The following is a 144,179-nucleotide window of genomic DNA, read 5'->3' on the forward strand; positions in this document are numbered from 1 at the left end:
GGAGGCTCAACAATATGTTGACCTGCAGCGGGAGACCCAACAGCAGGAAACACAGCAGCTGGAGGCCCAGCAAGGATACAGAAGCAGCTCACCAAAGGATGAAGATACACAGATACAGAGAAGAAGATGACACAGACATAGATACAGACACAAAAGAAGAGGAGGAAGAAGACCAAGAATTTCAAAGGAAAGAAGAAGGTAAAATAGAAGGACAAAGTTTAGATAAAGCCTTTTTCGAAGAACAAATGAGGTCATTAAAAGAATGGCAATCAATAGAATTTAGTTCAATCAAAAGAAAAATGAAAAGAGCTGAAGACAGAATGCAAAGCTTAGAGTTGGTCATGACTGAAATAGGGAAAAGAGTAGAAAATGTGGAGGAACGAGAAGCTGCTGTAGAATTGGAGATAAATGATTTAAGAGGGAAGTTGGAAGAGAGCGAAAAAAAATTAAAGAGACACAAGATTTATTGTCACAAAAAACTGACGTTGTGGAAAACTACAGTAGGCGAAACAACATAAATATAGTGGGCCTGAAAGAAGGCAAAGAAGGGTCAGATATGAAGGAATTTATAAAAGGATGGATCCTGAAGGTGCTGGGAATAACAGACTTAAATGAAGAAATAGAAATCGAAAGGGCACATAGAGCGCTAGTACCGAAACCGCCACCACATCAAAAACCGAGGTCCATATTGGTAACATTTCTAAGATATACGACAAGAGAAAACATACTGGAGCAGGCAAGAAAGAAGGTTAGAGAAGACAATAAGCCATTGGAATATAAGGGACAAAAAATATTTTTTTACCCGGACATAAGTTTTGAACTTTTAAAGAAGAGGAAGGAATTCAACACAGCGAAAATAATCTTATGGAAGAAAGGGAATAACTTTATATTAAGACATCCAGCAGTACTCAAAGTATTAATTCCTGGGGAACGGAATAGACTGTTCTCGGACCCAAAGAAAGCCCAAGAATTTGCTGAACATTTGCAGTTCAGGAGAAGAGAGGAGAAGGAGTGACAAGAAAATATACAAAAATATGTAATAAATATAAAGTAAAGATAATGTATATATAAAGATTTAAAGATGGATAAGAGAAGGGGAAGAAGGAAAAAAGAGAGAGAGCTTTGTTATAAGTATAGGAAAATAGTGTTCTCTGGGGGGGCTGGCGTGTAGAATAAGGGTCACTGCGAAATCAGTTGACACTTGCGAGTAAGTTCACAAACTGAATGGAAAGGGGAGTTGTGGTTGCCGTCAAGGGACAGGAGGCAATCCAAGGAGGGGAGGTTCACTTGGGGTTAAAGGGTTATTGCTTGTAGGGATTGTTGGGGTATTTCATGTCTTAAATGTGTTGTCATATATTGAGATTAAAAAGGAAAACTTAAAAAACAGTAATGGTAAAAAAGGGATAGAGGTGGTGAAGAGGCGGAAAAGAAGTGAAAATAAAGATATAAGATGGCCACATTGGACTAAATGACTATAAACATTAATGGAATATATAACCAAGTTTAAGTGTATCCCATTGGGAAAAAAAATCACATAATTTAAAAGTCAAAGTTATAATGATTGGGGAAACCTGGGAACCATATATGGAACATGGCAGAAAGAGCAGGCCAAGAACCATCACCACCTAAAATGATAAGAAGATAAACACGATCAGATTTAATAGATGATGTCTTTTTTGTTTGTATTCCTTTTGTATAAAGATACTGTTTTATTGTATTTTATATGTCCAATATTTACTGTTTTTGGAGGGGGGTGGGAAGGGGGAAGGGAGGGAAAAAAAGAGAAAATGTCACTGTGAATATTTAGAGATGCATCTGTAAATATATTGGTTCATAGTGCGATAAATAAAGAATTACAAAAAAAAACATACTGGGGTTGTAGGTCAATTGTGTGTAATTGGGGCAGCACAGGTTTGAGGGCAAAAATGGGCTGTTCCCATTGCTGAATGTCTAAATCAGTAGTTCTCAACCTTATTCTTTCCACTCACATCCCACTGTAAGTAATCCCTATGCCATCGGTGCTCTGTGATTAGTAAGGGATTGCTTAAGGTGGTATGTGAGCGGGAAGAGAAGGTTGAGAATCACTGCTCTAGATCCAATTGTTACAGAAACATTTTGCTTGAGAAAAATTGTCATTGGCCAATTTCCTTTGGAGTTATGAAACCGTGCACAATACAAGTCAATTAGGTACGATTAAAACAGTGGTTTTCAAACATTTTCTTTCCACACACATCCCACCTTAAGCAATCTCTTATTAATCACAGAGCACCTATGGCATAGGGAATACTTAAAGTGGTATGTGAGTGGAAATAAAAAGGTTGAGAACCACTGGCCTAAATTTAAAAATTATCCACAAATTAATGGGAGCTCAAATAATAATGTTCTAAAATAGATGAAACGTGCAATATCAATGATTGAAAGGAGATGCTGAAATCAAATTTAAATATTAAACTACTTCCCAAGATCTTGATGGGTAGTTCTGTAAATTACTTCACTTCAAATGGACACTCAGGACCTTCTTAAATGTATTTTAAATGTATAGAAAGTTTCTCCCTCTATCACCTTTTCAAACAGTAGCACGTGGGGGTAATTGAGCGACATAGGCTTGAGGGCCAGAAGGGCCTTTTATCACGCTGTATTATCCTTAAAGTAATTCCTGCTCCCCCCTACCACACCCCCCCCCCCACCTTTTTATTCAGGTATCTGCCTGTTTTTTATTACTCCTGCCAAAGGACTCAGGCCCAAAACTATACTTCCTATAGCGTGACCTGCTGAGTTTCTCTAGCATATTTGTGTACTATATTTGACCCCAGCATCTACAGATTTTTGTGTTTCACTCAAATGCCAAGCTAACACAAGGCTTCACTGGGTGAAATTAGTTCACTTCTCAGTCAAATATTTTTCTCATTCAGTGATCTCTGCTGGAAAGAACAAGGTTGCATTTGGGGTTTATTCATACTTGGGTCTCATTTATCATCTGCCATATTGGCTACATGCTGAAATCCTGGAAAATAAAACCAAATGTGTAGTCAGATGTTCCTAAGGGAAAACAGGGAGAAATTTGGAAAACTAAAATTTAAAAAATACTTTTCTTAATGAAACATTACATATTCAATATCTCCCCCAATCTGCATTTTCTTTTTGCTTTTTTAATTCTCACAAGAGAAAAATGTCAGAGACCATCATTGTGAAACCGATATCCTATCCAATACCCAAATGCACTGATTTTCCAAATGGAGTTAGAACCACCCCCCCAGCCATTTCCTGCTTAACCCATACCAATTATAAAATTGGAACCAGTATAGTGACTGTCACCAATATCTTCTGATGCAGGGGCCTGCTGAGGAATTCAAGTATTCTGCCTCTTGGAGGAGTATTTTTAACTTTATTGGGCGCACATTTGATATATGGCAGAGAATCAGGCCATTTGGCCAACCAGCCTATGTTAGCAATGACACTCTTTGCAAACTCCTCAAATCTTTTCTCATCTAACTCAATCAACCCTCTATTCTCATCACCTTCAGCTGCTGGTCCAGTTTCCTCTGAAACGTATCCACAATATTAACTTAAACTATCCACTCTGGTAACAAATTTTACATTTTCACCACCACCACCCCCACTCCCCAAACCATCACCAGCACCCTTGCACGTGAACCTACTCCAGTCTGTTCTGTATGTTTTGTTACGATATTGTAAGACAGGGCGATTCAGTAGCCAACAGGGACTGGAGAGCTTTCTAAGTAACTTGGGCTGGTATTCACTCAATTCCACTTTAACATAACTGAAACTTGGGTACAATCACTCAGGATTGAATCCTGCTCACAAATCTTGCAACATTTCCATGTCAATGTTGTGAGTTCTTGCTTATTGCAGCAATACACTTTCTTAGACATGCAGGCATGAAAAGACATTTTAACAGTTTTCTGATGCATAAAAATAACTAAGTTACTAGATAATTGAATAATAAGGATCAACGAAACTTAAAAAAGGTAGATTTATAAAGGAGGTGGGGGAACTGGATGAATTAACAATTTCCATTTTTAAGCCATGGACCTATTTCCAGCTATACTGACCCATCTGCAGCAATTTACCCCTCACAAAATTGATCAGAGAATGTAATATGACTAAAAGAAAATTAAAGAAGCAATTATTCTACTATTCGATTATATTTGTTCAATGAACACAAGAATAGAAACATGTATAGGCCATTCAACATTTCATCCACTCCATTTCCCTTAGGTTTCCAGATATTGGAGAAATCATCATTTTGTTTTGAACATAATCAATCCACAGCCTTCCAAGACAGAAACTTCACAGCAGAAACTTGTCATTGCTTATCTGTGTTACTTCTATGAGATAGTATTTCAAAAATCAGATCAATTCCAAACAACTTTTGACAGAGTTGCACTTTAAAAAAAAATCTCTATTACATTCATTCAGTAATAAAATAGTAGGCCTTCGAATTATTGTGGTTGGGATGAGTTAAAGGAAAGGAACTAGAGTTTTCCCCTGAGGTATAATCCGAAAATTATAATGGAGTAATTTGAAATTATGAAAGTTACTCTGGTTGCTTTTCCTCAGTCATACAAGTCATGATTAAATCATATGAATTTACCACTGATTACAGAAGGCTAATGAGATAAAATTAGTAACTGCATGTTTTCTTCTTCAGAAGAACCAAAGAGGAAGGATACATACAGAAGCATCTACTCTGCATCATCCACGTTAATGTCGTCAGAATAACACCCACTGCTCCTTCCTTTCTCCAGGTATTGCTCTAGTTCCAGAAATCATGGGATCAGACCTTTTCAGCAATGGATCTTTGACTGGCAATAGCTCCAATCAAGAGGAGGGACAGGGCCTTTTGCAAGTAGTATCCATTGCTACTATTACTGCCATTGTAAGCTTTATAACAATAATAGGCAATATTTTAGTCATTGTGTCATTCAAAGTGAACAGCCAACTAAAGACAGTGAATAATTATTACCTTTTAAGTTTGGCCTGTGCTGATCTTATCATTGGAATATTTTCCATGAATCTTTATGCTTCTTACATACTGATAGGTCACTGGTCACTGGGGAATTTGACATGTGATTTGTGGCTTGCACTGGATTATGTAGCAAGTAATGCCTCCGTCATGAATTTGCTCCTTATAAGTTTTGACCGGTTTTTCTCAATCACACGGCCATTAACTTACAGGGCTAAACGTACTCCCAAAAGGGCTTGTATTATGATTGGACTTGCATGGCTAATATCCTTTATTTTGTGGGCCCCTGCAATTTTATGCTGGCAATATTTGGTTGGAGAAAGAACGGTTCCTTCAAATGAATGCCAGATACAATTTTTGTCTGAGCCTATTATTACTTTTGGTACGGCAATAGCTGCTTTCTACATCCCTGTGTCGGTGATGACAATATTGTACTGCCGCATCTACAAAGAGACTGAAAGACGCACTAAGGATTTGGCAGAACTGCAAGCGTCAAATGTCTCCTCTGAAGATGAAGTTGTTGTTTCCAAAAGGACTCTGCTAACATCCTGCTTTGGATGCGTCGGTCACAAGCTTTCACGCAAAGAAAGATGCCGAGCATCGTGGTCTTCAAACAGAAGCACGACAGTAACTCTGAGATCCGCACACACAAAAAATGTCACGAATGAATGGTTAAAAAGTAACCACATGGATTCATTTACAAGTTACCCCATGTCGGAAGCTGATGAAAGGCTCACTCCAAAATGTGGTCCTTTTGTGCCTCGTGGTCACAAGCAGAAGGATGAATACTTTGCTGAGGACAGCACAAATGTGTCCCTGGAAGAACCTCCTCCAATAAATAATGGTGAAAATCAAAATTATTTGGTCACCCCCCCAAAAAAACAGGATAAAAAGTACATGCCTTACAAGTTAGCCATCAAAAATGGCAGTTCTTCATCAACCTCAGACACAAGTAATAGTTGCACAGAAATAAAATTAACACCTCGCCCATCCGCTGAACCATTTATCCGAAACCCAGATCAAAACCTGAGATTGCAGATCACAAAGAGAAAAAGGTTGGTTTTGATAAAGGAAAAGAAAGCAGCACAGACACTTAGTGCGATTCTACTGGCTTTCATCATCACCTGGACACCGTACAATATTATGGTGTTAGTTTCAACATTCTGTTCAGACTGTATCCCACAATCATTGTGGCATCTGGGATATTGGCTGTGTTACGTTAACAGCACAGTCAACCCCATGTGTTATGCTCTGTGCAACAAAACCTTCCGTAATACTTTCAAAATGCTATTGCTATTTCAGTGGAAGCGAAAGTGAAGTATCTAGCCGGCAACAAATTAGACCTTTCAAATGTGAGAATTAAGTGGATATTGAATTGTTTCTTCTATACTCAAGATATGACCATTGACGACCATTCAATAATTGTTCCTTTGCGTACACTAGAATTGAAATAAGTGATTAAAGACATAGAGTAGACCGAGTGCCAGTGTAACCACATCAAATCACAACCCAAGAACCTATGCTGAATGTTCGGTGGATTGCAAGCTCAGTTGACCGGGCTCTTGTTAATTCTCAAGTCGTCCTTGTTGCAATTACAAGCACCATTATATAAAGATTACAAAATTATCACACAAAACCCAAATTAATGCTAAACTTCTGAGAAACAAATCAAATAACACTGGAGTACATGCCTTGTGTCATTAAAATACCGCAGGGGAAGATTTGTTTAATTCTGCCTCTTTTGATGGGGGCTTATTTTTACCATCTTCCTTGAAGTATAACTTATTGACAAGTACGGCTTCATAGGTACCTGGCATTCTTCAACCGTAATTGTGACAGAACGTTAGCAGGTGATTAAAGCAGTGGAGGGGAAAGATGTTGAACCCAAACCTATCTCAACAAATGTGCAAATATAATCTCTTTCCAACAGAGTTCCTGAATAGTGATGAGGAAATAAAACCGCTGTGAGTTTTCTTTCCCTCCAATGTTGCAGCTTCCTTGCCACCGATAGACAGCGTGGACCAGAAGTTGAAAGGTCTAATTTAGGTCCATTTGAACCATCCACCAGTGGAAAATCTGAGAAAGTATCCGCCCCAAGATGGCGAGCGTTAAACAGGCTCAACACGAGCCTGCCCTGCACAGATCTGCCAATGAAGAAGGCGCAGTTCCTAAGAAATCCCCAGCAGCAAATCAAGGCATGGAGGAAAAGGTTCGTCGTCAGGTCATTCAGAACTATCTAAATGCCCTCATCAAGTTTTAATCATTAAAACAAATAATGTAGAATATGTTTATATAATTAAAAGAAATAATTAACAAAAGCCTAGAAAGACCCCCCCCCCACCTTAAAAGTTTACAATTCCTATTCAAATAAGTAGACTGGCAGAAAGACTGATGCTGACCACCCCCTTCTTCTGGATCTTGGTGATGGAATAAGGCTGGGACCTACCTTAAAAGCCTAAATGCACAGTGTCATGTTGATAATCAAAATGTAATTTTTGCAAAATTTTTGGGTTTTCAGCACAAAATTGCTTGGATTATCCTAAATGGAAGCACCCCATAGTGCAGACATGAGGATGAATGTTGTAAAATCTGTAAAAGATCACATTGAAACTAAATAGAATGGTTTTCCATTCCATGGTTGTTGATTTTATTTAACAATGTTCCTTTAAAATCTGGCCTAAATATGTGACCTTGGCCACATCATCTACATTAAGATTAAATCCTAAAGCAAAAAAGGCTCAATTTTTCACTTCCTTGAGCCCCAACCAACAATGATCTCAATAATGATGACAAAGGGAATGTGCATTCAGGGTTTTCACACACTGAATGACCAGCCCGCTTGTAATTTTGTAAAACTGTCCTGTTCCAAATTAAAATGAAAAATTAAATCCAGAAAACCACTCAAAATATAGATGCATTTTTGTTTACCATCAAGATCCAGGTTAAGGTACAAGTTATGTTTTTAACAGTCCTGAACATTTGCATTTTCTTAAGTTAGCTATGTTCAAATACACCTGCATTTGGAGATGTTATTAACCTCAAAAGTATTTTTAATCAATTTTAATGAATTGTTTAAAATTTTTGCATTGATATTTCTTGTAATGCAAAAATTTTACTTAATTATACTCTCCAGATGTTAAAATCCAGACCTGTTTTGTGAAATTTCTAAAAAGTTGTCAAATGGAAAATCTATTGATTTTTGTAATTAAGAGATGATGTGCACATGCATAAAATGTAGCCACATCTGGGGTTCTTGTGACAAATCTGATCAATAGCAGTGGTGTCAGTTATTAATCTGAACTTAATTTAAACAATCCTGTCACTATCATGTGTTAAAAGGCTTTGTAACTACGTTTGTTCACAGTGATCTGCTTACATGCTACATATTGACATGGCTGTTTTCAGTCTCGTATGACGATGGCTGAAATTCTTAAAAACCTGATTGATAATTTATATCCTTTGACAAATTGAAAGATGAGGAATTCTTACTAAAATGTTACTATTGCTGATGTGTAGCAGTTTTTTTTGTCAGATGTTTGTACAATTATTGTATTGTTTCAACTTTAATATTTTACCACAAATGTTTCATATTCCTTGTCAATAAATTCAGGTTTAAAATCGTCTGAGTTCACAATCCTATTTGCCAATAGATTGGTTTATAAGATTTATGGTTATTTTCATTTAAATTTGAAAAAAAATCAATTCTATCATCTCCTTTTCTTGCATTGGTAATAACTCAGAGAATAAAGATCCAGAATTTTTTTTTTGGTCTAAGCAGCCAATCTTCTGAAATAGACTAAATAGACTCTCACAGCAGAGACTCACATCTTCAACTAATTTCAATAAAAATAGCAAGCTGAATTCCATCTATTTTTTACCACTTTAAATGGATTAGGAACCTAATAGAACTAACGATATCCACTATATACAAGAGTTGATCTGGGAGATCCTCCATAATCATGGTAAAACATTTTAAAACCATTAACATGAAAAATGATTAAATAAAAATAATGTATTACATTTGAACTAAAATCAACAAAACATTTAAAAAGTTTCAAATAATTAAAAATATTGAACAAAGCACAAATAATTAAAGAACTATCTCTTAAATCATTCTTTCATGCAATTCTCCAGTTGTCATGGACATCAATGGGTGTCGGGGATAATTAACTTAGTTCAGTGGCAGAACATATTGAACGATCTGATACTTTAACTACTGTACTGATGTGCAAGTTTGGAACTTCCAGATTTCATATAAGCATCTGAGGAAGTCCTGGACTTGCTGATATTTAAACAGGGAAATGCTGATTGCTCCATTCAGAAGTGTTGGTATTTAACAACAGAATCAGAGCCAGTCTAACAGATAGTAATTATACTTTTTAGCAAAATCAACACACATACATGATAATCAAAGTATTTTTTATTCTTAAAAATAAACAATTAGATTTTTTACAAATATAAAGCAATAGTTATGTTACCTAAACAAACACTTGCTTCTGGAAATAATCACATTTTTAGCATAAGTTATAGTTTTGAGAATTAATTTCTGCCAAAGAGAATAAAGGATCCTAGTCATTGACTAGAGCATCTTGAAACTGTTTTTTTATCTATAACTCAATTATCAGTGTGGTTCTTAATCAGATTTTTTTCAGTTTTGCAACTGTTCATCTACAGACAAGGTTTATTTATTCAGCTTCATACTCTTGCCTAAAAGTCCATCTAAAAGCATATTCCAAGCTATTGGATACATGGCCAGTCTTACGGCAACTTTAAATATACTGCAGTTAATTTTCAAATACAGTACCTGTATTTAGATGAGAATCACTTTGCAGAGAATTTCACTCACATCCCAAAACATAATAACTTTAATCCAAAACAAATAACATTATCAATATTAATCATAACTTGAGTATTTAACAATTTTCCACAAAATAATTCTAGTGTGGGCAGTACCAAACTAATTCATTCAATTACAAACAGATGTTCCTATTACCATTCTATCTGGTAAACAAATCAAGACCGTGCTTAAGTGCAAAAATATTTAAATAAATTGTTTGACTTCAACATTTAGTATTAGATTTGTTATCAGTTCTTTTTATGTGCAATGACTATAACTCATCTCTTGAGGTATGGCTGCATTTTGCTACCTTGCTATTAGGTTTTACCATCATCCATGCATACTTGCACAGGCTATCTTTATTGCAATCATTCTGCCAGTAAACAACATTTCTTCTGTTCAGATTGGCTCCAGCACACGCATTATACCACCACCCTCCACCTGGGATCCCACTGAGTTCCAGTTTGGCACAGTTCTTATAATAATTGTCATTATCACAATCCTTTGTGGTGAATTTTTGGTTGTCATGAATATAAGTTTCTGTATCTTGTGTCAAAGCATCAGTTGCAGTTCCATGAAAAAGACCAAGTCTGATTTTGTATCTGGATTCTTCATTTTCAATAAGAAATGGGTCATATTCTCCCCACTTCACTTCGCCGTTCACATCGATTAGTTTTATTCCCAACTTATATTCATTTGACCTGCTAGTGAGTTGATGCATGAACTCATTGCCCAGCCAGTGATCACCATTAACAAAGCCAAATCCTTGCTTGTACTCCTGCCATGTTCTGTCAAAGTCCACGGAGCTATTAACAGTTATGTGCTGGATTACTGTCCACCCACCTTCTGCACTCTGCATGTCACAATAAACAACTATAAGATCCTTCATTAACTGAAGGACATACAGCCCATCTTCAGCTTTGCCTTCTGACTCCTGAAAAATGTCATAACAGTTGCTCGGAAAACCTGCACAACACAAAAAGAACAGTTAATGCAGAAGTACAAGTTTAGGAATTTTCCATTTCAAATAAAGGAAGGTTGTCAAGTTCATTGCAAAATGAAAGAAAATAAGGCACATAATCCAAACTATATAATCAACTTTTAATTTTTTATCCAAAGGCCAATTTCTATTCAATGTTAGCATAACTTAAATAGTTGTTACATCATATTTTACTCTGGAAAGAATGCAGAGTTGTATTGACTGGCACAACTGTGAATATGGACTCACATGGACGTACACAATATTTGAAATGAAGCTAATTCAAACTTACCACCTTGCTGTCTCAAATTGAGTATGTGAGCATAATCTTCCAAGGATAGGAGATGTACATTCCTCAGTTCCACTGACAATTCGGAGCTTATCAAAATGGTGCACTTCAGCAACATCAGAAGGGTAATGTTGAAAAGGCTCCTCAAATACATCACAACTGTTGCATTCAAAGCAGTCAAGAAAATTAAACTACAAAAAGTTCCATAAATTTTGGGTCCAAAATATGGTTTAAACCATATTCTTTTCAATATTTTTATTAACATTGAAATTTCACACCAAAAATAAAGAGTACATATCGATACATGTTAAAATTCAAGAAGATTCATTACATTTAAATCACATCATTTCAAAGGTATCCACATTTTAATCAAATTGTGTTGAAAAATTATTTTATTGTTAACTAAAGGAAAATCTAAACCTACCAAGAAAGCTGCTTTACCAAAAAGACAGAATTCTTATCAGAATAATAAATTACCTCATTAATCAAAATTTCTACCTTCACAAGAAGTCAAAGATTATAAAAGAAACTCAAAAAGGGTCCCCATTGCGTTTGAAAATTTACATTCAAATTGGGCGTCTAATCTTTTCTAAATTTAATCATGACATGATGTCACATAACCATTGACCATGATGAGGTGGGGTAACTTCCCTCCATCTGTGCAACACTGCCCTCCTAGCCATAAGAGAAATAAAAAACAATATTCTATTCACACTACATTTTTGTCCCATATTACATTTCCAGTATAATTCTGAGCAGACTGGCTGGTAACAGTTCTAGCCACAGCACCAGATGGAGTCTGGAAACTAGATGTCAGTCCAAATTAACTGCTATAATTCTGATGATTTTCTTTTGTTCTGACAAGCATTCCTCTGTAAAATTATTCCTGGAGCAGCACATCAACTTTGGGAATAACCAATTGATATCTCATCTGATACAGTGTCTAAGCTATTGGTTTGCAATAATCAATTTTTGGCATTGATTGTAGAGAAACAAACAGTGAATATAGAGAAATCTGAGTGACTAACCTATTTAATGAAAATGTACAGAAAGGACAATTAAATTATGCATAATTATTGACTCATTTAATCTCAGGTATCAACTGATACCTCATCAACTAATTGATTTGTTTCAGTTAAAATTATAAAGCAGTGTGAATGTAACCATCCAGATACAAATTCTTTTTCAGATCATACATCTTTGGGCATTTTGTGTCTAAGTATAGTATTAAGGAGGCTACAAATTACTTTAAAATCCTACTCTTTAAACTGGTCCTTCAATCGTAATTCTAATAAAATAGATACAAATGGAGCCACGTAAATCTATCAGAACTTACCTTACAATTAGTAGTAGTTTCAGTTAAAGAAACACAGCACATCTCAGCATAGCATAAAAATGTGTGAAGCAACTTGTCAGTATCTATTCATATCTTATTTCACTTTTGCAAATGCTGACATATCAGTTCAATGTACAATTAGTTCTTGATATCAATAGCCAAAGTCTAACATGGTGAGTCTGTAGAATTTCAAATGTTGTTAACTGCACCCTTTGAACTATATTGGAGAATGATAGAATTACTTTCAGTTACTTTTGGTTGAATCAGTTCCCATGGGTCACGTCCTCTTTCTTACTCTACTGTGAGTTTGGGTAAGATGAGACTTCAGATGGATCCACAATTTTCTTCCTTTTTTATGTCTACAAAAAATGACCATGTTATGTGAAGTAAACATGATGGGTTAAAATATATTTTTGATATACAGAATTGGAGTTTACAGAGGGTAAGTGGTACTTAAGTTGTAAATATCTTTTCAAAGAAAACTCTTCAGATAATACTTCTATTGCATTGCATCATTTGTCTATTTGTTTGCTATATTTTTGGCACAGACTAGAAGGGCCAAAGGGGCCTGTTTCTGTGCTGTAATGCTCTATGGTTCTCTATGGTAATGTGTGTATATAATATTGCAGCTTTCTTGAACTTTGAATACTTGACAACCAATGAGTTTGGTCACTGCTGTAATAAAGGAAATATGAGAGTTAATTTGTGGTAAACAAAGATACTATGATGTGAAAATGACAAGATTTTTATTTGCAATAACAGGGTACATACTGTATTCACTGTATGCAACATTTCTGGAGATAGAAAGAGATAATATTTAAGTTGGGAAGAACTGTGATTAAGCAGTCTGGGTGGAGGCAAAAGATGTACACTGACATTTTGGGTCGAGACCCTACTTCAGTTTTGACGCAGTCTTGACCCCAAATAATATATTCAAATAGGAGTTGGATGTTGCCATATTGGCTAGTCCCAATTGTTACTCTAATGTCTTGCTTGAGAAAAATTGTCATTGGCCCATTTCCTTTGGAGCAGTAATTCTCAATCTTTCCTTCTCAATCACATCCCACCTTAAGCAACCCCTTCCTAATCACAGAGCACCAATGGCATAGGGATTACTTACAGTGGTTTGTGAATGGAAAGAAAAAGAAAAACCACTGAGCTAAAGGGATCAAGGATAAGGAGAGAATGGAGGAATGGGGCAGCTTTTCATTTTTTAGATACTGCTTGATCTGCTGAGTTCTTCCAGTTTTTTTTTGCACCAGATTCCAGCATATGTAGACACTTTCGTCATCTTAATATTTAAGGTTCAATGACCTTTCATCAGAACTGAAAGCAAATAAGCCTCAAGTTGCTAGTAAAGGAAATTATCAATTACCAAAACTAATATTGACGCAAAATAAGCTACTCCCTTTTACAATAGACAACCTTTCCTTTAGAAAATGGGAAAAAAAGGGGATTAAAAGAATAGAAAATTGTTTTTCAGGAAGTAGATTCTTATCCTTTGAACAAATGAGAGATAAGTACAATATAACTGGAGATACAGCGCTGGCATATTACCAACTGAGATCCTACTTGAAAGATAAATTAGGAAGCAATTTGAGTTTACCAGAGGGAAGTAACCTTGAATATGTGATTACAGATACAATGTTAATCAAAAGATTTATAACAAATATGTATATTAAACTGCAAGAAAAGGAGAATGAGGAAACAAATGGTAAAACTAAACAAAAATGGGAACAAGATTTAAATATAAAGATAAAAAAGGAAACATGGGAGAAATTATGTTCTGGAACGATGAGAAATACAATAAATACGAGGCTGCGTATGATACAATATAATTGGTTACACAGACTATACATTACACCGCAAAAGTTAAATAAATGGGACCCAACAGTATCTGATAGATGTTTTCGATGTAAAAAAGAAAGGGGAACAACAATTCATGCAATCTGGACATGTGAGAGAGTAGAAAAATTTTGGAATGATCTCAATCAGATATTAAATAAAATAACAGAAAACAATATACCAAAGAATCCAGAGATCTTTCTCCTAAGTAACATAAAAAATAAAGAATTTGGAATTGACTTGGAAGATGCACAAAAAAGATTTGTTAAGATAGCCCTAGCCGTAGCAAAAAAATGTATTATGTCAACCTGGAAATTGGAAGATAATTTGAAAATACAACAATGGTATATAGAAATGAATAAATGTATTCCATTAGAAAAAATAACATATAGTTTAAGAAATAATATTGAAATATTCGAACAAGTATGGGAGCCTTACATTAAATACAATAGCGAAAACCTACCGGGAACAAACATTACCTAAGTTGATGGAAGGAGAAGAAAAGAAAAGAATGGACTCAGTAGAATTTCTGGTGTATTTTTGTTGAATGACAACATTGTCTGACTGGCTTAATGCAACCTAGATTGTATACCTAAAATGGATGAGAGGGGGGGGGGGGTGGGGGGGTGGCTTGGGAGGAGGGAGGGGGGGGGGGAGAAAAAGTCACTGTATATGTGTGAAAAAGAAAAAGTGTATATCATGGCTAACGTGATTTATGGTGTGAAAAATAAAAAATTTAATAATAAAAAAAAAGTTGCTAGTAAAGGGCAGTGACGGCTGTAATAGCGTAATACAGTCTGTAATAGATCAGGAGAGACGAAGACAAAATTGGTGAACCCAGCTGAAGTAGGTCAAGACTGGTGAATAAACTATGTGTCTGGGGAAATTTAAAATGTATGGTAAATGGAATGTAAAAAAAAAACACACACAAGGGGATAACGCTGGAGATGCTGGAAATGAGAAACAAAACTGGAATGGCTAATGATCTAAATTCTTGAAATCAACATGGAGTCTGGAATACTGTGATGTACTTTACTGACAGTCAGGATGTTGTCATTGAACTTGTATTCAGCTTTCTTGAATAATAAGATATAGGAATAGAAGGAGGCCCATTGAGTCTGCTCTGGTATTTAATCATGAGCTGATCCATCCACCCACTCAGCCTCATTCCCTGGCTTTCTCCTTGTAACCCTTGATCGGCTGACTAATCAAATACCTGTCAATCTCTGCCTTAAATACACCCAATGACTGCTTCCACTGCTGCCTGTGGCAACAAGTTCCATAGACTCACAACCCCCTGACTAAAGACATTTTCCCACAATTCTGTTTTAAAATGAAGCCCTTTTATCTTGAAGTTATGCCCTCTTGTCCTAGAATTCTCTACCATGAAACATCCTTGCCACATCTAATCTGTCCAGGCCTTTCAGCATTTGAAATGTCTCTGAGGACCCTCATCCTTCTATTCCAACGAGTACAATCCAAGAGCTGACAATCGCTCCTCATAAGCTAGGTATCATTCTAGTAAATCTTCTATGAACTATCTCCAACGCCAGCACGTCTTTTCACAAATAAGGTGTCCAAAACTGCATATAGTACTCCAGGTGAGGTCTCACAAGTGCTTTACAGTCTCAAAATTGCATCCCTGCCCTTATATGCTATTCCTCTAGTAATATCAACATTACATTCACCTTCTTCAGTGCAGGAGACCACAGGAGGAAAAGTCAGAATGAGGGTGCCGTTTTAATTGTATAGTAAATGGAAAATGAAATCAAACTAGGGCACTGGGGATGTTGGAAATGAGAAACAAAGTGACATTGTTTGATGAAATTGAAGTGACATTGCCCAGGAGCTTGGACTTGTGCACTGAACAGAGGTATCATGCACAGTGAAAACAGGAGCAGAAAGCCATTTGGCCCTTTAACCCTGTTCCACCATTTGATCATACGACCTCTTTTTTCTCCTTATCCTTGATCCTTTTAGCCAATATGGCAACATCCAACTCTTATCTGAATGTATCCAAATGAAATGGCCTCAACAAACGTGGTAGGGAGTTCCATATCTCTGAGTGAAAAGGTTTCTCCTCATTTCAGCCCTAAATGGCTTATACAAGGGTTACCAAACTTGCTTAATGCAAGATCCACATAAGATAAACTTCAGAAGTAAAACAGACACATTAACATTGACTTTTCTGGTTTCTGCTAACTTGCTCTCCCTTTCCGTCCCAGTTTTCTTTCACTCAGCTCTCCACCCCCTTCCCTCTCTATTCATCTAAATATCCCTAGTCCCCTTGCTTGCTGTTGAGCCCTCCAGCCCAACTCTACCTATTACCTCCTGCTTTTGCTACCATGCTCATCCCCACCCCCCCACGCCTCTCCCCTTACTTTTTTAATCAGGTGCCTGCCGACAGTTTTCCATACCTTGACGAAGGTATGCAAACTCGAATCGTTAGTTATGCATTTTTATCTTTGCCGTATAAAGGACTCTATTTGACCTGCTGAGTTTCTCCAGTTTTGTGTTTTTACGACAAACTTCAGATGTTTGAGAGCCACAAGATATGACAATATTTTATATACACGCTTTTACTCTTACGTGCTTATTTTGTTGCATTTTAAATAAATATTAAGAAATATGCACGTTTTATTTATTCATGCATGCAGTTTTTAAACTGCTATTTGTATTAGCTTCAATCATCAAAAAGTAGGCACACCGTATATACGCATGTGTCAAATATTGTGGACAAATTTTTAGAGCAAAATTTAGGGGGTCAACTATTACACGCATACTACTTTTGACTGTGGTAAGTATCTGTGATATTCGGGGTGTCAGGAGCTCAGATGAACAGATAGGTGGCCGGGGCCAGGTAGTAAGTATGCGCTCAGAGTGTCAGGAGCACAGATGGGCAGGAGGGTGGCTGGGACCAGGTGGCAAGTCTGCATTTAGGCCATCGGGAGCTCTGATGGGCAGCCGGCTGGGACCGGGTGGTAAACCGGGAGCTCAGTTATGCAAGTGGGGCCAAGGCAAGAGTTTGCAACTAGATGGGCGGGTGGCCAGGGCCAAGGCAAGAGTGTGTAGTCAAGGCATCAGAAACTTGGATGAACTGTAGCTGGGGTCTAGGCGAGAGTACGTGGTCTGGGCAACAGGATCTCCCTGGCCAAGGCCAGGGAATATATGAAAATACACGCGAATATATGAAAGTCACACCTACTAAAACTACCACTGTGAGCACAGGTTCATACGATTCCTGTTGCAGCTAACCAATTTCCACAAGCTGCACATTACATGTCAAAGTGACTCATGAGCTGTGGTTTGGCCCCCTCTAGCTTAGCCCTTATCCTTAGTCCTTAACCCCCTTGTTCTCGATTTCTCATCATGAGAAATATTGTTCTTGTATCTAACCCAAAGTTCCTCAACATGATTATCCAACTGCACGAAAACCAACAAGGTCGGGTCAGATACAGCAATGAGCTCTCTGAACCCTTCTCCATTAACAATGGCGTGAAGCAAGGCTGTGTTCTCGCACCAACCCTCTTTTCAATCTTCTTCAGCATGATGCTGAACCAAGCCATGAAAGACCCCAACAATGAAGACGCTGTTTACATCCGGTACCGCACGGATGGCAGTCTCTTCAATCTGAGGCGCCTGCAAGCTCACACCAAGACACAAGAGAAACTTGTCCGTGAACTACTCTTTGCAGACGATGCCGCTTTAGTTGCCCATTCAGAGCCAGCTCTTCAGCGCTTGACGTCCTGCTTTGCGGAAACTGCCAAAATGTTTGGCCTGAAAGTCAGCCTGAAGAAAACTGAGGTCCTCCATCAGCCAGCTCCCCACCATGACTACCAGCCACCCCACATCTCCATCGGGCACACAAAACTCAAAATGGTCAATCAGTTTACCTATCTCGGCTGCACCATTTCATCAGATGCAAGGATCGACAATGAGATAGACAACAGACTCGCCAAGGCAAATAGCGCCTTTAGAAGACTACACAAAAGAGTCTGGAAAAACAACCAACTGAAAAACCTCACAAAGATAAGCGTATACAGAGCCGTTGTCATACCCACACTCCTGTTCGGCTCCGAATCATGGGTCCTCTACCGGCATCACCTACGGCTCCTAGAACGCTTCCACCAGCGTTGTCTCTGCTCCATCCTCAACATCCATTGGAGCGCTTTCATCCCTAACGTCGAAGTACTCGAGATGGCAGAGGTCGACAGCATCGAGTCCACGCTGCTGAAGATCCAGCTGCGCTGGATGGGTCACGTCTCCAGAATGGAGGACCATCGCCTTCCCAAGATCGTGTTATATGGCGAGCTCTCCACTGGCCACCGTGACAGAGGTGCACCAAAGAAAAGGTACAAGGACTGCCTAAAGAAATCTCTTGGTGCCTGCCACATTGACCACCGCCAGTGGGCTGATATCGCCTCAAACCGTGCATCTTGGCGCCTCACAGTTTGGCGGGCAGCAACCTCCTTTGAAGAAGACCGCAGAGCCCACCTCACTGACAAAAGGCAAAGGAGGAAAAACCCAACACCCAACCCCAACCAACCAATTTTCCCCTGCAACCGCTGCAACCGTGTCTGCCTGTCCCGCATCGGACTTGTCAGCCACAAACGAGCCTGCAGCTGACGTGGACTTTTTACCCCCTCCTTAAATCTTCGTCCGCGAAGCCAAGCCAAAGAAGAGAAAGAATCTAACCCATCTAATGTTATCAGACACAGGTACACATCCTTTATCCGGACATCTAAAATCTGGAAAGCTCCAAAAACCGGCATTTTTTTCCTGGTGCTGGTACAGCAGAGGGAGAGAGAGAGAGAGAGAGAGATGGCAGCGCGACTCGGGTGGGCGAGGGGGGAATAGAGACGGCAGCGCGACTCGGGTGGGCAAGAGGGAGAGAGACGCCAACGCGACTGGAAGGGGGTGGATACGGCAGCACAATTCGGGTGGGCTTAAATCTGGCTTTAAAAATCTGAAATTCGGAACACACTGTTCCCCAAGGGTTCCAGATAAAGAATTGTGTACCTGTATTCTAGCAACAATTATAATCTGAAGGGATAAAAGTTGAAATATGGAAAAGTTAATTTTAAAACACACAGAAGTGATTTGGCAGTTAATAAAGCTTATCATGTTCAAAGGTATCTGCAAAAGTGAACCCTGATCTACCATTTTGCACCTCCTATGTTTATATCAGATAAGGACTGAATCTGAGCCTTTCAGTGGGATACCGTTACGATACTGCTTCTTGATGGCATTTCATCAAACAACAGCAAATTTTGGCATTTTGTATTCAATGTCACCATTTCTAATATTGGCAAACTTACCGCAAAATTTGTTCAATTACCTCCTTGTCATAGGAAAATCATGTCACACTGCCACATGCAGGCATAAGTGGTACGACAGATAAAATATAACAGTGCAGGAACTCCACCTACTGACACAATATGGAGTCAATGAAGAATAGAAAATAAGGAAAAAAATTACAAAGCACATTTAAGGACAAACAAACAAAATTACCACAATATTTTTTTTCCACATTGACTCCGTTAAGCAAATGCATAATTACCGGTACATTGGGCAACGTGGCAATCACTGTCAAAAAAAAGTTTGAATAAATCACAATGCAATCATTCACGAAAAAAGCTTTTCAAAAAATATTTTGGCAAAATAATTTACAACTGTCAAAAACACAGCAGTTGGTTTCTTGAAACTTGCACTTTTTGGATTTACATATCTTTGTTGGTACAGCTTCATGGTAAATAATTGACAATTCCATGTGTTTATAATTGATTTCTTCAAAAGAACTTTAGTGATGGTTGCAATTAAGAGACATTTTAAATTTTTTTAAGTTCCTCCAATATCTCAGCCAATAACAAAAAGTGAATCATTACATATGGTCCAAAAAAAGTATGATTAAAGTCGTGGTTCAAAACCTTATCTATGCTGAGTTAACCAATAGTAATTAGATAAGAAGGAATAAGGTAAACAGTTATCAATTGCTGTCCACTAGCTCGTTGGAAATTGTATGAGCTCATACGCAGCAAAGCTTATCTGCAATATTTAATTGCATAAATTGTTAACACTCGTTGCTTTTGCTTCTCCATGGAATTATTATTTATTCAAGTCTTTGAGGACTAACAGTGTCCGTGAATCAATATCCCATATTCATACATCCCAAGTAACCGAACAATGAGGAGACAGAAGAAAGAAGTTATTTACTGAAGTAGACTGTGGCACAAAAAAATTATACAATTGCAAAATCATTCAAAAAGGTTAACAAGAAAAAATTCTCAAATGGATTAAAAATATTCCATGGAAAATATAAATTTCTATAAAACTGATGTCAACAGACATTTCTTATCTCCATTCCCTCTAATCATCTCAAATCTCACCAATTAGTAACAAAACTTTAAAACTGACAGATCAACCTGAACGTTACATACTGTATATCCCATGCAATTCAATGATATTTGAGTGCATGAGATACAAAACTTAAGCATTACATGGAAATGTGTAAAATAAACTGATGACACTAGCTAATTTCCACCATCACACAGTCAGGATTTGTCCAATGTTATAGTCTCTACATACAATGTTGATGAAATGTCATCTGGAGCGTGATAGCCCAATAGTTAGAAAAATAACAATTTACATAAAGTGAAAAATAGCATTTTGAGGTAACTTTAAAAGCAAAAAAATATTCATTGTAAAATACACAAATTTTGGTAGATTTAGTAGGCAATAGCCAAGGCAATGAAGTCATGATCAGCTGGTCATAATCTGTAACATATCCAGAATGCAAAATACTGCCCTTCCCAGCCAGGGCTCAATCACTGATCAACGTGCACAGCTGCAAATTCGAGAAATAACCTCCAGGTTAAATTCTTCATGTGGCAGCAGAACATTTCTGCCAGCACAAACTGGATTTTCAAACATCTCCCTCCACCCACCTACCCATCGGCTTGATCTACTGGGATCGTTGTCTGAAGAGTGCGTGCAAAATCATTGAGGACCCCTTCCACCCTGCACACAGGATCTTTCAGCTGCTCCAGTCAGGTAAGAGGTCCAGGAGTATCAAAGCCAACAGCACCAGGCTAAAGAATAGCTTCTTCCCACGGGCAGGGAGAATGCTGAATTCTCACATTAACCATCCAAGACTCTCATTTGTACAAAGCAATATTTATTTGTATAGATAAAATACTTGTCCTGCACATGTATTGTTTGTCTGTATGTGTATTAGGTCTGGTTGTGTGTCTGCATGTTTTGCACCGAGGACCGGAGAATGCAGTTTCCTTGGGTTGTACTTGTGCAATCAGATGACAATGACTTGACTTGGCTTGATGATATTTAATAGGATAATATAAATCCTTCAATTTATGGTGATTAGAGAACACAGATGGCCTGGGAAGGTAAAATGCTACACTCCCTCAACCACTTCCCTCTCCCATCTATATACAAAATTACAAGGAATAACTGAAAAGAATATACAAAGAGCTAATGAAAGAAGACCTAAAAAAATAAAGGATACTGAGTGGAAAAGACATCATTGTAAATTAAATCATAAACTTAGGACAAGAGGAAAAGGTTGAAAACAGAAACATTCTGGACCAGAATCTAAAAGCAACTCCTTTACCACAGTGACAATGAGCATTAGGTTAAAATTCAAAATCAAAAGGTAAACAAGAGGCTTAAAAAAAACCCACAATTTCACCTACAATTAAATTTGTGAAATAATGTACTTCTTTTAAACTGAAGCAAAAAAAAAAACACCTTGGAATCAGGAGAATTAACAATGCCTCAATATTGTCCTTGTGTAGGACATTAACCACATGGATGGGTATTTTGATTCAACAAGGAAATACAAATGGGATCAAAAAGAATTAAAGCTTAATTTTTTGTTCATTGGAAATAGATATTTAATGATGCTTCAAGAACTAGTTAGCAGTAGCAAAACTTTAAATAGGTAAGTTAAAATAGAAATAAAAGCAAGGTGAGGGAGGAGCAATGGATCTTAATATTCAACTTAAACCTTAAACTCAAACCTAACAAGTTTTCTATTAGGTAAACCCTACCCTGCTCTGATTCCACTGACTCCACCGTTTTTTTGTACATACTGCTGTACTCAATTATTTTCCCTCCAACTTTTCTTCTCCCCGCCTATAACATATAACCATATAACCATTTACGGAGCGGAAACAGGCCATGTTGGCCTTTCGAGTCCGCACCGGTTCACTGATTTTGAGTGCCCTCTTCAGGCAATGGTCCCGATGGGTTTGGCCCTCGAATTCCAACTTCAGTGGCTGAATTCTTGGCAAACTCCAAGAGTCTCTTTTAAAAGAAAGAAATTAGAAAGGCCAAAAAAAAGGCATGAAGAGGCTTTGGCTGACAGAGTAGAAATAAATCCAAAGGGTTTCTATAAGTACATTAAAAGTAAAAGATTAGTGAGAGATAAAATTGGACCCCTTGTAGATAGTGAGGGTAGGCTGAGTGAGAAGTCTGAGGAAATGGGGGAAATTTTGAATGATTTCTTTGCCTCAGTATTCACTAGGGAAAAAAATGTTGAACCAGAAGTAAAGAAAAATAGTGGGGAGGTCATGAAGCATATAAGGATAACCGAGGAGGTAGTGATGGCTGTGTTAAAAAAGATACAGGTGGATAAATCTCCCGGACCGGACAAAATATTCCCTAGGACATTCAGGGAGGCTAGTGGACAGTTAGTGGGGCCATTAACAGAGATATTTAGGATGTCACTGGCCACGGGGGAGGTACCAAAGGATTGGAGGGTGGTGCATGTAGTTCCTCTGTTTAAGAAAGGGTCCAAATGCAAACCTGGGAATTATAGGCCTGTAAGTCTGACGTCTGTGGTGGGCAAGTTAATGGAAAGTGTTCGGAGGGATGCTATTTACAAATTTTTGGAGGTACAAGGATTGATAGGGAGTAATCAGCATGGTCTTGTCAGGGGTAGATCATGCTTGACAAACCTGATTGAGTTCTTCGAGGGGGTTACAAAAAAGGTTGATGAAGGGAAAGCTGTGGATTTTGTCTATTTGGACTTTAGTAAAACTTTTGACAAAGTTCCCCATAGGAGGTTAGGAAAAAAGGTGGAGGCATTAGGTATAAATAAGGAGGTAGTGAAATGGATTCAGCAGTGGTTGGATGGAAGGTGTCAGAGAGTAGTGGTAGAAAATTGTTTGTCCAATTGGAGGCCGGTGACGAGTGGAGTTCCTCAGGGTTCGGTCCTGGGTCCACTATTATTTATTATATATATTAATGATCTGGATGTAGGGGTAGAGAATTGGATAAGCAAGTAGATTAAAAGGTGATTTAGGAAGGCTGGAGGTGTGGGCTGAGAAATGGCTGATGGAATTTAATACAGAGAAATGTGAGGTGCTGCATTTTGGAAAGGCAAATTTAAATAGGTCATATACATTGAATGGTAGACAATTGAGGAGTGCAGAGCAACAAAGGGATTTAGGAGTTATGGTAAATAGTACCCTCAAGGCTGATACTCAGGTAGATGGTGTGGTGAAGAAGGCATTTGGAATGTTGGCCTTCATAAATCGGAGTATTGAATTCAAGAGTAGGGAGGTTATGATGAAATTGTACAAGGCATTGGTGAGGCCAAATTTGGAGTACTGTGTACAGTTTTGGTCACCAAATTATAGGAAAGATATAAACAAAATAGAGAGAGTGCAGAGAAGGTTCACGAGAATGTTGACAGGATTTCAGGGTCTGAGTTACAGGGAAAGGTTGTGCAGACTGGGGCTTTTTTCTCTGGAGCGTAGAAGATTGAGAGGGGACTTGATAGAGGTGTTTAAGATTTTAAAAGGGACAGAGTAAATGTGGATAGGCTTTTTCAATTTAGAAAGGGGGAGATTCAAACTAGAGGACAAGGTTTAAGATTGAAGGGGGAAAATTATAAGGGGAACATGAGGGGAAATTTCTTTACGCAGAGGGTGGTGGGGATGTGGAATGAGCTTCCGGCAGACGTGGTCGAGGCGGGATCATTGGTTACATTTAAGGAAAGACTGGATCGTTACATGGATAGGAGGGGACTAGAGGGATATGGACCGGGTGCTGGTCAGTGGGACTAGGAGGGTGGGGATTTGCTACGGCATGGACTAGTAGGGCCGAACTGGCCTGTTCTGTGCTGTAAGTGGTTATATGGTTATAAAACGATTCCTAATGGTTTCTCCCTCTACTTGTCTGTTCACCTTTAACACCTTCCATCCTACAACCTTTCGGCCCCTTCCCCAGCTTTCTCCCCTCCTTATATGTGTAAATTTTACCTTTTTTATCTTAGTCCTGCTAAAGCTTTTCTACTCAAAGTATTGTTTGACCACTTCTACATGGATGTTGTCTGACCTGCTGAGTTCCTCCAGCAATTCTTTGTCTCGTCAAGATCTCAGCATCTGCAACTTGCGTGTTTCACTTCTTTAATATTCAAAGTGCTTATTAATGATACTATAATGGTCATACCACAAGTCAGAGCCATGATCTACTTGTATTACTTTATTTTGTGCACTTGAAATAGACATAGCTCTGAAACAAAGTTTTGAATATACTTTCATTAATTTGTGCCCTTCTTATACTACAGAAATTAAACAAGGATTTGAAATATTTCAATTTTATATTAATTTCTTGCACAAACTTTGAATGTATTAAAAATACTTACCAAAAGATGTTGTAAATAAACTAGGATATTATTTGCATTACACCTTAATTAAATTAGAATAAATCTTCAGATTGTACCAGTCACTGCAAGCACACAGAATTTTCAATGTTTCAAAATATACAGACACACTAAACTCTTGTCTTCAAGAAGTCAAATATTGTTTTCAAATTTCACTTTGACTTGCAAGCAGCCTAGTATTCTACTAGTGATTTCTCTTCAGAGCACAAATAGGCAGTGCATTGAACAACATTCCAAAGGACTACCTCCTCTTCACAGCACCACTTTTCCCAGCCTTGTTGCCACTTCCAGATTTAGATGATTTGGAAGAGAAAAGGCGAGTCATAAATTCAGAAACATCTGGTAATTCGTGATTTGGGTTTAGCATGTTCATGGACTGCTCCATTTCCTGGAATAGAAATCAACCAGATATTGCAATAAGGCTTCACAAAGGAGGTGCAACAAATTCAATGACACTAAGTAGGGCTTTTAAGAACACTGAATATACCAGTAAGGTGAGCTTAGGACTGCAACATCTCAGAGTAAACATTGTGAATTATGAAGATACTGTATCTCAAGAGACAAATGTGAATAACGAAGACAGCAAGTCATCTCCCGTCTCTCCAAGAAACAGTATGGAGTTTTTATAAACAAATATTCTTTCATAATTGTTAGTTCTTATAGCAACCATCCCTCACTCTGTCCTTAACTACAAGGATGTACATTTTGATTTGACAAGGAGACAGATTGGATCAGACAGAAGAAATAGAACATAGAAAACAGAGTATTTAATAATGCTTTAAGAACAAGTTGGCAGTTCCAAAATGCATTAGAGGTGAGAGAGGATCAAATGAATCTTAAAACACTCTTGATAAACAATCTTGATAAAGTCTTCATATTAGTATATTTGTAAAATCTACTATTGTACAGGTTTAACGATGGGACTTTCAGGGTCTCATGGGCATCAATAGGCACATTATTTTAAAAATTGAAAGGTTTGACTAAACAGATTAGGAAAAATAAGTCACTTTTTTTTCCCAAATTTACCCTTTACTTCATTATATAAGATTTATAAAATTGGGCTTGGAAATCACAAATGAATTAATCAATTTAAATGATGAAGTGTGGCGGTACGCTATTAGGCAGGCGAATCTGCCCCGCTTGTCACGCACACAGCGGGGCAGCTGGCCAAAATGGCACTGTCGGGAGTTTCCTCCCGACCTCGGCACCGGGCTCAGAAGCCTGTGGTGACGTCGGGGGTCCCCAGCGTGGTTCTCAGCCAGGTCCGGCTGGGAGTACAAGACCAGCCAGGCAGCCTGCAATAAATTAGTTTTGCTCACTGAACTCAACCCATCTGGTTGTGCAATCCTTCTGTTAGCAGTGTAGCCACCGCTACAATTGGTGACCCCAACAGGTTCAAACGTCTTTGAACCTGACATGAATGACCCTTCGATCAACGCTATAGACATCAAGCTTCCTGACTTCTGGGTTCAGGAGCTGGAGACCTGGTTCAGCCACGAAGAGGCTCAGTTTCACCTCTGCCAGATTTCATTGGATTCAACCAAGTTCTACCATGTGGCCACTGCCCTGGACCAGGCCATTGCCAAACAAACAAGTGCTGCAACTCGTTCAGCACCCACCTGTGGAAAATAAGTATGGGACCATCAGGCGGGTGCTCACCAGCTCCCTCAGCCTCTCCAGGCACCAGCGTGCCACTTGGATGCTGCGCCTCAATGCCTTGGGGGACAGAACTCCAATCGAGTTGATGGACGAGATGTTCGAGCTCATGGGCGATCACACCAACTGCCCACTCTTCGAGCGCATCTTCCTTGACCATCTGCCTGAAGACATCCGGACGTTGCTGTCCCAGGAGAGCTTCGTTGATCCTAGGAAGGTTGCTCAAAAGGTTCAGGAGCTATCGAACAATTCCCGGAGGGCTCAGCAGTCCAGCAGGTTATGAGTCACGGGCATGACCACACCAAGCCTTACTCTAGCGCTGCGGTGGAACACCCGGCCACTGCAGGGGCCTCAAAGAGAATAGCCAGAAGCAAGCCATCCACTTCAGGCCTTGCTTCTTCCACCAGAGCTGGGGAGCCAGGGCTTGGAAGTGTCGTCAGCCCTACTCGTTTCAGGGAAATGAGCAGGCCAGCCGCTGTTAATGGCTGCGGCGGCTGGCCAACAACACAACCTTCTCTACCTGTGAGATTCAGTCAGCGGCTGACACTTCCTCTTCGACACTGAGGCCCAGACCAGCGTCATCCCGGCCATAGCCATCAAGACCCGGAACCGGCCTCGAGGACCTCCCCTCCATGCAGCCAATTCGACGGAGATCCGAAAATATGGAGACAAAACCATCCACTTCCAGATCGGCCAGTGGAAGTTCTAGTGCAGGTTCACCATTTCGTCCCTCCCAACCGCTATCCTGGGGGTCGACTTCCTCCTCGCCCACAGAATTCTGGTCGACATTCGAGGTAGGCGACTGGTAGATGCCTATACTTTCCAATCTGTTCACCTCAACGCCTCCCACGCGGAGCAGCCGCAGATGGCCAGTCAGCACGCCCAAGGACGAATTTCAGTGTATCCTGGACGAGTTCCCGTCCCTCCTCAAGCTGTTCTCCGTCGCCTCATCACGCCATGGGGTGTTTCATTACATCCGCACCCAAGGCCCGCTGGTCCACGGCGAGGCACACCAGCTCCCGCTGGATAAGCTCCAGATAGCGAAGGAAGAGTTCTCCCATCTGCAGGAGCTGGGGTTCATTCGATGCTCCGACAGTCCTTGGGCCTCTCCACTTCACCTGGTCCCAAAAGCCTCCAGTGGCTGGCGCCCTTGCGGAGATTATCGATGGCTTAACGACACGACAGTACCTGACCGTAACCCGATCCCTCACATCCAGGACTTTGCGGCCAACCTGCATGGTGCGAGGGTATTCTCCAAGGTCGACCTGGTGCGCGGGTATCACCAAATCCCAGTGCACCCCGAGGACATACCCAAAACTGCTATCATCACTCCCTCCAGCTTGTTCGAGTTCCTACGCATGCCATTCGGGCTCAAGAACGCCGCCCAGACCTTCCAGCGTCTCATGGACACAGTGGGCAGGGATTTGAATTTCGTATTCATTTACCTGGACGACATCCTTGTCGCCAGCAGAAACCGGGCACAACACGTCTCACCTATACACCCTCTTCTCACAACTGGCCGACTTCAGCCTAATGATCAATCTGGCAAATTGCCAGTTCGGGAAAGAGTCCATGCAGATCCTGGGCCATACCATCACGGCCGAAGGAGCCACACCTGGTGCTACGAAGGTCGCTGCAGTCAGGGAGTTCCCACGCCCGGACAACCTCAAGGGGATACAAGAGTTTGGGGGTATGGTCAATTTCTATAACTGCTTCATTCCAGGCGCTGCGCACATCATGCAGCTGCTCTTTGCCCTCACTGCGGCCAAAGACAAGACACTCGCCTGGACTCCAGAGGCCAGCAGGGCATTCAAAGCCACTAAAGATGCCCTTGTGAAGGCTACACTGCTCGTCCACCCACGCACCAACCTACATATGGCGCTCTCCATCGATACCTCTGCCACAGCCGTCGACGCCGTCCTGGAGCAGCAGGTGAACGGACAGTGGAAATCACTGGCATTCTTTAGCCGACTTCTTCGCCCGCCAGAGCGCAAGTATAGCGCTTTCGATCGTGAGTTGCTGGGCATGTACCTGGCGGTGTGTCATTTCCGCTGTTTCTTGGAGGGGAGGCCTTTCACCATTTTTACCAACCACAAACCCCTCACTCGGGCACTCGCTATGGCAAGAGATCCCTGGTCAGCCCGCCAACAGCGTCACCTCTCCTTCGTGTCGAAGTTCACCACTGACAATTGGCACAAGGTGGGGAAAGACAACATGGTTGCCGACGCACTCTCACGACTGGCCATTTGCGCGCTGACACCCAGCCTCGACTTCGACCAGCTCGCCCTGGACCAGAAGTCTGATGAGGAGACGCGGGCCTTCAGGACTACCATCACGGGCCTGTGGTTCCAGGACCTCCCAACTCCTCACGGTGAGGGTAGCGTCCTGTGCGATGTCTCCAGGGGCACCCCATGTCCAGTAGTTCCCCAGCAGTGGCACAGGCAAGTCTTCCACCATATCCATGACCTTTCCTACCCTTCCATCAGGTACACGGTCCATATGGTGGGAGAACGGTTCACCTAGCACGGGTTTCGGAAGCAGATTGCGGACTGGGCCAGAACCTGCACCCATTGCCAGCTTTCCAAGGTACACAGGGACACCAGAGCGCCCATACAATATTTTAAACGCGTCTGGGAACGGTTCAGCCATACACGTGGACATCGTCGGACCCTTACCCATTTCCAGAGGTAACCGTTACCTTTTCACAGTGGTAGACCGCACCACTCATTGGCCCGAGGCGATCCCGATGCCAGATGCCTCCACAAACTCCTGCTCCCGAGCTATTTTGAATGGTTGGGTTGCCTGGTTCGGCGTCCTGAACCACCTCACCTGTGATCGGGGCGCCCAGTTCACCTCTGCGCTTTGGGCACAGCTCGCCAACAGGCTGGTGATCGAGTTATATCACACCACGGCCTATCACCCACAGGCCAATGGGCTAGTCGAGTGATTGCACCGCCACCTTAAGTCGGCACTGATGGCCTGCCTCACCGGCCCTGACTGGGTGGACGAGCTGCCTTGGGTGCTCCTGGGCATCCGCTTGACACCCAAAGAAGATCTGCAGGCGTCATCACCCGAGCTGGTCTACGATGCACTGCTAGCCCTACCCGGTGAGTTCATCAGTGCATCTCATAACCCCCAGGAGTCACCACACGGTCTACTTCCCTGCTTCCGGCCCAGTTGGACTCCTTCACACCGCCTTGCCATCCAGACACGGCACACGGTCCTCTTATGTCCCCAGCGAGCTGTATTTCACAGAGTATGTTCTTAATCAGGCAGGGCCCGTCCACAGCACCTCTACAATGACCATTCGAAGGGCCGTACAAAGTCGTCCAGCATTTAGGATCCACTTTCACACTGGACATCGGTGGTAAGAGGGATCTGTTTACTGTGGACAGGTTAAAGCCAGCCCACCTCGACCTCACCGAGCCAGTAGTTCTGGCCCAACCCAAGAAGCGAGGCCGCCTGGCAAAAAAAGACATGGGGGGGGGGAAGGTACACCATTAGGCAGGCGAACCAGCTCCGCTTGTCACGCACGCGGAGCGGCAGCCGGCCAAAATGGCACCATCGGGGGGGTTTCCTCCCGACCTTGGCACCGGGCACCCACGTGATGCCCCAGTGATTTCGGGGCACCCCAGCGCTGTTCTCAGCCAGGTCTGGCCTGGGATTATAAGACCAGCCAGGCAGCCTGCAATAAATCAGTTTTGCTCATTGATCTCAATCCGTCTAATTGTGCAATCCTTCGGTTAGCAGTGTAGCCATCGCTACAGAAGATCACTATGAATCCAATGTTTCAAATTCACCTTAATACTTCACTCACACTGCATACCAATTATTCATCAGGATACCACAGAAGTACAATTTATTATCATATACATTTTTGAACCCAGTATGATTCAGGTGATATTCATCTTCATTAATTTTATCACAGCGTTGGAAGTCAAGTTTTAGCTCTGTTTACTCACCCGTCTCATCTCAGGATCATTAGTGTTGACTACTTTTGGCAACAAGAGGATGATGAGCAATGGAAGAACCATCATCATTACCTGTGGAGATGTCACAAATAGAAACCTTAAAAAGTCACCATGAAACAAGTATCCATGAGCTTTCAGCGCAATCTGAAGGAAACGATCTGGTACACCATCAGCATTTATAGTTTGAAATAAGAACAGATAATATTGTAATCAAAGAATACACAAGTAGAACAAAGATGGGAAAAGACAGTTGCTAAAGACTGACAAGTGTGTAATTTCCTCTTGCCCTGTTTTCTTGAATTTGACGATTCAACAAAAAAAAGTGACCATTGGCTGAACCAATACCATTTATGTTTCTTTAAATTCCATTTAAAGAAGCATGGGTTGGGTATTTTCAACACTGACTTTTACTGCGACTCATCCAAAATAAGAGACTTGAAAACATCTTTTCATTCTCAGAGGTTCAAAACAAAACCAATGTGAATTTTTGAGTTAACTATAGAAAACAACAACCACCACAATCCCAATGCCCTTGTAAACATCCTATGGAGGTCTGTGTCAAAGATGGTGCCTCTCATGCTCAGCAGCAGAGCCCAAGGAGTTGTGGACTCCAGATGACCAGAGGGGCACAGGGCACAAGAACGGGAGAACATTCCAAATGAGATGCCTGGGAGATGACCCTACAGGAAACGTAACCAAGACAGTGGATCAGATATTGGGACCAGGATTTGAGAGGGGGCCAAGGGAAAGAAGGGGACTTAGGCACTGAAAACTTCTTGATTGTAACAGAGGTTAGGATCTGGGAGCTCAGTTGTGTCAATGGATTGAACAGGCAGCTGTAGAGGCTGCAGGAGCAGGGGAGGAAAATCCAATACATTCGGTGTCTTTGGAGGGACTCTTTCTCTTATTGTTGGGGGTTGCTGGGTATGGTAGTGGCACCTGCTTTTGTGCCTTTATGCCAGGCAAAAGTTGATTAATTTCATGTACTTAACGTCCACAATATCTTATGTGAAATTGGGTGTTATGCAATGGGGACATTTTGCTAAGTATTTAATATGGTGTTCGCACAGCTATATGCGATACTGTAGTGTACTTTTAAACTTTTTACTTTTAAGTAGGGATCAGTGTTAAAGTTTGACAAATACAACATAAACCGTTTAAATCTTATCATTTATTTATCTATTTATTTATTTAAAAATTTGGTCATATGTGCAGATGGGCGCAAGCTGATAGGTCACAAGTCGGGGAGTGCTTGTGTACAATTTCCTATAGCTAGCATTTGCTTTTTCTAAATTGCTGCGGACTTGCTCGCAGTAACTGAATAATTATGGGTCCACGGACGTACATGCAGTCAGATATTGCCAGTACGGTATTAAGCGGTGCATACTTGCATTATTACACATACATGAGTACATGACAATAAAGGAATCTTGATATGCAAAGAATGGATGGATATATAATATACAAACAAAAGTTTGGTTAATTTTCCATTATGCTTGACACAGACGTTGAGTTCAAAAGAGTCTGTTCCTCATTGCACTATTCTATGTTCTCACAAACAGCCTTAATCTAAAATGCAAGTTAGTTTGGACCAATGATGTTGAGTAAAAGCTGATCTTCTACTTGGAAAGTATCACAGAAGCTTGCTTTAGTATCGACCTGGCAGAGAATGTCTTGGTGAAGATCACACGAACTGAACATTACTATCTCTACCTACCAGAGTTTAAAGATATTTACTGACAGGTAATGTAACTCCAAGTAAAATATTTTGAATATATTCTGAAGAAGACTTCTTCTCTTTATACGTACGATGTAAAAAGACAACATCATTCACAAGTGCTTACCATAGGATTCATGAGGAAGTCTGTCCATCCCCATGTTTCTCGCTTCAGAAAGTATGGAGGAGGACCAGAAGATTTGATTTGTATCGGATACGGCAGCCTTATAACTTCAGATGCCTTTAAGTAATTCACCTGCCGTGCCCTGGTAAGAAAAGAATAAGGAACTATTTTCATCACCTTTGCTTTAAGCTGTTGGTTTTACTTTACTCCCTTGATGCTGAACAATAAATGGCAATACACCTGACAAAGGCTGAAAACTACTTAAAAATCAGAGATTCATGATCTATATTAAATAGCCTTAGTTCAATTTGATTAATAGCCCAGTCTACATAATATACATTTTAGAAATGTGAATTAAAAACCTATCAAAATGCACATCATACTGTGAAACCAAAAAAACCATGCCTATAAGATTTGGAGCATTCTTACCTGATTTTCCCTTTGGAGGTGATGTCAACGCGCACAGGTTCAAAGCGGTATGCTGGTGAAACAACTTCCACTACATATGATCCAGAAGGGACATCATTTACAGTGAAAGTTCCATCTATCCTATAAAGCAAATTATTTTGTATGAAATACTTAACAGTTATTCAACTAAACAGTATACATTTGTTTAAGTTCCCAAATGTTGTCACTCTGTAATAAAATCTAAAGTACTACAAAAAGTCAAGGGGAAAAATATCTTAGTTTAAAGTTGAAAGCAAAGTATTAGGGTGGTTGGTACTAAACACATCCCTATTAGAATAATGGTTAGCTCAATGCTATTACAGCATTAATGATCCAGTTTGAAACCTGCTCTCTCTGTAAAGAGTTTGTACATTCTCCCCATGTCTGTGTGAGTTTCCTCCGTGTGCTCCAGTTTCCTCCCAAGTACAAGTTTGGGGGTTAATTGGTATATTTGGTTTGCATAGGTTGGAATGGCTGTATCTCTAAATTTAAATTTAAATTTTTAACAAAAGCATGCGAATCACAACAAAAGGGAAACATTATAGATCTGAATGTGAAGTAAACAGTGAAGGAAATCTAAAATGCTGCTCAAATACTGAAATTTGAACAAAGTCTTGAAAAATGAGTTTTCATCCCTGAAGAAACAACAGTAAAGGGACCAGACCACTGTGTGGTACTTCCTGTCAAAGGGCTTAAGCCTGAAATGTTGGTGACCCTTTACTTCCTATGGATGCTGCATGACCTGCTGAGTTTCTCCAGCACTTGTGTATTGCATTGTGTGCTAAGTGGAGATATTTGTTTCTAATTGAACTGTGTTAATAATAAGGCAAAATATCAAGTCTCATGCAGAGCATAAACATTATACACAAATAACCCTGAACAGTGAAGGCAAAAGTCTTATAATTAAAACAGCTGGATGGACCTAGGATTGAGAAACCATGGCATCTTTTAGGCTAATGAGCCACAAGTGAACATATTCTTTCACATTTGTTATGTACTAAATATAAAGACATTTCTTTCAATTTTGTCAGATTGTTTCTGACTGTAAATCATTAAATCTTGCGAATACTTCAGATTAAGTTAATTCACTTTGGTCATTATCAAGGGTTTTAGTGATCTTAAATAAAAAGTGCACCACATCAAAATCTTTCAGATGCAAGATTCCATTGTCATGTAACAAACATGGATAAATTGTCACCATTAGCTTAACCAAGCGCCCTCAACAATGTGAAAGAGAAGCAAAAGAGTGTTTCTTCTCCAGTGCTTTCGCTAACCCGCCAGCTGCACTTCCTCCTGCCCATTCCATCAGCTCCCAGTTCCAAACCTCTGATATGATCATTGTCTACAGACCTTTCGGAGCCCCTTCTTCCCCCAACAAATCCCGGTCCAAATATCCGATTGCTACGACCCAGCCTCCAGTATCCTGCAGCGTGAGACCTTCAGCGGCCAGTCTCCAGTAGCCTGTGAGTATCCTTCAGCCACTGAGCTCCACACTGGTCTGCTGCTGAGATCACCTTCCCTGTAGGGTCATTTCCAGTCTTCTTCTGGCAGTACGGTGTTCTCCCACTCTTGTGCTCTGCTGATCCCTTGGAAGCCGTGACTATTGTGGTCTGCAGCTAAGCACTGGCATTGCCATCTAGAGCAGAGAACTTTGCAGGTTTGAAGACATTAAATAAAAAGTCAGCCCCTTTAACAGACTGTTTTAAACCTGTACAGGGTCGTCAGCATCATGTCCAAGGCAGTAGGACCCCATAGAGGAGCGCTGTGTCTTTACAGCACAGCAAGGTTTTGTCAATGTAAAAAATGTTAATGAAATAAATAAAGATCATTACTTTTCCCCAATAGTTATTCTCAACATTACAGCCTAAAACTAGTTCTCAACCTTTTCTTCCCCCACTTACATATCACATTAAGTAGTCCCTTACTAATCTTAGAGCACCTATAGCATAGGATACCATAAAGTTTCACTTAGTAAAGAATCACTTAAGATGGTATGTGAGTGGAAAAAAAAGTTGAGAACTACTAGAAACAGTCATGCAAAGTACTCAAGAGAATTCTAGCTTGTAAACATCCATCAAACCAACAAGCCACCTGAAGCCAACTTGACAATAACAACTGAAAGCATAGGGCCTATATTATCCCAATAAATCTTCCAGATATTTCAAGCAAACTGTGATTTAAGGATTTATTAGGGCATTGGTCAGAAATGTAGATCTTAATCAGCATATTACAGAGAAATGGAAAGATAGAGAGAAGGATGCAGAGGAGATATAGATCCTGTCAGTCAAAGATATAGTCAACAATGTAAGAATAAGCGATTCTCAAAATCCTGTAAATAGGGAGCAGATATACTGGAAGGTTTCTTGGGACAGAGTGGAAGGATTTAAAAATAAACAGCCGTTAACACAACGTTGCTACAGCACCAGTGATTGGAACGAAGGTTCAAATCCAGCGCAGTCTGTTTGTATGTTCTCCCTGTGCCGCTGTGGGTTTCCTCCAGGGGCTCTGGTTTCCTTCCACTGTTCAAAATGTACTGGAGGTTGTAGGTTAATCGGGTGTAATTGGGAGTCACAGGCTCAAGGGTCGAAATAGACTGTTACTGCCCTGTTTGTTTAAACTTTAAAAAAAGTGAATCTACAAGTACTTGGAGCAGGACTTGGTGCAAATTAGGAGGAGCAAGAGTTTTCAATAATTATAATGACAAAAGATGTACTGTGAAATTCCAATAATCTACTCTGACTATTCAGCAATCCTGATAGTTTAGCACTTGGTTCACCAGGAAGCATTTGATGTGTTCCCTTCCCACTCAATGGGACTCCGGTTCCTACATTCCATCTAACGCACTGCAATTCTCATTCCGTGCTCTCCACTCACTTAAGAGCCTGGTCCCTTTCCACTTAGCAGGGCCCCCGTTCCCATGTTCCTTTCAATTTTCTGGTTTACTATGCAATATATAAAAAAGTTAAAAGTATGTGGAGGTATGATCAGAAACAAAATCTAATTGTCCTGAAAATATTGTATCACAGAATTCATTGAAAAATTCGGTAAAATGGTGCCCAATGGATGAAAACAGGCCTAAATTAACAGTCACCGCACCTTTCTATTCTGGTGTCCACCTGTTTTTTCATATTCCCAACGAAGAGCTCAGGCCTGTAACATTGACTTTTAGTTTCTATGGATGCTGTGGGACCTGTTGAGTTTCTCTCGCTCTTTTGTTCATTGCATTAGACCCCATCATCTGCAGATTTTTTGTAAAGCTAATCACATTACTTCAAAACAAATTATTTTAATTTTTCTAATCACTCAAGCAAATTTACTTAACAGCAGTGATATCCTGTTAAAATGAACATTCTTTCTGGATACAATGAGGAAATCCTTCCTTTGGCATAGGAGTGAATAATTCAAATCATAAAGCCAGAAATCCAATTTCAGGCATGGATGGAGAGGCTAATTTCACAAAGTAATAACTGGGAATCAATAATTCATCTCTGGATTCCTCTCGCACTCTACAGTGACATAATCCAGAGACCCTCTGCTGTGTTGACAAGGGATACATCATCAGAATCAGATCTTTTAAATCAGCATTAAACTGAGGCTTTACTCTCTCAGGCAATCTGATGGCAGAGGTGGAAGTTCATCCCAATCTCCTGCCAATAGTTATATCTCAAACATTACTGCTTGTGGGAATCTGCTCTGGGCAAATTGACAGCTGCATTTCCAACATTATAAATACTAAAAGAAAACTACTTCAAAAGGTCATTAAGAAATTTCACAGCAATATAGAACATAGAACTTCACTATACAATGCTTCAGCCATAGTCTCATGCCAACTATGCAAACTTACTCCACAACAATCCAATTTTTCCCTACCTCACACTCATGACCCTCTATTTTTCTTACATTCATGTGCTTACCTTAGAGAAAATGCCCCAAGTGTATCAGCCTCCACCCCCCCCCTCCCCGACCATTCTGTGTAAAAAAAAGGTTAGCTCTGTCTTTGCTCCAAACTTTCCTCCACGCACTACAGATGACTATAGTGATTTGCTATCATCAAACAGGAAAAAGATACTGACTGTCCTCTGTAAGAAAAGCCCTCTCTCTGTCAACCTTGCTTCATAAGACATGTTTTCTGATCCAAGCAACATCCTGGTCAACCTCCCTTGCACCATTTCCAAAGCATCTATACGCTTTTCTGTAATGATTTGATTTAGGTCAAAAACACCAAGACGTAAATGCAACTCTTTAAAGCAATGAGTGGAGATGCAGAAATCCCACCATTTCTTAGTCCAGTTTAACTCTCCAACCCCACTCTGGCACTGCATAAACTGGATTCTTCCTGTTTCTGTCAAGTTCAGAATGTTTCTGGCATGATTGCGATCTACAGAGAAAGAAGGAGGGCCAGGAGCCCCAACTTTCAGAGATCCTATTTGCCAGCAGTGACCCTGTTCTGGGCAGGATATGATCCCAGACCTCGACTCCAACACGCCCAGTTCGCCCCAAACCTCTTGGTGCTCCCACTTCCCAAGGGGCGACTGACTGAAGATGTCATTTGCCCCTCTCGTCTCTCCGCCTCACAACTATACCCTCCCTTTTGTCCAGCCCAGTCACCCCCCCCCCACCCCGCCCTCAGCCGCTCCATCCCCATCCACACGTGCCCACGCCCCGGACGTTTACTTGAAGAAACCGACGTGCTCCTCTCCCTCCACCAACACCCGGGCCGTGTGGATCCAATCTTGCGGCCTGACTCCCGGCACCACCGCCCTGCCCTCGATCTTAAACCTTTCTCCTCCGCCGCCCTCCGCCTCCGAGCCAGCGCACAGCCACCAGTGAGCCACGAACAGCAAACACGGGAGCCACCGAGAGCATCTGCGGGCACCAGCCGCCATCACGCCGTCTTGGAGGCGGAGATCCGCGCAGCCGCAGTGCCACTGTCAACTTTGACCTCCCGCCGGGCCGTGCATTGTGGGTCAGTGAAATCGCAAGGTTGGAGAAGCTCAGCAGGTCAGTCAATATCCTTTACATCACAGAGATAAAGATGCTTGTGCAAGGTATGGAGAAGGTCGGGATAAAAGGGAAAAGCATGGCAGGAGATAATAGGTGGAGAAGGGCTGGGCGACTCGAGAGGTGGAGAGCTGAGGGGAAAAGGGAGAACAGATATTAATGCCATCCGGCTGGAGAATGGCCAGACGGAAAATCAGGGGTTGGTCCTCCAATGTACACGCAGTCTTGGTGGGATAGAACACGAGGCCATGGATGGAAGTGGGACGCAGAACTGAAATGGCCAGCCACTGGGATGCTCTGTCACTGGGGCGGACAGAGGGAAGCGATCTCCCGGCCTGCGTTCAGACTTTCCGAGGGGGAGGAGGCCACAGAGGGATCACTGGATGCAGTAAATCACTTTGAAGCACTGTTTGGGCTCCGGACTCCATCGGAGAGCTGTTGGAAGAGAGAAAAAAAAACTGTTCTTGAACTTCGAGGTACTGATCCGTACCCAAAAGTGGCAGTGGCATCTAACAGATTGTGTCCAGGGTGACGGGGGTCCTTTATGATGTTGGCTGCTTTCTTGAGGCAGCACCTCAAATACCCGTCTTCAATGGATGAATAACCATGATGCAAACAATCCATCCGTAGACGTTTGAGAGTATACGACAAATGTCAAATTTATCTTTTTCCACAATTGATTTGACATGCTGGCTAAATTTAAAATAGATGGGACTCCCAGGAACTTGAACATACTAGCTTTATATATCTGCTCCATCAATGCAGACAGGTTTAATGTAACTTTTTAAAATCTTAAAGCAGTTAAAATAGATCCAAGCTCTTGGCCATGTAATAAAATCCAAAAGAGTGAGGTACCATTAACCCACAATTATGACCTGATTGGGATTGCTAAAACATGATGACAGGGCGACCAGGATTGGGAATATTATATTCAAGGGGTGAACCATGAAAGGAAAAAAAGTTGGGGTCGGTTAACACAATAGTAAGGAAGAAGAAGACCGCAGAGCCCACCTCACTGACAAAAGGCAAAGGAGGAAAAACCCAACACCCAACCCCAACCCACCAATTTTCCCCTGCAACCGTGTCTGCCTGTCCCGCATCGGACTTGTCAGCCACAAACGAGCCTGCAGCTGATGTGGACATTTACCCCCTCCATAAATCTTCGTCCGCGAAGCCAAGCCAAAGAAAGAAGAAGACCATCAGCTGAGATAACATGGAATCTGGATATGGAACACCAGAGGGCAGCAAACTTTAGTAGGAGTACTGTAGTACACAGACCACCAAACAATAGTTGAGATCTGGAATGGCATCAAACAATAAGTCAGATTATCTGAATGATTATGATAAATTGGGAAAAGGGGAGGTACGAAGAGACATGGGTGTTGAGGTGCATCAGTCATTGAAGGTTCTCCAGCAGACAAAGAAAGCAAAAAGCATACAGGTATTCATTGTTAGATTTGAATAGGGAAGCAAAAAGGTCTTATTGCAGCTGTATATGGTTTTGGTAAGATCATCTTACCAAGAGATGATCATTGTGTGTAGAAATGATCACCTATTGAAGGAGTGCAGCAAAGATTCACCAGACTGATTCCTGGGATTGCAGAAATGACATATGAAAAAAGACTAGCGAGACCAGCCATTCTCAATCTGGGAGGGGTGCACGGTACATTCAAGGGGAGATACGGACTAAAATCCTTAATAAAGGGGCTCCAAGGTAATGGGGGGAATCATTGAAACTGAATGGATTAAACATTTTTTGGGGAAAAGAAAGAACTGCTAGGCTTTGCTGTAGAGATGGCAAGCAATGTGAGAATTTTTCAAGGCTGCAGGAATTTGGAGACTACTTAGAATAACCCGGATAAATGCAGAAAATTAACTGTTTCAGAGCTTGCTTCGACATGATTTTGACTGTCATGGAACCAGATTCAGCAATGAATGACCTTGCATGTAGTTTTCCTTTTTTTAATATCACCTTCAATTCCTGGAAATAAGTCTGCACACTGAAGTTTTGCTCCACAGTATTCAGTTGTTATGCTCAGAGTAAAAAGCCTTTTTTTCTTTTCACCTCACGTACCAAATATTTTTTTGTTTTTTTTTTATGTAGACAATAGGGAGAGAACAGAAGAAACTAGCTAAACTTTACTGCTTCACAGAAAGGGGGCCCATAAACTTTGAGCAGAGTCCTAAGGGGGCCACAGCCAAAAAAAAGTCAAGACCAACTGGGCTAGACTACAATTGTGCTTGGTGGAATTCAAAAATTCGACATGGTTAGTTGAAAGAAGAATATTCCTGATGTTGGCAAAGTCCAGAACAAGGGGCCACAATCCAGGGATAATGGGTAAGCCGTTTAGGCCAGAGATGAGGAGAAATCTTTTCACTCAAAGTTGTGAACTTGTGGAACTACTGTAGAAAATTGTTGATGCCAGTTTGTTAGATATATTCAAAAGGAAGTTGGATGTAGCCAAGAAAACAGAAACTAGATACTGCGGTCCTATGATTCTATTGAATGGTGGAGCAGGCTCAAAAAGTTGAATGGCCTACTCCTGTATCTCCATTCCAAAGTTCCTTTTATTCTGATGTAATAATATAAAAATGTAATATGGATGATACATTTCAACTGTAAGGCAAACAATGAGTTGCCATAAGTATTGCCTGGCTCTCTATCAGTCGGAGAAAGAGAACCAAAGGAGAGTCCCTTCAGAGACACTGATTGTCCTTGGATTTGCCTCCAGCGCTCCCACAACCTCTGCAGCTGCACTGACTCCAATTCAAACCCAAGCTCAAGATACAAATCTCTTTAATGATTAGAAAGTCTTCAGCACCCAAGGTCCTCCTTGCCCTCAGCTCCCTCCAGAACCCCAGTACTGATACTTGGCTCCCATTAGCCAGTCTCCAGCAGCACACAGCCTGTATTAGTCCTCAGATTGCTAGTCACCAACTGCCGACAGCCTTTATGGGATTTTCAGCAGCTGAGTTCCTCGCTGGTCCTCTGCTGTAGTCGTCCTATAGGGTCGTCTCCTATAGTTGGAAGGGATGGGGGAAGGGGGGAAATGTTCTTCACATTTTTGGTCCCCTTCACTGGTCCGCTGTTCCCCTGGAGTCTGCCACCCTTGTGGTACTTTGCCCAGCCAGGCTTCAACATGTTGGGCATAGACTCTGTAGTTGCAGGATTTAAAAAAAAAATCACCATCAACCCCTTTAAAAGGTCTTTTAAAGCCAAATGAAGCTGCCAGAAGCCCAGTAAAGCAGCCCTATGTCTCCACTCCTTGCTCTCCCAGGTGTGCACCAGCAGCAGGACCGCCATTTTTATTCCATGCTCAACATTCCTGTGTTTATTGGTTGCATTAATATATATTTATCAAAAACAAACCCTCTAAATTGAAAGCAAACATAAAAGATTTACTGAACAATCCCATTTAAGAAGCTAAATACATGACGTGAATGTCGACAGTATTTTTTTTATTTAAGTGCAAACTCCCATGAAATGTCTACTTTAATGGTTAAATTAAAATAATACAGTACTATGCACATTTTGTTAAGGTCACCTTGCTGACATGATTAGTAAACTCCATGCTCAACTATGAAACATTACTGAAATTATAACTTAGTGGTGCACTGCCACTTGCAAACTTTACAATGTTGAATCAAAAATACAGAAAATACATTCATAGTATCCAAGTGCACTGAAGCAGCAGTTCAGTGGCAGCTGATTGGCACTGGTATGAAGAACACAGATCTCCTGTCCAAGTTAGACTGTACAAATCTGGAACGCAAAACAGTGTCACTTTGTCAGCTCATGGAGTCGAGTTACGTGCCTCTCGGCTAATAAACCACTTCAATGTGAAGTAGGTTCGTATGGTTCAATAGTGGTTTGAGAACATTCTAAGCAACGAATGCAGTGCTGAGTTTACTGCTGACCACTCCCTGCAATGCTGATTTCACATACATTTCAAGAAACAAGGTTTATGTGGCGTTGTAAAGCAGATGCTACTGCTGATGGTCCTGGAAAATCAAGTCCCCCGGATGCTGAATATACTTAGTATAACTGCTCCAGGTATGTTCCCACATTCTGCAGAAATAAAAAAACCCATCAAATCATTAAACTAATTCTTGCATGAGCCTTGAGAAGTTCATTAGCAATTTTGGCTACTTGTCAGATTTAGGTGGCTGTGAGATAACTTCACATCATTGTATTATCAAGTGTAAGGTACATTCTAAAAGATGGTGTTATAACATATTCTTAAATCTGATAATTAGTCTATTTATAGTGCTGGAAGATTGAAGTACAAGTTTACCCATCTTTGAATACAGCTTCTTGGATAAATGCTACATATGCTGCTGGCTGGAATAACTAAATCCCTACAGCGGGGGGGGGGGGTGCAACGCTGGATCTCCTCCTAGGCAATGACATAGGGCAAGTAGTGAGCTCTTTGGGATCAGTGACCATAACTCCATTGGTTTAATATGAAAGATATTGGTAAATTAAAAAGGATGCACAGGAGATTCACCAGGATGCTACCACATTTAGAGAGCTTAAATTATATAGAGAGAGGTTTGAGAGTCTTGGGTCTTTATTCCCCAAAGTGTAGGAGTGACCTTAGAGGCTTTTAAAATATGAGGAGCATGGATAAAGTCAAAACTCAGTCTCTGCCCCCCCCCCCCCCCCCCCCCACTACAGGCTAGATGATTCTAGAGCTAGGGGATACAAGTTTAAGGTTAGAAGTGAAAGATTTAACAGAGACCTGAAAGGCAAACCTTTTCACTCAGAAAGTGACCCATGTCTGGAACAAGCTGCCAGAGGAAACTAGAAATTGATACAAGTTTTGACATTCAAAAGATATTTGAACAGGTTTATGTTCCACGCTGTCGGAATCTACTTGATTAGGGATGTACTTGATTTTTACATTTAAGGAAATCAACCAATTTTATTTTTCATGATGGCTTGAAAAAAAATTACAATTTTTGCAGACCAGATAAAGGAATGCCTGATATTTTCTTATTTGCTAATCAAAATAAATCTAAAAGTCATTGTATGATGAACTGAACAAAACTAATAGCAAGAAGAGTTGAATGACATTATATTTTCTGTTGTAAATATGCATACTTCCTAACAACTGTTGTAACAATAACACTGAAATTACCAAGATGTTTGTTTTCAGGCTTATGCATTCAGTGGACAAAGGCTTAAAAAATGTAATGGCTTTAATGTGCAAATTCAGCTACAGGACTTGAAATAACTTTTTAAAATAAATTTATGGATTGGACATAAAATTACAAAATTTGGTTATGGAAATAATGAAGTGGAGGGAAGTGCAAAAGAGGGATTCAATTTGCATGATACAGGTACACAATCCTTTATCCGGAACCCTTAGGGGACAGTGTGTTCCGAATTTCAGATTTTTCTGGATTTCGGAAAGCCAGAGCTGCCTATCCATCCCCACCCCTTTCCAGTCGCCTTGCGCTGCCGTCTCCCCCCACCCCCCCGTCCGCCTGACTCGCGCTGCCGGTCTCCCCCCCACTCGCCCGCCTGACTCACACTGCCGTCTCTCCCCACTTGCCGGATTTTGGAGCTTTCTAGATTTTAGATGTCCAGATAAAGGATTGTGTTCCTGTACGAGCCATGAGTAACGGAGCCAAATCCTTTCCTTCTATATACTGTCAATCATTTGATGATGTTTTCATTGGCCAAGGGGAGGGACTATGATTTGTTTTAGAATTAAGAAAGAGCAAATTTAATTGTGGTTACCTTGTATCAAATTGTCAGATCAAGCCAGAATAATGAAAAATAACAAATTTGTAACAACGGCAGCTCCAAAACATTGGTTACCATTTACTTCCTATGGAAGTTCCATGACCTGCTGAGTTTCAGCGAAATGTTTTTGTTAACCTTATCAAAATACCATTTAAGGAGCAAAATCTCACTATTGAAGCGATTTGAACTCAGCATTTATGCATTTATACACATGAAAAAATGTAGAATGCACAAAATGCCTACTTAAAATGTCCAGAAATGCCAGAAGGTCCAAGCAGCTCTTAGGGAGAAACCCATCAATTCTATTCCCCATTCATTTCCCTATACCCTTGCAACTTATCCTCGTATATATCGAAAAACTTCCCCATGATTCCATTTCTGCAATCAAGCCCCCCCCCCCACCTTTAAGGGATAAACTATAATTGCCCAGTAAATCTACCAGGTCTTTAGGATGAGAGAGGAAACACGAGTTCAGGAATGAACTTGGATCCATGGACTACAAAAATCCTCATCAATACAATTCACGCAGGATTAAACAGCAATACTTCTAAATATACAAGAAAAATGTAGGCTCTGTAATACCAAGGTGGCAAGTCACTGTTACTCCCAAACACAGGGCACAATATTTTGCTCAAAGCTGTTAGTTCCACTGATAGGAATCCTGAACAAGTGCTGAATTTTTGCTCAACTGATCACCAATCCAAGGACAAATCCCCACTTCTATGGACTTGTGTAATCCAGAACGAAAATGCAAATGTTTAAAGATTTCCTAATATGAGGGTTAGAAAGCCAAGTCGATAACTTTATTCTCATATTTAGTAGTTTTTGAAGATTTTTAAACTTTTGTAAATGTCAGGGGCATTTCATTGAGGCCTAACTAGATACCAAAGCAATTCTTTGGGAATGACCTTTCAGTTTTTATGCAGTGGGCCCTATGCCATGCTTTGTCAATCATGTGGCAGTCTACTTCCTGGCAGAAGAGTGCACTCGAGGTGCCAGTCAGTCCAGGTAGATGCATGCTTCAAGAGCATGAGCAATAATATTGAAGAGTTCAATGGTCAGTTGAAGATTGACCCTGATTTCTTCTCTTTGAAAATATTTAATTTTAGCATGAGTGTTGATAAGAGGCTTGTCTTCAGAATTTAGTTATTAATATCTCAAATGTTTTGCTGCACCACAACCTTTATTGTGCTTTCCATACATGGATTAAACCTAATTAATTATTTCTGCTTCATGTTTCTTGATTTTAGTTCTGAGAGAATTATTAGAATTAGACAGAATTGTTTAATTTGATTGGTTACAAATACAGATTCTAACTGGTCACGAACCTCGAAGATCCCAAAAGGGCGAAATAATGAATTGAAGTTTATGAACAACTTGCAAGTTGCCCTTCAAAATCTCAGAAAAGTTGTGAAGAATGGAAGGGGCCGGTGCTGCTCCAGTGGTAAACACTGAAAAACACAAAGACACTAAGATAAACATTTCTTACCTTAGCTACTTTTCCAGTATACCCTGGAACTGAAGATAGATGATAGCCCTGTTCCCGTAGTTGTCGTAACTGATCTTTCATAATCACAACGTTTCTGGAAGAAATATTTCAATTCTAAATTTCAAATGGTCCTGATTAATAATGCTGATGGATAAAATATTTAGAAATACTGCATGTTTAAATAAGTATTAAATATACCATTTTGGGAACAGTTACTGTAAATGATAACATTCCAATATGCACCTTATAATGAGACCGAAATTGGCTGATGGGCCACAATCTGTTTCTGTTAGTCCTTCTCAATTGATGAATTCTTCACAGAGAGCAGCAGTAAATGATCTATCATTAATAACTACATTATAGCCCTTGCTTCTTTGGAATAAATTCACAATAATGCAAATACCAAGCTAACAGTAGCTAACTGAAAGTTTACAAGTGTTTTTTTTTACACTGTTGGTTGCTTTCAACTAATATTTGGTTAAAAAAAAATCAGCCAGCATTTTTCTTGGTCAAGTGGGAAAATTAAGTTCTGTAAATTAATTTCTTTTGGGAGGGGTGATTGCTAGAAGAGGATATTTGAATAAATAGTTCTTCATTCATTTAAAAGGTAAAATGAGTTTTTGCTTACTGGTCTTCCACACGAGTGGCATCATTATTTTTTGATTTTGTGGATAGCTCTGGCCACCATCGTTTAAGGACAGCTCGGAGCCAGTTCAAACCAACAATCAGGTATCTGTAAAAAAAACACGTAAAAATGGTTTAGGTCTTTTGCTATTACACATTTTAACAGATATGAAAAAACATAGATCTTTTTCATAAAATTTAAGAGTTATGATGATAACGAAGGGAACCGTTGAATTTTAGTTTTCTACTTAGTCTGATACAGATAAACTAAGTGAAATTTGTTCCCATAATCACTTGGTTATCATGCAAAGAACAAAATAAAATTTCTGTGGACATGGTTTAATTCATTTTCCAAGACATGAATAGGCAAGTTGCAGATGCGATTCAAGCACAAACAAATTGTTATAAATCAGTGGTTCTCAACCTTTTATTTCTACTCACATACCACTTTTAAGTATTCCCTATGCCATAGATTGCTTAAGGTGGTAGGTGGGTGGAAAGAAAAAGTTTGAAAACCACTGTTTGAATCGTACCTCATTGACTCGTGATGTGCACGGTTTCATAACTCCAAAGGAAATGGGCCAATGACAATTTTTCTCAAGCAAATTATTTCAGTAACAATTGGATCGAGAGCAGTGATTCTCAACCTTCCCTTCCCACCCACCTTAAGCAATCGCTTAGTAATCACAATGCACTTATGGCATAGGAATTCCTTAAAGTGGTATGTGAGTGGAAAGAAAAAGGCTGAGAACCACTGTTATAAACCCTGCTGGAAGATATGGTTAAGGAGTTAGGCAGCATTTAAAAAATAATTGTATCATAGTGAACAGCGTTAATGTAAACTACCACCAAAAGATCAAGCCCTACCAAACCAAGTCATGCCTCCCTACTGAATTTCTCAACAATATGGAATTTGCATTGACCTTTATACTTATTATTTGCTAATCTTTCAGGCATTCATCTGAACTCAGACTCACCTGATGTATTCATGGTGCACCAGCCAATTTTGTTTTGCTATATGAAGTTGCAAACTCAGATCCTGCTGCTTACACCAACCCAATACAGACTTCACGTAGCTGCCATGCTATGGATTTCATGAATAAAACAGCAAGAGATCCATCAGGATTTCTTAAAATAAGTAGTTTGTCAATGAGTTACAATGTAAAATAAATTGGTTATAATTTATTAAAGTGCCAAGAGCCAAGGAAATTGTCAGATATTTTTCTCCAAAAACTCATCTTTTCTGTGCTGAAAAATATTGTGTGCCATCCTGATGACCATGCAATAGGAAGGATATTATGCGGGAAAGGCTGCAGAAAAGGCTTATCAGGATTGTACTGGTACACAAGACTTGACTTATAAGGAGACATTTGATAGAATGATTTTTTTTCTCTGAAGTGTGGCAGGCCAAGGGGCAATCTTATGGTTCATTGAAATCTTGAAGAGTACACACAAGGTGAATGATCGGCCTTTTTCTAAGGATAAAGGAGTTCAGAATAGAAGGTGTAGGTTTAAAGTAAGTGGAAAAGATTTACAAAGATGGAGGGGCATTTTGTTGGATGAAGCACCATCCAATGAGTTTGGAAGCATTTGCTCGAACTTGAGCAGATAAGATGTTCCTATACACCTCAGAATTCATTTTGCTACTGCCATCAGCAGTTACATTATCAATGAAGATAAGTGCCCCAGTGCCTGTGGCAGTCATATTTGCCCAGGCCATAACACCCCCCCCACCCCCACCATGTTTCACAGATGAGGTGGTATGCTTTGGATCAAGATTCTTTTACACCTTCACACTTTGCTCTTGCCATCACTCTGATACAGGTTAATCTTGGTCTCATCTTTTTCCAGAATTCTGAAGGCTTTTTTAAATACTTCTTAGCAAACTGTAATCTGGCCATCATGTTTCTATGTCTAACTAGTGGTTTGCATCTTGCAGGGTAACCTCTGTATTTCTGTTCATGAAGTCTTCTTCAGACAGAAGTCATTACTATATCCACACCTACCACCTGAAGAGTGTTTCTGATCTTTCGGACAACTGTTTTGGGATTTTTCTTCATTATAATGAAAATTCTTCTGTTATCAGCAGTGAAGGTCTTCCTTGGCGATCACCGAGTTCACCAGCACACTTTTTCTTCTTAATGATGCTCCAAACAGTTGGTTTTGGTTATCCTAAGGTTTGGGCACTGTTTTATTCTTGTTTTTAAGCCTCATAATGGCTTCTTTGACTTTCATTGGCACAACTCTGGTCCTCAAGTAGAAAGATGGCAATTTCAGACTTCAAAGGTGATCAAAAGCTTAGAAGCAAGCCAAGCTCTCTTATACCGGCACCAAAGAAGTAATTCAAGATACCTGAATATTCAGAAATACCTGTGAAGCCAAATGTCCCAAGCATTAGGGTGCCCTGAAATGGGGGAACTATGTATAATCAGAACTGTAATTTCTACACGGTCAAACCAAACGGTGTACAAATAACCTTGAATAAAATCTGGGTGTGCACTTAAAAATCACATGTAAATTGATTGATTACAAATTTAAAACTGTGGAGCACAGGGGCAAATAAAGGGATAAAGTGTCTTTGTCCCAAACATTATGGAGGGCACTGTATATCTCAATCAACATACAAATTGTCTTTGCAACCACTGTGAATTCTCCTCCTCCAGTTTTCTAATTCTTAATCCAAAAAGATATAACAAATGCAGAGTAATGCTGTTTTTTTTTAGAATTTCAGTTATACTTACTCTTCAAACCTGCTTCTTAGTAATTCTTGTACTAATGGTAACAGATCAACACAACAACCCATGGAGATGCTTTCTTTTTCCTCTTCCAGACTATAACCAAAACAAAATAAAAATTAATTGTAAAAACCACTAGCAACCAATTGGCAAATCTTATTATGGTATGTCACATGTTACCTCTTCGTCAGTATAGGTAGACAATCTGCAACAACAGCAGTGTCCCGTATCCTACAGGTAACAGAAAGATTCAATGTTATATACAAATACCTCAAGCACTAAAACACCAACTAAAATAATTACATTGATATAAAATAATGCACTACTTCTTTAACTTTGGATCTTCCAATTACATATTGCATTCATAACAATAATAATGAAAGTTTATTGTGTAATTATGTAAATGTATTAGTGGAGAGGAAGCCATCCAGTAATGAAGATGAAATATGATGCAGGAAAATTACCTGACCAAGTAAGCCACCAGCTCACTTGCACTTTTTTGCCAGAAAGTCAGGGCTACACTAAGCCTTAGGTTTCTACCAAATAGCACTTGTGTCATAGTAGCATGATCTTTGGAAATCTGTAAGATTAATAGAATCAAACATTAATATTGAGTCAGGACAAAAAATGGCAACTTTTACACTTTTGGCCCAGAAATTATTGATTGGTAAAGTTCGTCACTTACACTGTCCTTGAAGAAAACTCCCAACAAAGATCTAGCAATGGCAGTGATAAATATTTCCTTTTATCTCACAACTTTTGCTACCGGGTTTCATACAAGTTGAGCTATTTTCTCTATCACCAAGATCATTTACAAGTCGGTTACATTCCATCTCTAATCCTGCCTCAACTTACTTGCTGCTCAAACCTTCCATCTCTCATTTATCTACAAATCTTTTCTATTCTAATCTTCTTGTTAATATGCCTATCCTTCTAACTTGTGAATTTCAGATGACCCAACAGCTTGTATAATGTATGGAGAAAAAAAAGTGAGGGCCACAACTAATAAATCTGGTTGTGAATTGTGCTAACATCGTAACAAGAAACAGATTAACATGGAACACAGCAGTGATGACACACAAGTTTCAGGAACTTCATTCATTACATTATCGTGTGCACCCATCATTTAATTAAGTGATACAGCACAGCCCACAAACATGTGCCATCCAGATAACCAATTAACCTTCTCACCTCATACATCTGAAATCTGTAAGGAAACCAGAATACCTGAAGAAAACATATGCAGACAGAGGGAGAATGTACAAAGACCTTACAAACAGTATCAGATTATTCTGTAATGAACCCAGTAATTAGGTCTTTGCAAAGCTTATTCTGTAATCAAAACTAAGTTTTTCTGTAATTATGTCCATTAAGTCTACAAAACCTATACCAAAATCATGTTCAGGAGATCAGCTTTAAATGGTCTACTCATGTCAAACACTTAATAAATCTACTGTTGTGTCGAACACCAATCCTGCACTGTCTTTCTCTTTTCTCCTTCAACAGCAATCCCCCATCACACATTTTTGATGCGCATTGACTTGAGCATCAAATTACATTTAAATTACATATAAAATTCATGCTCTTGCCCCTCCCACATCCTTTTCCAGGCCTATAATCCTCCCAAAAATCTGCATTGCTCAAAAAATGTCTTTGTTCTTCATTATTCTGCATCATTCCACCATAGATCATGTCTTGGTGCATAGGACAAAGCTTTCGGATTCTCTTTATCAAGCAGAAAAATAAACCGAAACTCACTTTTGTTTAACCAAGCATTTAGACACATCCCAAATGTCCTTCATCTTTCGATACTTAATTTTATTAATTAAAGCTTCTCATTTAAAGCAGCACCATTACCATAAAGATGTTTTGCATGCATGTCTCTCACTTAAAATCAGTAAGCCATGCACATCTGTGACATATGAATTAAGAGGAGTTTGCCACTCAGCCTCTCAAGTCAGCACCACCATCCAAGATAATAAGCAAATCTGAATGAAACCTCAACACTGCATTCACATCTACCAATGGAAATCTTTGATTCCTTCTTGTCGATAGTCTATCCAATTCTGCATTAAAAATATTCAAGACAGCTACCACCACTCTTGTAGTTCTTATTTTATTTCCATCTTAAATGACTGACTCTTCATTTTCAAAAAGGATCCCTATTTCTCAATTCTCCCACAAGAGAAAACATTCTCTCTTCATCCCGACAGACCCCTTATGATTTTATATTTCAAACAGCACACCTCACTTATAGGTTCCAGTGATTATAAAATTAGCCTGTGCTACCTTCCTTCAAGAACAACCATGCTCAGTTAACGCAGCCACCGCCCTTTCAACAGATGTGTCTGATGCGGACATAGGGGGCGCACTGCAGCAGTATGTTGATGGACAATGGAAGCCTTGGCATTCTTCAGCTGCCACCTCCATGAGGCGGAGAAAAGATACAGCACCTTTGATAAAGAGCTCCTAGTCATATATTTGTCCATCCGTCACTTCCGTTACTTTTTGGAATGCAGACACTTCATCATGTTCTCAGACTATAAACCCTTAACCTTCGCGTTTCCAAAGGGGTCGGAGGCCTGGTCAGATCGACATAATGGCAGTTATCCTACATTTTGGAATTCTCTACCAGAATAATGCACATTTCTGGAAAAGACAATGTAGTAGCATTTTCCTGCTCAGTTGCGCTCAAAGCATCAGCTAGGGACCATGTATTAACTCGGCGGCACTCGTCACTGCCCAAGCACAAAACAGTAAGATGGAGTCGTATCACACCTTGATAACCCACTACAATGGAAGGATGTGTAAATCGATGCCAATGACCAGCTGCTCTTTTGTGATGTGTCAACAGGACATCCACGGCCAGTGGTTCCAACTTCGTGGAGATGTTGCATTTTTGATTCTGTTCATGGCCTTTCTCATCCATCCATCAGATCGACCATTTGTTTGATTTCAGACAAATTTGTTTGGCATGGTCTGAAGAAAGATGTCACGCAAATGGCCAGACCTTGTGTAGCTTGTCAAAAAGTCAAAATCCATCGGGGGGGGGGGGGGGGGGGAGGTAAGAAGCTTATGTCAGCACCAGTGTTGACCAGGAAACACCTGCCTGACAAGGAGTCCCAGAAACCCACAGGGTGGCCAGCATCGATGGCCCTCTTCAACCCATCGCTGACAATAGTAGCATAGCTATCCTGGGGTATTAACTTGCCTCTCCGCTAGTCTTGATCTCGCAGGTGGCTGTTTGTGGTGCTCGCTGATGTGGCCTACGACAGTGCTGGTGTCCTCCTTTGCTTTCCAGAGCTTGTCCGCCTGGACCGCACCCTCCAAGAGTTGCTGAAGTCCATGAGCATGGGTTGGATATCCTCGGGCAGCTGCTCCAGAAAGATCTGCTCAAAGAGCAGACAAGGTATATGGCATCTTGCTTATTAGGGTGGATGGGGGCCTGTTCCCCAATCCATCCAAATGTAGCAATCAAGCGGCACACTCGCACCAGGAGAGCCCAAAAGTGAGGGTTAACAGCTCTTTGAGGGTCGCATATTTGCCTCACTCTGGAGGCTGCCGTAGGAAGTCTACAACCCATGCCACTGTGTCCTGATCGAGGGCATTCACGACCTAGAAGGAGTGGGTATCGGTAGCAGCGATGTGTCGAAGCTGGAACTGAGCCTTAGCCTGCTCAACCATATGTGGCTATGACACCCAAAACATTGGGAGCCTGAGTGAGACCGTGTGGTCGCAGGTTTCGCTTGATATGTCATCTTCAGGTCAAACTGCCAGTTGGACCTGTTGGGGTCACCAATGTAGCGGACATGCTACGCAAGCATGGAGAAGAATGACATGCACACCAAAGCCTTGGAAAAGAAGACTGGTTTATTGCTCTGGACATCACACTCAAATGGGCCCCAGGCACTGACGCCAGGACCCCGTGTCATTGGATCGCCGGCCTGGGATTGGCTGGCATTCCCGCCAGAGTTCCCCATCTTCCCACTGTGTGGGAGGTCACCTGGGATGACGGCCGGTGTCATCTCCAGCTCTGCACGGTCGCCACATTCGTCGTCTATTTTGTGGGCCAGTCTGTGTCTCTGTCCGTGGGCCATTACACGCCAACTGTTTCCAATGCATTAATATTCTTCCTTCAGTAAGGATTTCCAAATGTCATTTTATCAGTATCATTATAGCTTTAAAACCTTAATCGTATTCAGTTCTATTAGCAAAATATTAGTCTAGTGTAAATTAGATGCTAGGACGCCTAATCCATTATATTTTAGTACTTTGCAGACTCTCATCATACAGTCATGCACCACATAACGTTTGTTCAGGCAACGTCCAACTGCATATATGTCTGTGATCCCATAAGGTTATAACAGAGTTCAGAAATCCCGATCGGAGAATGGTACGTAGCAGACATTATTTTAATGTGAACTTTCCCTACTTACAAATAAAAAGTTTATAGTATTAATCTACTTAACCCATATATTAAATTTGCCAGAAACAGTACATTAGCTGAAATACAGCTGTATATGTTCAGTATCTTGGCTAACTAGTTAGTACAGGTACACTACAGCATCCTATATAGCTTTGCTAAGTATATAATTTGCACAGCGTCCAAATCACATTACATCCTATTTCACAGAACGTATGATTGCACTTCTTTTACTTTTTCTCCCTGCCATAATGGAAGATGACACATTTTCTTTCAAATTCAATTTGCCAGATTTCTGTCCACTGACATAACTCATCAATAACTGCCTTTAGTTTCTTTATTCAGTCACATTAATTGTGCTAAGTTGAGCCCCCAGCATTGATCACTGTGCTGCCACCATTTGCTACAATTCCATTTATACACAATTCTCAAATCTCCATTATCTTGCAAATCTCACTGGATTGTATGAATAGCAATATTCACTGTTATGGATCACCAATACAAGATGGTTTTGGATTAAATACTGGAATACCCCTGGTAGATCAGAAGTGTGTGTTTCATTATAACTAATTAAAGACCTAAAGTTCCTAAATCAAAATAAGCCATGATCATACTGCAAAATGAATGGGCCTCAGTTATATGCACAGATCTTTAATGGTGGGAAGTCAATTTGGCAAAAATGGTATTAACTTTACAAGTAGATGTAAGATGACCTTTGTAATTCATTGGTAAATTGCAGTAATTTCTCAAAAACTGGGCACACTTCAGGAAGAATATCAAGAGATACTGCACCTTCCCTAAGCCTTTACTGGAATGGAACTGTAATGAAGAACTTATGTTTCCTGGAAAGAGAAGGGGGGGGGGGGGTGAGATTTTATTTCCTTTTAAACACATACAAATTCTTTACTTGAAAAATCATGGGTGTAGATTCACTCATAATCTTGTAAACAAAAATTGGAACTACTTGAAGGAGAAGAAATATTCCAATGGATTTCCAGAAGATTGGAAAACTGGTCTTAAACACTCCTTCAAAGAATTGACACAAGCATTATGGGATGAATAGTTTCCAATTCTGCATTGTTCTCGGATATTCTACAATTGCAATTCATTTCTTGATTGATGAGTACATAACAGAATAGGATTTTTAAAAAACTTCTATTAAGTGGTTTCTCATTCTAATTGTTCAATTTCAGAAAGTGGCATAAATAAAATCGCTCAGAAATAAATGATAACAACAAGAAGAAATAATGCTAACATTCCTACCTGTGCAAAATAATCAGCGTATGTCACAGAAGCACTGTCAGTCGGTGAAGCAGGAGAATCACCAGAGTTCAGCTGCAAGTTGCGATTGTCATTACAAACTTTAGATACAGTTCCTGCACAGATTACTTCATTTTCTTTATTTGCCATATCACAGTTCCAAAAGCTTGAATGCTGCTTTTTGTTTCCCACGTTTCTTTGGACTCGATGTCTAGCTTTCTTTTTAGAGCACACTGCTTTAGCTGTTTTCAGCAAGGTTTTCTCTGTCTTTTCAGTGGATGATCTGTGAAGACAAACCAACAGCTTTCAAGATGACATCAGTTGCCAAATTCTATACAAGGACATTCATACAAAAAAGTGTTTCTATTATGGGTCTTCTCTATTTAGAACTACAAAAGGAAAATAATCACTGGCTGAACTGAATTAGAGCAGAAGTGGTGAACCTTGAGGCTGAATGACATTAGTCATGGGAAGAAGCACTTCAGGTGTACTGGAATTTCTCTTTATGATATTTGGAAATGGGTCAATTCAAAGCATTAAACTTCTCATTCATTTTGGAATCAGATAATCATGTAAAATATTCAGTAGCAATAAGGTTTGAGGTCATTTGCTGGGGAGCTGTAAGGACAATCTTGTTACAAATTTGTTATTTAAATATTTAGAATGTGATCTTCATGTTTCTCTCTACAATTATCAGTATAATGGAGACCTAGTAAAAGTAGTCATTAATTTTTTTTATCTTAGGAGAAAAGCAAGTGAAAGAGAAATGAAATGGGATGCTTTGGATTTCAATTAAAAGCAGAAAGTGCAGGAAAAACATGTGCATCATCTGAGAAAAGAGAAATAGTTAACATTTTGTGTCTGTGACCCTTTGTCCATATCTCATCATTGGAGCAAATATGGCAGAGATGGAGGAACTGACAGAATGAAGTGGAAATCCTTACCAGAGGCAGAGAGGAAGTGAGCATAAACAAAGTACTGAGTGTCTATGGATATTGGTAGCTTGTCTATTCACAGAGATGGACAGGCCCAGAAAAGGAGATTCAGAAGATGGTCAATGTGAAGATGAGAACTGGGTGAAAATTAGCCGTAAAAGTGATGCATTAAGTTCTGTATTAGTGCAAGAAACAGCATCAATTCAGTCAAAGTACTGAGGAAAGAGTTCAGGGATATTTGAATACTCTCTTTTTTCTCTTTGGCTTGGCTTCGCGGACGAAGATTTATGGAGGGGGTAAATCAAGAAATATTAAGACTGACATAAATGCGGTTCCACGTGTCCCACACAGGCAGGCATAGCTTGAATCTATGTAAGTGCCCATGACTACTTTGTTTTGAAAAAAATAAGCTGAATTAAAGATAAGTTGTTTAATGTGAGGAAAGTTCAACCAGGGAAATGATTATGTTGGTGGGTAACTTCAGAGCCTCTGTTCAAAGAAGAAGCAAAAAGCCCTCATATCTACTGGATGTGGAATAGAGGTACAGAGTGATTGTACATCCATGATCCTTTTAGGAGCAGGGAATTGGAAACTGTTGGTGGAGGGCATCCGAAGAGTCTCAGATATACAATGAAAAGGGACTGGACTAGGAAAGAATGGCCTTAAGGTCGGAAGAAATAAAGTTTGGTGAGGCAAGAGGAGGCTGAAACAACGTGACTGCTTGGAACAACCTTCTTGTATATCTTGGGATGAAGGCACTGTGGGGGTGAGGCACTACAAGATTGGAAGCTGTGAGTGAATTTGTCCTGATGAATCAAGGGCTCTGACTGTGTGTTCAATTCCTTCAAGTGGTAAATAACACCCTGATATTCACAGGTAGTGTCTTGTTCCAGTGGAAGATATGAGGTGTATGAGAGATGACATTTGGCCTCTGCTATAATAGTACTACCATTGTCAAATTTGATTCTTAGTAAGCAGGTAGCTTAATATTCAAGGCAGGTGTCATCAAATGCATGAATTGCATTTAAAGATGAATTTCCTTACCTATTAACTTCAGCAGTCGCCTCTTTACATTCCGAAAGTTTAACCTGGTATAAATGAGCAAATGCATAATGAGTTTAAAAAGTTGAGAAAATAGCTTCCTTTGTTATGTTTTTGTATCTGTATTTTTATATTTATTATAATCATGCTAAAAATAAAGAACATACATGAAATATTGAATAAATAATTTTGCAAATATCTGAGATGCATTGTATGCTTCTTATAGTTTTCAGTCTCAGAATCACAATTTATTGTCATGAACAAGTCATGAAATTTGGTGTTTTGTGGCAGCATTAAAGTGCAAACATTCATATACATCACCTTACAACAATAAAGTTTTAAAAATATAGTGTACAAAAACTGTCTTTGGTTCATTGATTATTCCGAAATCAGATGGCAGTGGGGAAGAAGCAGTCCTTGTGCTGTTGAGTACTCATCTTTAGGCTTCTGTACCTTTTTTCCAATGGTAGCATGGCCTAGGTGGTGGGGGTCTTTGAGGATAGAGGCTGCTTTTTTAAGACACTGCTTCTTGTAGATGTTCTCGATGGAGTGAAATCTGGTGTCTGTGATGTCGCAGACCAAGTTAACAAAACTCTGGAGTATTTTCTTGTCCTGAGAATTTACAAGTCTTTGGTGTAACATCTCACAAAATATAGCCACTGCCAAGCCTTCTTTGTGACTGCATCAACATGGAGGCTCCAGGATAGATCCTCAGAGTTGTTGACACCAGGAATTTGAAGTTCCTGACCTTCTCTACTACTGAACTCGATGAGGACTGGGTCATGTTCCCTTGACTTCCTCCTGAAGTCCACAATCATCTCCATGGTTTTGCTGATGTTGAGCACAAGGTTGTTGGCATGACACCACTCAACGAGCTGATCTATTTCCCTCCTGTACGCTTCCTCATTGCAGTTTGTGATTCTGCCAACAACTGTGGTGTCATTGGCAAATTTGTAGATAGCACTGGAATTGTGCCCGGCCACACAATCATGGGTGTATAATGAGTTGTGGCCTGTGTTGATAATCAGTGAGGAGGAGACGTTGTTTCCAATTTGTAGAGTCTGTGGTCTTCCGATGAGAAAGTTGAGGATCCAGTTGCGGGGGGGGGGGGGGGGGGGGTGGGGGGGGTGCAGAGGCCCAAAGCTTGTAGTTTCTCGACCAGCACTGAGGGAATGATGTTGAAGGCTCAGCTGTAGTTAACCATATAACCATTTACAGAGCGGAAACAGGCCACGTCGGCCAATATTGTGTCTGCTGTGGAGCGATTGTGGACCCGAATGACCGGCACATTATAAAGAGAATTACATTTACCAGTACTACCACAAACTTTAATTTCACTGTTTTATCATTTTGATAGTCCTCCAGAGTGAACTGTAATGACTAATGAAAATACCAATTTTGAGTTTGAGTTTCTAATTTCAACTGTTAATTATCATTTATAACTGTAAATAAAGTTGCAGATTTTTTTGTGGGGGGGGGGTTTGCTATTATGCAAAATGTAATCATTGAAAAAGCTGAGCTATGCACCCTCACAGCAACTGGCACACTCGAGTAATGGACGCTCAAAGGTGGCTGGGCAGGATGGTAAGTAGTGAATACCTTGTTTTTAAAATGTGTCAGTAAAAATAAGGCTGAAATATTCAGATACTTTCCAAGAATGGCCACCTTATCAAGGACACTGGAAATCTTATTTGAATGTTAAGAATGAAATATTATGCATCACAACATCCTGCCTAGTTTATTTCAAATTGTAGGTATCTTGATGAAGAGACATTTCCATTTCCTTTTTAAAATAAAAAAAAACTGTACATTCAATGCCCCTGCTCTTTAAGTGGTGTTTCCAGTTAAAAAATATTGATAAACATGACAATTACACAGAAGACCTACATAATGGACCTACAGTAGTTCCTCTTATCCGCGGGGGATATGTTCCAAGACTCCCCCCCCCCAACCCCATGGATGAGTGAATCTGCAGATAGTACCGAACCCTTTACAGGGTATGTGTGCTGCTTAACATCCACAATATGTTCTATGAAATCAGGCATTATGCAATGTGGTCATTGTGTGGAACACCATATTATATATTTAGCAAAGCTATATGGGATACTGTAGTGTACCTGAAAACGTTTTATTTTTAAGTATGGATCAGTGTGGGGAGAGAGCGAGGCAGTGGGATCAGTGTGGGGACCGACACGGGGATGTGGGGAGAGAGCAGAGGAGTCAGATCAGTTTTGGACCACGGGTAACTGAAACCGTGGAAAGCAAAACAGCGGATGGGGGGGGATCTACTGTTTTACGAAATGCAGTGACCACATATTTCATTGAATTTTATCTGAACATGTTATTTGTTACATATGCATGTTTCACTAATTATAAGGAAATACATGCTTAATTTAGCTTTAGTTTTTTTTTTAAAAAGGAGTTATCATGAACTTATCCACGTGAGATAATGTTATGAATAGGAAATAATTAGTTGATGGCGATATGGAAAATTTCAAGTTTTTTTTTGCTATAAGTCCATCAAATTTGAAGTAAATGAATCTCCTACATTCATTTCAGAAAATCCCATAATTGGTTAAATTCTGTTTTGTACTCAGTGGACAAAACGTGCAAATTTAGTATCCTATCACATCCCAATGTCCTAAACTATTTTACATTTAATTATCTTGAAGAGTTAACTTTTTAAATTTGGAAGCAACTATGAAAACTGTACACATAGCAAGCCTACACAAATGTATGCAACCATTCATTTGTTTCATTATATTGTTTATAAATGGGGGTGAGGCGCACAGAGGCACTACAGGACTACTTTCAGACCATGGACTGGAGCTGGGAGGCAGCCACCAAAAAATTATCATTCGAACATCAAGGAGTACATGAGCTCAGTTACTGGTTACATCAGAAAGTGTATTAAGGATGTCACCAAGATTAAATGCTTCACAACCAAGGCTAACCAGAATCCATGGTTGGATGTAGAGGTCTGGGCACTTCCCAGAGCTCATGATGCTGCCTTCAGAACAGGGACTAAGATAGCACTAAGACAAGCCAATGCTGAATTCTCCCATGCAATCCGGAAGGCAAAGCATGGGTATCCATAGAAAATCCATAGACAGCTGGGTGAAACAAGGTGCACGAGGCAAGGGGTCAAAACTGTAACAGTTCACAAGTCAAACAAAACGATAACTCTCTTCTGGACAGATTGAATGAATGGTTCAGTGAGAAGAACAGGCTGAGGCCAAAGAAAGTTCAATGTCTTCCTGATGAAATGGGCGGACTCCTTACATAACTGGGGTTGAATTGAGGAGAACCCAATCCAAGGTGAATCCACATAAGGCAGCTGGACCACACAACACACCTGGTCTGGTACTGAAGGACTGCACTGACGGAGGTCCTTACAGTCATCTTCAACATGTCACTGCAGCAATCCCTCATCCCCATGGGTTTCAAGATAGCCAACATCATCCCAGTACCAAAGTGAGGGATAGTATAGGTCTCAATAACTACCACCCCATGACAATGACCTCCACCATTAATGAAATGCTTCAAGTGTCTGGTGATGGAATACATCAAAGTGCACCTCCCAAACACTGGACCCATTTCAATTCACCTACAGATGGAACCATTCCGCTGATGATAGTCTTGTCCAGCCATTCTGTCCTGACCCACCTGAAAAACTATGCCTCAAATGCCAAGCTGCTGTTCATCAAACTCAGCTCAGTGTTTAATACTATCATTCTCCAGAGGCTGTTGGATACACTGTTCATTGGGACTCAACACCCCTCTTTGTAACTGGATTCTGGATTTCCTAACAGAAAGACCACAGCCTGTTGTTACAAGCCCAAAGGACCCCAAAACCCAGCAGCAATAGACATTCACCAAGACAAGTGGCTTTTAAAACAAAAGTTTTTTTAATCAACTTTAAACATGAAAATAGAATCAAACTTTAACTTAATTCTATACTTAACTAACCCAAATTAACCCCCTTCTAATTCTAAGTGCACGTGTATGTAATGTGTGTGTAAATTTAAGAAAAGTTCTTTGGTTCACAGTTCAATCTCACTTCTTCTTCCAAGTTCTCTGGATGCAGGCAATTCTTATACTGTGCACAGAATTTAACATGTATAAAGTTCACCAAGCTTTGGTGCTTAAAAGGTAAATGTTCTTGTAGGGTTTGCAGAGAGAGATTTGTTGTTCCAGGATTTCCACAACTGAGGTACTACCATTAGTCACCTTAATGTCTCGCTGATTAAACTTGCCCCATCATGGTTTTCCAGATGGTAACCTTTTTCTTTCAGGTTACAACAGAGCTCCTTCTGTTCCTCTTATTCCAAGAGAAACATCAGACAGATAGCACTTCCAGCCATCCACTGCTTTTCATTAGTTTCAACTAGCTCTTCCTGGCCTGCACTGTGTCACACACACACACACACACACACACACACACACACACACACACACACACACACACACACACACACACACACACACAAGCTGAGAGGGCTTCTCTTCTCTCTCTCCAACTAACTGAGACTGCCAGAAAGCCCTATGTGACTCACTTTCAAAACCCCCACCTTCTTCAGCAAACAACAGGAGTTCTTTCTTCTGCTCAACCTGTTGTTAGATAAGCAAAACCCAGGAGTGACCTTCCTGTAATCACCCTGCAGAAAGGTACTTGCAGCTATCCTGGCTCCAGTTCCAAACAATGGTCATTCATTTCATGACGCCAGTTCAATTAACACCTACTTGTGAAAGGTGCTTATTCTTCAGAGATCTTCAGTATTTCTTCAGTCTTTCAAATAAGATCTGTTTTAAAATGTGTGTATGTATGTAACCTACTCTAAATCTTACCAGATTCTCCCAAAATATTTACCCATTACACTGTCCAGGTCGGTAGTAGAATATTGAGCACCATCACACTGAGCATTGAGACACCTCAGGGCTTTGTGCTAGCCCTTCCTGTTCACGCTACCTACCCACAACTGCAACAACAGATCCAGCTCCAACAGAGGCATAAAGTTTACAGATGACACAACAGTAGTTGGCCTCATCAGGAACAATGATGAGTCATATTACAGAGAAGAGGATGAAAAGCTTGTGTTACAGTGTGAGAAAAACTTGAGTCTCAATGTGGACAAGACAAAGCAAATAATTGTGAACTTCAGGAGGACTGGGGATGACCACTCCCTACTACACATCAATAAATCTATAGTTGAGACCACCAAGTTCCTTGGAGTCCACTTAAGTGACCTATTCTGGACATACAATAACATCTCCTCACTTGTTAGGAAGGCACAACAGCAATTGTACTTGCTGAGAAGACTGAGATGGACAAAGCTACCAGTCACCATCCAGTCAACATTTACAGGATCTCTATCAAAAGCATCCTGACTGGCTGTAATACTGTGTGGTATGGCTGCTGTAGAGTATTGGATCAGGTCAATCCACAGGACCATAAGAGTGGCAGAGAGAATCACTGGGGTCCCCCTCCCCTCCATCGATGTGATCTACCGGGATCGTTGTCGGATGAGGGCTCACAAAATCATTAAGGACCCCTACCACTTGCACAAAGCATCTTCCAGTTACTCTCATTGGGAAAGAGAGTAAGTAGTATCAGGCTGAGAAACAGCTTCTTCTCACCAGCAGTGAGACTGCTGAATGACTGAAACTCTACTATTTATTTAATCTCTATCTAAATAATACATTCATTTCAGATTCAATACATTTTTCTTAGTTCAAAGATTGTCCTTTTCTTTCAACTTTGTTAAAAAATCTTTACAAAATAACTAGATTTAATCAACGTGTTTGAAAACAAATTTGTACTTAGATTTTAAAGTTTCTTAGATAGACGATTCATGTTACTGTATTAGCTATACAATACCTATCTTATAAACTCCATCCAGCAGTTTGTGGACTATCAAAACACACTGTTTATATTTAATTTTTTAAAAATCTGATGGATCATCCATCACTGATTTTGATGAAAGACATACTAGTAAATTCATGTAAGAAAATCGGATGAAGTGCCTTTTCTGGGACTCGAGAACAGAGAAATAGATAAAAAGATAAGACAGACAATAGGTCAGTCAACTTAGCCTGAATAAGCCTTGCTTACAGCATTTATAGTGCATCAAGATCAGAATCACTCCGAATATATTATATATGAAATATTTCTGTTATTTTCTGATTTGCAGTAACATTTTTGTACTTTGTTAAAAGTGAAGTTGTAATTCTACCCTTTAGCCTAACTTAAACAAGGTAAAGGCTGACAATCTATTAGCGTCTTTAGTTATTTTTGTATCTGTCTCACACCTTTTAATGATTTCTGTGATGAACTGGTAAATTTCTCAGATCCTTTTAATTTCTAGCTTCTTACAATTTAGACAACCTAATTCAAGTTATCTAGCTCATATGACCTTAGACTTGGATGAAACTCCACCAGTCATTTTTTTTAAAACCATTAATCTATCAATGGTTCTTTGCAATTGCCTTTTGATTTCTACATTACTTGCTCTATGACCCAACAACTTGACTTTTAGTTCCATCATCCATATCACTAATAAATTAGTAAAAAAGGAAGCCCCTATACAGACCACTACAGGCCAATATTAATCAGTCACTAGATGGTAGAAATTCTAATTATATTTCTATACATTACCTCAGAAATAACTCCTAATCCATGTCAAAAAGTCATCTGAAATGTACCATTTGCACAAATGGAAGCTTCCGAATGAATGCCTTTAGCTTGAGAATTCACATCCATATATATCTCTCTTATAAACCACAACATTAGCACCTTCAAAATATTCAACTTGATTTATTGTGTATGACTTATCCTTTAAATCAAACTTTAAATATGCTCAGTATTGATTAGTCAAATTAATTTTGACATTTAGCTCCTAGTTAGATTCAGGCAACTGCTTATAAATCCGAAGTCTATATTATGTGTTCTCTTTAATACCCTTCTTAAACAGTGCTTGTATTTGACAACTTTTTATCCTAGAGAACAAACCTTAAATCAAAAGTCTCTTCAAGATCATAAACTAAAAAGAACAAAGACCAGTCCAGTCCAGCACAGGAATAAGCTCCTCAACTCATAATCCACACTGACCTTGATGCCCAAGTGAAACTAAAATTCTGCAGTTTACACATGATATATAGCCCTCGTTTCCTTGCATATTTAACTAGATGCCTTTTAAAAGATACTACCCCTTGGCAGCCCATTCCAGACCTACTGCTGTGTAAAGAACATCACATCTTCATCCTCTCACCTTAAACCCTCACTCTTATCATTTTCCCTGTCTACTAATTCACTTGTTCAGTATCTTATTTGAAGACTATTATCCGTTTTTTTTTTCTTTTCTAGCACATCCAAATTAGTTATCTTCAACCAGAGGTTCTCAACCTATTTTCCACTCACATAACACTCTAAGTAATCCCTTATTCCCTTAATCCTACACCATAGTAATCCCATGCCATAGGTGCTCTATGATTAGCAAAGGATTACTTAAGTGGTATGTGATTGAAAAAAAAGATGAGAACTGTCTTAAACAATATACCTCCAGAAATATCAAGATTATAGTGCAAATGCATAAATTATAGATATTTTGCTGTATTAAAAAAATATTAAAAATTGCCTTCTATCAGAAATAGAGAAGTGATGAAAAGACAAGTGAGACTGAAGGCCTGAAACAATGGTAGTCCATACATAGTACACTGGCAATTTATGGTTTTCCCTTGTAGTTTCGACAGACCAAGAGTCATTGATGGAGTCATTATTGTTAGCAAATTAGCTGGTACAATATTCAAAGTCAATGAAGACTTAGGCATAGTAAGGTCTGAAAAACAACAATAATAAAACTGAAAATAAGGCATCAGCAGGACATATCACAAGATTAGTTCAGGAAGAAACTTGAGGAAGTGAGCTTAGTGTACCGGACAAAGTTGAGAATAGTTAAAGGTTTCAAACAATCAAGATTTTTCACAATACACATTGTGTCATGTTTTGCAGTTTTATATGAATATTTTGGCTCACCTTTTTCATAGTCTCCTTGTAGTCACAATGCATTCTTTTACCAACTTGCTTCTCTTCAATAAGTTCATCCTCCACAGCAAACAATACACCTTGCCTGACATTTTGAAGTCTAGATGCCATAATCACTTGCAATCCTAGGGTGAAAAGAGATCAGAATATATGCTCATGTTTTAACTAGTTCTTAGAAAAGTCAACACAGTGACTCGACCTAGTTGTTGTGCACAGTCCAATTCTCCTAGATTTGGTTCTCTCGCGTGCTCCTTAATTGCAAGATATCCACCTTTTTGTAAATGACACAAAACTGCTGAGTGAACTCCAAATCGTATTAATATCGTAGATGGACTTATTACTATTACTTATCTGTAGAAGTTCCTGCTGTAAATGAACTGAACTTGCCTGCTAAAATCTTATCAGAAAACAAAAAAATAACTAGAACAAAAATAGATTAGCAAGCACAGGAAAGTGCTCCTCTCAGTAGATGCAGTTGGCTCAAATTGGACTAGGGAGCTGACTTGAGAAGTTAAGGCACAATGCTCTGAAGGAATAAATGACGATAAATTCAGGAATAATTTGGAAGCCAATAGCACCTAACCAGACATATGTAATAAAATTGCTTCATTGTATATTGCTGCCAAACTCAGCATCTCAAATTTCCCTCCCAGTGCATATGGTTTCCAGATGACGTGCTCTCTGTGCCCAGATTAAGGCACTTTAAAACAATCTTCACTGTTATTTGTACATAGAAAATTATTTCAAAATGGTTTGAAAATTTTAAGGCAATGTCAATAAAAAACAGGCAAGAATCATTAACTTAAGATGTTTAAAGCCATACATATTGTCTTGTCTCAAGATTAGCCTTTGCTGTCTCAGAGCAATCCCGTTACCTAATCTATTCCCTTTCACGTGCTTATCAACTTCACTGTGATGGTTGTGTGGATGATTCTCCCAAAATTTTAATAGCTTGCTCACACGTGAATAAAGAACACGAAAGCATGGAATGAAAACTGCTCATGGACAATGAAATGCATAATATTACATTTACCAGAGTTCAGGTAGCAATGAATAAAGATCTTTAAAAAAAAAAGGTTTAAATAATCTGAACTCAATTTAACTTTTCTCCCCAAGTGAGAAAGTTGAGGATTCCAATACTACTCAACTTTTGCACAATACCTGCACTGGAACCATGATATAGTATGACTAGATGCCATCCAATATCGTGTTAAACATATTGTCTGCCCTCTGGGATAGATACAAAATATCTATTACCTCTACCTTGAAGAAATGGGAGCCATTCCCTGTAGCTCTGACCAACATTAACCTTGCTGCCTCCTGCAGCCTTGAGCATTATTTACCCTTCAACCAAGGGTATTTGGAGATTATCATTATTTTCTACAACAAGTGATTTCTCTTGGGATCTTTGGAACATCTTCAAAATCTGAAGAGTGCCAAGTAATACTATTTTTTTACCTTTTCATTGCTATGGGAAATATAACAGGTCAGCACTTCTTTTGTGCTGCATGAAATGTTACACTTCTCGGCGTGCATCATGGCTAAAACTTGTGAATAGCTGATAATTGTTTTTCCAGATCTTCTTAATTTGTAACAACTTCTGAAAAAAATAACCAACTACATCTCCTTTTCAGCCTCGTTTATGTTTCATCGCAACATTACAGTAAACAAATGCACAGAATTGGATATTTTAGAAAAGCCTTCAAATAGCCTGCAGAAACAGAGACAGTGCAAAATCAAAAAGAGGATTCTTTGTCAATGAAACGATTATCTGTCATGCTGTAGATTGCACTGGTGATTTGAAAATGCAGCTGGGCACCCAAGCACTGCTGCAAGCTTCACTTCTGTAAATCTGGACATAGTCGCAGGCAATTATGTCTATAGGTCCACTCCTATCACTACTTTTTTCTTAATTGAGATGATCCATTAACCAAAAGACATTGCGGAAAACATACAAGATGTATAGAAAGAAAGACTGAGAACTCTTTCATTCTGTTGACCTTTGTAAACTTTGTAAGGATTGACACTTCATTCTGGTATCACAACACTATTAACAGTACTGTAAAAACAGAAGCATTATGGGAATTAAAAAAAACAATCCTTCAATACCTCAAAAATTAAAAACTTTGGGATATGAAAAATAATGCACATTATCAGAAATAAATTAGGGAAAACATCTCAGAAACACACACTGAAACTGGAATAAAAATCAGAAACAGTTTTAATTTCCATCTCTACAGAACTAGTATCGTATCCTTTGTCTCTTGATTTGATTATTCCCAAAAAAACTGAAAATGCTGGAAAACAGTCAACAGATCAGAATGAGTTACATTTCAGGTTCAGGACCCCTCATCAAAACAGTTTCTTTCCATAGATGACCTGCTGAGTATTTCCAGAACTCTGTTTCTATTTCCGATTTTAAGCATCTGCAGTTTTTTTAAAAACTTTTTGTCAACAATTCCAAAAGCTAGTAGCCAATGTTCATTTACTAACGTTTGTAAACTTGAGAGTCATCAGGAATACTGCTGTAACAACAGCTGTACCTATTGCTCTAGCTAGTGATTGTTGGCTATCATTAGTTCCTAGTTATCAATGACTTGATGCCAAATTTCTCAGCTTTGGTTTAAAACCACATAATCTCCATGACCCAATAACTCTGATTTAGAGAATCTTCAATTCTAATTGCTTCAGTGCTGGTGGCCGCACCTTCAGCCACCAAGGAATTTTCATGTTATTTTAAATTCCTCCAACTCTTCTTTTTCTTTGTATTTGGATTTCAGAGGAAATCAAAGTGCAAGGAGACCATGGACTAAAATGAGGTTGAAACCCATAATTTGATTAGTCACATTTAGAAAATGAGTATTATTGTCCATATTATAAAAGAGCATGGAAACAGGATTTACAGTTAACTTTTTCTGACGATTTGTGGGAAAGGATTTTTAAACATAATACATCCTCCACCTGTGCCGTCACTCGCTCATCCAATTTAAGGGGGTTGTCTACAGGGCACACGTCTAAAGATAAATTTGCCCATATATTTCCAGATGTCAACCTTCGTTGTGACAGGTGTAGCAATAGGGTGGCATCATTAGTTCATTTATTTTTGTTTTGCCTGGTGTTGGAATCTTATTGGAAATAAATTTTCAATACTTTATCTGCAGTTTTAGCTGTTAACACAGCCGAATCTAATTACAACATTATTTGGAGTGTTGATGGAAGATGTTCATGTCGCCATCGATCGCCATGTTGTTGCATTCACAACGCTTATGGCAAGATCTACTTGCTTTGGTGATTCAATTCTGCCTACCTGTGTTCAGTGGATGTGCCAAACATTAGCTTGTTTAAATTTAGAGATTAGATGTGCTATAATTGATACCAATATTGAGTTTGATAGAATGTGGTGCCCGTTTATGAATTTTTTTCATGATTGTTAAACTTGTTTTACTATGATGTTTTCATTGTTTTTCCTTTTATGTTAAGGGAACATTTATGTAAGGGAACATCTTCTTGTTTATTATTGGATTTTATTGTTTTAAGGCATCCCAAATTCTAATTTAGAATATTTATCTTTTCTATTGTTTTTATTTGAACAATAGAGCTGCGGGGAATCAATTACTGTTTGTTTATGATGTATATCTGTTTAATTTATAATCTGCAACCTCACATTCAATATATTATGTTTTTTTGTGTGCTTAATAAAGATTGGAAAAGGCCTACTTCTATTCTGATGTTTTAGTGCACCTTCCATCTATCTCTCTCCTTGATACCATGACAACATGGTGTTGGTATATAAGTAAATGACTTGCAAACCCTACTTCTTCCCCAAAATTACACAGTCCACTTGTGATTATGCAATGTAGAAAAATAAAGGGTAAATTTCACTTTCATATATTTAACTCAATTTATTTAATGGGGATATTTGAGCATTTCAGATGATGGCAGTGCATTGCACATTTCAAGTGAGCAATTCCAGCTTGCTTCCCTGAGCCTCAATGCCACATGCATTTAAATGACCCTCAACAGGGACTTGTGTAACACTGCAACTACTGACATGGTCTTTGCCCTCAGACAGCTCCAAGAAAAGTGCAGAGAACAAAACAAAGGACTCTACATCACCTTTGTTGACCTCCCCAAAGCCTTCGACACCGTGAGCAGGAAAGGGCTTTGGCAAATACTAGAGCGCATCGGATGTCCCCCAAAGTTCCTCAACATGATTATCCAACTGCACGAAAACCAACAAGGTCGGGTCAGATACAGCAATGAGCTCTCTGAACCCTTCTCCATTAACAATGGCGTGAAGCAAGGCTGTGTTCTCGCACCAACCCTCTTTTCAATCTTCTTCAGCATGATGCTGAACCAAGCCATGAAAGACCCCAACAATGAAGACGCTGTTTACATCCGGTACCGCACGGATGGCAGTCTCTTCAATCTGAGGCGCCTGCAAGCTCACAACACTGCAAAGATAATACTGTTAAATCTAACATTGGTTGGCTCTTTGGGCAGAGGATTCCATTATTTGTTTTCAGGACAGCACAGAGTCACAGGATTAGTGCAAAAGAGATTCACTACACGTATTCCTGTATAAGAGAGTTGTTACATGAAGAGTGCCATTGTACAGTTTTCAAAAAAGTGATGTTATTGAGTCAAGATTCTGATCAGGACAGGCAAGGCAGGTATCAATCAGCTGGTAAGCAGTAAAACTGGGGCAGCAGTTTCAGGATAAAGTACAGTATCAACTACTTCAAAGACAAATTAAAAAATATATAATTGTGTGAATGGAAATTTCTGCATCAGAAGATCCTGAATGCAGAAAAATGATTTAAAAAAACCCCAAAGTTGCTGCCACAATAATAGTGAAGATTTATGAAACTAAGGCCTATTACTGTCCATACAACATTAATACAGAAACGCGAATCCAGATTCAAATGCTGCTATTTTCATGCAAAACTGTATTGGTTTTGTGCTGCATCGTTTTGTAAACGATACATTTTATATCGCAGTTCGAAGTAAATTGCAAGTTCTCAAATAACAGAATAACTCGTAAAATCGCTTTGACAGCATCCTTTTCACAAGTTCCCTTACGGCCACTCCCAAGCAAACAAAATGGATTCAAACGAGGGCAGATTTGCCGTCGATGAGGCGGAATTTCACAATTTTTTGAGATTTACCCCCTACTTTAAAAAAAAACCCAGAGCAACTTGCCAGATTTGAGTAGCTTTGGCTGCCAGCTCTGGATGCCCACAACACGTTTTAAATTGATTCGAAGATGTTGTAAACGATTTGAATCTCCATAAAGCTTATTGGATAAAATCCTGTTAAAATTTAGGGCCAGCCTCGCTAATCCCCACTCCCCAATGTGTCAAGTGCGAAGCCTCAGGCCTCGCATCGCCGACGGGGAACAAGACCACTCACCCTAACATTGTACACCATTTCACCGGGGACCGCGAGGGGGTAGAAACCGTGGCGCACGTCCCCCACACCTCCTGCTCTGCCCCTCGCCGTCGTTCGCTGATCCAACCCTCCTCAATGGGCGTGAGTCAGAGGAGCTCCGCCGGCCTATCGCTACGCCATTGGAAAAAACCCCAGAGCATCACGGGATCGACGGGCTCCTCCAGCCTGGAGGACCGAGCCGGCAGTACGCATGCGCGCTCCAGCTGACCAGCGCTGTCAATCTGTGCCCTTGAACGCCTCCACCCAAAATGGCTGGAGAAACGTAGCTCATCACGCTGAGTTCTTATGTAACAAAGGTACCAAATTAACCTCCTTTTTCCGCCTTCTATTTGCAAGTCCAAATCAACTTTATGTTGTTGGATCAAATGGGTGTAAAACAAAGGGTTAAAAAGAACAAACCATGAAGGTTAACATCAAATTTGCACATTTGGCTTTGGCAGGTTCTTCATTTGTTTTGGCCATCTCATATCCTTCATGTAATCCCTCTGAATTTTGGTCTCAGTGAAAGGGAAGGCAGTAAACAAAATGGTGAAATCTGAACCAGAATTAGTCTGGTTGTTGATTAAATTGTTGCCTCAGCGTCAGCAACATATTGTTATCGTAGATTATTGTAATATTGAGTACAGAATGAATCAGGAAATTGACAGTCCGTGTAATAGATTCATAGCAAATTTAGGAGGCTAATTTACATAACTGCTGGGTTGTCAAATAACATAGACGAGGAATTTACAGAATGTCCACAACATGTTGAGAAATCAACACCAGAAAAAAAATCGCTTTTAGATCTTGCCTAATGAGAAGGAATCTATTTATAGTTTCGGGGGAAGTTAGGAGAACAAGACCCAGTCCTCATGAGGGCTCAGTAGTGGAGAGGGTCAAGAACTTCAAATTCCTGGGTGTCAACATTTCCGAGGATCTTTCCTGGAGCCTCCATTTTGATGTAATTACAAAGAAAGCTCACCAGCGGCTATACTTTGTGAGGTGTCTGAGGAGGTTCAGTATGTCACCAAAGACTCATAAACTTCTACATGAGTACCATGGAGAGCATTCTAGCTGGTTGCACCACTGCCTGGTATGGAGGCACCAACTCTTAGGACAAGAATAAACTCCAGAGGGTTGTTCACTCGGCCTGCGACATCACAGGCACTAGACTTCACTCTATTGAGGACAGCTACATGAGGTGGTGTCTTAAAAAAGCAGCCACATTTCTCAAAGACTCCCACCACCCAGGGCATGCCCTTTTCACTCTGCTACCATTGAGAAAAAGGTACAGGAGCCTAAAGGTGATGTGGTGATACAACCACTATTATAGCTGCACTCGTAATGTCAGCCAGCTGGCAGCTGTCAACCACCGGCCCATATAAAGTCTCGAGCCGGTCCCTTCCTAAATCAGTCGGGCATGTGAAACCAGAGGTTACAGAGACCTGGTGATCAACTTTAAGCTGATTAAAGCCTGTAGTACAATCTTCTCAAGTTTTGTGTTTGTTTGCTGCACCACAGCGCATCACAATTTAATCAGCTTAAAATTTTAACGACCATGGAGAGATTCCTCGCCCTTGAGAGACTGGACATAAACCCTTAACACCTGGACACTCTAGCATACTTAGAGATCTGAAAGCATACAATCGAGGTGATCATCCACATTCAAGCGGAGGTCATCAATACGAACCAGAAGAAGCTCATGGTTCTATTCACCAAGCTGGGCTCCTGAGCTTTCCAGGCCATTAGAATGCACAGACTTTGAATCTGCAATGGCCACCCTGGAAGGTGTGTACTGGCCCCCAACAAATATATTCTACAGCTGGTACCTGCTCAGCAACAGAGTACAGCAGCCAGGTGAGACAGCCAACACTTACCTGGGTGCTGTGCGAGAGCTAGCATGCCCATGCACCATTGGGGAAGTGGAGCAACTCTTCCGAGATGCATTCGTGCAAGGACTATGGTCAAGGGCAACTCAACAGAGACTGTTGGAGGAGAACAATGCCTCCCTCATCAGGGTCATGGAAGTGGTCCACTCCCTGGATGCTGCAGCTCACCATGTGGAGGTCTTTGATGCTTGCCTCCCCCACTCACCAGCCTGACTAACACTGACAACAGCAACAGTTGCCAAAGGGCCCCACAAGGAAGAGACGATTGCCGCCAACAACACCAGGCACCGCCGTAGGTACTGAGGGTCCCGGTGTGGGTCAGACAGGCGCTCTCGTAAGAACTGCCCTGCGAGGAACTTGCACTGCTCTTTATGTGGATGAAAGGCCACTTTGCTAAAGAGTACCTCTCCAAACACACCGGGAGCACTGCAGCCCTCCGTGACCAGCCGGGAGTGCCTCCTGACCTCTGGGCACCTCCATGCCATTACCCTGCCCATTGCTTCTGCCTGCACTGATGTCACTTCCGGCCCAGCTGTCGAACTACACTACTGCCTTGTGCTCACCTTGGGCGCCATCATCTTTCGCCACCGAACCTCTGCCCTCACAGATGACGTCACTTCCAATGACATAACTTCCAGCCGAACATCTGCCGCAACGGTGACATAACTTCCGGCTGGGCTGCCAGGCTGAGCTGACGCTGTGAGCGTACCCTTGGTGCTGCCATCATGGGCCAGCTGACCCCCATCCACACTGACCCGAGCTGCACCAGCACACCGACCAGATGTCATGATAAACATGTGCGTGCACAGAACCGCGCACTGGTCGCACTCCACGCTCCAAAGGCCATCCAACATCTGCTGCTCATCACAACCGTTGGGGAACAGTGACTCAAACCCTGAGGTGGTCCTAGCATCCACCAAGCTGACAGAGGACATTCCCCATGGACCAGGGTGCTCAATAATGGACATTGCTGTCAATGGGAAGGTAACAAAATGCCTGTTTGATAGCGGTTGTACTGAGAGCTTTGTGCACCCAATGGTGGTCCAGACAATGAAATTCAAAGTGTACCCAACAAACCTCCTCTTCGCTTTTGCATCCCAGGACCACTCGAACATGGCACAGGGGTGCTGCTCAGTGAACTTGACAGTCAGGGGGGAGACTTGGTCATGCCCAAGCTCTGTGCTCCAGTTGTCCTGGGACTAGATTTCCAGTGTCACCTCCACAGCCTCACTCTTGCCTTCGTTAGCCCACTCCCCCCACTCACTGTCCACAACACAAAGACCAGTGAACATTCCAAATCCATCGGCAGACTCTCCACCCTTTGGGTATCTCCGCCATTCCTTTTCAATTACCTAACGCTGGACTGCAAACCAATAGTGGCCAAAAGCAGGTGCTACTGCACAGCCGAAAGGGGAAATGACTCCTGGCGGAGGGAGTTATAGAACCCAGCAACAACCCCTGGACAGCCCAGGTCTTAGTAGTAAAAGGGGGCAGCAAGATGAGAATGGTCATCAATTATAGCCAGACCATCAACCAGTACACCCAGCTAGGCGCCTACCCACTGCATTGCATTGCTGACATGGTCAATGAGATTGACCTGAAGTCAGCCTACCACCTGTTCCTCATTCACGCCCAGGACAAACCTTTTACTGCCTTTGAGGCAGATGGACATCTCTACCAGTTCCATCAGGTCCTGTTTTGGGTCTCCTTTTATTAGCAGGAGATGGACCATATAGTAGACTGGCACAAACTAAAAGTGACCTTCCTGTACCTAGACAATGTCACCATCTGCAGCCATGACAAGCAAGACCATAATGCCAACCTGGAGGGGTTTCTCCAGACAGCAGAGATGCTAAACCTCACCTATAACAGGGAGGAGTGTATGTCCAGCACCACCTTCCTCACCACTGGCCACCCCAGACCCGTCTGACCTTCAAACGGTCCTGCCCTGCAATGGTCCCAGTGACAAAGGTGACCGTTGGACTGCTTGAACTTGTAAATACCCTAGAACACCCACCCCCCGACTCTTTTAAGAAGGGGGTGAATGTGGTGATACAATCACTACAAAAGCCACAATCCTACCAGCCTGGGTTGCATCATAAAACATGGTCCCATTGGTCCCATCCCCGAATGCATGCATCCTCTAATGGAACTGCCCCTCTCTCATACTCTCAAGGCAGGTGCCTAGAGCTTTTTTCGTATTACTCCTAGTGGGTCCCCACTTCTCCAACAAGGTCCATCCACTGGCCAGTCCACCACCTTTCCCCTCCCCGCAGAGGCACAAGTGGCCTTCTCCCACATCAGACAAGATATCGCCATTGCCACGATGCATGCTTTGGATGAGACCACCCGATTCCAGGTGGATTGTGATGCCTCTGCCACCTTTAATCAAGGGGGCAGACCCTGGTCTTTTTCTCCAGGACCCTTCACAGTTCAGAGCTCATGCACTCTGCCATCGAAAAGGAGGCCCAGGCGATTGTGGAAGCAGTCTGCCACTGGTGCCACTACCTGGCAGGCAGGAGGTTTACCCTTCTCACTGACCAGCGAACAGTGGCATTCATGTTCAGCACCACCCACAGAGGCAAGATCAAAAATGACAAGATCTTACGCTGGAGAGTCGAGCTGGTCACCTTCAGCTATAGTATCCAGTATAAGCCAGAGGAACTCAATGACTCCCCCGATGCCCTGTCATGGACCTGCGCCAGTGCGCAGTCCGAGCAACTGCATGACACCATCTGCCACACAGGTGTCATGTGCCTGTACCACTTCATTAAGTCCTGAAACCTCCCCTTCACCGTCCAAGAAGTCCAGACCTGCAGGGTCTATGCAGAGTGCAAAACACGCTTCTTCCGCCCACCACATACCAACATGGTGAAGTCCACTCAGTCCTTCAAGGGACCACTGCCTTCCACAAAAAAGAATGAATATCCCCATTTTCCCTTCACCATCTCTTGCCTTGACACCTCCACTGGCTCCGTTATCAAGGCACTGGCGCAGATCTTCACCATGTTTGGATACCTGGCATTCAACCATAGCAACCGGGGGTCCAGTTTCATGAGTGAGGAGCTACACCAGTACCTGGCAGTGTGAGACATTGCTTCTAGTCGTATGAATAGTTACAGCCCCAGGGGCAACGGGCAGGTTGAACGCAAAAATGGGGTAATCTGGAAGACACTCCTCTTGGCCCTGAGGTCGAACGGATGGTCCATCAACTGTTGGTAAGAGGCCCTCCCCTAGGTGCTTCACACCAAACAGTTGTTCTTGTGCACACTACCAATCAGACCCCTCACAAATGCCTTTTCTCTTTTCCTAGGAAATCAGCAACTGGCATCTCTCTGCCAGCGTGGCTGGTGTCTTCAGGACCGATGCTCCTCTGTAAACACGTGAGGACCCACCAGTCCAACCCCCTGATTGAGCAGGTGCACCTCCTCCATGCAAACCCAAACTACGCTACACAAGGTACCCCAATGGACGGGAGGACACTGCCTCGACCAGGGATCTGGCATCAGCAGTGACCCAGCCCCCTCCTACCTCGGCCACCCCTGACCCATCCAGGACCTCCCCCCCCCACCCGGGATGGTGTCTACCTACTGCCTCTCCACAGGTCCCCACCCACCGCAGATCTGCCTTGCACCTACACCCCCACTCCGTCAGGCACCATCCTGGTTACACCACTGGCCGCCCTGACCACCCTGGACTCGTCTGACCTTCAAGCAGCCATTGACCAGGAGCCTGCCCTGCAACGGTCCCAGTGACAAAGGCAACCATCGGACTGCTTGAACTTGTAAATACCCTAGATCACCCCCACTCCCCCACCAGACTCTTTTAAGAAGGGGATGAATGTAGTGATACAACCATTATTATAGCCACACTCCTACCGGCCTACTGCAGGGGGAAACCACTATACCTGTAGGTAGGCAACCTGGGATGCTTGCCCCACCATGCTGGCTGTCAATCACTGGCCCATATAAAGACTCAAGCCGGCCCCTTCCTAAATCAGTCGGTCACGTGGAACCAGAGACTGCAGAGGCCTGGTGTTCAACTTTAAGCTGATTAAAGCCTATAGTACAATCTTCTTGAATTTTGTGTTTGTTTGCTGCACCACAGCACATCACAGACGAGCACTCAACGGCCCAAGGTCAGCTTCTTCCCCACTGCTGTCAGATTCCTGAATGATCCATGAACCACACACACTGCATTAAACCAAAGACACAGCCTTATGTTATATACACTATTATTTTTATTTTTATAGTTCTTTGGCTTGGCTTCGCGGACGAAGATTTATGGAGGGGGTAAAAGTCCACGTCAGCTGCAGGCTTGTTTGTGGCTGACAAGTCCGATGCGGGACAGGCAGACACGGTTGTAAGATGTTTGCTCTATGATGCTGCCACAAAACACTGAATTTCATGATAATAAATTCTGATTCTGTATAGAGATCTTAATGGAAGATTAACAATAATATGACAACATTTTATATGTGTCTGAAAATTCAATCTAAAACTTCTGTCTTCAATCTAAAATGGGTGGGGGGGGGGGGTGGAAATGGTGGGGCTGCCGGAGCTGCTTTAACAGCAGCATTGCCACTGGTGTGGACCCAGGAGAGTGGGGAGTGGAAACGCAGCACTGCTCCGCAGGGTTTTACTGCCCAGTCCTAATGTTGATAGCTCTGTACAGGCTTTAAACGGCCTGTTAAAGGATCTGGTGGTGCCTTTTTTATCTAATTTTTGCAACTACAGGCTCCGTGCCCTATCACAGATGGTGACGCCTAAGGTGGGCGCCGTACCGTAAGGGGTTACAAATTTCGGGTGAGCAGCAGACTAGTGCAGGGCACCAGAAATGGGAAGAACACCCAGTTGAGGAGAATCACAGGAGGTGATCCTAGTCACGCCCATAATGTCCTCTTGATTGGCATGGACAAGTTGGACTGAAGGTCCTCCATATAAAAACACAGGAACACTGGAGAAACTCAACAGGTCTCGCAGATCTGGCCTGAAATGTCTGTAATATGTCTTTACCTCCTATGGATGCTGTGAGACCTGCTGAGTTCCTCCAGCATTTCTGTGTCTTTACAGCAACCACAGCATCTGCAGACTTTTGTGTTTCATTCTAATTGACTCCATGCCTCTAAATCAGCAGTTTTTAATTGCAGCTATATTCCACAAGGTGGTGATAGGTAACCACAGAAAAATGCAGAATGTTCGCCAAAGCTCAGCAATCTGGTTGTGAAGACTTCACAAAGCTGCTTTCATTTCTGTTGGGTAAACCCGAAACTAAATCTCAGTGAATGGAACTTCCTGCCCCTAAACCCTTAGCTCCGAGGGAAAGAACAACACTTAATAAATCAGTGCATTGCAAAAGACTATACTCTTTCAATGTGTTTACTTCATGGTTGGAAATTAGAGGAAATCACTACAGCCTGGGGCTAGTGGGCTGTTTGGATGAGCTGTACCATGTAGCTGTCCTTGAAATAGCATAAAGGGCACATCGTGGTTTGGTTTTCCAGTCATTGTCTCTCCAGTGAAGTGTTTAGAAGGCCTCAGGGGTTCTCACAATACATGAGAGAAAGAGAGAATAAGTAACAGAGCCACAGGACATAAGGAGATTTCTGATTTATTGTCAGTGTACAAACATGACATCACATACAACCCCAAGATTCTTTTTCCTGCGAGTGAGGCAGAATTACCACTTATTGGTAGTGCAAAAAAAGGCTGTGCACTACATGCACATGTAAAGAAATAAAGAAATGTAAACAACTGACTGTGCAATACCAAGAGGAAATAAAACAATAAAGTGCAAAAGTAAAAGTCTTTAAATAAATCCCTGATTGAGTTTGTTGTTGAGGAGTCTGATGGTGGAGGGGGAGCAGCTGTTCCTGAACCTGGTGGTGCGAATCTTGTGCACCTCTACCTCTTTCCTGATGGTAACAGCGAGAACAGAGAGTGTGCTGGGTGGTGTGGATCCTTGATAATTGCTGCTGCTCTCTGATGGCAATGTTCCCTGTAGATATTCTTGATGGTGGGGAGGGTTTTACCTGTGATGTCCTGGGCTGCGTCCATTACCTTTATGAGGGTGTCCCCATACCAGACAGTGATGTAGCCGGTCAGCACTCTTTCCATCACACATCTGTAGAAATTTGCTGGGGTTTCTGATGTCAAACCAAACCTCCACAAACTCCTGAGAGGAGAGAGACAATTATGATTTTTACACAAAAAAATAAAGGAAAAATTCTGTTTAAAAAAATTGCACACTTACCTCTGGAGTAGTTGTTTACACAGCACTTTTCCTAACCACTTTTCCACTGCCTGTGTTGCGGAATTTGTCAGAGGGTGAACATCATATTCATTAGCTCAGTTTCTTACGGAGTGCTTGCAGTCAATTTACACTGTAGCCGCTCCGTAAAAATGTGTAGGGATCTTGGTGGAAAAATTACAGGATGGAATTTAGCAAATAAATTCCATCAGGACATTTTTACACTGCCAACGGAGAAGAAAATTTGCAGAATTTTTTTGCTTCTCAGTGGCTATGTAAAAGTGCCCCATGCAACTAGATTTATTGTTCTGCTGGGAGCCTTCATGGACAATGGGCCAAATGGCCTCCTGCCGTGTTGCAGTAAGGACGTCCTTATTTTCACAAGCTAGACAAAATGAAAAAATGTTTCCTTTGCCTAAGAGGTTCTGTTTGGGCAGTGATGCAGAGACATTATTAGATGAGCTGCCTGTTTTGCATCCTCTTTTCCACTGATCTTAATCTTGATTGTGAAGCTGTTCACCTGAAGTAAACACACTGCCTTTTAGAGCAGGAATAATTCAAAGCTTAAGGTGTCACGAAAACAGATATACACGGACTTAAAAGATATTCTCTCTGTTGCTACAGTGACTTTCATGTAACCTGGATGTTTGCACACTTGGTGATGGATGACAAACGAGATGTGCTCCACACCAGGGTCATGCCTAGCGCGGAATGCCACACTGACCACCGGCTGGTTCGCTGCAAGCTCAACCTTCACTTCAAGCCAAAGCCCAGGAACAATAAAGCCCCCAGAAAGAGGTTCAATGTTGGAAACCTGCAGTCAGACGAAGCGAGAGGAAACTTCCAGGCAAACCTCAAAGCAAAGCTCGATGATGCAACCCGCCACACGGACCCGTCCCCTGAAACCCTCTGGGATCAGTTGAAGACTACCATACTGCAATCCACTGAAGAGGTACTGGGCTTTTCCTCCAGGAAAAACAAGGACTGGTTTGACGAAAACAGCCAGGAAATCCAGGAGCTGCTGGCAAAGAAGCGAGCTGCCCACCAGGCTCACCTTACAAAGCCGTCCTGTCCAGAGAAGAAACAAGCCTTCCGTCGCGCATGCAGCCATCTTCAGCGCAAACTCCGGGAGATCCAAAATGAGTGGTGGACTAGCCTCGCCAAACGAACCCAGCTCAGCGCGGACATTGGCGACTTCAGGGGTTTCTACGAGGCTCTAAAGGCTGTGTACGGCCCCTCACCCCAAGTCCAAAGCCCGCTGCGCAGCTCAGATGGCAAAGTCCTCCTCAGCGACAAGATCTCCATCCTCAACCGATGGTCAGAACACTTCCAATCTCTTTTCAGTGCCAACCGCTCAGTCCAAGATTCCACCCTGCTCCAGCTCCCTCAACAGCCCCTAAGGCTAGAGCTGGATGAGGTTCTCACCCTGGATGAGACATATAAGGCAGTCGAACAACTGAAAAGTGGCAAAGCAGCAGGTATGGATGGAATCCCCCCAGAGGTCTGGAAGGCTGGCGGCAAAACTCTGCATGCCAAACTGCATGAGTTTTTCAAGCTTTGTTGGGACCAAGGAAAACTGCCTCAGGATCTTCGTGATGCCAACATCATCACCCTGTACAAAAACAAAGGCGAGAAATCAGACTGCTCAAACTACAGGGGAATCACGTTGCTCTCTATTGCAGGCAAAATCTTCGCTAGGATTCTACTAAATAGAATAATACCTAGTGTCGCCGAGAATATTCTCCCAGAATCACAGTGCGGCTTTCGCGCAAACAGAGGAACTACTGACATGGTCTTTGCCCTCAGACAGCTCCAAGAAAAGTGCAGAGAACAAAACAAAGGACTCTACATCACCTTTGTTGACCTCACCAAAGCCTTCGACACCGTGAGCAGGAAAGGGCTTTGGCAAATACTAGAGCGCATCGGATGTCCCCCAAAGTTCCTCAACATGATTATCCAACTGCACGAAAACCAACAAGGTCGGGTCAGATACAGCAATGAGCTCTCTGAACCCTTCTCCATTAACAATGGCATGAAGCAAGGCTGTGTTCTCGCACCAACCCTCTTTTCAATCTTCTTCAGCATGATGCTGAACCAAGCCATGAAAGACCCCAACAATGAAGACGCTGTTTACATCCGGTACCGCACGGATGGCAGTCTCTTCAATCTGAGGCGCCTGCAAGCTCACACCAAGACACAAGAGAAACTTGTCCGTGAACTACCCTTTGCAGACGATGCCGCTTTAGTTGCCCATTCAGAGCCAGCTCTTCAGCGCTTGACGTCCTGCTTTGCGGAAACTGCCAAAATGTTTGGCCTGGAAGTCAGCCTGAAGAAAACTGAGGTCCTCCATCAGCCAGCTCCCCACCATGACTACCAGCCCCCCCACATCTCCATCGGGCACACAAAACTCAAAACGGTCAACCAGTTTACCTATCTCGGCTGCACCATTTCATCAGATGCAATGATCGACAATGAGATAGACAACAGACTCGCCAAGGCAAATAGCGCCTTTGGAAGACTACACAAAAGAGTCTGGAAAAACAACCAGCTGAAAAACCTCACAAAGATAAGCGTATACAGAGCCGTTGTCATACCCACACTCCTGTTCGGCTCCGAATCATGGGTCCTCTACCGGCACCACCTACGGCTCCTAGAACGCTTCCACCAGCGTTGTCTCCGCTCCATCCTCAACATCCATTGGAGCGCTTTCATCCCTAACGTCGAAGTACTCGAGATGGCAGAGGTCGACAGCATCGAGTCCACGCTGCTGAAGATCCAGCTGCGCTGGATGGGTCACGTCTCCAGAATGGAGGACCATCGCCTTCCCAAGATCCTGTTATATGGCGAGCTCTCCACTGGCCACCGTGACAGAGGTGCACCAAAGAAAAGGTACAAGGACTGCCTAAAGAAATCTCTTGGTGCCTGCCACATTGACCACCGCCACTGGGCTGATAACGCCTCAAACCGTGCATCTTGGCGCCTCACAGTTTGGCGGGCAGCAACCTCCTTTGAAGAAGACCGCAGAGCCCACCTCACTGACAAAAGGCAAAGGAGGAAAAACCCAACACCCAACCCCAACCAACCAATTTTCCCCTGCAACCGCTGCAACCGTGTCTGCCTGTCCCGCATTGGACTTGTCAGCCACAAACGAGCCTGCAGCTGACGTGGACTTTTTACCCCCTCCATAAATCTTCGTCCGCGAAGCCAAGCCAAAGAAGATGGATGGAAAGGCACCTTCAGGAACACATTTGCTTACTCTTTTGTGAAAATGAAGCCATTTCCTGAGCCTCATTTTGTTTTTTCTCCTTTTCACATCCAACCCAACAATTCAGCAGCCTGTGCTTCCTCATCAAAGCGAATTACTTCCTGACTTTTGAAATTCAAATTTGCATATTGCGAAAGCAGTGACACCGTGGCCACCCCTATACCAATGGATTGATATTCACATGGCATCGCATACCACCACAAAGCAATGCAAGTCTAAGCTGAGGATCCAGATGTTGCCCCCAGTTGGCTGTCTTGCACCTGAGGTCCAGCTCAATGAGCCCTAACACAAAGCCAAAGGTTCCCTGAGACATACTGAAATGAGCCATCCACTCATTGTCATCAAAATTGTTTAGGGCATCGCGCCAGAACATGGGCCCACTTTCTTTCTCTTTTCTCCACATTGATCTCTGTCACATCAGTGTGCTTTGACTCACAATGAAGACACATCTCTGCCGACGGCATTTACAGTCCAGGCTTGTCTCCCCATCAAAGTACTCGCTTTTTCTCCTCCAATTCTCATCCAATACATTTTCTCTCACACGTGCTCAATGCACATCTCCGCACCATGAAGGCTTGCAGGAGATGCAGGACATTATGGTTAGTTCTCATACAGCAAAGCAAAATAGCTACCACCTTGACAATGGTCTGAAATTCTGCTGCCATTTCCTCTTCTTTCCTGAGGATCCTTTGGTCGCAGGATTGTCATGTCACTACGACGACCACGTCATGACGCTGGCCATTGGACATACATTGCACATCTGCGGCGACGTCAACCCACATTTGTCAGTGGCTCCGCCAACGTTCACCCTCCGACAAACTCCGGAACATAGGAGGGCTGTTTAAAAGTACCCCTGTGTAAACGGCCACATCGGGACACACCAGAGGTAAGTATGCTAATTTTTTTTGGAATCATTCCAAAGTTTCAGTGTAAAAATGCCCATTGTTTGCAGGAATAAGACCCGTGATAGTAATTATGTACATCAGCACGGGCTGTGCTACCATTGCATGTAATCATAGCCTGTCCCTTTGTTACTCCATAGAGAGTAAGGGTGAAAACCACAGATGTGTGAGGAACTATAATAGATGTGGAACAAGTTCACACCCCTTGCACATTTGAATGCTAATCTACCTTTGCATGCAGCAAGTTTGGGCCACAGTTCAGCACCTGGAACAAATTGTAAGGAATTCTGTTGTTCAAACAGTGCATTCTTTATTGCTACATCTGGTGACATGGATCATTTTGAAGGTCGTGCACATATGGCAGAGGCAAGACTGAAGGAATGAAACACTACATGATTTTCTGATGATCGAATTGCATGGAAACAGACAGCAGCACTTAAAGGCATTTTCATGGCTACAGAATTTTCAATTCACAATGATTTGAATCAGTGCCATCTTTGTCACCATGGCAGAAAGCACACAAGCAGAGAAGGGTGCAATCCCTTCTTTATTCAAGTCAAAAAGGCACAAATGGGATTAGCATAGTGAGGACTCTTGGTCATCAGGGGTAGGTTTCTGTGCTGTCTAAGTCTGTGAATCTATTAACGAAGATCAGCCAATAAACAAGTCAGTAAATTAATTGAACAGCTCCAATAATCTCCATAATATTGCATCTGCTGAGTTGCAATTACATCACTGAAAGACTACCTGTCACCAATTTGTTAAAATGAATTTTGTGGAGCAATTGTTTGGTTTGGCAATGTGTTACATGAGGCTAAAGATTCCAAAGGGGTTCTTGTTGTGTCACCACTCAACAGGTTGATCTATCTCCCTCCTGTACGCTTTCTCATTGCCGTTTGTGATTCTGCCGACAACTGTGGTGTCATCAGCAAATTTGTAGATAGCATTGGATTTGTGCCTGGCCCCCACAGTCATAGGTGTATAATGAGTAGAGCAGTGGGCAGAGCACGCATCCTTGGGTGCACCTGTCTTGATTTTAAGTGAGGAGGAGACATTGTTTGCGATTAATTCTGACTGTGGTCTTCAGATAAGGAAATCAATGATCCAGTTGCAGAGGGGGGTGCAGAGGCCCAGGTTTTGGAGCTTGTTGACCAGCACTGAGGGCATGATGGTGTTGAAAGCTGAGGTGTAGTCAAAGAAGAGTAGCCTGATGTAGAGCCATTGATGTTGCATCGGCTGTTGAGCGATTGTGGCAGTCGGCAAATTGCACTGGGTCCAGTTCTTTACTTTGGCCCCAGTTAATTCTGGCCACGATCAACCACTCAAAGCATTTAATCACAGTAGAGGATTAGTCACTGAGGCCATTCACTTTGCTCTTCTTGGGCACTGGGATGATTAATGGCTTTTTGAAGCAGGTGGGAGCATTCAACTGCAGTAATGAGAGATTGAAAATGTCTCCTTCCACTTCTTCCAACCCTGTTTCCTACAGCTAGCATCCCTGGAAACAGATGCTTACAAATCTCCAACACTCAGTTCTTTGCCAGCCTTCCAGTTTCTACTGACAACTATCTGCTCAATTAGCAGTAAAATCTTGTCTCTCTCTCTCTCCCGCAGCTGGATTTCCCAATGTGTGGCCAACCACGAGGCAAAGACGAGATGTAACAACACTCAGAAATCCTGGAGGAATTCCACAGATCACGCAACATCCACGGGAAAGCAACAGCATTCAATGTTTCAATCCTCAGCCCTTGGTCAGGGATGCCAAAATCAAACAAACATTTTGCCAAAACAGCTGTGTGTCCCCACCAAATCATTCAGGGTTTTCCCAAACCAGAAACCCTGGATGACCAATGAAATTCAGAACCTGCTGAGAGCCAGATCACAGACATTTAATTCCAGAGATCCAGATTAATGCAGAAGGAGCACGTATGACATACATAAAGCCATCTCATCTCTCAAAGAAAATGGAAAAAAAAGGATACCCCACAGCTGTGGCAGGGCCCAAATGACACAACTTGATTAAAAACCAAATCTGGTGCAGTAGCAGACATCAAAGCTTTACTCCCAGAGGAACTCAATGCCTTCTATGCCTGATTTGACCACACTAACAGCGAAGAACGATCCTTCCGCACCCCCATGTGCCCTGCTAATCCTATCCTGTCCTTACTCGAGTATGACGTGGAGAGAGGGGGGATGTGGAGAGGGGGGGAGATGTAAACAGAGGGGCTGGATGTAGAGAGGGGTAGATGTGAAAAGAGGGAGTGAATGTGAAGAGGGGTGGGTGTAGAGAGAGGAGATGGATGTGAAGAGAGGTTGGAGGTGGAGAGAGATGGTGTGAAGAGGGGGTGGATGTGGGGAGAGGGGTTGAATGTGGAGAGGGGCTGGATGTGGAGAGGGGTTGGATGTGGAGAGGGGCTGGATGTGGAGTGGGGTCGGATGTGGAGAGGGATTGGATGTGGAGAGTGGATGGATGCGGAGAGGGGGTGGATGCGGAGAGGAGGGGTAGATGTGGAGAGGAGGGGTAGATGTGGAGAGGGGTAGATGTGGAGGAGGGTGGATGAGGAGGGGGGTGGATGAGGAGGGGAATGGATGAGGAGAGGGGGATGGATGAGGAGATGGGGTGTGGATGAGGAGAGGGGGTGGATGGGGAGAGGGGGGTGGATATAGAGAATGGATATGGAAAGGGGTTGGATATGAAGAGAGGTGGATGTGGAAAGAAGGGGTGGATATGGATAGAGGGTGTGGATGTGGAGAGAGGAGATGGACATGAAGCTGACAGTTGATCTGTGTTAAACCATTCCTGGTCACTCATGATCCCAGAGAATCTCCCTCCCACTTCACCTGCAAGTTATCTGCAATGTTTTGATCCAGTTTTAAGGAAAGTAAAGCTTTTTCCTTTTCAAAATAAAAATCCACATCTCAAGTAGATGGTGAAAATATCAGCTGGCTTGCTGAATAGGTTTGCAAGCCAATTAAAGTCCGTTTGTATTGGCCAAGTAAAATTCTGGAATTTCAGGATTTATTTTTCAAGATTTGGATAAAATCAATGGGGATGAAACTGGATCCTGGCAAGTTTGGAGCAAATAGAATAAGATTTCTGCCCAAGGTCTTTTAATCTTGTAGTAAACATTGACAGACTTGGAGAAATTATGTTTAACTTTTAAATTTTTAAATGTTGTTAAAACTCAAGAAGATAAGTGAAAGTTTAACAAAGGGTAGGGAATAGTTATTTAAACTGCTATAGACAATAATTTTATTGAGGAAACTCATTACACCCCTGTCTGTATTTTAATCTATATTTTTTCTAGCCTTTGTCCTGTCTTGCATTATGTACCATTGTGCATACATACATGAATACAGACAGACATACAGCACAGTAACAAGCCAGATGCCCATGCCACCAAATTACACCCAATTTACCTACAATCCCCATAAATTTTGGAAGGTGGGAGGAAACCAGAGTCTCCGGAGAAAATCCACGCAGACACGGGGAAATGCATAAACTCCTACAGACAGTGCTGGATTCGAACCCTGGTCACTGGCGCTGTAACAGTGTTGCAGTTTCCACAACATGGTCATCTTTAGTTTTTTTGAATTTTTCTGATTCTGGTTTTTCCAGGCTTTACTTCTTCACCCCTTCCAGATCCTTTCTAGCCCAGAATTCAAGTCTCCATCCTTCACCCAAGGCACTAACCAATAACCTGATCTGATCCTCTTAATGCTTCCTCATCTATGCATTGCACTTGGGAATATCCCATTCATTGCTGTTCTCTCCTGTTGCCTTAAATCACTGTTTCACTCATCTGGGTGAACATGACAGGTCACATGACACCATCAAAACACCACAGAAAGCACTTCCAGTGGTCTGGTGAATAATATTCTTGAGCCAACAGCAAAAACAGTTTACTACTGTACAAGTTAGCCTTCCTGGCCGCACAGTAATTTAGGGAAGATGTGATGAATGACTTTTACAATGTCAGTAACCACATGTGAAAGGCATTTCAGAACATCCTGAGAGTTTGGGAAGTTTTATGGCCCAATGGTGTTCTTCGCTAATAATTTGGTCAAATATTATACATATAGGGAGGAAACATTACAAAGCAAATGCTTGAAAGTGCAGAAATGGGCCCAAGAATTCTTACTCAGAACCATAATATTAAACATCTGATAATGAACATATGCTGTGTCCAAAATTCAATTAGTGTTGGAATGTCACAGGTTAACATGCTGTCTTTTGTACCACAGTGTGATGGGATGCAGGACTCCTGGGTTGTCTGAAAATCGACATTTCCCAATTTCTCATATTTAAAAAATATTTTCAGATTTATTGTCAAGAGTACATACATGATATCACATACAACCCTGAGATTCCTTTTTCCTGTGGTCGAGGCAGAATTACCACTTATTGGTAGTGGAAAAAAATAAACTGTACACATCGTAAACATGTAAACAATTAAAAGAACTGTAAACAGATAACAAATATAAACAAACTGATTATGCAATATGGAGAGAACAAAAGAAAATCAATAAAGTACAAAAGTAAGAGTGTAAAAGAGTCCCTGACTGAGTTTGTTGTTGAGGAGTCTGATGGCAGCAGCTGTTCTTGAACCTGGTGGTGTAAGCCTTGAGGCTCCTACATCTCTTTCTTGATGGCAGCAGTGAGAACAGAGCGTGTGCTGGGTGGTGTGGACCTTTGATTATCGCTGCTGCCCTCCGACAGCAGAGTTCCTTGTAGATGTACTCAATAGTGGGGAGAGGTTTGCCTGTGATATCCTGGGTTGTGTCCATTACCTTTAGGAGGGTTTTATGCAGCCGGTCAGCACAATTTCTACCACACCACTGTGGAAATTAGCCAAATCATACCAAACCTCTACAAATTGCTGAGGAAGTAGAGGCACTGACATGCTTTCTTCTTAATGCTATTGGTGTGTTAGGTCCAGGAAAGATCCTCCGAGATAATGACTCCCAAAAACTTAAATTTGCTCACCCTCTTCACCTCTGATCCCCCAATGGTCACTGGATTGTATGCCTCTGGCTTTCCTTTCCTGAAGTCAACAATCAGCTCCTTAGTTTTGGTGACATTGAGTACAAGGTTGTTGTTGATGCACCATTCAGCCAAGTTTTCAATCTTCATCCTCAATGCCGACTCATCACCTTCCTTTATACAACCCACTATCATGGTATCGTGGGCAAATTTGTAGATGATATTATTGTAGTACACAGTCGAGTAGAACAGGGGGCTAAGAACACAGCCTGTGGTGCTCCAGTGCTGATGGAGGTTGTGGAGAAGTTCTTACCAATCTTCACTGTTTGTGGTCTGGAGGTGAGGAAATCCAATTACACAATGGGGTGTTGACTCCCAGGTCTTGGAGCTTGCTGCTCAGCTTTGAGGGGATGATGGTATTAAATGTCGAACTGTAGTCGATAAAGAGCATCCTGATGTATCCATCTTTGCTGTCCAGAGATTCCAGAGCTTTGTGCAGAGATGGCATCCACTGTAGATCTGTTTCTACGATAGGCGAACTGGAATGGATCCATGTCACCGCTCAGATAGGCGCTGATCTGCTTCATCACCATCTGTTCAAGACATTCATCATCGTTGATGTCTTTCTATTCAGTTGTTGCTGGGTGATGATAGTGATCTGCTATTGAGAAGGCTGGTGATTCTGGCACTGAAAGAGCAGAGTGCCACGCACATTGAATAAAAGCAACATTACGAGACAAGATGTGTTACCTCACACCACTAACCTACTGAATCAAAGCTTCTGCTGCCTGGAAAACATGTCACTTTTGGTGAGGCATAAGATGGTCAAATTTACATTTATGATGGAACAAATTTGGTCTTTTTGTTAAACTGTGAGAAGAAGGTGAATAAGGAAAAGAGAAAGAGATAAAAAGGGGATGATTAAAGAGGGAAAAACAACAATTTCTTTTATACCAGCTGTTTGTGATCATCTCATCCAACTGTAATCCACCAAACACTACCCCAATTCCCCATTTAACAGTTTCACAACTTGTACACCATAGTGCTGGAGAAACTTAGCAGGTCACGCACCATCCATAGAAAGCAGAAGGCAGTCACAATTTCGGGTGTGAGCCCTTCTGAAGAAGAGGTCAGGCCCAAAACATCGACTGCCTTTCACTTTCCATGGACGATACGTGACCTATGAGTTTCTCCAGCTCTTCTGTGTACTGCGCTAGACCCCCAGCAGCTGCAGATTTTCTTGTTTACCTCCACAGCCTATCTCCCCTCTATTGCTGAGCAGCAAAATATCCACTTGGCTGCAAAGTCACAATAAAAAGGAGCACAAAGGAAACATTTCAGTTTTGTTTTGAAATCAACTCATGCTCTATTGCAGAGAAGTGTAAACAAATCACCCCATGCATTCCTTTAATGCCTGTCACCATGCGCATTGACCTGTTCCTACTGCTCCTGCACAGTGTTGGCCGAGAGATTGATGGATGGCTGAATGAAGGTTGCTGACCCTCTGTGAGGGAGAGGGCAGGTGGCCATCACAGGCAATCTGCAAAGGTAGTGGAATTAAGTTTCCTTGATATGAAGAAAGTCAACATGGCATTTTAAAGGCAAGTCATGGCAGGACAATACAATCATGTGGAATGTTACTTCTACACCATGTGGGAAGTCATGGAAACAGTGTCAGGTGAACAACTTTGGCTACTGGAGATCTGAGGTTTGGAACAGGAGCTGGGGCTAGAATCTCTGTGAAGATCCATGAATCTGAGATCTTTGTGGATAGTATGTTTAGAGAGTGGGTCCTCCCCAGACACCACAAGGTCAATAAGTGACTGCCAGCTAGCAGTGGCAGATAGTGCAGGAGTCCTTGAAGTTACCCTCCACTGCAAAAAGAAATTATGTTTTGGATACTAGTGGCATCACAGGTGGTTCAGCTGCATAAGATGGGTGGAAAAAGAATGGGGAAGCCACATAGAAATTAGACTTAATTGTATAGGAACGAACGGGTGTATCTATGGTGGCATACAGCACTTGATTCTAGTGTGATATCTTCTTGGCTTTAGGATCAAGGATGTCATAGGGTGGCTTCAGGGCATTCTGTGGGAGACAGCGACAGCTAGTTGTCCTTGTACATTTCTCCAATACTGATTTAAAAATTGATGAGGTCCTGCACATTGAATATAGAGACATAGTAATCGCAGGATTACTCCCAGTTCCACATATTGGCAGGAGCAGAAACAGGAGGAGAGATACAAAGAGGACATGGCCGGAGGAATGGTGAGGAGAATGGGATTTAAATTTCTGACGCATTACAACATGTTCTGGTGACCTCTGCAAGATGGTTGGAATAGACCTTGGCCAAATTGTGACAAATGTCCTTTTATTACTGTCTGCTATTACTGTCAGAGGATGTAAATTGATATTGGCAAGGGGAGAGGTGCCTGAGAACGGAACTGGGGGAGAGGGAAATAAGGATAGAACTCATAATCTGGCCATGTAGTGAAACACTTAGGCCATCAGAATCTAGTGAAGCAGCATCACAGGCCTGTCCACGACAATTCAAAGCACATGATCCTCAGAAATTAGCTTGGAGATCTGAATTGCTTTATTTAGGACTTTTTTCAAAAATGGTTATTCTTGTAAAATGAATGTGCAAAGCTGTTACTTATTTAACACAGCAGCTCATATTCAGTTATTTTGCATAAATGTTCATATCGTAAAGAAAATATTTATCTTGCATTACATGCCTTTGATAGTTCTACCCTTAGTTCTTTCACCCCCCAATATCATCTTTTCTGCTAAGTACAATGCCTTAAGATTGGTAACAATGTTTTGAAGAGTAAAACAGTGATGCACGATCAATTACGCAAATACTGAAGTTATTGGAAACTGAAGGCTTTTTCTAGCAAAAGATGGACAGCATTTCTTGTGTTGCTGGATCTCCCTGATCTGGACTCGAACTGGGGGTGGGCTTGTGGCATGAAAGCCTTTAAGGGGAAGAAAGGGGAGGAATCATGAGCCGGCCAATGAGAGCAGGGTCAAACATAAAAGGTCATGTCAGTTACATATACAATAGTGGTTTCACCACAAACACTAAAGTCTGCAGACACTGTGATTGAAGTAAAAACACCATGCAGGAGAAACTCAACGGGCCAAACAGTGTCCTTTACACAGCAAAGGTAAAGATATGAAGCCAGTGTTTCGGTCTTGAGCCCTTCATCAAGGTATGAGCAAAATGTAGGCAGGCGCTGAAACAAAATGGTGAGGGGAGAGGCAGGAGGAGGAGCACAGTCCCACAAGTGGGAGGTAATAGATGGATAAGGGAGGGATGGCACACCAGCAAAAATGGGGGGGGGCACTTCACAGCCCACAGGCAGGAGGTAACCCCCACCTCTCCACCCCCTTCTCCTTGCATTCATAGAGCCATCCCCCTCCCCTTGTTTTCTGCTGTTCCCTCCCTCCCTTATTACCTCCTGCCTGTGGGACTGAGCTCCTCCCCTACTGCTCCTCCCCACCATTTTGTTTGGGTGCCTGTTTACATTTTGCTCATACCTTGATGAAAGGCTCAAGCCCAAAGCATTGGTGAACTATTTTTATCTTTTCTATACAGTAGATTATCCTGCATCCATGGGAATCATAGATGTCAAATATGCAAATTTTCCCATTGACTGAGACTCACTTTTCAAATGCCTAACAATACACCTCATTAAGAATTCACAGTTTAAAGGACAAAAAAATGTGCAAAATGTAAAGTAATTTGAAAAAGAATCAGTATTGTTCACAAATTCCCATAACTTACAAGATTTAAATTTGAATCCCGGTCACTGGCGCTATAACAGCATTGCATTATCTGCTATGTTAACCATTCCACCATCATAATTAACCCCCTCCCCTCGCACTGACAACCCGACTCACCTCCATGCAAGGGTCCACGTCAGGTCCTCGGCACACCTTCTCCATGCTGACCATTCGACTCTCCTCCACGTAAGAGTCCCAGTCAGATATTCGGCACAACCCACCTCACCTGCACACAAGTCACGCTCTCGACCACCTTCCTTTAAATTTACACCCTGGTCACTGGCACTGAAATAGTGTTGCGATAGCCATGCTGGAGCCATAATTAACCTCCTCGCCCATGTTTACAGATAAAGCCTTACTGATATACCTAATACTTATAAAGATAGAGACTCTTACCAGCAGGGATAGGGAGACACTTTGGGAGAGTCACCCCAGTAGCGAATGACATTGGCTGGCTCTTCATTCTGGGCACTGCCATTTTATTCAAATGCAACTTTATTGTAACTTTATTTAAACAGCTGCTGGGGCAGCTTGTGGGGCATGAATGGGGCGTTCTGCTGGCTGAATGTTTGCTGACCAAGTGGTTGTGTGCTGCTTCCGAGAACCTCTACTTTTACAATTTATTTAAAAACATATTTATTTATTAATTTCCTTTTTGCTGGCTGTTTGGGTTTCCGGTTGACAGTGCCGGATAACGGGAATTTTACTGTAAAAAGTACACTGTCCTGCTAAGTGTCTCTTGCATTGTACAGTATTTTCAAATTTGCTGCTTTGCCCTTTGAAACCTGTCCATTTGGCCAAATCAGCTCAAGGGTGAGAACTGGGTATCTGAAAGTGGGCATGTTTGCCTGATCTACCTTAAGTACCTGTATTTCTTTGTTTCCAACAAACCTTTGTATTTCTTTATTTTGCCAGTATTTCTCTGATCATAGCTCATGAATATTTTTTGGTACTTTCTGTTGAACATGAAATCGAGCATTCCCATCATCCTGCAATCTAACTTTGCTGAAGGCTGAATAATTATTTCCTCAGGATCACTGTCCCCTTCACAGGTAATATGCCACTTTCCATGCAGAACTATACTTGAATATAAGCATGATGGCTAAATGCAGTCTGATCCCAACACAAAAATACTCTAACATGTGAAGCATATCAATCAAAAAGAGGAAAGAAGAGTTAAATTTTTAGCTTTCAATTCGTATTGAAAAGTAGACACACATAATGATTTATCAGTAATGTAAATGCTGGAAATATAGATGAGTAATTGGCTCAATATTATGTCTTTTACTGACTATCTTTTGCTTTCAGAAAAATACTCACATTGGTGAAAGTATCTGGTTTCATAATAAATGCACTTCTGAAGTTTTGAAACTTCTGCCAACCAGCACATATCAATGGATCTCGAAGTGCGGAATGCATAAAACTCAAGGGAAAATACATTGCACGTTCTGACTTTCAATGAGGGATTAGAAGGATATAATTTTCCAAAATAAGAGCGTGGAAAATAAATCTTTAGAATAAATTACAATTGCTTACGACACATATGAATATTAACCACATATACAGTGGCAATGTTATAGTTCCAAACCAAGACAAGAACAACTATGAATCACAGCATCAAGTGCTGGGACACTGTGCCAAAGATTGCTCGGGACATTTTATAAAGAACCACATGCCTTTAGGTACATGTGGTAAACCTCTGTATATATGTTAGGATGTGTTAGGACACGCCCCTTGCTGACTGTGCCTGAGGCTCCACCCACTGACCCCTGAATAAAGGCGACCGTGCCATGGCCCCTTCCAGGACAGTCAACCAGCATGTATGTATCTCCATTCTGTTGTGAATAAAAGCCTATCAGTTTCTCTACACCTAGTCTTTGAAGTTACTGATGGTGAATCAATTTTATTCCCAAGAAATTTTGATAATGGATCAGATTGTGAAGCCAGAAAAGCTGGACCTTGACCCACAATCGCCTGACGCATCCAATGGCTTCGAACTCTGGCTGCGTTGCTTCAAAGCTTTCCTGCAGGCCTTCTCTACTATTGCTCAATTGGAGGGTGATGGGCTGCAAGTACTGTATTCCCGGGTTGGGCCCTTGGTATACTTGATGATTATGGACGCTGAGTTATACCCAGAAGCAAAGGACATACTAAAAAGCCAGTACCAGAAGAAGGTAAATGAGGTCTGCGCTAGGCGCCTCCGAGCTACCTGAAAACAGTGACCTGGGGACTTTTGGGCCCTGCGAGCTCTTGAACAGGCCTGCAACTGCAAGGCAGTGTCGGCCTTGGAGAACACGGAGAGTATAAGATCCAGCTACATTCGGCAGACACTGTTGGAGCAGGGTGAGCTCAACTTACAGACGACAATTGAGCTAGTGGACACACTAGAGGTGGCCCTCCAAAATATGGACACATTCTCAGCTGACAACATGGCTGCCTCGTGGTTACTGCGGGCACCACCATCTTGGGAAGTGAGAGGGCCACAAGCCTGTGGAACACTGCCATGGCCCACCAGTGACCTGACCACAGGCACAGTATTTCGCGAACACCCAAAGTGCTACTTTTGTGGTCTGCACAAACACCCGAGGAAACGCTGCCCAGCAAAAATCACATTTTGCACTAGGTGTGGGAAGAAAGGACATTATGCTAAGGTGTGCAAATCCAAGTCGCTCTCTAAACCCAGCAGTGTTGTATGCAGGCCATGGGGCCACCATCTTGGATGCTCCCATCTTCCCAACCCAGCAGCGCCATGTGCAGGCCATGGTGTGCCACCATCTTGGAACCAAATGCCCAAACACTCTACTGTAACTAAGGAGCCCACCAGTGACTCAACACTAGCCCCCATTATGCTAGATCAAAGGAGTCCTCACCAACTCGCGGATCAATGATGGACATCGGGGTTAACGGTCACGAGGCGAACTGCCTGTTTGACAGTGGGAGCACGGAGAGCTTCATCCACCCCAACATGGTGCAGAGTTACTCCCTCACGGTAAGGCCAGCAAGCTAAAAAGTCTCTATGGCCTTGAAATTCCAAACGACAGATGTCTGCAGCTACTGTGTAGTGACTCTGATTGTGCGGGGTATAGACTACAAAGACATTAAACTCCTCATGATGCTGCAGCTTTCCGCTGCCTTGCTGCTGGGGCTGGGCTTTCAATGCCACCTTAAGAGTGTCATGATGGAGTATGATGAGCCCCACTCCCCCCTTCACTGTCTGATTTTAAACCACCCACTGCATTTCACCCACAGAAACCCCCCCGGCTTCTCCTCCCATCGTTTCCAGCCAGCAACTTGCAGATTGCCCACTGTGCATGACCTGTGGCCTTCAACCTCAGGATCACCCCTCCACCGCTGTTCACTAACCTCACCCCCCGACTGTAAACCCATTGCCACTAAAAATGGGGAATACAGTGCTGGGGACAGGGCCTTTATTAGGCTGGAGGTGCAGTGGCTACTGAATGAGGAGATTCTTGAAGCCAGCACCAGCCCCTGGAGAACCCAAGTGGTTGTAGTAAAGAATGGGGCAAAACACAGAATGGTCATTGACTACAGTCAGACCATTAATAGATATACACAGTTGGATGCATAACCCTCTTCCCCACATATTCAACATGGTAAATCAAATTGTTCAATATTGGGTATTCTCCACTTTTGATTGAAAGTTGGCATACCACCAGCACCCTATCTACCCAGAGGACCGCCAATATACTGTCTTTGAGGCAGATGGCTACCTGTACCATTTCCTGAGGGTTCTCTTCGGCGTCACCAATGGGATTTCGATCTTCCAGCAGGAGATGGACCGCATAGTAGACCAGTATGAGCTGCAGGCCACATTTCTGTATCTGGTCAATGTCACCATTTGCAGCCATGACTTGCAGGATCATGACTCCAATCTCCAAAAATTTCTCCAGATCACCAAACCCCTTAACCTTACATACAATAAGGATAAGTGTGTATTTTGCACAACCTGCCTTGCTATCCTTGACTGTGTCATGGAGAATGGAGTAATTGGCGCTGACCCCAATCGCATGCGCCCTCTTTTGGAACTCACCCTTCCCCACAGCCTCAAGGTTCTGAAAAGGTGCCCAATGATCCCCAATTATTGGACAAGGCCCGCCCCCTTGTCAAATCCACCTTTTTTTCCCTGACGTCAGAGGCCTGTGTGGTCTTCAGCCACAATGCATGTGGTGGACGAGCCCATCCCATTTCATCATCCTAGGGAGCGATGTGACTGACTTCACTCTGGCTGCCACCCTTAACCAGTTGGGCAAATCCATAGCCTTTTGTTCTTGCACCCTCCAGGGCCCCAAAATGTGACACTCCTTTGTCAAGAAGTAGACCCAGGTGGTACAGCACTGGAGTCACTACCTCATCGGCAAATGATTTACCTTGCTGACCGACCAACGTGCAGTTGCTTTCATGTTCAACAATCAGCAGCGAGGTAAAATCAAAAATGACAAGATATTGAGGTGATCAATTGAACTTTCCACCTACAAGAATAATATCTTGTACCGGTCCTGTGAAATTCAATGATCCTCCAGATGCCCTATCCCGCGGAACATGTGCCAGCGCACAAATAGACTGGTTACAAGCCCTCCACAATGACCTCTATCACCCTGGTTTTTACACTTTATCAAAACCTACAACCGACCTTACTCCATTGAGGAGATCAAGACCATGACCAGAAATTGCCAGGCCTGTGCGGAGCAACACTTCTATCAACCAGACAGAGTGCATTTGATAAAGGCTACCTGCCCCTTTGAACACCTGAGCATTGATTTCAAGGGGCCTCTCTCTTCCTCTTACTGCAATGTGTAATTCCTCAACATCATTGATGAGTACTCATGTTTCCCATTCACCATCCCCTACCCGGACATGACCACTGCCACAAAAATCAAGGTCGTGCACAAACTCTTCACCCTGTTCGGGTACCCCTGCTATAATCATAGTGACTGGGTCAGTACTTTCTGGCCAGAGGCATTGCCATGAGCAGGACCACCAGCTACAACCCCCAAGGGGAATGGGCAAATGGAAAGGGAGAATGCTATCTTTTGGAAAGCCATCCTCTTAGTCCTGAGGTCTAGAGGCATTCCAGTCTCCCACTGCAAGATGTCCTCCCAGATGTGATCCACTCAATCATATCACTCCTACATACTGCCACCAAAGCCATGCCGCATGAAAGGATGTTTTTCTTCCCCAGGAAGTCCTCTTCAGGGACCAATTTGCCGTCCTGGTTGACATTTCCCAGGGACAGTCCTACTCTGGAAGCATGTGAGGACCCATAAGTCTGACCCACTAGTCGAAAGGGTCCATCTCCTCCATACCAACCCCCATACACCTATGTGGCATACCCCGAAGGGTGTGAGGACACGGTCTCCGTTTGGGACCTGGCGTCCTCAGGAATTCCTGAGACCATTGCCAATCACCCCGCACCCCCTTCATCTACCACTATCCGTGATGCACCAGTGTCATGGCATGTTACCCCTGCCCCAGTGGATGACATGTCAGATCTGGTGCCACGCATCCACCAAGCTGACATACAGTTGTTCCAGACCGTCCAGGATTCAACAGCTGCATTGCAGCTGGTACTACGATGGTCACAATGGCAGATCAGACCTCCCAAAAGACTCAATTTATAAGAACATTTAATTCACTTCACCCCACCTGACTCTTTCTAAAATAAGCGGTGAATGTGGTAAACCACTGTATATATGTTTAGATGTGTTAGGACATGCCCCTTGCTGACTGTGCCTGAGGCCCCTTCCACTGACCTCTGAATAAAGGCAACTGTGCCACAGCCCCTTCCTCAGACCAGGACAGTCGACCAGCATGGACGTACCTTCATTCTGTAGTTAATAAAAGCCTCTCAGTTTCTCAACAACTTCTAGTCTTTGAAGTTATTGTTGGTCTATTGTGTTTCTGTGGGAATGTCCTTCAAGGACAAGCAGTGGATACTCAACATTCAAATAGATATTTGGACAGTCAGAAAATGAATAGGATATGGAAATCTGGCAGGAAAATGGACACGAAATATAGGATTATTCCTGATCATATTGAACGATCAAGCAGGTTTTAAGGCCATTATGTCTACTCCTGCTTCCATTAATTATGCTCCTGTTAAATTCCACTTCAAATGCAAGTCAGTGCAGTAGCTAATAATTTTTTAAATAACATTATAGTATATAAAGTACAGAAATATATATAAAAACCCCATATTACATTCATCATTCATAAAATACATAATGGTAAATTAATACTCTACCCCTCCCCCCACCCAACCACCCCATTACAAAAAAACCCAAACTACCCCTATCTCTACATAATAACAGAGCCTTTTACAATTATCAGTTGTTAACATACAAAAGTGAGGACCTTTTTGTTATAAAAAGAATAATTAACATATATTCAAACCTATATATTTTAAGTTTGGTTCCCACATTTTAGTAAAAAAAGAGTAATTATTATGTAAATTATATGTTACTTTTTGTAAATAAATGCATGATTTTAACTCATTGTGCCATCTTTGAATATTTATCTCTACATCATCCTTCCATGTTACTGCAATACATTTTCTAGCCACAGCTGGGACCAAGCGAATGAATGCAATTTGAAATTTATTCAATCCTAATCCCATTATTAGATTTTTCATAAGTCCAAAAAAAAAGAATAAAGGATCAACTAGTAACTGAATATTGTACAAATGTTCTAAAAATTCTCAAATTTTCACCCAAAAACTTTGCACATTTTTACAAGAACAGACTGAATGTAAAAATGCCCCTTTTTGTGTTCCATACCGAAAACATAAATCTGAAAATATAAATTCACTATCATGTTCGTTCATTGTGATCACACCAGCACAAATGCAGTTTTCTTGTTGAATATAATTAAATTTTAACAACACCCAAATAATAAACAAAATTCCCAATACATCTATTTTAGTTACAAAGTAAAATCACTTGGTATACGTGATTGCAGTAACTTTGTTGCAGGTCTACGATAGTGTTGGCAAGGGTCTACCTATGTGGTTTATGGTGTCACCTCAATTTATCATTTGGGTATTTGCTCCTTAACCAGTAATGATCAGCTGTCCACTAACCAAATGGAATAATTGTTATTTCCAAATTTCTGCAAGGATATGTTGTGTTCACATCTGACCTTGTTGGCAAAAAAAATGGATGCATGTAAAAATACATTCTGAACAAACATATTTAGACTGTGGTCAGATTCCTCCTGGAATGAATTCTCAGGTTGCATCTTAGAACCTTAGAATGCTACAGCACAGAATACAGACCATTCAGCCCTTCTAGTCCATGCTGACCACCACTCCGCTAGTCTCATTGACCTGCTCCCATTCCAAAACCCTCCAGACCTCTCCCAGTTCTTGGAAATGAACAAGATTAACTGAGAAACCTTGAAAAATTCCGTCGCTCATGTGTGTTTGCAGAGTATTCTTGTGCAAATACATTTTATAGTAGAATAGAAGCAACATCTTTGTGAGGTTTTTCAGTTGGTTGTTTTTCCAGACTCATTTGTGTAGTCTTCCAAAGGCACTATTTGCCTTGGCGAGTCTGTTGTCTATCTCATTGTCGATCCTTGCATCTGATGAAATGGTGCAGCCGAGATAGGTAAACTGGTTGACCGTTTTGAGTTTTGTGTGCCCGATGGAGATGTGGGGGGGCTGGTAGTCATGGTGGGGAGCTGGCTGATGGAGGACCTCAGTTTTCTTCAGGCTGACTTCCAGGCCAAACATTTTGGCAGCGTATACAGAGCCGTTGTCATACCCACACTCCTGTTCGGCTCCGAATCATGGGTCCTCTACCAGCATCACCTACGGCTCCTAGAACACTTCCACCAGCATTGTCTCCGCTCCATCCTCAACATTCATTGGAGCGCTTTCATCCCTAACGTCGAAGTACTCGAGATGGCAGAGGTCGACAGCATCGAGTCCACGCTGCTGAAGATCCAGCTGTGCTGGGTGGGTCACGTCTCCAGAATGGAGGACCATCGCCTTCCCAAGATCATGTTATATGGTGAGCTCTCCTCTGGCCACCGTGACAGAGGTGCACCAAAGAAAAGGTACAAGGACTGCCTAAAGAAATCTCTTGGTGCCTGCCACATTGACCACTGTCAGTGAGCTGATATCGCCTCAAACCGTGCATCTTGGCGCCTCACAGTTTGGCGGGCAGCAACCTCCTTTGAAGAAGACCACAGAGCCCACCTCACTGACAAAAGGCAAAGGAGGAAAAACCCAACACCCAACCCCAACCAACCAATTTTCCCCTGCAACCGCTGCAACCGTGTCTGCCTGTCCCGCATCGGACTTGTCAGCCACAAACGAGCCTGCAGCTGACGTGGACATTTACCCTCTCCATAAATCCTCGTCCGCGAAGCCAAGCCAAAGAAAAAGAAGCAACATAGAGAAATCAGGAACAAAATGCCTTTCCTGAAACAAATTTAATCTGAGAATGCTGTGTATTATGAGGGCTCAAAGTACAGCAAAAGCTGACTGCCTCTCTCACATTCTTGCATTTCCAAAAAAGCCATCAGTCACACCGGTAGCAGCGCTCAGTAGGGAATCAAACTGCAGCTCAAGAGCAGAGATCAGAAATGGAGAATTTAGAGCATTGGCATAGCTGGGTTTATGATTTCCATCTGTTTTCCTTTCATTTGCCTTGTTTCAACTTTTGCTGGGGGGGGGGGGGCGCATCAAAATTGGCCTGCTATTATTGCCTCTTTCTCCTCCTCATCAACTCTGGTGCTGGAAGAACCAGTCTGCAAGGCACCCTTTTTCCAATCAGAGATCATCAATCCAAGATACGAAGCATTTCCGCAGGGTGAAGCTCAGCCCATGAGAGAGCATCACCTGACCATGATAAAAAGGACAAGATCACAAAGTAAAGGAACAGAAGCAGGTCATTAGGCCCATCGAGTCTGTTCCATGACTCCACACCCAGAGGCAGTGATACAGAGAGCTGGAAAGTGATCTCAACCCCAATTAACTCCCAGCTCCTAGCCTTTGAAGGAAGGATATTAAAACTAGGCAGCAGCTGTTTTGCTCTGTGTTGTGGTTGAGCATGGAGAAATCTACCTCCAGATGGTGTGGTACAATACACGAGTTCCCATGTGTTGTTCCATGGCATGTGAAATCTTTGATACAATCTTCTGTTTTGCTATTTTGAACTCTTGATCACATTATTACTTAATCTCTCTGATTATAAAGTAAGTGCTGGCAAATGTCCTTTCTTTACACAATCCAAGAGAAACAAATTCAGGACATCCCACTGGTGTCTAATTTTGTCTATTTCACTTGATAGGAAGCCAGGAACATAATGTTATGCCAATGTATTCCTACTCAAGTCTCTCCATGATCTGAAATTGAGCTACTGTTATTTCAAATTCCATGGTCTTTATAGTTCCAAACAAAGCAAAATAAATTGCACATCATTCCCTGACAGGAGTTCTGTACTTTCTCCAAAAAACTTGTCTTTCATACATTTTAGATTGGTCCATGCCAAAGCTGTGAATTACCTATCTGTTTTTCCATTGTAATCCACTAATTATGCCCAGAACATTTCTTTAAAATTCAGGATTTAATAGTCACATTTATCTTTGCCCTTGACTCAAGGATTTATTTATTCACACACAAAATAGTAAAAGTCTGCTGTCTTTGCTCCCGTATCAGCTGATCAATCCATGTAGCTCTGCACTTTTGCTCTTTTATACTTGTAGAAAATGTCTCCTAGCAAAATTATCACTGCATTTTTAATGCAAGGGTATATAAACTTGACCTTGAACTAGTTTGCCTCCCTCAGTTAGAGAAATCCACAATTCAGGTTGGAGAGACTGGCTAAGGGATTGAATATCTAAACATCCTTGGAGTCTAACACTTAAAAATAATTTAAGTAGGAAATGGATAGTCTGGTTAATAATTCAATCAGACTATAAATAGCTCCCTTCTCCCACCTGCACACATTGAATAGCATATCTGTCAGTCCTTTGTCCTAAAATGAATATTACACATTTATGATTAGCTCTAACCAATCCTGCCCCTGACCTTGGAATTCTCACTACTGTAATTGATCATGAAATGAAAGATATTCCATGAATCACATTATGCTTGACTAATTAAAGTGGAGGAAATGGAATTAAAATGTAAAAGAAAACATGATATGCATCAAGTCCTGCAAGAGGAACCCAGCATGTGGTAGTGAAATCTGGTTTTGATAAAATTCTGCTAGCTGGCGCATAAAATTATTGAGTTATGTATAAGAATTCCTAAACCATAATCTCTTCACTTTGCAAAGCACTTTACATTCCAGTTCATCTACTGTATCTGTCCTCAAATTCTTCTGGTCCTTATCCTGTTCATCTTCTTTATTCAATGGCTTTGGGTCATCTGCAATTTACCTAAGGTTCTTGACTGTAGATTAAGTATTTGAGCTACATTAAATCTCTGTAATCGGCACCCTTAGGTCTTAGGTGATGCTGGATTGGCAGGTTTTTTCAGACTACAGGATATTACTTCTATTAACAACCCAACACACTTTTAATTCACTTTTTATTATTGATGCATCATCAATAATCGCAAAAGACTGGAGTTGTGAAACTATCAGGGCTTTATTAACTATTGACTGGAACAGCCATCAACCTCATTGACTGATCGAGGTAGAGTGAAATGGGGGGGCATGCAAGGGGCTATGGGTAGAAACAGTCTTGGGAGGCGTGTCCAGCCAGCAACAGCCAATCATAGCATATCGGTGATTTACAACAATTATGTTACACAGTAGTATGATACATTTTCCAATTAACCAGATGAGTTCAAAGATGGTAAATAAGAGAGGTGGCTGATACTGTAAATCTGGAGCACACACAAAATGCTAGTGGAATCCAATGGGTCAGACAGAATCTGTGAAAAACAATAGATAGTTAATGTTTGGGAAGGGTTTTAGGCCAAAACATTGACTGTCTATTGCCTTTCATGGATACTGACTGACTCACTGTGTTCCACCAGCAATTTGTGTGTTGCTTGCATTTAAAGGGGTGTGGTGAATTTAAAAGAAGTTCAGGAATCAGATCCTTGATGAATTTAAAGAGTGCAGGAATGGGACTCAGGCGAGTTTACAGGGAGCACTGGAAGTGCAGCCCCAGAGATTTTAAAAAGTGCATGGAGATTGGTGCCTGTGAGCTTCAAGGGAGCATGGAAATAGAACCCTAGTGAGTTTTAAAGGAGTGTAGGAAACAAAACCTGGATGCTGAGCTATTGACATCTCAGAAAAAAATGGGGCAGCAGATTATCAGAGTTTTAGCATATTATACAACCAGCTTGGAGATCCCACAAGTTGTTATCCTGCCACCCCTATGGGTTTCAATAGGCAAATAACTCCATGCCTATTGTTAAATGTAATTAAATATTATTAAATATTTCCACTGACAATTGCTCTTGTTATTTTTATATCAGTGTAGTACACCTCCTTAAAAAAATTCTACTTACAGCAAAATGGCTTAGACTTGGCAACCAGTCCTTATTTTTTGTATCCTGGTTTGAAACATCTTTATCAAGATTCATATTCACGCTATATGTTCTTGTGAAAAACATCCCAAGAGATAAAAGTTCATTCTGATAGCATTTGTTAAATGTCTTGGATCTCATAGTGCAGCCCACTCCCAGAATTCATCCCCTTTGACTCAAATGGAATAGATTTTTTTTTATAAATTTTTTATTTTTCACACCATAAATCACATTAGCCATGATATACACTTTTTCTTTTTCACACATATACAGTGACTTTTTCTCCCCACCCCCCCCCCCCCCCCCCTCATCCATTTTAGGTATACAATCTAGGTTGCATTAAGCCAGTCAGACAATGTTGTCATTCAACAAAAATACACCAGAAATTCTACTGAGTCCATTCTTTTCTTTCCTTCTCCTTCCATCAACTTAGGTAATGTTTGTCCCCGGTAGGTTTTCGCTATTGTATTTAATGTAAGGCTCCCATATTTTTTCGAATATTTCAATATTATTTCTTAAACTATATGTTATTTTTTCTAATGGAATACATTTATTCATTTCTATATACCATAGTTGTATTTTCAAATTATCTTCCAATTTCCAGGTTGACATAATACATTTTTTTGCTACGGCTAGGGCTATCTTAACAAATCTTTTTTGTGCATCCTCCAAATCAATTCCAAATTCTTTGTTTTTTATGTTACTTAGGAGAAAGATCTCTGGATTCTTTGGTATATTGTTTTCTGTTATTTTATTTAATATCTGATTGAGATCATCCCAAAATTTTTCTACTCTCTCACATGTCCAGATTGCATGAATTGTTGTTCCCATTTCTTTTTTACATCGAAAACATCTATCAGATACTGTTGGGTCCCATTTATTTAACTTTTGCGGTGTAATGTATAGTCTGTGTAACCAATTATATTGTATCATACGTAGCCTCGTATTTATTGTATTTCTCATCGTTCCAGAACATAATTTCTCCCATGTTTCCTTTTTTATCTTTATATTTAAATCTTGTTCCCATTTTTGTTTAGTTTTACCATTTGTTTCCTCATTCTCCTTTTCTTGCAGTTTAATATACATATTTGTTATAAATCTTTTGATTAACATTGTATCTGTAATCACATATTCAAGGTTACTTCCCTCTGGTAAACTCAAATTGCTTCCTAATTTATCCTTCAAGTAGGATCTCAGTTGATAATATGCCAGTGCTGTATCTCCAATTATATTGTACTTATCTCTCATTTGTTCAAAGGATAAGAATCTACTTCCTGAAAAACAATTTTCTATTCTTTTAATCCCTTTTTTTTCCCATTCTCTAAAGGAAAGGTTATCTATTGTAAAAGGGAGTAGCTTATTTTGCGTCAATATTAGTTTTGGTAGATTTTGAAGACATCTTCACTGCTGCATTCAAGTAGGTCTTTCCTGATACATAGATTTCTGCATTGGCTTGTCCTTCAACTGTGCCCTCCATAATGCTTGGATCAAGACACTTTTTACCCCCCCTTATTTGCCCCTATGCTCCACAGTTTTAAATTTTTAATCAAATAATTCACATGTCATTAAAGTGCACATTCCAAATTTTATTTTCGTACATTTTGATTTGACCATGTAGAAATTATAGAACTTTTTATAGATAGTCCCCTCATTTCAAGGCACCATAATGTTTGGGATATTTGGCTTCACAGGTGTTTGAGAGTATGTTTAATTGCTTCAGAGATGTAGGTGTATGAAAGCTGAAGCTTTTGGTCACCTTTGAAGTCTGTAGTTGCCATTTTTCAACATGAGGACCAGAGTTGTGCCAATGAAAGTCAAAGAAGCTGTTTTGAGGCTGAAAAACAAGAATAAAACAATATGACACATCATCCAAACATTAAGATTACCAAAACCAATAGTTTGGAATATCATTAAGAGTGAACTGGTGAGCTTAGTAATTGCAAAGGAACTGATATTCCAAGGAAGACCTCCACTGCTGTTAACAGAAGAATTTTCATCATAATGAGTAAAAATCCCCAAATGTATGTCCAACAGATCAGAAACACTCTTCAGGAGGCAGGTGTGGATGATTACTGAATGCAGAAGACTTCATGAACAGAAATACAAAGGCTACACTGCAAGATGCAAACCACTAGTTAGCCACAGAAACAGGGTGGCCAGATTATAGTTTGCCAAGAAGTATTTAAAAGAGCCTGCAGAATTCTGGGAAAAGGTCTTGTGGACAGATGAGTCCAAGATTAACCAGTATCAGAATGAAGGCAGCAGCAAAATGTTGAAGCATAAAGGAACTGCCTAAGATCCAAAGGATACCACCTTTGACATGGTTTGCACCTTGCAGTGTAGCCTCTGTATTTCTGTTCATGAAGTGTTCTGCAGACAGTAGTCATCGACACATTCACACCTGCCTCACGAAGAGTGTTTCTGATCTGTCAGACTGGCATTTGGTGACTTTTCTTTCATTATGATGAGAATTCTTCTGTCATCCACGGTGGAGGTCTTCTTTGGAATACCAGTCCCTTTGTGATTACTGAGCTCACCAGTATGCTCTTTCTTCTTAATGATGTTCCAAACTGTTGATTTCAGTAATCATAAGGTTTGGGCGATGTCTCTTACTGTTTTATTCTTGCTTTACAGCCTCATAATGGCTTCTTTGACTTGCATTGTCACATCTCTGGTCCTCAGTTTGAAAAATGGCAACTACAGACTCCAAAGGTGATTAAAACTGAAAGCAAGTCAAGCTCTCTTATACCTGCACCAACGAAACAATTAAACATACCTGAGTACTCACAAGCTAAATGTCCCAAACATTATGGTGCCCTGGAATGAGGGGCCTATGTATAAAAAGTGCTGTAATTTCTACACGGTCAAACCAAAATGTCTAAAAATAAAATCTGGAATGTGCACTTTAATCACATGTGAATTGCTTGATTACAAATGTAAAACTGTGGAGCACAGAGGCAAATAAAGGAAAAAAGACTCTGCCCCAAACATTATTGAGGGCACTGTAAATCCAAGAATCATTTTTAATTTTCATGGGTTTAATCACTTTTCTTGCACTTTCAACTCCTTGCACTGTGCTTCTATTCCATAAAACCAATCTTTACTGATTATGTTTACATTTCCCCTCCTTTGATACCCTTCCAAAACATTTTCCACAAAGTTATCAGACGCAGGTTCTGACTCTTGGAAAACCTTTTAAGTCCTGTCAGATGAGCCCATTGTCATCACAGCACTGACTGTTCTGAATTAAATCAGATCTTCTGCCAAAGTACCAGCACCTTCTGGAATCACAAGAGACCGCAGGTGGTGGAATTTAGAGCAAAACACAAAATGCCAGAGGAACTTAACGAGTCAGGCAGGATCCACAGCCAGTCAATATTTTGGACTGAAACCATTCTTTTCGAGACCGAAGCAGCTTGAACATTTGGATAACAGAATATCAAAATTTTACTGTGTTTTACTTCTATGATCATCAAGCTAATTTAAACACCCAGAGCATCATCATATTTCAGCTTCTGCTGAAGCTTTACTCTCCTGTCAAGATGTCTATTTACTACAACTCCATTGCCATTCGGATGATAGGGCTGGCCTCAAAATTACACAGCATTGCACCCAACATTAGTCACTGTTTAATTTTTCTTCTTGTATTTAAGGTAGAATCAAAAATCCTATTTATTTGTGATAACACCAAGCTGACAAAATGTAAAGAACATGTTGGAATCATGCAAATGTCAGTGACAAACGAACTTGTGAAATCTATGGTTATATAATTTCCCTGGCATTTTTTGGCCACTTTCAAATATATCTATATTTGAAGTACATAGGCAGAGATTGTACTCATCTAAATCCGAAAGTCCAATCACACTGAATATCTCAAAAGGAAGTTATCTCTGCAGTCTGAGAGATAGTAAGGCTGTGAGCTACGCTTCCAGAATGAAATCAGTTATGGCACAAAAAATAGTCAGGAAAGTATGGGTGACTTTCTTAATAATGTTGCAAGGCTTACAAGTGTGCACTTCAATGCAATAAACTAGAAATGTGTGTCTCCTTCATGCAGAATTTCTCCACAAAGCCAAAAGATGTAACGTATGCATTAGGAGCAGGTTATCTGATCATTCAAATAAGCTCTGCTCTTCATCAAGATCAGAGCTAGTCTTCCACCTCAGCCTAATTAGACTACATTACTTGATATCTCCAGCTTCATTTTCCAGAAACATACCCATCATTTTTTGAATGAACTCATTGACTGAGCCTTTGCATACCTCCAGGGTAGGAAATTCTATGAAGATATTTCTTCTTATCTCATTTCTAATTGGCCTCCCCTTTATTTTAACATAATAACATAACAATTACAGCACGGAAACAGGCCATTAGGCCCTTCTACTCCGCACTGAACCAAACACTCCTCTCTAGTCCCACCTACCTGCACAATGACCATAACCCTCCACCTTCTTCTCATCCATATATCTGTCCAGCTTTTTCTTAAATAATAAAATTGACTCTGCCGCCACTATTTCTCCCGGAAGCTCATTTCACACCGCTACCACTCTCTGAGTAAAGAAGTTCCCCCTCATGTTACCTCTAAACCTCTGCCCCTTAACTCTTAACTCATGTCCTCTTGTTTCAATCTCTCCTACTCTTAACGGAAATAGTCTATCCACATCCACTCTGTCTATCCCTTTCATAATCTTAAGTACCTCTATCAAATCCCCTCTCAACCTTCTACGCTCCAAACAATAAAGACCTAATCTGCCCAATCTCTCCCTGTACTCTAGATGCTTAAACCCAGGTAACATTCTGGTAAATCTTCTCTGCACTCTCTACACTCTGTTTATATCCTTCCTATAATTAGGCGTCCAGAACTGCACACAGAACTCTAAATTAGGCTGCACCAACGCCTTATACAATCTCAACATCACTTCCCAACTCCTATATTCCATGCAATGATTGATAAAGGCCAGCATACTAAAAGCCTTCTTCACCACCCTATTCACATGAGTTTCTACCTTCAGGGAACGATGTACCGTTACTCCTAAATCCTTCTGCTCTTCTGTATTCATCAATGCTCTCCCATTTACTACGTATGTCCTGTTCTGATTCTTCTTACCAAAATGAAGCACCTCACACTTATCAGATGAGATGGTGAGTCCTGGTTCTTGACCCTCATTCAAGTTCAAGTGGAAGTTGAAGTTCATTTATCATCCAATTGCCAAGTACAATCCGATGAAATATTATTCTCAGGTCCTCAGCGGATCCACACACAGATAGAATCGATACATATGCAGAACAAATATATACATATATAAAAAGTAAATAAAATGTTGTTTAAAAATAGAGGTTTGGTGCTTGGTGTGAGTAGCTCATTAGTTGTTCAGCAGTCTCACTGCCCCTGGGAAGAAGCTGTTTCTCAGTCTGGTGGTTCTGTCTCTGTTACTCCTGTATCTTTTTCCCAATGGGAGTAGCTGCAAGGGGTGGTAGGGGGTCCTCAATGACTTTGTCCACCCTCTTCAGAATACTATGCATTCTCCCTACATGCACCTGTCAAGCCCTGCAAGAATATTTATGTTTCATTGAGTTCTCCTCTCATTGTACTAAACCTTGGAGAATACAGATTTTGTCTAATTAATCTGTCCTTGTATGTCCTAGATGATGTAGAAAAAGTGGGATTGATTCAAAAATTGGAAGATTATGCCATAATTAAGCAGTTGATATCAGCCAATATTTCATAAAACTGGTCCTGAAAGGTTAAGTGATCCCATTCCCAGTCTGTGTATAATCTCAGCAGTTGACTCTGAGAGTTTTGCTAAAATATATAGGCCAACAGTCTTACCTTGACCAACACAGTTCATAGATCAACAAGAGAGATGATGACACATGATCTTCTGAGGGAAAGAGTTTAGATGATTCAATTATTTTACCTCATTAATCCTCAGTAGCATAATATATTTCATTTTTGCCCTCATCTACTACTTTACTCATTTTCCTTTATTTAACTACTTCATAAATGTTACTTAACTACTTTAACACTGGAAATCTAACCAGTCAGATTTGGTGCTCCCTGTAAAGATTCTTAACCATTGTGCAAATACGAGTAAAAATACAAGAGCCAAAAATCATTCAATATTCAACAGAACATCACTTGCAGCATTGAACAATGAAAAACAGATCCTTTACTATTTGTCGCATTCATATAAATAAAACAAAATTTGCCAGAATAAGTTGGGGAAAAACTCTAAAAATAACCACATAACATATAACAATTACAGTATGGAAACAGGCTATATCAGCCCCTCTAGTCCGCACCGATTTAAATGAACTCCACTAGTTCCACCTACCTGCTCCCTGCCCATAACCCTCCAGCCCCCTCACATCCATGTACTCTTAAATGACAAAATTGACCCTGCTGCAACCACCTCTTCTGGAAGGTCATTCCACTCAGCCATCACTCTTTGAGTGAAGAAGCTTCCTCTTATGTTACTTCTAAAGTTTTTCCCCCAACCCTTAATTTATGACCCCTTGTTGCAATCTCTCCTACCATCAAGGGGAAGAGCCTATTCACATTTACTCTGTCTATTCCTCTCATTTAATATACCTCTATCAAATCCCCCTCAACCTTCTTCGCTTCAACGAATGAAGACCCAGTCTATTCAATCTTTCTCCGTATTCTAGATACTGCAATCCCAGCAATATTTTAGTAAATCTTCTCTGCACCCTCTATACCTTATTGATATCCTTCCTATAGTTTGGAGACCAGAACTGCACACAATATTCCAAACTTGGCCTCGCCAATGCTTTGAACAGTCTCAACATCACCTCCCAGCTCCTATATTCTATGCTATGATTTATAAAGGCCAGCATACCAAAAGCCTTCTTCACCACCCTATCTACATAAAAATCCACTTTCAAAGAATGATGAACCGTTATTCTAAGATCTCTCGGATCCTCTGCTTTCCTCAATGCCCTGCTCTTCCCAAAATTAATCACTTCATACTTATCTACATTAAACTCCATCTGCCACCTTTCAACCCACTCTTCTAAGCAGTCCAAATCCTTCTGCAGTCCACAAAAACCATCCTCACTATTTTTGTATCGTCCACATATTTACTCACCCAATTTACCACTCCATGACAAGCAACAAAGGACCCAATGCTGATCCTTGAGGCACACCGCTAGTCACTGGCCTCCATCCTGACAGACAGATGTCCATGATGACTCTCTGGTGTCAATCTTCTAGCCACCATTGAACCCATCTGACTATCTCAACATTAATCCCTAGTGCCTGAATCTTCCTCACCAATCTTCCATGTGGAACCTTATCGAAAGCCTTACTGAAATTCAAATAGACTACATCTACTGCTCTACCTTCATCAACCTTTCTAGTCACTTCCTCAAAAAATTCAACGATTTGTCAAACATGACCTTCCCCTCACAAACCCATGTTGGGTGTCCCTGATCAATCCCTGCCCCTCTAGATACTTATACATATTATCTCTAAGAATACTTTCCCTTAGTTTACCCACCATCCACGTCAAACTTACTGGCCAATAATTGCTGGGTCTTTTTAAACAGAGGAACCATGTTTGCAACACACCAATCATGTGGCACCACCTTCCTCCAGTGACTGTTGAAAAATCACTGTCAGAGCCTCCGCTATTTCCTCCCTGGCTTCCCTCAAGGTCATGGGAAAATCCCGACAGGACCTGGAGACTTATCCACTTTTATATACCTCAGAAGTTCCAACACCCCCTTTTTACTAATCCCTATGTTTTCCACAATTGCCGCTTTTGCCTCACTTATCCTACACAATTCCATATCCTTTTCCCTAGTGAATACCGATGAGAAGAATTCATTCAATATCTGCCCCATCTCATTTGGCTCCTCACATATTTGTCCACTTCGATTCTCCAGTCGACTAATTCTATCCTTCACTCTCCTTTTGCTATTCACATATTTGTAAAAACCCTTTGGATTTACTTTCACCCTATTCATTATAGTCACCTCTTACCTCCTTTTCGCTTTCCTAATTTCCTTCTTAAGCTTCTTTCTACAATCTATGTATCTTTCAAGCATCTCATCCATACCTTGCTTCCTGTATTTAATGTAGGCCTCCTTTTTATCTTGAACCAACTTCCTAATCTCTCTTGAAAACCATGGCTCTCTTGAACATTTGCCCCTGCCTTTTATCCTAACAGGAACATAAAGATTCTGCACCCTCAAAATCTCATCTTTAAATGCCCTCCAATTCTCCTCTACCTCCTTCCTATCAAACAAATCAGCCCAAACCACTCCCTGAAAATCCCTTCTCATTTCATCAAATCAAACTCAAAAACCTTAATCGTCAGACCACACCTATCCCTTTCCATAATTATGTTGAAACTAATGGTACTATGAACACCGAATCCGAAGTGCTCCCCAACACACACCTCCATCACCTGACCTATTTCATTCCCCATCAGTAGGTCCAACACTGCCCCCTCTCTATTGCTGCAAAAAATGATCCTGCACACATTTTACAAATTCTAAGCCATCCAGCCCTTTCACTGACTGCATCTCCCAATCTATATTAGGAAAATTAAAATCCCCCACTAACACAACTCTGTGCTTATTGCACATCTCAGCTATTTCCTTACACATTTGTTCCTCTAGTTCTCACTCCCCGCTAGGTGGTCTATAATACACCCCTATAATTGTAACCTCACCTTTTCTATTTTTTAATTTCACCCATACCGCCTCCCTTGATGAGCCCTCCAATCTATCCCACCTCAGCACCACTGTAATATTTTCCCTGACAAGTAATGCCACACCCCCCTCCAATTCTATCACACCTAAAGCAGCAAAATCTTAGAATATTTAACTGCCAGTCACATCCCTCCTGCAATCACGTTTCACTAATCGCCACCACATCATACTGTCAAGTGCTTATCCACACCTTCAGCTCGTCCACCTTCCTTACAATACTCCTAGCAGTGAAGTAAATGCATTTCAGAGATTTCTCACATCTTACCTTCTGCCTATCCCCCTCTTTACTGACAATACTATTAATTGTTACCCCCCCCCCATCATACCATGATCCCTTTCCTCCTCGATCAACTGCCTTTCCATCCCCAAATTTTGTCTACAAGCCTTTTCTTTTTGCCTACAAGGTATCTCTCTGCTGTCCTCCCTTACATGGATCCCTTCGCTCAACCATACTAGTTTAAAGTCCCCTTAGTAGCCCTAGCAAACGCCCCAGCCAGGATCCTGGTTCCTCTAGGATTCAGATGCCACCCGTACATTCAGTACAGGTCCCACTTTCCCCAGAATAGGTCCCAGTGATCCAAGAACTCGAATCCCTGCACCCTACTCCACCCCTTTAGCCATGCATTTAACCTCACCTGATTCTATTCTTGCCCTCACTATCACATGGCACTGGAAGTAATCCAGAGATTACCCCCTTTGCAGTCCTTCTTCTCAGCTCCCTATCTAATTCCCTATATTGATTTTTTAGGATCACTTCTTCCTTCCTCCCTATGTCGTTGGTACCAACATATACCACAACCTCTGGTTCATTAGGGAAGCAAACCACCATCTGGTTTTCTTTGTCGTATCCGCAGAATCCTTTATCAGTCCTCCTGACTGTCAACTTCCCTGTAACTATTGCCCTAATCTTCCTTTCCCTACCCTTCTGGGCTGCAGAGGCTGACCTTATGCCAGAGGTGCAGCCATCATTGCCTTCCCCAGCCTGACTGTCCCCCCCCCCAACCCCACCTCCCCAACAGTACTCAAGGAGTACCGATTGTTGAGGACTACAGACTCAGGGGCTCTCTCTTGAACCTGACCCTTCGGGTTCCCCTTCCTAATCATAACCCACTGACTCTCCTCCTGTGGCCCTGTTGAGACCACCTGACTATAACTCCTATCTATGACGGCCTCCATAGATCTATAGATGGTCATTACAATTTAAAAAATATGTATGTTGTTCTATTGTCTGTACATTTTACTATCCCTACATCTTCCAACAATTTTTGTTGAGGATTAATGTTAGCAGAATTTTACATTTTCTTAACTATTAAAGTGTAAGCAGTCTAAAACTTCTTTCCTATTCAGTAAAGCATTACATGTTGAAAATTGCCATCCAGCTTTAAGTTACATCTGGAGTTTTGGCATGCATACACTTAATGTAACCACAGAAATGCATTAAAGCCTCACTTATACAACAGGCTTATTTTCACCAAGATGTTTAGTCTACAGCTCTTCTATGGTTTTTGAGAAGGGTAGCTTCCTTCAAAAAAAATCATTAAAATGTAGATTATTCAGGGTAGGAGTTTTAGAGTAATGATTATTATCCTGTGGAACAACTTGATAGGAAAGCAAGTTTGTAATCTTGCAGAATACAGAGGCAGCCAAATTAAACATAGCAGGGTGGATAGTGGTGAAAAGTATTTTGTGAAAGTATGCTGTACATATGGATTTGATTAACACAATCTTTTTAACACACCATTTGGGAAATCTTTGGAATAATCTCGGGCTCCGCTGGCTTTTACTCCTCAACTGAAAATAATGTCATGTATTCCACTGTTCAGTCCTTACCATGATTTGTCATTCCCCTGCAGAAATCAAAGCAGGTTGATGCCAAATGTTTTTACTCGGTTTTGGGACAAAACTGCCCCAGTCTGAAAGATATATTTGAGCAAAGATGTTTGGCTCTGATCACAGAATCAGAATAGCTTCAGCTCTATAGCCAGCTTGGCATGAGTTGTTCTGAGACAGTAGCCCTTCAATACTCAGGCATGTGAAAAAGCTGGCAAATGTTATTACAATTGTTATCTGAAACAAGTAGCTTTCTTACCAGCATAATTCAAAACAAATGTGTTATGTATCAATTAAAATACACAAAGGCAATGTTGAGACCAATCTCCCTCTAAAGTGGATTGGTATCTATGTACCCTGAATTTACTTCAATGTGGAGGTTGTTGGCACAGCAGACCAGTTTAACTCCTTATTGGCTACCTCTTGCCCTGTGCAAAGGCAATGAAGGTGAAAAGTGATGAGCCTTGGAAATATCCCCTGGAAATTAGCAAAGTCATTTGGGGATGGGGTGGGAGGAATTGGAAGTTGTGAGCTGTAGATAGGACAGGTTTTCACATTGGGGTTACACTTTGTACCAGCTGGTTCATGAAGGTTTAACTTTGTGATTCTTTCCAAAGATTTTTATCTCTTGGTAGGAAATTAGGAAAGCTTTGGGGACTTGATGACATTCACAATCTCCAGGAGGTCTTTGCTTCTATGGTATGAAGCTAGTGGGAAGCTGCTGAGTTGGACCATGCAACTCTTCAGACCAGTAGTTCTCAACCTTTTTCTTTCCACTCACATAACTCTTTAAGTATTCCCTATCCCATCAGTGCTCTGTGATTAGTGAGGGATTGCTTACGGTGGTATGTGAGTGAGAAGGGAAGGTTGAGAATCACTGTTCTAGACCCAATTGTTACAGAAATATTTTGCTTGAGAAAAATTGTCATTGGCCCATTTCCTTTGGAGTTATGAAACCATGCACATAATGAGTCAATTAGATATGATTAAAACAGTGGTTTTCAAACTTTTTATTTCCACCCACTCATATACCACCTTAAGCAATCCCTTACTAATCACTGAGCACTTATGGCATAGGGAATACTTAAAGTGGTATGTGAGTGGAAATAAAAAGATTGAATGCCACTGTTTTAGACCTTCCTCACAAAATTTCCTTCTCTTCTTGTCCATGCAGGGTTAGGATCAGCAGTTAAGTTCCCAACTGATGCAATGAATAGCAAATGCAATTTCTTCTTAATTTCAATGTTTTTTTCCAGGGAACATGGGAAATAAGACAGCAAAGATTTTTGAAGGAAATACAGTACAATAAATTGGATGATAAACCATATGTGTCCATTTGTCATGTCTGTAAGGTTCTGGCTGGAAACAGCACACTGCGAAGACCAGAGTCCTGAGCATATTTAGGGCCATAATTATTTTAGCGTAGCATTTAATAAAGTTATTATTGGTTGGATGCCTTTGTCTATTGAGATTTTTCAATTATTTTTACATTCCATGGTTAAAGTGAGAACGGAGAACATTTGGAAGCTGAGCAAACAGGGCAAACTATTAGTAAATCATGTTGCTGGACTGTGAATTAAGCAATTAATGTGTTAAGATTATTATTACGATAGCCTTAGCTGTAGCAAAAAAAATGTATTATGTCAACCTGGAAATTAGAAGATAGCCTGAGAATGGTACATAGGAATGAATAAATGTATTCCATTGGAAAAAATAACATATAATTTAAGAAATAACATCACAATATTCTAACAAATTTGGGAACCGTACATGGAACACAACAGAGAAGTCCTACCGCGGACCTCCACCGCCTAAAATGACAGAAGGAGAAGAAGACGAAATGAACTGACCCAGTATGTAAAAGTAGATGACACAATTTTCTTGTTTATTTTCATTGTGTGATGACATTGTTTAATGGGTTTAATGTATCATATAGGTTGAACATTGAGGGGGTGGGGGGGGGTGGCGGGGTGAAGGAGAGAGGGAAGGGAGGGGGGGAAAAGGGGAGAAAATGACACTGTGTATATTCAAGAGGAAAATGTTTGTGTGTAATTTGGTCAGTATGGTTCATAGTGTGAAAAATTTTAAAAAAATTAAAAAAAAGAAAAGAATGAAGTAAAAATCAGATCAGATACTATTTATTTTCATGAAATAAAATAGAAATGTCATTTTACATGAATTTGCCTTTAGAATGCCATAAGGCAGACAAATAGAATGTTTATGTCAAATTGGGTACAGAACAAAGAGAGAGTACGAAAATGAGATTAGATTGGAAAAAAATAGAAACATTATTGTGTGTAAAATTCTTTTATATTTTTATATGTCCAGAAACAACAATCTTACTGTTATTTTGATGGCAAACTGTGACCTGATGCTCATTTGTAGTTCTGTATCTGTTTTTCATCTCAGTAATCAAGCATTATTAATCAGTAGTCAATATTAAAATAGGACTAACCTGAGCTAAGGCATGAATTGCATCCCTGTTTCTGATTCATAGTTTTATTATCTGCCTGGACAATATCAGCATACACATGGAATCAGGATTTAGCAAAGTGAAAGTCAGGAGTTGAATTGGTACCAAGATGTTTTGCTCCATGAAAGATGGTAATAAATATCTAAATTACAAAGAAAACAAATAACGACAATAAATAATGAAGGTCAAGCCTTGCCCACAGATTAGTGCATACCTGGCCACTGGCCCCTTTAATTGACTCATTGATACCTGGGCCAGACGCTCCAGCTGATGGCACTATAAAGCTCACCACATGTGAGCCATCTTCCTTTTTCTCTTCTGGGAGAGAAGGCAACATTAGACAATCATTGGTAAGATGTGTGCAGGCTATAGTTGGGAGCTATAGCATTGTTGTCTATTGTCCCTAGTTTAGTCAGATAAGAGCCGTGCATGCCAGGGATATCAAAAAGTGATGGATATTGTATGTTGTAACTAGATTATAATGCTTTCTACCTGTGAGTGATTGTAAATGTATTGTTTAATCTAGAGAGAGAGAGAGAGAGAGAGAGTCTACATTCAGACACATTACCCTTGGGACCCATCGAACCTGTTTCTCTCTCTAACTCACACACACACACACACACACACACACACACACACACACACACACACACACACACACACACACACACACACACACACACACACACACACACACACACACACACACACACACACACACACACATCCACCCACCACGAGTAATGATGGAGGCAACAGGGTCAACGCCAGAACGTATTTAGAGGGGGGACATTGGTGAGTTAGAGTGGGCAGGAACCTTCCTGTCAACGGGAGTGGGGGAGGAGCAGGTACTGGCAAGAACCGGTCTGTCGGCCGTGGTGGGGGGTTGCTGGCGGGGACTGACCTGCCTGCCACAGCTGGAGGCAGGTGGAGAGATGCTCGCATGCATCATCTATAAGCTACTGATGCAGGAGGGAGTGGGGCGGACCTGACCATAGAGGGAGAACAGCCCCCCCTCTTGGCGCCAATCCTGGTAAGAAATGATGCACAACAAGACCTCAGAAAGGACAGAGAGATATGGTATTACTAATCTGATTTACATGCAGGATAAGTACCTGCCAAGCCACCTTGAAGAGAACCATGGGATCTTTTACTTCCAGCTGAATAAACAGGTAGGCCTTCCTATTATTGCTTACTTGAAATGCAATAAATTAAATTGCATCATGCTGGTAAATCTCCCCTGCAATTGTGATATGCAACAAATCCAGGCTGATTCCTTTTGTTCTAACCTCATGAATATGAACTCAGGCTCTGTACTTCTGCTGTTATTCTCTTGTGTGAGCAGACAGCACCATTTTGCAGGCATTGGAAGCTTGCTGAACCACATAGCTGCTATATGTGAGAGTTGGAATGCTGACACTTTCAGCGGAGGTGGCCCAAGAAGCTGATACCAGGAATGAACCTGCAAGAACATAGATGAAATGCTGAGAGGTCTTGGCAGTTTTGTCAAAATTATCAAATTCCATTGCCCACCAGCTGTACCACGATTCTGTTGAATACATCCCACCATTCATTCACCATAAATCTATCAGGACTCCCAGTAAACATTAATATCCTCCATCACACTTCCATGCAGTTATCACTGCCTTCAGTCTCATACCATGGTTTCACACATTCCACACACAGCTTACCATTCACTCATGAATCTCTCTCTCTCTTCCATGAAAATATAACATATACAATAACTAGTGCCAGTTGCAGAAGTCTATCAGAAGACTAGACCCACTGATCCTCTGCTGTCTATGTGTCACTGGAGAACAGGAGAGACTGCTAGGACCGGACCAGACCATATGCCACTGAGTTCACAGCCAGGAATAGGCTGAGACACAGGCTGCTACACCATGAAAATCTGGCATTCTTGATCAATAAAAATTGTTGCTGGATCAAATTCATTATGTTCTAATTTAACCTTGGTGGGGCTGAATGGGGGGGTGCGGTGTGGAACTAAGTTCTAAACACAATGAACGTGAACAGAATTAACACTATGACTGGTATGGATTGCAGAAAGAATGACAACATGGGTTTGATAAAGATAAATAGTATCTTGGGAGTTTTTAATGAACTAACAGAGCTGTCTGGTCCCAGAAATCTACATATACCTCTTTTTGAACGTTGACCCCACCATTGAACTCAAGGCCATGGATCATCAGACAGTTTTGGACCTCATTTTCTTGTGAGATCTTTCCTTCATCATGATGTCCCAGCTTCACATAGCCTGCTATATCCCCTGCCTGGCAGACTCATTGCTTCTGCCTGTATTTGCCCCAGTGAATTTCTTTCTTTCTATCTGGACACTATCCATCCCCTTCCCACATGATGATACCATTTGCTTCTTTGATCATTCCATTTTCCTGATCCTAAGAGGCTCTTTTTTATCATGGATGATTAATATCTTAGCACCTCCATCTCGCATCTGGATGATCTGAGGACCTGCCACTTCTTTCGTGAGTGGAGATCCATCTAGTTCACCTCAATTAACCTACTTGCCTAGCTGAATTTGTTCTCACATTAAACAACTTCTCCACCAACCCCACTAAATTCCTCCAGATCAAAGGTCTGGTCTTTTGTGGAATATGGGCAAGGATCTTTTTTTCAGTCCAATCCTGGGCTTTCCCCTCAAACATTTTCTTTTTAATATTTAAAAAAAAATTAAATTTAGACCTACAGCACAGTAACAGGCCATTTCAGCTCACAAGTCAGCGTCGCCCAATTTATACCTAATTAACCTGCACCCCTGATACTTTTCGAATGATGGGAGGAAACCAGAGCCCCTAGAGAAAACCCACGCAGACATGGGGAAATCGTACAAACTCTTTACAGAGAGCGTGGGATTCAAACCCCAGTCCAGATCGTTGATGTTGTAAAAGTGTTGTGCTAACGGCTATGCCAACCATGCTGCCATGGTATATCAATATAATAATTGGTGGCACTTTCTGTACTTGAAATTTGTTACATTTGCTGCCAAATTTTATACGGATCTCAACTTTACATGGTCAATCTCTTCTCTTGCTGGATCTTTCTGTCTCCATTTCAGGAAATAAGTGATACATTAACAATCATTTCATTCTTGCTGACTTCCAACTATTCTTTGTCTTATCCCATCTCCTGTAGGGACTTCTTTCCATTTTTCCAGTTCCTCCTTCTCTGTTGTATTTACTTCTATACTGAACATGTGTCTCTGAAGGATCATTCTTCATTCTTAACCATATCTTCTCCCCCACCTTTGTTTATAAAGCTCTTGAATGCATCTTACCAATTACCCATTCCTCTGCTCTCATCACCTCTCCTTTATCCCTGGTCCTCATTTTCCACTCATCAGCCTCTCCATTCAACTAATCATTCTTTGTAATTTCTTCCAGTTTCAAAGAGCTTCCCCCACCAAACACATTCCCTTCATGGCTCCCTGGTCCTCTTTTCAGTTCCCCCTGCTATCTTTGCAGCACTGTTCTTTACAACTTACAGATGATGCAGTACTTGTCGTTTCATCTTTTTTCTCCCACCATTCTCGGACCTAAAGAATCTTTCCAGGCGAAGCAATGATTCACTTGCAGTTCCAATCTCATATGCTATGCATGGTGTTCAGAATCTGGTCTCCTCTGCATTGGAGAAAGCAAACACAGAATGGGTCACCATTTTGCAGAGCACCTGTCTTCAGTCCTCAGGGGTGACTCTGAGCTTCCTGTTGCCTATCACAGTAATTTCTCATCCCAGTATGGCCAAATATAAGCTTGGGGAATAGCACCACACATCTGAGCACTTTGCAGCCTTATGGACACAATATTGAATAGTACAGGAGAAATTAATAGACTGCAGATTCTAGACTCTGGAGCAAAACTTAAAACTCTTGGAAGAATCAGTTCTTCCAGCACTGAATTCCACAAGGTAACTTTATTTCGCTCTCTGGATCAGGCAGTCATCGGGGATTTTGACTCAGAATGATTAATTTATTTTTCTATTTTATTCTTTTTTTTCTTCTGTGAGGACTTGCCCAGACTGGCATCCTGGTCTGCAATTTGCAATGACTATTGTTTTGTTGAATGTTCTCACTCCCAAATTGCTTGCATTTACTCATTGACTAGATAACCCTGTTTACAATTTATTCCCATAATCCAGTTTTAGAGATATTCACCCCCTTACCCCCCTCTCCACCCCTCCTTGCAGCTTTACAATGTTCTTTTCCTCATTCCCAGTTCTAATGAAGGCTCAAATTTTTAATCAGTATCTCTTCCCACAGAAGTGGCTCAACCTTATTATTTATAGCACATTTGGGTTTTATGTTAAACACATGCACATGCACACAGATTAAATTTAGTGCCATGAATTTTGAATGAAGAATAGGAAGAAACAATAACTCGAGGCTTTAATTCCAAAATGTTTCGGAAACAGAGATTGGGGAATCTGTAAGCAGAATACATTGAATGTGGCAAGAAGCTTTCGGGAATCCTGAAGTTAACAAATAGAGGCAGAAATTACAAAAGCAAGAAGTTATGATGTACCTTTATAAAAACATTTGGTCACAAATGAAAAATGTGTACAATTTTGGGCTCTATGTTTTCACAAAGATGAAAAGGATTTGGAGGGGATGCAGAGAGATTTAATAAAATGAGTCAAGGGTTGAAGGAATTTATTTTTGTGGATATTCTGAGGTAGGTGGCAGAGAGGAGGTGGAAATGTATTGGATATAGGTATTTATAATCATGAATGGTAGAGACATTAGGTAAAAGGGAACTGGGGTCAAGAGGGAGGGTACAGAGAAATGAAATTATTGGCAAAAGAATGAAAAATGGCACAAAGAAAACCTTTTTAATGCAGTGAGTAGTTAGGGGCTGGAATGCACCGTGAGGGGTTGAAGTGGAGGAGGATTCAATTGCAGCCTTCAGTAGGAAGCTGAATAATGATCAGAAAGGAAAGAATTTGCAGAGCTATGGGGAAAGGGTGTGGAGGTGGAACAGCTGCTTTCAGAATGGAGTTGCTCTTACATGTCCAGTCCAGCTTCAATTGGTCAAATGGCCTCCTTCCATGATGTAAACGTTCTCCGATTCTGTGATATTCTGACACACCCCAGACTATCTAAAGCTCAATCTTTTCTGATTTAAAAGCCGTAGATGATATAAACCCACAATCTGTCCCCTCCTCACACTCTATCCCTCAGACAGCTAGCAGTGTCTATCCAGCTTGGCAGTAGTGGAACCACAAGATGAGGGCATCCTATCACTATCCAATAGCAGAAACAACTGAAATGATGTCACAAAGTACAAAAGAGGCGAGTTCAAAACATGGTGAATTATTCGCACATGTCCTACGACCAGAACCAGGAAGAAAGCTTAGTTCATGCCTGTCTGGTAGGTTCCCTACCATTTCTCTGCAAAGGATCCAGAAAGGTTATTTGATATGCCAGCTGATGGATGAAAGCTGATGGGCAAAAACGTTGAAATTCCTGTCCCAGGCTTCGCCTAGATAGGAGGCACAGGTGAGGCCCAACCTTTGCACAATGACTTCCTTCCACACAACCTGGAGCCCATGTTTGCTGATGTGAAGATTGAGAGCAACGACCCACTGTGGAACCTCTCATTGTACAACTTTTGACAGCTAATGTCTCAGCCTCTCTTAAAGCTCCACCAGAAGCCACCCAACATTCCTGTTGCAGTGGAAGCTAAGATTGCTGCCCGTGTGGCTATGGATACCATTCCATTGAGGTGACAATGCAGGGCATTAAAGAGTACTTCAGCAGATAATATGGATAATTAAGGAAGGTAGTGGCTCTGCAGATTATGAATTCAGAAAGAGAGAAAAGTGAGAGGTACTTTGGAGCTACAGCCAGTCACACCACTTAGAGGAAGGAGTTCACATAGCTTGACAAGATAAAAGGAGAGGCAGTGGGAGAAACATTCTTGTAAACATTAGTGAAAAGAGGAATGTAAATTTCTCACTACCTAGCACAGAACATTTAACAGTGGAACATTGTTGAAGAGGAAAGAGAAGAAAGCATTTGTTGTAACCAGTTAGCCAAAGAAAGGATGGCCAGATTGTAGTTTGCCAAGAAGCATTTAAAAGAGAGAGCAGAATTCTGGAAAAAGGTCTTGTGGACAGATGAGACCAAGATTAACCAGTATCAGAGCGAAGGCAAGAGCAAAGTGTGGACATATAAAAGAACTGCTCAAGATCCAAAGCATACCACCTTTGCCATGGTTTACATCTTTCAGTGTGGCCTCTGGATTTCTGTTCAAGAAGTCATCTGCAGGCAGTAGTCATCGACACATCCACACCTGCTTCCTGAAGAATGTTTCTGATCTATTGGACATACATTTGGGGATTTTTCTTCATTATGATGAGAATTCTTGGCTATTGAAACAGGGCTTAATCATAATGGTATTACATAAAGTTTTGGGAAAAGATTGAAGGCCAGCAGAGATAGACCTGGACAATGGGGCTCAATAAATTGCTTTCTTGGGAAGTTTAACACAATGAATTCTATTTCTCCATCTTGATCAAAAGTTTTATAATTCCCTTACCTCCCTCTATTTATTTAAAGAATTCATTAAAATCTTCCCAGTAGGTTGATTCTTTCGTTTTCAGCTAATGCAGAATATCTTACAATTAAATGTAATGAATTGACACATCTACATTTTCATTCTCCATCTTTGTCTATTTCAGACCCAATAACAAAGATGGCATTGCTCTGCCACGTATTGCACATTCAGTCCATACTTCCACCAATCATGCATAGCTTACAGTACTGAAGAAAGCCAGACATAATTGATAGTGATTTGTGTTTGGTTGGTAACTGTAGCATGGAATTCATCTTGAGTGTTGCCATCTTAAGCATATTTCTCCATTGCCAGGTTCACGCTTCTTATGTTTGACAATAATTTCTCAGACATTCTATTAAAATTCTATTTCAATTGTACTCCTGAAATTCTTTTAATGTAGTTAAAAATAATAAAGGTTCTAGTGTCCAGTTGGATTACAGGAATTGTTTCCAAATATTATAAAACATGCCACACTTCAAACTGCAGCCTGTCATATCTGGAGACAGATGGGAACAGAGCTTGTATCTTTAAAATACAGGAGTTGTAAACCAACTCTTTATGAATTTACTTTTTAACAGTATTGATAACATTTAAACTCTGCTTGATCTCCAGTGCTGTAATGGAGTTTTTGTTCAAGGTTGATCTCTGTTACTGAATTAAAATTGTCTTTGACTAACCTCAGCACCTCCTACCTTGTGCAGAGTGGGGAACTACTCCAATGGATGAAGTGTTGTTCCTGATTGTTGGCTTTGATGTGATGCTACATTGTTTGCATGCAGCAGCCTAGAACGTTACTAATCTCACTCTCTTAACAGCAGTGCCATATACCTTTGATCTCTGGATATTGTGCATGTTGATCGAGGTCAGTGCTGGCAATAATTATCAGTGGATCAAGTGAAAATATTCCAGAAATGATAATATTCATCATTTGCAAAAACAGTTTTGGAAAAACTAAGCCAAGTTTTATACATTATAAGGAATGGTTTATAGTGAGGCTGTGTTCTGAATTATTCGAAGAATCTGTCGTTGCACTTTTATCTCAATCCATTCGTGTAATGTTATGTAATACTTAGTGCACATAACTTTGTCAGAGAGCAGTATGCACCCCTTCAAGTAAATATTTCAGAGTAAATAGATTCTAATCTGCTGGTGAAAGGTTTGTCCAAAACATTCTGCCAAAATAATGGCAAGTTTTATGTTATTCATTACAACTAAATGCTATCAACTCATTTAGTAACTTGTGGTGTGGAGGAGATACGCGCTGAAATGTGTTTGGGCACAAGCTCCCAGGTAGATTATGCTGTTTTTCCACAGCCTATGATTTGAAATTGGTGTATTATAAGTTACATTGGACAATATTTTGTTTTCAAAAGGTTTGCTTCCTGAAAAAAAATTGAGGATTATGATAGACAACATCAAGCTGAACACAAAGAGACTTTCAGATTTGTTTTTATCATATAGGTAGTTGGAGAAACATAAAATTAACATTTATTGAATTTAATATGTTTAATTGAATAATGATGCTGATACATTGTGTTATTTCAAATCACCTAAAAATGTTTTGCCACCGATTTTCATTGGTACTCAGCATCTGATGCCCCTTGCGTCAGTGTCCAATAATAATCAGCCAGTATTGATGGATTCCAGTTGCCCTGATACCACTTTTCCATGTTGCAATGTCCTGGTGAAACCTTTCACCGTGTTCGTCACTGACTGCACCAAGATCAGCAGGGAAGACGTCCAAGTCTGGATGCAGAAAATGAATTTTTCAATGACACGTTGCACTTCATAGTTTTGTATGCTTGAAGCAGACTTAAAATATGACAGGAAATCACAAAATAGGTTAGAACTGAGAAACAGTGTGTGACAGGAAAATATTTAGATGATTTTTGTGATAATCAGTCCAAAATCCAGAAAATACATCCAAAGGCGTGCGTTGTCAAGTGTTAAGGTTGACACTGTAGTGTAAGATCCTTTATATTCATACAATTAATCTTTCTGAAGTACTCAATTCCAGAAAATAAACTATATTTCAGAATTTTATTACTATTGATAATAAATTATTGGTAGATACATAATTATTTTACTGTTCTGCCTCCTTTTTCTTCTCATTTAATCTGACAGTTCTTCACTTCCTTCTCTTTTTCAGTGCCTGCATTGACTCAAGTTTAGATTCCTTCTTAGTTGCTCTTCTGTTTCTCAGCCAAACCGTAAACCTCATGGAGAAAGAAGATAGACTTTCTCCATGAGGTTCCATTGTTCATTTGTTTACCATGTGCATTGCTGTCCTGTGTTATCATACCCACTCTACTTATTGGTCGAAGAGAATAGGTTCAAATAAGAGGGCCCTTGCCATCAAATATGGGCACCATAATTCTTCATTCTTCTCATGGTTCTAATCCAAACACATCACAATGCAATCCATTGGCACCCATGAATTTAATTCAATTGAAAATTGTTCTCCCAGTTCTATTCTATCCTGAAGGCATGGACTTCCCCACCGGAGCACATCCCCACAGCTAAAGCTCGCTCTCGGAATAAAAGTTAAATGTCTGATGACTGTTGATGGGGCAACATAATAGCTGTCTGCAATCCTTAACTTGTCTGGTGCTCATACTTTCTGGAAGAGTCACTTTTTAATGATCAGGAACTTGGACCCTGTTCAGATTTTGCTTTTCCAATGCTGCGATACTAGTGCATTAGAACTGAGAACTATTTCCAAAAGTTTAAAGGATCACAACTTAATGGATTGTGAATATACATGGGGGGAAAAAAAATATTGCCATGATTAAGGAAAAATCAAAGTAAGGAGTAAAAACAAAAAAAGAAGTAACTTTCAAACTTACGATCACCCTGAAGAGTCAAATATCTGACAGAATCATATTCCATGCTAATAAAATGTATTTTTGATGTCGAAGAGAGTGATTGGCAACCATTAACATTTACTGCATCAATTCCCTGAAGAAAATAAGGCTGTTAAAGGTGAGATGTTCTTTTTACAGAGCTAACATGGAAGTGGCAGAATTCAGACAGTGTTTGTAGTCTATAATTGTATTTATGCAGCCAAATTGCTTTTTAGCACTATTGCTAACTTGCCCTGCCAGCATAAATGATTTAAGTGCATGAATATCCCTAGTACTTTCTGTTCCTGCTTCACCTTTAAATTTGAACAGCCTTTCTCCAGCAATAAAACAGGCAGAGCAGCCGGGGAAATATTCTACAGAGTAGATTGATGCAGACTTTTGCTCATGATCACTAGAGAACAGAGCGAAAATTGAAGTTCACCACAGTCCATTCCTTTATATTTAAGGGGACATTATTTCCTGTGGTCCTGAGGGTCAACTGCCCATCTTTGGGTGTGTACTAAATCAGGTACTGACGGAGCTAAATGAGAGGAAAGTTAAAGATCAGACTAGCTGACAAATAATTTAATTGAATTTCCTTTATGCTCAGTTGGCATTGTGCTGTTATTAGAGTCCTTTGCACCAGGTCCACAGGAGACCTCCATCTACACAGTACTATTTATATTCATGCTCATGCCCGGTTGATTAATCCACTTAGCGTGGACTCTGCATGTATCTAGAAGTATCAATCCATCTCTGGTATAGTTTTAATATAGTTTTCTCATAATTCATACTTTGCGCCAAATCATTATAAGATTAAAATTCAAATTATAATTCATGTATACACTTTAATTAATTTCAAAGTGAAGAAATAGATGTAAAAGGTATTATTCCAACAGTTTAATCAGCCAGAAAAGGTTCCTGTTTTCCACTTGAATTGATAAATGTATCTATTTATTTATTAGATATACAGCACAGTAACAGACATTTCGGCCCTGTCACCCAATTACCCTGAATTAACCTATAAAATCTGGTATGTTTCAAATGGTGGGAAGAAACTAGAGCCCCTGGGGAAAACCCATGCTGACAGAGGTAGAATGTGTGAACTCCTTACAGACAGCGCAGGATTCAAACCCCAGTCCCAATTGTTGGTGCAATTGCATTGCACTAACCATTATGCCACCCCTGCAACACCACCTATCTGCAACATGCTGGGTGAACACAATACTGTTTCAATTCCAGAAAAGCCTTCCATCAGCTCTGGCTGTTTTTCTTACAGCACCAAAAATTTGGGAAAGATGGAAATAGGAAAAAAAATCATTTATTATTGTTTCATGGACTGGTAGTTGAACACATGACTTCAAATCCAGCCATTCATTGAAACAGAGGCCAGGTAATGCTGGGCTGGACTCTTGCTCGAGCTCACCACCTATAATCCCTACTTTAAAATTTGACAATCCACCTTATTGGGTTCCTTGGATTGCTTTATTGCCCAATATAATTTCTTCTGTCTCCATTTATCAAGGATTGAGATTTCTTTGACTCATCATTTAATTTTTACTTATCCATGGAAGTGCATGTAGTTTGTTTTTACATTTCTCATGAGATTATTCTTGTATTCCCCCTTCTTGTTCCTTATCAATGTCTTGCACCTCCTTCACTGAATTCAGAATTATTCTTAATCCTCAGACTTTGGCAGTCATGAAGCATTTCCTTAGACATAACACTTATCTTTTTTTTCAATATTTTATTTTTGATTTGTTTTTCAAAATTATACAGAGTAACATTTTAAATATGGTGTAGTGGGCCGAGTGGCCACATAACAAGTGGGCTGAACCGTTGCCCATGTGGCTCGCCGAGTGGCCACACAGCGCCGCAGGCCTAGTCACCGATCACTCACCTGGCCGATGTGCACAGCGCTGTGGGCTGGGTCAAGGCACACTGAGGAGTTGAGTACTCACCTTCAAGATAGCATGTGGCTCTCGTCATCTTTACTTTTAGTCACGCACCCTGCAGGTGAGCTGTAGGCACGGGGTGATGTGACTTCTGGTCTTGGGTGTCCGGGCTGGAAGGGATTTAAAAGAGGAGGAAATTTTGAATAAAGGGCTTTTGCTGGCTGAAATAATTTAATAGCTCTACTAGAGTAGTCGCTACAACACAATATATTAAACTTTTTCTTACAAATACAACAAACAAAAACAAAATAGCCCCTCCTTCCTTCCCCCTCTCCATACATACAGATCCATTCAAAGTCAGAGCTTATATATATATTTTAAATATATAGAGTACAATTGGGAAAACTACTTTTATAACCTTTTACTTCCTTTTTATTACTGTATCTGGGCCCCTATGTGGTCCAGGTATGGCTGAACTTTACAAAAGTATCATATTTATTCTTTAAATTATATGTGATTTTGTTTCCCCATAGGCGTACAGCTGTTTATTTCCACAGACCATCGTGCTAAGAGTAGAGGGGAGTCGGACTTCCAAGTGATCACGATACATTTTTTCGCTATTGCCAATGCTATTTTCATAAATGAGATTTGATATTTGGTCAATTTGTTGCTTAGTTCCATAAAATTAACTAGTATAGCTCTGGCTCGCCCGTGAAGGCCACTCCTGTTTTCCTGGTTAATTTTTCTGCGATTTCTTGCCAAAATGGTCTCACCTTCACGCACGACCACGTGCCATGTAGAAAAGTTCCTGTCTCAGTCCCCCATCTGAAACACATCTGTGAAATTTCAGCTTTTGATCTGTGTAACTTTTGTGGGATAAGCTATAATTGGTGTTAAAAAATTATATGGAACCATTCCATATCTTGCATTTATAATTGATGTCATGCTGTCCTTACACCAATCTGAGCAGCTTCTTTCTGAAATCACCACACCCAAGTCTGACTCCCATCTTTCTCTTGACCTCTGCAACCCTGGTTTTGCTCTTTCACTCTGGAGATTATAATACATTTTTGTTATAAATTTGAATGCATTCCCCTTCCAGACAATTTGTTCTGTTACACTAATTTCAGATCGGCTCATCGTTGGTCCCCATCTTTCTCTTAAGAACAATCTAAGCTGGAGAAAACAGAAGAAAGTCCCATTGGACACTCTGTATTTATGTTCAATTGTTCAAAGGACATAATAGTTCCTTCCATGCAACAGTCCTTAATATATCTTATCCCTTTTTCATACATATTTTTACACAATGGTGCTTTTATTGATATCCATTTTTTTAACTATACATTCATTAATTTGTTGCCACGTTCTAAACATGTATTAGAATGTGCTTATCCATATTTTTCTTTAATGATTTAAAACTCCATTTACAGATAAAGTCTTTTGTTTTCCGCTTCTCCTTTGAGTACATTCCCATTTGAACCCAAGATGGGGAATTGTCTTCAGTGAAGAAGGCTATGAGAAATCTAGCCTGTGCAGCTAGGTAATATTTTTTGAAATCTGCAAGTCTAAATTCTCCTAGCCCATAGTCCCATGTCAGTTTTTTCATTGTAATTCTTGGTACCTTATTATTCCAATAGGAACTTTTTAATATGGTTGTTTGGTAGCTTTAAAAAAAGTTTATCAGTAATGGAATAGGCAGCGATTGGAAAAAGGTATTGCAGTCTTGACATCACTTTCATTTTGACGCAGTTAACCCTTCCCACTAAAGTGGTCAGTAAGTCTCTCAATTTCTGAAGGTCTCTTTCAATCTTACCAAGAAGAGGGACATAATTTAGTGTGTACAGATTTTGCAAATTATTGTCAGTTGTTATTCCAATATATTTTATTCCATCTGACTGCCATTTAAATTGACTTCCTTTTGGGAATCTTTCATATTCAAAATGTGTTAATGGCATTATCTCACTTTTATCTATATTTATTTTGTATCCTGATATTCTTACATATTTTTATAGTGTTCCTCATAATTTTTCCAAAGGTTTAGCCAGTTCTGATAGGAAAATAGCACGTTATTGGTGAATAGACTGATTTTGTGTTCTTCTTGTCTGTCTTTGAAGCCCTTTATATCTGGATCCCTTCTTTATCATCTCTGCCAACAATTCAATGGCTAAAATAAAAAAAAGCACTGTGGACAGGGGGAATCCCCGTGTGCTCAATCTAGTCAAAGGGAACACCACCAACATCTGATTATTTGTTATTATTTTAGCTTGAAGTTTATATATAAAGTTTTTATCCAATTTATAAATATTCTGCCTATACCAAATTTTCCAGTGTTTTAAATAAAAAGGGCGATTCTAAATGGTCAAATGTTTTTCCTGCATCTAGGGAGACTGTAAAACTTGGAAATTGTTCAGATTTTGCCATGTGTATTATATTAAATAATCTTCCTAGACTATTTGAGGAATGTCTTCCTTTAACAAATCCTGCTTGATCCATATGAATCAGTTTTGACAAATATTGTTCTAACCTATCTGCCAATGCTTTTGCTAGTATCTTATAAGCAGCATTTAACAGTGATATTAGTCTTTATGACAAAGCTTTTAATGGGTCACTTTGGTCTGTGAATGGGTTTTAATGGGTCCGTGAACTATTCTTTGCAGACGATTCTGCTTTAGTTGCCCATTCAGGGCCAGCTCTCTAGCGCATGACGTGCTGTTTTGCGGAAACTGCTAAAATGTTTGGCCTGGAAGTCAGCCTGAAGAAAACGGAGGTCTTCCATCAGCCAGCTCCCCACCATGGCCACATCTCCATCGGGCACACTGAACTCAAAACGGTCAACCAGTTTGCCTACCTCGGCTGCACCATTTCATCTGATGCAAGGATTGACAAAGAGATAGACAACAGACTCGCCAAGGCAAATAGCGCCTTTGGAAGACTACACAAAAGAGTCTGGAAAAACAACCACCTGAAAAAACACACAAAGATCAGCGTGTACAGAGCCGTTGTCATACCCACGCTCCTGTTCGGCTCCGAATCATGGGTCCTCTACTGGCATCACCTACATCTCCTTGAATGCTTCCATCAGCGCTGTCTCCGCTCCATCCTCAACATTCATTGGAATGACTTCATCACCAACATCGAAGTACTTGAGCTGGCAGAGTCCGCAAGCATCGAATCCATGCTGCTGAAGACCCAACTGCACTGGGTGGGTCATGTCTCCAGAATGGAGGACCATCACCTTCCCAAGATCGTGTTCTATGGCGAGCTCCACTGGCCACCAAGACAGAGGTGCACCAAAGAAGAGGTACAAGGACTGCTTAAAGAAATTTCTTGGTGCCTGCCACATTGACCACCGCCAGTGGGCTGATATCGCCTCCATCCGTGCATCTTGGTGCCTCACAGTTTGGCGGGTAGCAACCTCCTTTGAAGAAGACCACAGAGACCACCTCACTGACAAAAGACAAAGGAGGAAAAACCCAACACCCAACCCCAACCAACCAATTTTCCCTCGAACCGCTGCAACCGTGCCTGCCTGTCCCGCATCGGACTTGTCAGTCACCAATGAACCTGCAGCAGACGTGGACATACCCCTCCATAAATCTTTGTCCGTGAAGCCAAGCCAAAGAAAGAAGTCTTTATGTCAAAGCTTTTAATGGGTCCTTCTTTTTTGGTAACTCTAATAATTGTGATTGAGAATGTTTCCTGAAGGGTCTGTGTTTCCACTGCTTGGTCTAGAACATCCATTAACTGGGTCATTAATAGTTCTTTGAATTGTCTATAAAACTCAGGTGGAAATCCATCCTCTCCCAATGATTTAATAGCCTGCAGGGTGTCCCAGGGCCTTTTCAATTTCTTCCCTCGTGAAGGGAGTATCTAATTCTATCTTACGTCTTTTAGTTTTGGAAGTTCGACATTCAACAAAAAAATTTATATTTCATTGTCATCTAGTAATTCTGATTTGTATAATTTTGTGCAATATTGTCTAAAATGTCATTGATTTCTTTTTGCTTATATGTCTGTTTTGTGGACCTGTTCACCCAACTCATAGTATTGTTTAGTTTTTAATATAGCTTTTTCTGTCCTATATGTTTGTATTGTATTATATCTTAGCTTTTTATTTTCCAGTAATCTGTATTCTTTTTGCAGACCCATTCTTTGATTGTTTTGTTTCTAATTCTTTAATATCTTTCTCCAAATTGTTTTCTTCTGCCAGATGTTCTCTTTATATAGGATATAATTTGTCCCCTTAAATATGCTTTGAGTGTGTCCCAAATAAAAAAAAAACTATTATTAGTAGTCAGAAAATTTGTTTCACAAAATATTTCTGTCTGTTTCTTTATAAATTTGCAGAAGTCTTTTTTTAAGCAATGTAGCTTTGAGGTACCATCTATATATATTTTCTTGCTTTTCCATTATTGCTGTGGTTAATATTAATGGTAAGTGGTCTGATAGAAGCCTTGCTAGGAAGTCTGTTTTTATCTCTCTACTTTTTAACTGGGCAGACAAAGTCAATCCTTGTATGTGAATTGTGCACCCTTGAGTAAAAAGAGTAGTCTTTCTCTGTGGGATTTAATTGCCTCATACATCAATAAGATTTAGATCTTTCATATATGAAACTGTGGGGTTTTTTTCTGCTTCCACCCTCATTATTGTTCTTGTGAATTTATCTAGTATTGGGTCTGTTATGGGGTATAATTATATTTTATATAAATATAATAAAAGATAGATTGTGAAGTGACCTACATTAAACCCCCACAAACAGAGTAACACTTCACATCTCATTTAAAATGCAAGAGCTTGGCAGAAGCCAGTCATGCAGGCATGAATGGCTTTGCAAAAGACAATGGAACTGTTTTGGAAGTTTTATCCATTTTTGATGCTAAAATTCTAGTTTTGAGCTTTCTAATCATCTTTTTGTGGAGGGCTCTTTCAAAGCACATCTGCTCAGCTCCTTAGCATGGCCACACCCCCGACATAACACTATCCAACTTTTCTTGAAAGCCACATCTGGAACACTTTTCTTACTGGGGTTTTGTGCCTTTCAGGTATGTTTATTCTAAGTATTAATATCTTTAAACAATTCATAGAAATGCTGGAAAACTCCATAGGTCATGCAGCATCCATACAATAAAAGTTTTAATATCCTAAATGTTAGCCATTGTTATTTACTGTATATATCTTACAATCTCCCAATCTACAATAGCTAACTCCTACCTTATGTCTAAAGTACTGTAGTTTCTTTATTCATATGTAAAAGGCTTGATTCAGATTGAATCTAGTTAAGTATAATTTTATCATATTATGTCCATTCTCCCTAAAGGTCTCTTATCGGCCAGTTCCTCAATTAACCCTTTTTTATTCCACAATGCTAGGACTAAAATATCTTGTTCCCTTATTGGTTCCTCAGACTGATCTAGAAAATCATCTCTCTTGGACTCCACAAATTTATTCCCAACACCATTATCGATAATTTTGTCTGCTGGAATGGGTCGAGCAGCAACTGTGGGGGAAAAAAAGAATTGCTGATGTTTGACAAGTTGTCAGCTGCTCACCAGACCTGTTGAAGGGTTCAACCTGAAATATGGACAGTTCTATTACTTCCACTGATGCTGCTCGCCCTACTGAGTTCCTACCGCAGACTTTTTTGTTAACTCTTTTGGCTTAATAAGGAGATGAGTTTATTTGTCATCTCTCGGCTTAATAAGGAGATGGGTTTATTTGTCGTCTCTCATGTTTTCAGAAGTACTCTGAAAGTGTGAGAAATTGAAAGCCAATGTGCATATAACAAGTTCCCAAGAAATGCAAAGTGATAATGATAATTTTTTTAGTGATGTTGGATGAGAGATAAATATTTTCCAGGAGGCAGAAGGCTGACCTACTCTTATTCACAATTGTGCTATGGGAACTTTCATGCTTATCTGAAGAACTAGATGGGGTTTTAAATGAGCATCTCAGACAGCGAGGGGCTGCCGCAGCATGGCATTGAGTTTAAGCACAAATGAAAGTGCAGTAAAACCCAATATGTGGAATTCAAGCAAGTGGCAGCCTCAAGCAACCAGCAAAATTATTGAGGAAAATAAATTTTAAAAATTAAAATAAATAATAGGTAAAAAAATGCATGTTTAAAATTGTAAAAGTAAATGTTCTCTGACGTATCACATAAACCCTTGGTGAAAATGGTAGCAAATATTCAGCCAGTGAAGTACCTTAGTTGTGCTTTGCTCATAGCAGCTGTTGGAATAAAGTTGTGTGAAACAGCAATGGCGACGACCAGGATGGAGCTGGTTGATGCGGTTCGCCGTTGTGGTGACTCTCTTAAAGGGTATCTGTATCCCTGCTTAGTAAGAGTCACCCCAGTTGGAGGTTTTATCTGTAAACTTGGGGGAGGGGGTGCTAATTGTCTGAGTTACTGTTATTGAAGGGGAGGGGGAAAATCTGCAGATGTAGCACCAGTTAAATGTTTTCAAAGAATGTGACTGGAAATACAGTAAAATGCTTTAAGGTTTATATATTCATGCAAGTAAAGATTTTTCAGTACAAGTACAGTATAGTATTTTTAATTTTTAAACTGTTTATTCTTAATACAGGTGTATTAGTTAGTTAGGCGTTGTAAAAATAAGTCTCAAGCAACCAGAAAATACACTTATGCAGTATCTCCCAATCCCCAATAGGTGCCAAATCCCTGGGGTTTTACTGCATTTGGTCTCAGCTCTGTCTCTCTCTGGTCCTTAATGAACCATCGCAAGGCAGGTGTGTAATTTCAGAACAAAATATTTTGCACAAAATGCAGCTGAAGTATACCAAGCAAAAGACAGATTGCTGTTTGTCAGTTTCCTTTCCTTTAAAAGGGAACTGGTATGAAGGTGAACCCTGTCAAAGAGTTGGCAGAAAGGAATAAGTGAGATGTTAATGTGTGCCCAGAGTATTTGGATCTCTTGCAACTTTACAAAATCATCTGACAGATTCAGACAGTGTAAACCAGCATAGAACATCAATTGTTCAGCCAGGAAATTCTTGTTTTAAATTTATAGCAAGTTGACTTCCTGTGTCAAGTAAATTTCAAACAATATTTCTGGTAAACTTGTGCTAATGCATTAAAACTGACATTTCAGCTGGATTCCAGAATGAAGTCTGCTTCTTCAAACCTCAGTCCGCCTGATTGATTGCAATTGCAGATCAACTCTTCATATAACACAGGAACAAATAAGAGATTATCCTTGGTTAAATTCATTAGAACAAGGAGTTTCCCCTTTAAATTGCCCATGGCTTCCAGTTCGTACAGCATCTAACCTGAAAAAATAACTGAAGTTTAAAGCATTAATTCATTTTCTAATGAGTTGTCAGGGGCAATGAGAATTTTCACTGGAGCTTGATGTGATCAATATTTTTGCACACAAAACAGCCGGAGGATATTTTACAGATGCTGCCAGTTTTAAAGTTTAAAGTATCACTAGGAGAACTAAATGAATTTTGAATACATCTTTGCATAAAACTACAATATTTTCCTCCAAAAACTTCACATTTACTTTCTCCTACAGTTCAACATTATTGCCTCTATTGCATCTCATCAAACTAAGAAGCAAAGGGACTGTATGAAGATGGTACCTGCAAGGACAGGAGCATTCCTTTTATCAATGGAAAAGAAAATGATAATGAGAGTCAATGCAACCTTCTGAAATCCAATTTAAAAAATATATTTTTTTACTTCAATTATAGCTTTTATAATAAAGAACAAAATGAGATGACAGATGTTATTATTGGCAAAAATATATTACTTTCATATGCGTGATATTGTAGGTCTGTCATTTCCAAGCTATTCTGTTTTACTCCCCTCTTACATATCATTTGAACTATCTATTAGCAGAATCCATCCTGTTGTGAGCACATTTTACAAGAATGGCTTTAATTTTATTGGAATTGAGGTAGATAATTGAACTCCATTGTGATGGACCTGGCCCACTGTGCACAGTAGACCTGAGTCAAGGCCTGATGGTTCTTCACACCCTCGAGTTGGGCAGTCTCAGTGTGACTGTCCCCTAAGCATTGCAGAGGCCCATCTCCAGAATGTACTGACTGGTTTTGACAATGAAGTTGTCAAGGATTATAAATGATCCAAGATCTTATAAAATATTAAAATTGAAACAAATGAACAAAACTTAAAAAGTTAATTAAAACACAGAAATTTAAAATAATGAAAAGCTACCAAAATAATTGAATGGTTATTTGCCTCTTTGCTTCCTAATCCTTAGCCAAGAATCCTCATTGAAATCAGATGGCTGTGAGCAGTGAGATGTCCAGGGAAAATAGCTCCTATGAAACACACTGAAATTGCAACCCCCCCCCCCCGTTAAAATGTACTTATTTCAACTGTTCACCCCACAACTATCCCTTGCCACCTCCTCTCTCTGCCGACCCCAAGTTCCGTATGGCAAAGTGATCTGTTCCATATGGTTATCGTGACAATAATCTTGTCACTTTGATGAATTCTGCAGCTGGGTCATAACAGTTATCACCTGAAACTATTTTCTTCCTGACTTGATTATGATCCTTCAACTGACTTTGTTAAGGGTATCTGTAAACTAGTGACTTTCTACAAATAAAAATATTAATGGTGATATTAAACAAATGTAGTTCTTGAATATCTAGCTGTATTCATCTTCTATTTCCCCCGCTCAGATGTCCGCTGGTGTTATTCAACCCAATTTGTTTTAAAAGTATTTCCTATCATTAGTCTTGTACCAAGTAAGAATATTGGCGATTTCCTGCATGGAGCAGTTCTTTACTCGGTTATTTGAAGTACAATTCACACCAAACACCACTTCCGAGGTCATTGGACTCTGAACATCATTATTTGGCGAAGTACACTCTAAAATCCTTGCCTCTACTCCTGTGTATTTAATTTAATTTAGACAGGAAGAATGTATCAACTCCTTACAGACCGTGCGGGATTTGAACCCCAGTCGCAATCTCTGCCGCTGGCATTAATTGCTAACAACAACTGTGATGCCTGACATTTCACATCCTTGTAAATTTCATACATTGTATCATAATTTATTAGAACTCTCAATTTTACATATTATCAGTAGCTTTCATCTTTTATTGATCTGCTGAAATACAAAAAGCGTTGAGTTTACAAACCGTTTGTATCTTCTTTAACGTACAATAATTCACGTGTATTTAACACCTTTAATGATGGGGATGTGTGATGGACGGCCGGGGCTAGGATCAGTGCCGCCCCTCCTTCAAGTGGCGCCCAGGGCATGTGCCCTGGCTGCCATACCCCAGATACGCCCTATGGCGTATGAAACAACTTAGTCCTGTTAGGTAAAAACATCATGAGCTGGGAATGTAGAGGGAGTCACCCAGTGCTGGGCCGTAACAAGATGCAGTTGTGACCTTGTACTCTCAAGATAAGAGTGGGGATGACAAATTGATGTGCAGAGAGGGACAGCAACAGTTTATTCATTGGACAATGTCGTGGTATGATAATTTACTAAGTACGTATCCTAAGATATATAAAAAACACCACTTGCTGATAACGGCAGAATGCTCCTTCTCCAACTAACACTGTTAGTTGCAAGTGTTACAATTCGGTAATAAAGAACAAAGAACCTTGATTTTGACTCAGTCTGGTGTCTGACTCACTCATTCATGAACAAAGCAGACCTAACAGTCCTCATCTTGATATTCAGGAATTCAACGCTATTAACCTAACTATATTATTTATGAGGAAGTTAATGATATCCTTAAGCCAGTATGATTCAAATAAGGTTGCCACATTTTAACAAACACATATTTCTTTCTAAGATTACAAGTTCTCTTTTCCAGAGGGGCATAACTTTGGATTTCCATATTCCAGTAAGTAATAAGTAGAGGAAAGTCAGACTTCAATGCAACAGCTATACATTTTCTGGCTACTGCTAGAAATGTATTTGATATTTTGATAGTTTTGTGCCAATAACAAAAGATTGCTCAATAAATGCAGATCGGGTTACAATGGAAAATCCACTTCTATGATTTTTGTCAAAAAATTGTGCCAAGTCATACCAAAAGGATCTTACTTTCACGCATAGCCAGGTTGAAAAAGGTGTCCCTCTGGTCCCCCCTCTAACCTTAAATCTATGGTTTCTAGTATTGGATAGACTCTTCTACCCTGGGAAAAAGACTGTGGCTATTTACCTTAACTATGCCATTATCTCATGATTTAATAAACCTCTGTAAATACCCTCCTCAGCCTCCTATGTTTCAAGGAGAAAGGACCCAACCTCTCCCTGTAATTCAAGCCTGCCAGTCCTGGTAACATTCTTGTGATTTCCCAGTGTAATGCTCAAGCTGGATAATTTAAGCAAGACTTTGCTCCCACTGGACTGTATCTTTTTGAATTGATCCAGTTCTAGAAGGGACTCCAATTTTGCTTTCATAATGCTGAGCCATCTTCTCATTTCAGATGTGGCACATTCCATCACCCAGGCAACAAAAGCACACGCATGGAAATCTGAGACACACTGAAGTTTCGAAAGCTGAGAGCCACTGGGTCCAATCATAACTGCCAATTCCACTAGTTGACTCTCCCTATTGGCCAACTCATCACTGTGGAGGCTAACCAATCAGGTCATGTCATACAAAAGGTTGGACCCAGTTATTTACAGATCTAATTCCACCTACTAGGCCAGGGGTGTCAAACTCAAATTCACGGAGGGCCAAAATTAAAAACTTGGACTAAGTCGAGGGCCGAACTAAATATTTATTGAAAATTTTCAACAACATCTGCATGTTTTCTCTTCTTTCAACATATGTAATGTTAAACATTTTCTTATTAAAATAAATGTTGAATAATAGTTTTGGATAAACTCTTTCCAGAAGCATTAACAAATGAGAAATAAAATATTCAATAAATAATATTTCTCTATAGAGGATTTGTCAAATGTTGCTAGTGTGCTGTGGAATAGTAAAATCTGAGGGCTATTGAGAATGTGGGAGAATAACAGGATTCCTGAAACAATCAAATGGGTGACTGATTGTGGGCATGAACTCTAGCAGGGTTATTTGCCATGCCCTTTTTCCATTGGTACAGATATCCTTTGATTTACACACTTTTCAAGTTTTATGCCTAATGAGCTTGTATCCAGGTGCAGGACCATTTGTAACCAGGAATATATTTATCACTGTGACATGAAACTATTGGAAGATCGTTTTATCCTGAGATTAAAGTTCATAATACTTACTCAGGCCTGTGTGCAGGAGGGCGGGGTTTGCGGGCGATCGGGTTGGACAATGACAGTGCGGGGGCATCGGCTCTCGCTGCAGGGCGGCATCTCGGGGGATCAACGGCCCCGTCACCGTGAGTCGCGGGTCAGCCTGCGGCAGGGAGGGGGAGTGGGCAACGATCCTGGCGAGGTCAAGCCCGAGGCCTCCGGTTCCGGGCGCTGGGAAGTGGCCTTGGCTTCCCCTGACACCTGCCAGGCCCCAAAACCAGAGTCCACGGTGAGACCCTGCAACGTAAACAGAGGAGGTGGGGGCGATTAGCGGGCTGACGCCAATGCATTCTGGGATTTGTAGTATTACTGTGCATGCGCTATACTGGCGTGGCGGCTAGCGGGCCACCTCTAATACATTTTTGAAATGATCTTGCGGGCCAAATATAATTATATTTGGCCCGCGGGCCAGAGTTTGACATGTGTGTACTAGGCTTTAAGAGGTCCACATTCGTATTTTACCACAAAGCTGAAGCCATTGCTCCGAGCATTAGTCAATACGAGGAAGTATTTAAAGGAGAAGGTTTTTTTTGCAGGTAATTGGAAAGCGATAGATGTCTGATAATAAGTTTTCTAATTAGACTGTTACGAGATATAGTATTTTTAGCATACACTTCAATAGATATTTAAAATCTTCCTGTTTTTTTAAAAAAAACCCTTCTGGCAATACTTTAGCCAATTACAAGGATGGCTTTGGCAGCTAAAAGCCTTGGTACAAGTTGGAAAGTGCCTTGCAGCTACCCTTTTATTTGTGTTGCAGAGGCCTGACTTTAATTTGAACTGAATACATAAGATGAAGATTAAAACTTAACAGAATACATTCTACATCAATGGGTGATAGAAGAGTACAGCTGGGACACTTTACACTTCTGAATTATTGCAACATTATTTCCTCAGCAGCACCAAAAAATGTATATACATAAATCAAAGTCTTCCAACTCTTTGCAGCTTGACTGTGAAATTGCTGGTGAGACAAAACAGGCAAACAGTATTTGATTTATTTCCCTTCATTGTTTGATTTGACTTGGAATGTGTAAACAGGGAATAAAAAGGTACCAGACTGATCCTAAACATTTCAAAATCTAAGGGTCTGTTCCAATCAATGCCCCACAGGAGACTTGGGCATGAAACAAATAACAAATAATTTATGCTTTGAACATGCATAGATGGAGCACAGCAGTATCAGAAACTCTGGCACTCACATCAGAGATACGTGCAAATTTTTGCTCACTTTATTTGCTCTCTGGCCCAATGCAACGACCCATTACAACTCAACATACTGAAATTTGACTTGCACACTAACAATATTTACTTTGAATGCTTGCTGCCTCATGCATAAATAGTTAATTTGTTTTCTTTCCATAAAGCTACATAGCAAAATTAACTCTAAAAGATCATTTTACTCTCCAAGCACTTTCTTCAGACTCAAGACTAAGTGGTGCACAACAAGCAAATTCACTGCGTGCCTCTTAGGTACGCAGTCATGGTAAGCCTCGTAACATCCCACAAACAGCAGCTGGGTAATGCTGTTGATTGAGAAGTGATCATTGCTAGAAGAATCTTGTTGGGTTACGAAAGGCTGCAGCGCCACCCAAACTAGCAGAACAGACCTCCTTTTAAAGCTAGAAGGATGGGAAATGTAGCCAGGGAGGGTCCTCTATATTTTAAAGGGTTTGATTTGTGGTCACATTGAATTTTATAAATACTGTCCCCTATGACCAATGTGTAAAACATCATTGCCATACCTCCAGTCTCAACACTAGCACCTTTGGGTGTTGGATATTTGTTGGTAAAGTTGAACTTTGCTCCACAGAGAAAAGAATATTGATAAAATCCATGAGCGTGCATTGGATTTACTTGGCAAATTTTCTTTTGCATATCAACTTTTACCCAACTAATAAGTAAGAACATCCTCAGACAACTCTGTCATCAGAGCACAATGCTCAACTTGGACTCCAGTAACATGTGGCAAATTATCTATTATCAATTGGGTCCCACTGTCTCCCGTCCCTACCTTTGTTGTCTGTATTGCCCCCATTGCTGGCTTTAGGCTGTGACTTTCCCATCTAAGCTTATTTTCAACTCCATCTGCCTGTTCTTCTGTCTTCACTCTGGTCTTTTGCAGATCAAAAGGCTGTTGCCCCTTGCAGAACCTCTGAGGAGAGGCAAATAAAAGCTTCACCACTTCCACCATAACACCCATCCCAAAGTGCCAACCAGACCTCACTCCATGGCCATTTATTGCCAACCTCCTCCAGCCACTTACTTGTTCACCCCATCCGTTGGCCACTGACTATTTTCCCAGGCATATTCAGACTCCACTTTATTGATTCTCTTATTCTGACCATTTATTTGCTCACTAGTCCAATGCAAAATCCCAAAACAACTCACGACCACCAGTCTACTCTTTCTCACAACTGACCGACTGGATCAGACATTACTCCTCGGCAGCGGAGTGCAACCATCAGTAGCTAGTGACATCAGGCACATTCATGAAGATGCACTAGAATTTAGGGCTCATTTATTTCATGAGCTCTGGGGCTGACGACAGACATAAAAGTTGTCCATAATTTAAGTCCGATGGATTTTTGCAGTTCCAAGTAAAATCACATATAACCCACATCCACAGTAGAGAATAACCACAGTTTAATAATACCTGACTAAATTATATCAATCCAGAAGGATAAGTAATTTGAATTTACATGCAGTTATAATGATAAGGTACTTTTTAGCAGATGGTTAGCAGAATGTAGAGAGAGGTTAGCACTTTATATGCCTTGGCTTTATGATGAATGCTGATACTAGATAGAAAGGTGAGAAACACCACTTCAATTTAATGAATGCAATCTTCTCATCCTCAAACAATAATTCAAAACATCCTGCAGCTGTGGAATCACAAGAATTTCTTTGTGTACGTTATTCCCACCTTTCAGTCTATTTTGGCATGACACCTCTGGTGTTGAGAGGATGGGATCTGAATGAACAATCTGCTCCCAGAACTTTGCCAGAATGCTGGCTACCTGTACCTACCCGCACAAGACTCCTGTTTCTGCCATCAGTAAATCTCCCAAACCACAGGGAAACAACGGACCTTGATTAAATGAAAAATAAAAAATGAAAGAACTGCAGATGGTGAAAAAGGCTTTCTTTTAGACTTTGATCAAAGATTTTCACTCCCTGCAACTTAAATTTTTGTGATTCATCCATTTTTAAGCATGCAGAATTTTTTTGATGCAGGAGCTTAATTCATAATTCATTTGGGCAGTAGGGTTAGCGCAACACTGTTACAGTGATCAGTGTTCGAATCCAGCACTGTCTGCACATTCTCCCAGTGTCTGCGTGGGTTCCTCTGGGTGCTCCCACCCTTCAAAATGGTCCAGGGGTTGTTGGTCTGTTGGGTGAAATTGGGCAGCACAGACTTATGGGCCGAAAGGACTTGTTACCTTGCTATATGCCAGCTCTCTTCACAAATTCACCAAGCAGATTTCAAGCAACAGATGCTGATTTAATCATAAATTGTAGTTTATTTTCAAAATGGATGTCTGCACCATCACACCTAAGATTATCAAGTGAAAAAATGGTGATAAGTGCAGTGTAACAAGATCAACATTAATTTAAATGTACAGTAAATTGAAACGTATTAAAATTAAATGCATTACAACTAAACATATTGGTAAAATTAATAAAATTCAGTGTGAATTTATGACAAAATTCATAAAGCTTGAGCTACTTTTAGAAAAAAAACTTGAAATAATAATTTAAAAGTTAATAATAATTTAAATTTTGTCCTTATAAAGGTGATTGATTCACCAAGATTAATTGTTACTAAACAGCTATCATGTTATTACTATTTTGTATGAACTTGGAGAAATTCCATCACTTTTTGATTTTTAAAGCTGTGATAATCTGGGTTCTTTTAGTTGCCCGTAATTACAAATTTATTAACTTAGAAAGTAAAAAATGTTGATTTTTTAATACTACTTTAATGGTTGTTGTTAGGTCTGCTTTGTTCATGAATGAGTGAGTCAGACACCAGACTGAGTCGAAATCAAGGTTCTTTGTTCTTTATTACTGGATTGTAACACTTGCAACTAACAGTGTTAGTTGGAGAAGGCGCATTCTGCCGTTATCAGCAAGTGAAGTTTTTTTTATACCTCAGGATACGTACTTAGTAAATTATCATACCATTACATTGTCCAATGAATAAACTGTTGCTATCCTTCTCTTAGTCTGCTGCACATCATTCTTGTTAGTGCAAAGCTTATCTTGAGTGTACAAGGTCACATCTGCATTCTGTTACTCCTTAGTACTGGGTGACTCCTTCTCCGATCCCATCTCATGATGTTTTTACCTTACATTGTACAAGAACATTAATTTACACCTGTGACAGACTGATCCAAATTTAGCTTCTATGCAAAATAATTAAGAATAGTGTCATCCACAAATGCTAAAATGTAAACTGGGATTTTAATTGAACTCATTAGCTTGTAAAAAAAAATCTAAGTATGTAATTCTGTTGCAGATGATTTTGATATCCGAAAAAAATTCATATTCTTTCTCCACTGATAGATGTCAAAAGGAATAATGCAATTGAGGATGTGACAGATTTGTTTGTGTTGATTGTTTTCATGCACAGAATTTGTTATATTGTTAGTTGATTCTCCACAATCCTTTACTTAAATTTAGACATACAGGACAGTAACATGCCATTTTGGCCCACAAGCCCATGCCACCCAATTATACCCGTTTGACCTTCAACTCCTTGTACATTTTGAATGGTGGGAGGAAGCCAAAGCACCCAGAGGAAACCCACACATACATGGGGAGAACATACAAACCCCTTACAGACAACATGGGATTTGAACCCAAGTCTTGATCACTGGCATTGTAGTAGCATTGTTCTAACCGCTAGGCTAATTGTGCTGTCCAAGACAGGGGAGAGCGCAAATGCTGTCAACCACTACCACAAATTTTTCATTTGAGTATCCCACAATTCAGGACACCACAGGTGTCAGCACACCTGAAGTGCAATGGGATTGCCTCGTCATAGGAGATCAGCCATCATCACCATCGATTCTCCCCTATCATAAATATGTCAGTGAACAAGACAACTAGTCTTGAAGACGACCCCCAGAATTTCCACTTAAAGTGTTGGTTTTGAGCTATAGTCATTGTATAAGATTACCCTAAGTCAGGCACTTACTACTGAGATCTTACTGCTCCAATAATCCTTTACCGACCATTCCACTGACAAGTGAAATGATGCTGTCTTGATATTTTAAAAGAAAATTACCCAGTAAAGGTTTTAATTTTATTAGCATATTTTCAAATAAAGCACTCTTGGTTCTTTTAACAGACCGTTTAAAGCCTGTACAGAGCAGACAGCAGTTGGGCTGGGCGGATGGACCCCACAGAGGAGCTCTGAGACTTCACTGCTCGTCAGCTATTGTAAATGGCAACTGGTGTATGCTGTTAGCTTGTTTACTGTGCTGTTATTTTAAGGTATGTTAGACAGATTTCAAATACATTTTTATGGTTTTAATATAACATTTCTATTAATTCAGCTTCCCAAATATAAGTTTCAGTTGAAAAATATTTAGTGGTAGAGCGTTGGTGCTGTGTGAGTGTTTTATACTCTTCTCCATCGCCGTGGGGCATGCTCTAAAACCACAGGATATTAAGGTTTGGATTTTATACTTGGCATACAAGATGACCCCTAGTTTTGAGGTGACATTTTAAAGTTTCAAATACTGTTTTATACACTGACATAGATGGTAAATCCTTCTTTTCAGGTAGGGAGATATGACCAGTATACAATATTTTACATCCGGTACCGCACGATGGCAGTCTCTTCAATCTGAGGCGCCTGCAAGCTCACACCAAGACACAAGAGAAACTTGTCCGTGAACTACTCTTTGCAGATGATGCCGCTTTAGTTGCCCATTCAGAGCCAGCTCTTCAGCGCTTGACGTCCTGCTTTGCGGAAACTGCCAAAATGTTTGGCCTGGAAGTCAGCCTGAAGAAAACTGAGGTCCTCCATCAGCCAGCTCCCCACCATGACTACCAGCCCCCCCACATCTCCATCGGGCACACAAAACTCAAAACGGTCAACCAGTTTACCTATCTCGGCTGCACCATTTCATCAGATGCAAGGATCGACAATGAGATAGACAACAGACTCGCCAAGGCAAATAGCGCCTTTGGAAGACTACACAAAAGAGTCTGGAAAAACAACCAACTGAAAAACCTCACAAAGATAAGCGTATACAGAGCCGTTGTCATACCCACACTCCTGTTCGGCTCCGAATCATGGGTCCTCTACCGGCACCACCTACGGCTCCTAGAACGCTTCCACCAGCGTTGT

General features: G+C 40.9%; 4 protein-coding genes, 1 long non-coding RNA gene and 1 other non-coding gene across 6 annotated transcripts; 2 read left to right on the plus strand and 4 right to left on the minus strand.

Moving 5' to 3' along the window:
* The first annotated feature begins 4,730 nt into the window (after positions 1-4,730).
* On the plus strand, positions 4,731-6,304 carry chrm5b (cholinergic receptor, muscarinic 5b). Its single transcript, XM_069915261.1, has one exon. It carries the CDS (start codon positions 4,793-4,795, stop codon positions 6,302-6,304), a length of 1,512 nt encoding a protein of 503 aa, XP_069771362.1. The 5' UTR covers positions 4,731-4,792.
* Positions 6,305-9,974: 3,670 nt separating this feature from the next.
* On the minus strand, positions 9,975-16,620 carry LOC138752875 (fibrinogen-like protein 1-like protein). Its single transcript, XM_069915488.1, has 3 exons — positions 16,602-16,620; positions 11,096-11,251; positions 9,975-10,790 (listed from the first exon to the last, which is right to left on the minus strand). The coding sequence occupies exons 1-3, from the start codon at positions 16,618-16,620 to the stop codon at positions 10,096-10,098; spliced, it is 870 nt and encodes a 289-aa protein (XP_069771589.1). The 3' UTR covers positions 9,975-10,095.
* Positions 16,621-24,759: 8,139 nt separating this feature from the next.
* On the minus strand, positions 24,760-37,812 carry emc7b (ER membrane protein complex subunit 7b). The gene is made up of 5 exons (XM_069917079.1): positions 37,550-37,812; positions 32,858-32,977; positions 32,432-32,570; positions 30,579-30,659; positions 24,760-25,348 (listed from the first exon to the last, which is right to left on the minus strand). The coding sequence occupies exons 1-5, from the start codon at positions 37,759-37,761 to the stop codon at positions 25,202-25,204; spliced, it is 699 nt and encodes a 232-aa protein (XP_069773180.1). The 5' UTR covers positions 37,762-37,812; the 3' UTR covers positions 24,760-25,201.
* LOC138753727 (uncharacterized) lies at positions 37,501-46,976 on the plus strand. The gene is made up of 3 exons (XR_011351391.1): positions 37,501-37,876; positions 39,981-40,214; positions 46,695-46,976. It is a non-coding gene; the product is annotated as an uncharacterized lncRNA (long non-coding RNA).
* katnbl1 (katanin p80 subunit B-like 1) lies at positions 41,315-69,779 on the minus strand. Its single transcript, XM_069917078.1, has 10 exons — positions 69,589-69,779; positions 64,168-64,301; positions 56,139-56,182; positions 54,163-54,442; positions 48,941-49,056; positions 48,657-48,707; positions 48,483-48,572; positions 45,746-45,850; positions 45,118-45,211; positions 41,315-41,945 (listed from the first exon to the last, which is right to left on the minus strand). Exons 2-10 carry the CDS (start codon positions 64,285-64,287, stop codon positions 41,913-41,915), a joined length of 933 nt encoding a protein of 310 aa, XP_069773179.1. The 5' UTR covers positions 64,288-64,301; positions 69,589-69,779; the 3' UTR covers positions 41,315-41,912.
* Positions 69,780-142,747: 72,968 nt separating this feature from the next.
* Positions 142,748-142,909, minus strand: LOC138755928 (U1 spliceosomal RNA). The gene has a single exon (XR_011352636.1). It is a non-coding gene; the product is annotated as a U1 spliceosomal RNA (small nuclear RNA).
* Positions 142,910-144,179: the final 1,270 nt, after the last annotated feature.

This window comes from Narcine bancroftii, chromosome 2, assembly GCF_036971445.1.
Source record: "Narcine bancroftii isolate sNarBan1 chromosome 2, sNarBan1.hap1, whole genome shotgun sequence".
NCBI lineage: Eukaryota > Metazoa > Chordata > Chondrichthyes > Torpediniformes > Narcinidae > Narcine > Narcine bancroftii.

Excerpts from the sequence above, each read along its gene's own strand:
- emc7b (XM_069917079.1), bottom strand. The coding sequence starts at position 37,761 with ATGGCGGCTGGTGCCCGCAGATGCTCTCGGTGGCTCCCGTGTTTGCTG. Across the intron at positions 30,660-32,431 it reads ACTTCCTCATGAATCCTATG|GTAATGATGATGGTTCTTCC; the intron begins GTAAGCACTTGT and ends ACATCTCCACAG. Across the intron at positions 25,349-30,578 it reads ATGATCCTGAGATGAGACGG|GAAATGGAGCAGTCCATGAA; the intron begins GTGAGTAAACAG and ends TTTCTATTCCAG.
- chrm5b (XM_069915261.1), top strand. The coding sequence starts at position 4,793 with ATGGGATCAGACCTTTTCAGCAATGGATCTTTGACTGGCAATAGCTCC.
- katnbl1 (XM_069917078.1), bottom strand. The coding sequence starts at position 64,287 with ATGGCATCTAGACTTCAAAATGTCAGGCAAGGTGTATTGTTTGCTGTG. Across the intron at positions 45,851-48,482 it reads CTAAGAAGCAGGTTTGAAGA|ATACCTGATTGTTGGTTTGA; the intron begins GTAAGTATAACT and ends TTTTTTTTACAG. Across the intron at positions 41,946-45,117 it reads ATACTGGAAAAGTAGCTAAG|AATGTGGGAACATACCTGGA; the intron begins GTAAGAAATGTT and ends TTATTTCTGCAG.
- LOC138752875 (XM_069915488.1), bottom strand. Across the intron at positions 10,791-11,095 it reads CAATTTGAGACAGCAAGGTG|GTTTTCCGAGCAACTGTTAT; the intron begins GTAAGTTTGAAT and ends TGTGTTGTGCAG.